Source organism: Lethenteron reissneri, chromosome 42 (assembly GCF_015708825.2).
Source record: "Lethenteron reissneri isolate LAM-NWPU_2019-01 chromosome 42, ASM1570882v1, whole genome shotgun sequence".
Taxonomy (NCBI): domain Eukaryota; kingdom Metazoa; phylum Chordata; class Hyperoartia; order Petromyzontiformes; family Petromyzontidae; genus Lethenteron; species Lethenteron reissneri.
In genome coordinates this window covers 9,298,840-9,443,018 of record NC_083820.1, presented here as the reverse complement: position 1 = coordinate 9,443,018, position 144,179 = coordinate 9,298,840, and the positions used below count along the sequence as shown (strand labels likewise).

General features: G+C 47.8%; 6 protein-coding genes across 12 annotated transcripts; 2 read left to right on the top strand and 4 right to left on the bottom strand.

The window, feature by feature from the left end:
* Window positions 1-15,089: 15,089 nt before the first annotated feature.
* On the bottom strand, window positions 15,090-51,115 carry PRIM2 (DNA primase subunit 2). Of its 6 annotated transcripts, XM_061569194.1 has the most exons (15): window positions 51,095-51,115; window positions 50,219-50,358; window positions 34,672-34,859; window positions 32,087-32,190; window positions 30,996-31,087; window positions 27,960-28,080; window positions 26,769-26,864; window positions 24,583-24,720; window positions 21,811-21,878; window positions 20,716-20,788; window positions 20,268-20,450; window positions 19,658-19,784; window positions 19,061-19,143; window positions 16,544-16,612; window positions 15,090-15,724 (listed from the first exon to the last, which is right to left on the bottom strand). In XM_061569194.1, exons 1-15 carry the CDS (start codon window positions 51,098-51,100, stop codon window positions 15,410-15,412), a joined length of 1,803 nt encoding a protein of 600 aa, XP_061425178.1. In that variant the 5' UTR covers window positions 51,101-51,115; the 3' UTR covers window positions 15,090-15,409. The 6 variants fall into 6 exon arrangements, with proteins under 6 accessions (XP_061425178.1, XP_061425176.1, XP_061425180.1 ...); XM_061569192.1 differs by lacking the exon at window positions 51,095-51,115 and having other exon boundaries at window positions 50,219-50,474; XM_061569196.1 differs by lacking the exon at window positions 51,095-51,115 and having other exon boundaries at window positions 34,672-34,863; window positions 50,178-50,473.
* Window positions 38,029-61,506, top strand: LOC133353081 (ras-related protein Rab-23-like). Of its 2 annotated transcripts, XM_061569200.1 has the most exons (8): window positions 38,029-38,172; window positions 47,886-48,718; window positions 48,823-49,194; window positions 55,859-55,950; window positions 56,426-56,582; window positions 57,343-57,425; window positions 58,150-58,242; window positions 59,215-61,506. In XM_061569200.1, exons 3-8 carry the CDS (start codon window positions 49,040-49,042, stop codon window positions 59,358-59,360), a joined length of 726 nt encoding a protein of 241 aa, XP_061425184.1. In that variant the 5' UTR covers window positions 38,029-38,172; window positions 47,886-48,718; window positions 48,823-49,039; the 3' UTR covers window positions 59,361-61,506. The 2 variants fall into 2 exon arrangements, with proteins under 2 accessions (XP_061425184.1, XP_061425183.1); XM_061569199.1 differs by having other exon boundaries at window positions 47,886-49,194.
* A 14,381-nt stretch (window positions 61,507-75,887) lies between these two features.
* Window positions 75,888-78,028, top strand: BAG2 (BAG cochaperone 2). The gene has a single exon (XM_061568962.1). The coding sequence runs from the start codon at window positions 76,104-76,106 to the stop codon at window positions 76,608-76,610; it is 507 nt and encodes a 168-aa protein (XP_061424946.1). The 5' UTR covers window positions 75,888-76,103; the 3' UTR covers window positions 76,611-78,028.
* Window positions 78,029-80,370: 2,342 nt separating this feature from the next.
* Window positions 80,371-84,476, bottom strand: LOC133352847 (epiplakin-like). Its single transcript, XM_061568803.1, is given in 4 exon segments — window positions 80,371-82,001; window positions 82,003-82,823; window positions 82,825-82,857; window positions 82,859-84,476. Coding segments are annotated over 4 exon segments (3,351 nt in total). The 5' UTR covers window positions 84,464-84,476; the 3' UTR covers window positions 80,371-81,109.
* Window positions 84,477-84,616: 140 nt separating this feature from the next.
* Window positions 84,617-89,309, bottom strand: LOC133352926 (plectin-like). The gene is made up of 2 exons (XM_061568929.1): window positions 84,917-89,309; window positions 84,617-84,630 (listed from the first exon to the last, which is right to left on the bottom strand). The coding sequence occupies exons 1-2, from the start codon at window positions 89,307-89,309 to the stop codon at window positions 84,617-84,619; spliced, it is 4,407 nt and encodes a 1,468-aa protein (XP_061424913.1).
* Window positions 89,310-95,698: 6,389 nt separating this feature from the next.
* On the bottom strand, window positions 95,699-134,891 carry LOC133352879 (plectin-like). The gene is made up of 9 exons (XM_061568864.1): window positions 134,679-134,891; window positions 116,847-116,908; window positions 112,121-112,210; window positions 110,574-110,651; window positions 108,992-109,084; window positions 104,070-104,236; window positions 100,605-100,720; window positions 97,941-98,014; window positions 95,699-96,395 (listed from the first exon to the last, which is right to left on the bottom strand). The coding sequence occupies exons 1-9, from the start codon at window positions 134,752-134,754 to the stop codon at window positions 95,835-95,837; spliced, it is 1,317 nt and encodes a 438-aa protein (XP_061424848.1). The 5' UTR covers window positions 134,755-134,891; the 3' UTR covers window positions 95,699-95,834.
* Between the last annotated feature and the right edge of the window lie 9,288 nt (window positions 134,892-144,179).

The following is a 144,179-nucleotide window of genomic DNA, read 5'->3' as shown; positions in this document are numbered from 1 at the left end:
AACATAAGGCAGCTGTAATACAAAAAATCCTAAATTAATTTCAAAAGAGAATTCGTGCATGCGTGCATTAATGTTAATGAAAGCCGGTTTGAAAAGGTGTTCAAATAAATTAAAATAACCCCTGTGTGATTTAAATTTGTTTTTTTACCACCCTGTGCATTGACTTGTGGGTCTCCCTGGTGGAAAACATTACAGGCGGTGTTAAAATGTGCAAACACTAAATAGACACCCATTACACACCTCCCATTACTCCCCGCGCCTCCGATTAGCACGGTTGGCTACGTACGGTGCGAATGAAGTTCAACAGACTGTACATGCAAGGCGTCAGGTGTGCGTTAACCCAAACGCACTCGTGGTAAAACACGCAAACAAATGTGCCTCGGTAATGTATGCACTGTCCTTGAAACTAATAGGCCTTAAGCCTTGTGGTAGGTGTCTATTTGGCGTTTGAACATCTTAACGCATCACCTCTATTATTGCCGTAAAAAAAGGGTCCCCAGAGACAATATATATTTGTATTTTATTTAAATGCGGAAGCTACCGTGCTGTAAATGATCAGCACACTGGGGGACTTGCAATCCAAGGTCGCCGATGTCGTTCTCCCAGCTCGGCAGTTGAAAACGATAACGCCTCTGGTCCACATAACAGTAGAAACGAGCATACTCTTCTTTGGTTCTTTCGGTAAAGTCACGGAGGTAGAAAAATAAAACAATATATCACGACGTTTCGATCGCAACGCGAGCGGTCGTCCTCAGGCGGAAAAAAAACAAATCCAGCAGTGGAACTGCTGAAGCAGGAAGAACACAACGAGAGAGAGAGCTGTTACAACAAGAGGTTATACTGGTAGGAACCTCCTGGTTCCACCAGCCCACAGGGGATTATTGTGTCCGTCCGTCCGTCGTGCATCCAAAAATGAGAGGGGTGGGGCTGGGTGGAGAGGGGCTGGGTGGAGAGGGGCTGGGTGGGGAGAGATGGGCTGGGTGGGGAGGGGAGGGTGTGGAGGGGCTGGATGGGGAGGGTGGGGCTGGGTGGGGAGGGAAGGCGGTGGGTGGGGAGGGTGGAGAGGGGCTGGGTGGGGAGGGTGGGGCTGAGTGGGGGGTGGGAGGGGTGGGGCTGGGTGGGGAGGAGCTGGTCACCCCGTGGTGCCCTTATAAAACTCAACGTTTAACCTACTCACGCCGGCTTGTGCCCGCCCTCGCAGTCGAGCATATTTGCGGAATACACCACGCCGCCGTTGACGCTGGCCATTGACCGAGCAACCCAACGTTCCTACTAGATCCCTCCGCGGGACAATGTGTTTTATGTTGGCGAAGGGCAAGCAGGCGGGGTCTGAGCTGGTAGAAATGAGCACACAAAGTACGCTACTGCATCGGCAGGTTGTCGCGTGTGTTAGTGTGGTAAAGTGTGTGTGCTGCCACCGCCTTGCGAGGCGTCAGTCCAGCGTGACAGGGTCGTGCTTGGCAGTGCCGCATGGACATCGTGGGGTTGGCTGCGGGTGCGCTTTTAGAATGTGGGGGGGGGGGGGGAGTTCTTTCCATTAGACGCAGTGGTTCTTCTTAACCTGGGGTACACGATGCACCCACTGGGGGTGCGAGATGCCCTTTCTGGGGGTGCGAGACGTGGCCAGATTTCTTCTTAGAAGGTAAGATTACCGACAAACACATTAAGCACGGGCACTTAAGTACAACTACTATTTATTAACTACTGTTGATTAATATTATTTTAAAACATTTACGATTGAGAACCAAAGGGGTGAAAGGCTGCAGTCAAGGTTAAGAACCACTGCGTTAGGGGCCGTCCATAAATGACGTCACGCGATTTTGGACGATTTTTGACCCCCCCCCTCTCGTCACACGGCGTCACAAAAAGTAAACCCCCCCCTCAAATATGACGTCACAAAGCTCTGCCCCCCCCCCCCCCAAATAAAAAATGCTTCAAATCGCTTTAAACTATTGTCATTGTAGTGCGTATTTAATGTGGCGCTGCACTCTGATGTTGTAGAAGAAAACATTTATTAAAAAGTCTACTTAATTAAGTAGAACGTGTTGTCTATATTTATTTAAAGTTGCGCATTTTGATGTGACGTCACATTTCTCAAACCCCTCCCCCTCTCGTCACACATCGTCACAAATGCCTGACCCCCCCCCCCCAGGTGCGTGACGTCATTTATGGACGGCCCCTTAGACGTAGTGGTCCGCTCCTGTGATCCAGCGATTTGGAGGTGAGGGTTTGTGGATCACGTAGAGATGTGTAAAACTCGAGATGCTGTACTAATAATAGTGATACAAAAAACACCGAGTACATTTGCAGTTGCGTCATTCTTATCGTGACGACGTGAACGCCTCGTGCGATGTTTCACAGAGGAGGCGATATGCAAATGTGGCAGAATTTAGAGCACGACTGTCGGCACATGACCTCCCCTGGCGTTTAAAAAAATATAAAGGTCACATGATCTTTAACGGACACCAGGGCGGCCGCTGCTTTCGAACCGCGAGCCTTTTCAAAGACAAGCGGCGAACGCGCAGTACAACCGCACGGCCCGGTCACCGCCCGTAAACAAAGCCGGTGGGATGCGTGGCGACCACAGAGGATAGCGGTGCAACAAGTGTGGTTTCTTGAATCCATCTGTGTGGAGCTTTCAGAGTGTTATCCCCTCGTACGCGTGGTGGATTTTTTTTTGGGTTTTCCTCCGTGCGACTCCCAAACGTGCAAGCCAAATAACTCGATCCCAAACGCAGAACTCTCGCGAAACTCAATGAATTTTTCCCGGATTAGGAATAAAAAAAATCACACTAAGTTATTGCTCCTCGGGGTAACCAAGAAAGTGCAGGGGTCATCTCAACACGGCTCCCACAAAGGGAGCCCCTAATTAGGGTGGGAGGGGGGCAGGGGAGGTAGGTGGAGGGGGGCGGGGGGCGGACCCAGTCCGCGTTTTTTCTGCTCATTCATCACCGCCCAGAGCACAGGGTCACGGGGTCTGCTATTGGGTGCGTTACGCAATCCTGCCTCTTGCACCACGAACCAGCGTCACGAGCACCCGGCACCACGCCCGAGCACCCAGCGTCACGAGCACCCAGTATCACGAGTCAGCACCCTGCACCACGAGTACCCAGCATCATGAGTCTGCACCCAGCGTCACGAGCACCCAGCACCATGAGTCTGCAGTCTGCACCACGAGCACCCTGGACCATGAGTCTGCACCCTGCACCACGACTTAGTACCCAGCGTGATGAGCACCCTCCATCACGACATCGCACCCAGCACCATGAGTCAGCACCTTGCATCACGACCTAGCACCCAGCACCGTGAGTTAGCACCCTACATCAGCGAGCACCCAAATAAACTACCCCTTACCTTTAAGCCAGATGAGGATCCATCACGGCACGTATGCGGGCATCGCTCGATATTCGGAACAGACACGTGACCAAAAACGTGTCCGTTAAACGAAATTCCATAAATCGATCCCTATTTTTCCCCATTGACTTTCATTACTTAAATTGGAGATGCGTTTGTACGGAAACAAAAATATCGATTCTCAATTAAATGTGTGCCTTAAAAATGCTTTGCTACATTCCTAAGTGTGATATTCTTGTGTCTTGGGGCCGATTTTTTTCTGTCGTTGTCGGAACCCATCTCCAATGATATAACGGAAGGCAATGGGGGAATAGGGTTCGATTTGTGGAAGTTCGCTTGTGCGGACACATTTTCTTCCAGGAAGGGATCTGTGTTCCGTATATCGAGGGATGCTCCGACATCCTGACCTCTGGAATGTTATCACCCGGTTCAACAAAGGAAACGGCACTTGAGACGGCATCTTTCGCAACGTCCAATTAGCACGGTTGGCTACATGCGGTGCGAAAGAAGTTCAGTATACAGTGGATACGTACGTACGTACAGGTCAGGGGTCGGCAGCCTGAGGTTCCGGAGCCGCATGCGGCTCTTCTAAGGACCGAGCCATCTCGTATTCACCACACACGCAGCGCTTTGCGGCTCTTGAAATAGTGAGCGTTGTTTCTTATTTTTTCCACCGAATTCGAAAAAAAAATGTCTCTCCTTGTGACTTTGCTTGCCGACCTCTGGTGCAGGAAGAACCCCGTTTGGGATACGAACCCGGGTTTCTCTTCGTCGTCATCATCAGTAGTGGTGGTGGTAGGGTGGGGGGTTATGGATGAGGGGGGCGGGTGGACCGGCTGTGAAGACAAAAAATCCATTAAAGTTATCGCGAGGTAAAGCACGAGGCGCACATTTCCTAACGACGACGGCTTAGTCGCCATTAAATAATTAAGCGGACGCTTTAACGCGCAGACATCTCGTGCGCCTCCATTACACAGCCCCCCCCCCCCGCGTTTCCGTTCCGCCTCAGCGACGCGGGCCCCCCCCCCTCCACTCCCGGACTCAGCCGCGAAGTCGCTTTTGTTGCTGTGGCCGCAACGTTGTTAATCGTCGTCAGCCGTGAGCAACCCACTGCTGAATGAACGCCAGCCCCCCAGAACCCCATTACCCCCCCCCATTCCCCTCATCCCCCATACGAATCGTCTGGATAGTTTAAATTATTTCGAGTATTTGGCTGCTATGAATTTCCACACAATAAGTCACTCCGTTGAGATGTCATTTGTGGCCAGATCGCTTCTGAAAAAGCAGCTAATTGCTCAGTGGGCTTTAGCTGGTAAAATAAAAAAAATAGTTCCGTTGTAATTGTATTTGTGATATGCTTACCTTTCCTACGCTTTACACTCCTATCGAGTTTTTGTATTGTTTGTTGTTGTGCGGTTCTGATCCGCCCCTCCTGGACATCTTTGAAATAAAATTGAGTTACACGATTTGAGGATACAACAACAACAACAGACAGAGTGAGTTAAATAAAAGCGTGTAAAAATGAGCTCTGTCGCTCATCGGATTCCTCCATCCAGTCGAAAGAAAAGATTCCGATTCCGATCGTGAATTCGGCACTCACCGGCCCTCCTCGGCACGCTCCGTCTCCGTGGGTGGACGTCCCCTACGGGTGGCGTTCAAGCTCTGCACGGGCAGCCACTCTCCGTTGTCATCCCTCTGGCTCCGTCGGGTCACGCACGCGGCTGCCTGTAACCCGGCGCTGTGGAGGCAGCAGAGGTCGCAACCGGGTACCCGATACCCGGTACCCGTCTGCGACCCTGGTGCGGCCGGGTACGGGTACGGATAGGCCGTGAGTCACTGGTGAGTAACTGTTTGTCACTCATTTCGGGTAGGGTACGGGTACGAGAAGGCAACGGGTACCCGTACCCGGCCGGGTACGGGTAACCAATCAAAACCCGTTTGCGACCTCTTGGAGGCAGCAAGCGAGAGTTGGTGGATGACCACACTCATGTTGTGAAGCTCCCTTCCCGTAGGCGTCGTGGAGTTGGCACATTCTCCGGGCTCGCCGCGGGAAGGCAATACAGCGGGTGGAATAGTCGCCACCAGTTTTTGTTACATTTGTACGGGGATATAGTGTTGCACCCTCGCGTGCGTGGATTTTAACCGGGTAGTTCGGTGCTCTTGCTAAAAAAGCGACGTGCCCTGCCCAAACCCCACACATAATTCCCTAAGTGATGTATAAAATGGCGTCTCTACATTTGTATGCGTTCTTTTAGGGGCCGTCCATAAATGACGTCACGCACCCCCCTCGTCACACATCGTCACAGACATTTGTGACCATGTGTGACGAGGGGGGGGGGTGATAAATGTGACGTCACATCAAAATGCGCAACTTTTAATATAGACAACACGTTCTACTTAATTAAATAGACGTTTTCATATTTTGTTTTCTCCTACAACATCAGACTGCAGCGCCACATTAAATACGCACTACAATGACAATAGTTTAAAGCCATTTGCAGCATGTTTTATTTTTGAGGGGGGGGGCAGAGCTTTGTGACGTCATATTTGAGGGGGGGGTCTGACTTTTTGTGACGCCGTGTGACGAGGGGGGGGGGGGTCAAAAATCTTCAAAATCGCGTGACGTCTTTTTTTGGACGGCCCCTTATCCGCGTGTTCTTCTCTCTGCCTCTGAGCGTGACCTCAAACATGCATCTGCAGTGGCAATCATAATAATACTGAGGACGACGATGACGATGGAGCGACATGCAGCCTGCTCGGGGAGGAGTGACTGCGACGTCAACCTTGTACGTGCTCTAAGATCGTCACTGCAGTGACGCCACTAGAACGCTCCTCGTTAAAATGTAAACTTTCATTTTGCTGAACCAGGTCCAAAACGCCAAAACTTTACCCCACCGCACGCGAAACTGCCGTTCCTACTAGCGAGCATCGACAGTGGTGCGCGGTGGTCATGGGGGGGAAGGGGCGGTGGGTTAAGACACCTCAGCATATTGCGCACGGCAGATGGAATCGATATTCTTAGGTTTTTTCGGTAAAGTCACGTAGGTAAAAAAGTAAAATTTTTATTAATAAAAGTAAAATAAAAAATAAAATAAAAATCACGACGTTTCGGAGGCAACGGAAGCTTCCGTTGCCTAAGAATATGAATCCTTATTTTTATTTTACTTTTATTAATTTTAATTTTTTACCTACGTGACTTTACCGAAAAAACCTAAAAATAAAAGTAAAATAAAATTACGACGTTTCGGAGGCAACGGAAGCTTCCGTTGCCTCCGAAACGTCGTGATTTTTATATTATTTTTATTTTACTTTTATTAATTTTCAAATTTTACTTACGTGACTTTACCGAAAAACCCTAAGAATATGAATCCTTGCAGTCAAGAAAGCTTCAAATCTAGATGGAATCTAGCCAGTGGCTTCGCTAGTCGAGGGCCTCCTCCCCCCATTTACACCGCGAACAGCTTCGTTGAGGTCAACCTCAATTATAAAATAATGAGATGGATGTCGCGATGTCGTGGCTCGACGTTCTTAATCGATGCTCTCCGACAATCAACATTCGAGGCGAGGCCGCGCGGCAACCCGAGTTGACGCGGAATATCAATTAGCGCCGAGTCAATTAGCGTCATCGCGATCAATTAGCCCTGATTGCTAGCCGGCCGCGTCTCCAATGAAGTGACGCAATTAGTTCGGGAGACACACCTCATTACGCGGGGGGGGGGGGTGTGTGTAGAGAATTATGGGTAATGACACGTGCAAGTGTTTCCACGTTCAAGTGAATAAATGAATCCGGTGACGAGTTCCACGCTTTCGCAGCAGCACGTGGCACGAAGGGGGAGAGGGGACCGAGTTCCAGAATGCAGTGACGCAATATTAAGTGGAGCAGCAGAATCGGTATCTCCGACCTTCTCGGTCGCATCAGCTGAAGCATTTTTTTTTTTACTTGATACAGCAAGCGTGCTGTGACCGTTCCACCTGAAGACGGAAGCTTGTGTTGCCTCCGAAACGTCGTGATTTTTATTTAATTTTATTTTACTTTTATTAATTTTAATTTTTTACCTACGTGACTTTACCGAAAAAAACCTAAGAATATTCTTAGACCGGTTTTGATCGTCTGGATCTCACCGGCTCAATAAGAAAATCTCAAATCCAGAACGGAGCGTGAAACTCTTAGCTCGGTATCCAATTTGATGGAGATGTTCACGCAATGTATTTAATTCTACTGCCCGATGGCCTCATCCGCGTGCTTCTCGTTTGCTCGTGAAATATTTTTTTTATTTTAAAATAATTATTGCCCAAATTGCCAGACGATCAGCAACAAACAGCACTATTGAAGGTGTAATAGCGAAGAGGTCTAGACGATTTCTTGAATTGAGCAGGGTTATTGTTATTATTAGAGCGTGGGGGGGGGGGAAGAGAAACGATGGGAGGGAATGTTTAGTCGAGCAAAGCGAGGGAATATGCATCGAGAGTGAAGCCTTGTACACGGGCAGTGTTGACGAGTGAGTGGGTGGGTGAGTGATGGAATTAGTGGGAGGTTTGTGTTGTTGTGACCGGCAGTGTGGTGGGTAAACAAAGTACGGATAGGACAGCATGGATGGAGGAATCAAGGTTATTAACGACGTTCATAGGAGCTGTAAACATGGTAGTAGCGACAGCAGAGTGATCGGGAGGCAACTGAATAGGATGAAGGATTGACCGCTCGCTCATTCATTCATTTGTTAACCCATCCTCACCTGCTGGTCACGTGCTCGTGCTTTTAAGACGTCGATGTGATTAATACATTATTCATTCCAAGGCCACTTAGCGTCCACAGAGAGCCGCCCATGTCAGACAACGATCACACGTATAGCCTTTAACAGACTGTTGGGGAAATGCTGTTAGCGAGCACCTATGAAGGCCGGCACGGCACACTAGGGGGTGGGTGGCCAACACCGCGCTCGACCGCCTTTGTCTCCCCAATTGTGACGTTTGCGCACTGCACGAGGTACTCATTTAATGGTGGGTCCCACTACGGGGAGGCCCAGGACCGGTTCTAATGTTCGCCACTGTCGTGAGCGGGAATCGAACTGGGTTCGATCTGCAACGCTCCACCATCGCACGCGCGCGTGCACGCACACGCCTACATGGTGTATTGGTCAGCACACTGGACGGTTCGTTCTGCCGACGCGACAGTTGAAATAATGGAGCAAGTTTCCTGCCCAGTCAGCAGTGTATGAATGGATACATCACCGTTCGTCGAACGGCAGGATCGCGTGTGATGGGGTAAAGTATGAGTGCTCTAACCTCTTGAAAAATATGTCTGGACAGCGTGGAAGAGTACCGGTCGGTCAAATAACCTCATAGAGCTCCCTTTAAGTGGAGACCCATTCGCCCCAGAAGTGGCGTGAGCAAGCACTTGCAGGGCCGCGCCTTTATCTTTACGCGTAACAAAGGGGAGCGAATATTTTTGTCTCGATTCGAGTATCATCGACCTGCGCTTCCGTGATCGATGTGACCTCATGAACTCTGTAACTCAATCACCATCCTCGCCGCGCGCGTTCTCTCTCGTCCTCCGTATTAATCTCTTTCTCCGCAAATCTCCGAGTTATCAAACGGGCCTCTCCCCCTGGGATGAGGTCGCCAGCATTAATTAGGCGTCTCTTCCGCAGCTGCGACGCTGGCGCAATTAGCGGCGGGCGCACGCGCGCGCGCAATGAGTCACACAGGCAACGCGCACACAGGCACAGAGTTAATTAGGCTCAGAGAGATGGGGACTGTGTAGTTGGATCCCAGGTCTCAGCAGGGGGTTCCTGTACGGTCCCTGCTCTCAGAAGTGGTCTCCCCTGCCTGCTTGGCATGGGCAGTGGCGCAAGAAATCGGATTGGGCAGGTTGTGATGGGGCTGGGACCACGAGGGCTCAAGTGCAGTTGCACCGCCTGCACACTCGATAGCGATACCGCCGGTTCCCTGATCCTCGTGACGTTGAGGCCCGATCCTTAGGCCAAGCACGGCGCCCCCACGAACTCTGTGTCGATCCACTGCTGGATGAAGATCGCCCCGGCGCCGTCTCGATCACATGGTTTTGTTTGACCAATGCTGCTCAGTGCGGGTCAACGAAGGGACGGGGCCATTTCAGACGTCACCTTCTTCCTCGATGTTAACCGTGGCAGGGAATCGAACGGAGGTCGCCGGGTTCACACCGCAGTGCGCTAACCACTGCGCCGCCGCTCCAATTTAAGGTCGATTTAAGTGAGCGGGTTTTTTGCCGCTGATTGGGCTCCCGATTGGAATTTGAAACCGATCACATTTGATTGTCTTACCACCGGCAATTAGCCCGCGGTGTAACTCTTACCATGGTTATTGCGCGCGCACACACACATCTAATGTTAACCCTTTGATAATTAATCCACTGCTGGATGAAGGCCTCTGCACAATTGAATCACGTGGAGATGTTTGACCATACTTCACCACGCTGATCAGTGCGGGTCGGTGAAGGGAGAAGCCCAGGCAGGACCCGTTCCGACATTAATTGGCACTGCTGTTCACCACGGCTAAAAATTACACTCAGCGGGCTAACCCCTGCACCACCGCTCCCCGAAAAGAATTGAGAGTGGATTATGTTTAAAAAAAAAAGAGAACCGGGGAGGACGGCGTTAAACACGACACGGATTACAGCTCCGCCACACGCACGGATCGCGACGGGAATAACCTTCAGAGCTTCATCGATGGCAGTGTGTTCGTCACTCAATTTCAGAGGAGGGCCCACTTTCGCCGACCAGACGTCAGTGTCATGAGGCCCGCCACACCGCCTGCTCGGGCTGTTTTCACATTCGTGTATTGTCGGGGGGCTACACGCCAGGGGCCGCACTAACGAAGGCCACCAGGGGCCACCAATGGCTCGCGGGCCTTGCAATGAAGAACACTGGGCTATACCATCTGGCAGCACCACGCCACAGCGACAATGAAGCAGTGCTTTATCCACACATCTCGGTGAGCCGAGGAAGCTCTGCGTTGCTCCGGGGTTTGAAAGTTCGAGCCGCAGCACCACCAGGCCCTACTGGTGGAGCCGGCCAGGGTCTGGTAGCACCGGTGGAGTGGCCGTCTGGACAAATGGAGTGAATATGGATCCCAATTTGCCCATCATCACCACCAACTTTATCGCCTCTCCCCTCCCCCGTTACCGTCATGAGATTAAATCTTCATTAAATCTTCATTAATAATTTCTAGATTTGAAGCTTTCGTGACTGCAAGGATTCATACGCTTAGGTTTTTCGGTAAAGTCACGTAAGTAAAAATAAGTAAATAATAAAATAATAGAAATAAAAATTAAATAATAAATCACGACGTTTCGGAGGCAACACAAGTCTCCGTCATCATGAGCATAATAATTAGGTTTTTCTTTTAGTAGCGGCCGGCACCATCCTTCGGAAGTGACGGTCTGTCCGTTTGGGGACATGACATCCAGCCAGCCAGCAAAACTTTTTTTCTAAAATAGTGTGAAGTATATGATATACAGTATATGCACGTATATATGCACGCCCTTTACTCTCAGCGGGCTGTGTACGCGCGATAAGCTACCAACTTCATCAAATTACCGGCTGCAGTCAGCACTGGCTTTCATTCATCCGCTATCTTCATTAAACCCGCGGTCTTAATTAATCCGTAGTATTCAAGAATCGGCTGTCTTAATTAAGCTGCCGTCTTAATTAAGCCCCGTGGTCAGCATTAAGCCAGGGTCTTCATAAAACACCGGTCTTCGTGATTTTCTCCAGTCTTCAATCAGCCGCTATAATATCAATTAACCTGTCGCCTTCATTAAGCTCCAGTCTACACAAATCCCGAATCTTCATTAAGCCGTATTTTTAATTAAGCCGGCACCTTCATTTAGATAGTCTTCATTACGCCCGTCTTAATTACACGCGCCTCCACATGTTTTTACCCCATCTTCTCCATGAAAATACAAATTAATATTCATTAACCTGCAGGCTTAATTACAGGCCATGGTCTTCATTACAAGCGAGCGTCTTCTTTTAATCCATCCACGGTCTACTCCGGTGGGGGGGGGGGGGGTCTTAGCGAGGCCGGCAGATTCAATTAAGCCACGATCTTAACTCGTCCAAAATGTAGAGATGACCAGAACAGCCCCGATCAAAACGAAAAAGCAGTGCAGGCCGTCAAACCTCGAGTGTGCAATGATCGAGTACTCTCTGTACAGAGGTTGATTGCTCTTGGCATTATGGGAGTTTTTTGTGTGTAGTTTCAAACTTCTCATCTTCACTCGGCTGCTATCTTCATTAACCCCACGGGTCTCTATCAAACCAATTTTCTTGAGAAAAGGCGCCGAATAATCTGGTTCGTCCACACCACCACGCGTTGCTTTACATCACAAAGCAACGTTGTAATTGGCTTCCCGTGGTATTTAACAATGGTTACTGAAATGTAGTTTTACGCAATGTGTTTTTTACCAGTATAATAATATATACCGCTTATTTGTAAATCCACTGCTGGATTTACTTGTAAATCCCCCATGCAGTGTCGGCCCTGTGGGTGGTATCACCTTATTTTAGGAATGTTTAGGCTTTTGAATACAAACGAATTTTCCTTTTTGAATATAATTTTCTTATTTAATGTTTATATTATGACACTTTGAGTGGCAGATACGTACCAGAAAGGCGCCACGTGTTAAGCGAAAATAAATTGATTTGACGACTTGAGACATTAACCATTGTGCCGTACGGGCGACCGACATTGCAGCTACGTTTCTGCTGGGGGAGCGCGGGACGGGGAGGCCTCTTGTCCGGTGCGGGTTTGTTTTTCCCGACTGATGTTGAATGGAGGGGGAACAGCCGTGCCACCGAAAGGAGCAGCCGCCGGCTTGGGGCTATAATTGCCGTGGAATTTCCATGGAATCAACCCGAATGGACGGAACGTGGAGATGGCGCGCGAGCAGTAATTGAATCATATCGAGGTCAGCAGTACACGCGGCAACGGACGGGGATGGAATTTCAGCGACGCGCGGTTTCGGGGTTAAGCGATCTTGCGGCAGCTTTAATGCCGTATTATTTGCAGAGGTAAACACCACCACCCCCTACACAGATCACGCACCTTGAGTTAAGTCAGCATAATTTATCAGGATTGGAGCGGTGGTGCAGTGGTTGGCGCACTGCGCTATGAACCCGGCTCCGCATCCGAGTTAAGATTCCCTGCAAACGTTATGTATCCTCGGTTGAACATCAGCGGCAAGCGAAAGCTTAACTGGCTCTGGGCACCACTCCTAACCCTCCACCAACCCGCACTGCCGATCATGGCAAAAGTATAATCAAACATATTCTTAGGTATTTTCGGTAAAGTCACGTAGGCATAAAATAAAAATTTATAAAAGTAAAATAAAAATACATTTTTTATTTTTTACCTACGTGACTTTACCGAAAAAACCTAATAATATGAATCCTTGCAGTCACGAAAGCTTCAAATCTATAATCAAACACCCTCCTTGATCCGTACGACACTAGGAGGCCTTGATCCAGCAGCGGACTGGCCTTGTACCTCCGATTCACACGGTTGGCTGCGTACGGTGCGAAAGAAGTTCAACATACAAAGAGCTCTTATTTACAGTATTTATCAGGGCCATCTTCAGTGGCACGTGTCAGGTCAATTATTGTTTAAAAACAATCTATATCCAAACCCGTGCTGTATAGAGACGAATCTTACCAATGTTTAATTTTATGCCTTTTATGAATTAACATCCCAATGATGTGGTATGCTCCCACTTCGTATCCACCGCAACAGAGCACCGCAGAATATATGTAAATTGGACCTGCACGTAACGCTTGACTGCAGATACTCTTGTAGGTTTGCGTTTTATAGGAATCCGTAATAGCTCTTTATTGACATATATATGGATACATAAAGATCACAGGCTACAGTGATATATTCATATACAGCCAAAACACCCATCTCTGCTGCTATGACCATTGTGATGAAACATTCGTCCAGAAGGCCCCATGCTTGATGGACTATGAACAGGCAATACAGACTTTTATCGCATCTTTTTGAACAACACGGTGCAACATCACAATGAATGTTATATGCTTCATGTAGCCTGTTTTGTGTGCATCGTAAACACACTAGCCTGGCCGTTTCACCCGATTCCACACAACATTGACAAGAAATGTGTCTCGGGAGTGTGACGCTCAGATTTCAAACAAATGTTGTACACTAACGGTGCACGGTGATGTATCAGGATTGCCAAAATTTCACATGGCTCTCATGGCGTACGTTTTTACATTTTCTAAATTGAGAAACAATGATGAAAATGCCTGTGAAAGTTAAACAAAAGCAGCTCACAACGGGCACGTCAGATGCATATGGCCTCATCACATCCACACAATCCTCCACAACCTTCTGACAGTTTTGCTTTGAAGATGTCAATTTGCAGACAATATTGAATTGGTGAGATGTGCCGAGTCCACGATCGATGCATCCCCGCTTTGAACCGGGCATACTTGATTAAATTCTTAAACCGTGGAGCCGAGAACTGGTTGCGTAAGGGACTGTAGCTTCAAGATGTTATATCCTATTGGAAGTGTATCTGGTTAGAGTTGATTGCAATGGTAAATAAAATAAACAGCAACTGCTCAACACGTGGCGTGTGAAGGGATGTAGAATACGCAAAGGGTTGATGGGTAATACCTCGATTTCACCTGCCAGAGGCAACGAGGGACACATAATTTTTCAAAAATCCTGTTCTATCAACACGCACTTTTTCATGTACAAAGTTTGGTTTAAATCGGAGTACCACTCTATGAATGTCCATTGTGAGATCTGGTGTCACAAGAGATAGTGCATTGCACAATCATCGCAGATTTATTACAATCAACGAAGTGGTCCTGAACTTCCTTTATTGTCAGACACAAGAAATTAGATTTCGATTTAAAGCTTTCGTGACTGCAGGGATTCATCTTCTTGGTTATTTCGGTAAAGTCACGTAGAAGGGAAATAATAAAATAATAAAAATAAAACATAATAAAATATTGTTATATATTTTGTTTTATTTTTATTATTTCCCTTCTACGTGACTTTACCGAAAGAACTAAGAAGACAAGAAATTAGGTTTATGGTCCATCACACCTGTGCACTTTCAGTGCCCTATTGCCACCCAGTGGTGGCACGAGAGCTAACAGGATTTTCTTTCCCCTCAAAGACACTCAATCTGCATCGTGGTGTCAATTGCCTGGCACCCCAAATCATGATGGCTCAAACGCAACTGTCGTGTGAAGAGAATTCGTCATGATGAGGATGCCACCACAGTGTTTGTGCCAGGCTAGATGCATGTTGAGGAGACGTGAGGTTTCGAAAAAATCCCTGGCAGGTCAAGGGACAGACCCAGGTGTTTTCAGTGAACAGAGATGACTGGAAAATGCACCACCTGTGCCAACTTAGCCGCTCGGCACTAAAACACGGCAAACGCACACATTACGAGCATAGGCCGCTGCACTTTTACTGCGGCTGTGCGATTCCTTTATCTCCACATTTATACCGGTCGCTCGATAACTGTGGTTTATTGCAGCACTCCCGCACAAAACACCTCTGCACGTCGCCAACGCTGATGACTTAGGGTCTTCCCTCCCAAACGCATTAGAGTAGCACGCGGCGTAAAGGTTATTCCTGCACTTTCTTTACCATACACTGAACAGAGACAGCATCATAAAATGTTGGCAACTAGACGACAAATGCAATAAATGCAACCGACTGAATAACAATACAAACAGGTAATCTTTATTTTTAAGTTATTTCATTTACAAAACAAACACGCGGACTCGTTTAGATTTGATAAAAAATTACACATTACGCATTCACCTAACAATCACACGTTCATGAATAAAACACATCAAAGCACAACATTAAAAAGCACCGAATACAGCCCAGGGTTTAAGTCAAAGCCAAAACGTCATGACCGCTGTAAAATTTCCACAACCTATCGAGCCCTTCGTGTTGTCATTTGCTCGCGTGTTCTCCTTTACCACAAGACACTGCCAGGGCCTCCACCCTCACCTCGCCAAGCCCTCCTTTGCCATCACATGAAGTCATCAAGGAAGTCCTCCGAGTCCAGGCCCTCCATGAGCTCGTTGGCCAACTCGGCCAGTTCCTTCTTGACCGGAGCGTCAGCCTTTGGCCGCTGCTTGCTGCTGGGTGGTGGTGCTTGCGGGAGGTGCTGGCTGTTGCTGCTGCTGCCACCCTGTGAGGCTTGAGTGGAACCCGAGGAGGCCAATGTGTCCCACCGGCCCAGGCTGTCGGCCTCCTTCTTGGCCTGGCGGCCTCCCGAAAGGAGGCGCACGCTCTCCTCAAAGTACTCGTTTGGGTGGTTGAGGGCAAAGCTCGTGTCCTCCACCTTGTCGAGGAGGCGCACACACACAGGGTTGCCACGTGTTAAATTGTTAAATTTAAAAGCACTGAATAATAGCCCAGGGATTAACATTGAAGCCAAAACGTCGGTGCAGAGATGTCATCTCCCTTGCCTCATATACAGGAGGTGGTGGGTTCGATCCCAGCCCTGACACTTGCTGTATATTTGGAGTTTGCATGTCTCTATCCCCGTGGTTTTAGTGGATTTTTCTCCGGGTCATTTGGTTTTTCCCTCCACTTTGAGAAACATGCATTTAAGAATATTTGGCTGCTATAAATGTCCACATAATCCACTTTGTTGAGCGATCATTTGTGGCCAGGTCACTTCTAAAAAGAACAATAGCTCAGTGGGCTTTACCTGATAAATAAAATAGTATATATAGTTTTTGTTTTAAACGAACAAGCCATGGGAAAATGCATAGATAAGCAGAACTCTGTTGACACATGTCAATAAAAAAACATTTTAGTTGACTGGCCCATTGGCCCTCCAGACCAATGTTATCCAACAACATTTGTTTAAGCAAGCACACTCGAAGCAATTTATTTAAACAAGCAAACGCTGCACGACAAATACTGCTGGATATTAATCTGAAAAGCCAATAGGCCAGAGGAATACCATGTTTTATTTATGTGGATACACAGAACAGTGCCGCCTGCTTATACGTACTTTGATCCATAGAGTTCCACCAGGAACACTCGAGTTTTCTTTACATCTTATACAATTGTGGCAGCTCGGAATATTTAATGTGTTTGAAGACTGACGTTGCTAATATTCTTGGAGAGTAATTTGGAAAACAAAGCTTACCTTGTGCGTAACTTCAAAGTACTTTTGGCAGGCCAGCTGATAATGCATTCCTTTAACCAGATCCAAAATCTAGGCATAAATATTGGCGATTAATAATTACTACATGTCTGTCCAAAACAAATATACACAATGAACTGGGCAAGACATAATATACACTAAAATACTATTGGGCAACAGCACCATAAAAATATATATGCTGACGAAAGCTGCAGTTATTTTAAGATAACATTTTGTAAATGCTTAAAATTACTATTGGGAACCCAGTATCCTGAGGGCACAATTAAAATTGACTCGCCTGCAAAGGAAAATGCCACGATCGGCAAATAGGACGACCTCTCCCTCCCCCCGCTTTCAAAAACAGCTGCTTACACGGGAGTCCTCAAGCCGCCAGACGTTCCAATCGGGGAAGCATTGATCGACCGCCACAGCCTTTGCACGCCCGTGCTCCCGCCCGCTCACCCGCCCCTATGCATAATTTAGGAGCAGCCGTGTGGTGTGGCAGTGGCTCCCAGAGGCCGCCCCCCCCTCCCGCACTGCCGTCTCTACCTCTTCGCAAATTCCCATCATCGACCACGCACCAAGTGTCGTCTTGCGGATGTTTGGCCCACAAGGCTGCGGCGAGTGTTTGGGAAGTGACAATAACCGTAGCTTGGGATGTCGACGTGGCGTGAAGGTTAACGCCACGGCAATCCAGGTCACCGGTTCGATCTCCCGGTACAGCGGTCAAAACAATAGGCGAGTTTATTAAATCTCGCCGCCCCTGTCCACCCAGCAGTTAAGTCAATCTGCAGGTTGCGTGTTGAACTTTAAACTGTGGGTACTTCACAAGACGTCCAGCTAGCATGGCAGAGTAGACCCAAGTACCCTCTAGAAGGGCTCTCTGGAGCTCCTTCTGGGGGAGGCCCTTCTGCCAGCATTGACATGACTAAGTAACTTCAGGATGCACCTTTCGCGTTTTTTTTATACTGTAGTTGCTTAATGACTGTGTAAAATTCTCCCAATCTATCACGGAATGGCACGGCACACAATGGCTTATTGTTGCAAAGTCATGGAATTAGTTAAGCCAGTATGGATTTGCAGGCTGTGCTTTAGATTTTTTTCTCAACACAGGTTATAAAGCATTTGTGGTTATATTTGAACTGAAAAACCACTCGTTCCACAGTACAATTCGTTCATCAGCAGACTGTGCAAAACATCTGCCATCGTGTAACAATCAAACCAATAACACAACAACCCATAACTGTACCATCATTGTCTATGTGAATGCGACTCGTTAACATACTATACGCATCGAAGATGGAGTGCTGTGCTTGACTATAATTATGACACAAATCCATCCGGGCTGTTCCTAAGTGTGGTCACACCTTAACGAATTTTGCACAAGCCTTGGGGTAAAAATAGCAAACTTGGTAATGAAATTTCTTAAAGCTCTCGACTTAGCAATTACAGATTTTTTTCTTTTCTCTGCTTCCTGTCGATCTTTCAGTGTCAGATCGATGGTGACGATACCACACGACCACAACAATTCGGGATTTTCTGCCCGACACCACATCCCTCTTCCCCGAGCAATCGTTACGCCGCTCAGTAACAAAGGGCCTAACTAAACTTTCATTCCCTTCACCGTTCATCTTTCGTGACAGAAAATCGAAGCGGGGACGTGCAGAGCCTTGTCGCAAGCCGCCCGCCACCCGCCGCCACTGTACTGCCGCAGCGCTCAACTCACCACCAGCCCCTCCCCCCATATGCCAGCACACCATCGATGCAATGCAATCATTTCCACACCTTTAAATGTTACCATAGGTGCACATGCATGCTTAGAAGCTGTGATTAAAACGCTGAGAATGGGAACCCGTTGATTATAATATGTATTGAGTAAAATTTGTTTCGTAACACACGAGATGTGGCCATGTCTGCATGCATGCTTTATGCAGTTAATTCCCGATCGGCCAATGGGCGAATTAACTGTGCTTGCAGAATGTATGTATATCTATACACGTTTAATGATTCACTTCTCATTATTTGCGGAAGGTCAGTGGCTCAAGTGTCCACAAGAGTACAAATATCGGCAAATAAGTAAACATTTTCATCAAAAGTCTACATAAATACACAATAGATAAGTTCTATATCCTGTTTTACATGTTGTGCTTTTTTTGTATTTTGTATGATCCAGGACACTCCTCCACCTCCTGCTCCCATTACCACAGGTATTCAAGGGTTTGCCGTACATGCTTTACACTACCATTCAAATGCAATCCCTTACGTTTCAATATGCAGGGGAAGGTAGTAATTGAGGGAATATTCCTTGGTAAAAGACCGAGAGGAAGAAAGAGAATTTTAAATGCTCGATGGTGTTCAACAAGGACTGACGTACAGACAAGATAGATGAAATTAAAACGAGAGAGAAATGCCATTCATCTAACATCCTCATTTCCAACATCAGCCTAAAACTCCTATGAATATTTTAGAGTTAAAAGAATGCAGTATAATGAACCCTCTAATAATGTACATGCAACTCACTTGGCTAATGTCTGCTGAAGGCACTTTATACGCCAGGAGTTTCATCTTGAGGAGTTCCGGCTCCGTATGACGGAAAGGACAACCTGCAAATTAGAACCCTCATGTCAATAACTTTTAATAAATAATTGCCATCACTGAGCACTGACACATTCACTCTTCACTCAAGCCAAATCTCAACATTCAAGCACAGACGTGGTGGTGACAGCAGTAGTAGCAGCAGCCAGCTGACGGCGCGTGGCGGCAAGGTCATGTGACGTGCCCTCTCTCGTGTCAAATGCCAGGATGATGTTCGTCGTCTCCGCTCAACCGCACACTGCAGTGAGGGTGCCTTTTGTGAAAACTAAGGTTACTATTTAAGTTGCGGTTCATGAAGTTGAGTAAGTGTCTTTAGAATTTATATTAATGTGTGTGACGATGCGATGTCTTGATAAAGAAACGTTGCGTGAGAGAACATCTCTGTTCCAACGAGAGGGTACATCATTTGCAATTTTGTGCAACGCAAGTTAATGTGTCAGCGAATGCATGTCCAATTCTTGAAGCGAGTGTTATTTCCAGGCTGACATGTTCATAAAAATTTAAACTACTCCTCCTCCTCACCGTGGTGGTCACCCTGTGCTGGCGTGTTGGTCATGATGATCTTCATGCAGCTGTAAGGAGTGTAGTCTGTGCGCTTTCCCTCCTTGCCGTAGTTGTGCCTGACGTTGTAAGCGTATGACTTGTCAAACTAGAAAAACCATGATTGGGAAGTCGGCAAAACAATGAGGCAAATAAAAAAAAAAAGGTTATTCGCATTCAAAAGTTCAGAATAACATTACCGTCATAACATAGCCTTTGTCAACGCACTGCTGGATGAGAGCTTCCACACGCTGTGTGCATTGTGGAAGGGATACTGGACCAAGATTCACCACGCTGGTCAACGCAGGCTGGTAAAAGTACAGATATGGGGTGCATGTATTTTGCTGTGTTGCCTTCTGCTCGTTACCACGTAGTCACACTTCATCATCTTAAATCTTTAACTAAATTTTTTTTGACAGCTTAAAGAGCAAATCTAACTGCCAATTTGTACTCTCGTTCGCCACATTTAACATTTCTCGTGCGATTTTTTTTAAGGAAAACATTAACTGCCACACAAACGAACAAGTGCGCATTCCTTGCCGAGATTTATTTTTTTACGGCAAGGAAGTCGCTCACTCTATGGTCATCATACCTTGTCAGCGCCCACACCCAGCGCGAACTCGGCCCTCCAGAAGTCGAGGGACTGCTGCAGGGTGAGGCCAATGCCCTTGAGGTAGAGGCCGTACTGCATGCGCCCACCGTGCCGCAGGTGGTGGTGCTCCCGCAGCGCGGAGTGCACCTGGCGCATGCACAGCGGGAAGGAGCGCGCCGCGTGCTGCAAACGTCGTGCCACCGGAGACAAAAGCGGAAACAGACATCGTCACCATCAGATTACTTCAGCGCCCTTGCAATGGCTTTCCATGTTACGGCGCTACATGATTGTCATCATAATTATAATTTCCCCTCACACAATGTGGTAAAATGGTTAGTACACTGGACTTGCATTGTGCAATGAACAACACGTGAAAATAAAATTAATAAAACAATTACATTATCAAAATGATGTGGGCATTTACATGTATGGAAGATGCTTTACTTACAGAGTCTAATTGATCCAGAGAGATTTGCCCAGCATGCTTTGGTGCACTGTAATCCTGACCTATGTAGGACTTGCTGCAGAACACAATTTGACATGAACACATTTGCCAAGTAAGTGCATTGGGTACTCTGCCATTCTTACAGCACAAGAGCTATCATAATGACAACAACCGCCATTCGTTTGTGCCAGGCTGTGTGCACGTTAAGGCCTTATCATAATAGTTCACACACACACTAGGGCACATGAACATATATCTGTGCAAGCACAATCATGTGCGCAGTCATGTGTGCCTGGCTCACACTGCATAGTAAGAGACCAGAGGGCTTTGCTGAGGTACGCTTCCATCGAACATCACAATCACTTAATGTAAATATCGTGTGAACTGGCTAAAGAAGAACAAAAAAACAATCGCACGAGTTGTGGTCAAATATTGACAGTAAGATTTGACATTTTGCCAATGCAGAACAACCACTTAATCAAGACATCTTTTCACTGGATTTACTCTTGTGTTAATATATAATATATGGTTTCTTCTCAAGCAAATCAGTAATTAAAGTAATCCTTAAAACATTTCTGGTAAGAACAATTTCTGGTAAGGAGACATTAGCAGAAACCTGAGGCGGATATACCGTGTCACACTCCCGAAGCTCAAAACTGAACGGCGTACAAAGGAATTCTGATTTATTGATGGCTGCATCTACAACCCTGCTCTGAAGCATCACACATTAAGCAGTCAGTTTCGTACTATACGGTTCAGTAACCACTGTAGAACTAGATTTTGCATTTCTAGATTTGCTTGTGATTTTCAGTGGTGTTTTTAAACCTTTCTTGTATTAGTGTTCAAAAAATATTTGTAAATGAGAAGTAAAACAAATAACATTGCAAGCTGTAAATGGGATAAATTTAGTTTTCATCAAAGCAACAGGGTTTGGTTTCATATATACTGGTGCAAGCTACTACCCCTGAATTAGCCAGGAATTTATAGGGCACAGTAGTTGACCTGTGTAAGACACCCAAATGTGTCGGTCACTTGTGCAGAGGACATCTTGATGTGTTCAGCGACCAGTGTGGAAGGCAACCGGATGTGCCAGCTTACCTCAGGTGGGTGAGAAGAGGCTGCAGTCGCTCATCTTCCTGGACGGAGGGCAGGAGTCGTGCTGTTATCTGAGGCACAGCAGAGAGGAGGGCATCACCTGCAGCCCTGAACTCGCCTGGATCGCCCATTTCGCCCCTCATGCCAGGGGCTACAAACTCGTAGTCTCATACTTATAAACGCATCACCCAATTTCCAATCACGATGCGTAGAATGTTACACCTTCATGTGCTCCGTGTTGTAATTTTGTTTTTAAACTTACAATTTTGTTGTTATTTTTCTCCAATTGTATTTCGAATGCTCGTTTGCCTTCATGTCAGAAGATAATCGCAATTCCATTCAGGAAACTCACAGTGAGCAGTGTCAGGCAATGACCACTAAATTCCTCTTGATATGCAAATTATTTTGTCAAGGCGCCCTTTCCCCCCCTTCCAACCCAGCTTAAATATATGCTCCAAGCATGGTGCTGTTTCATTCAGACGCTGTCGCCTCGACAGACCTGGTTTTCACCTGAGGACGGCTGCTTGCGTTGTGGCCCGAAACGTCGACAGAATTATTTTATTATGTTTTATTTTTATTATTTTATTACTTCCCTTCTACGTGACTTTACCGAAAGAACCAAGAAGATGAATTCCTGCAGTCACGAAAGCTTTAAATCGATAAATTTTTTTTATTTTACCAGGTAAGGCCCCACACACTGAACTTTTATAGCTTTTTTTTCAGAAGCGACCTGGCCACGAATGATGATAGCTCAACGAAGTGGTTTATCATCACGTGGACAATAATAGCAGCCAAATACGTGAAACGCACGTTTCTAAATGTGTAGGGAAACCCCGGAGAACCCAGAGAAAAATCCACGCGACCACGGGGAGAGATATTTAAACTCCAAATATACAGGAATCTTTAGGGTTGGGATCTTGGTTCTTTCGGTAAAGTCATGTATAAGGGAAATAATAAAATAAAAAAATATAAAATAAAAGTAAAGAAATATTATTTTCCTTGTACGTGACTTTACCGAAAGAACCAAGAATATGAATCCCTGCAGTCACGAAAGCTTTAAATCGAAAAAAACTACTAGCCAAGTTAATTCAGCAGGCCTCTTTAACCACAATAGGTGGCAAAGCATTAATATTGCCTGCGAACATACATGGCATGGCAATCAAACCAAAAGTCCCGGAGATGGCATCAGCTGAAATAAGCCACAAATCCACATTTTATATGATCACAATTTTGTACAGTGACTGGGGAACAGGCTACAACTATCACCTTGCTATACTCAGGAAGCAAAGCTTTATCACAAACGGATGAAAGATTAATTTGAACAGAGCATCTCAGCAGTGCCGGTTTATTACATTTACTGGAGTCTGATGTTCCACAGAGCTCTGTGTTTGATATAGATTTCACCATTTGACTATTAATATGAAAAAAATACTGGCCCTTTCAAATACCAGCATTAGGGAAATTCCCTTGAAAAAATAATCAGTCTCTGCCTATTGTCCCACATGAGGGAATTGTGTAGCCTCAAGTAATTTATCTTCCTAATTTCCTGTAATCCTGAAAAAAACACACACGCGCTTGACCTTTGCGAATAAATGCAGCTAACAACATCGAGTATTGCGTCTTTGCCTTCTGCCTTAAAGGGAAACTGCAACACGCTGCAACATCTATTTAACAGATGCAAGCATCCAGTCCCTGTCTTAACCTTGATAACCTGAGCACCGGACCCATAGATTGTGAGATCTGTAGTTTTACTAAGAATGAAACAGTGTGACCAGAATAATAAGCAAACTGGGACCAACACTGGGGATAAGCACTTACACTCGATCACCTTTGTCATGTGAAAATATATAAACAAGTCATTCAATTTTGATCTAAAAATGTAATTTTGATTCAAGATTGGAATTTTTCGATTAATATAACGTATTAAACTAGCATTACCACAGGCGCTGGAAGCACATCTGATAGGACCAATTTTTATCGTAAAAAAATGTAACATTCACCCTGGTGTACATTTGGCACAAAGAATCTTAAAACATAATTCCGTATTTGCATTAATAAACATTTTTACGTCTAGTATTGAATTACATGTTCAGTATTCTCCAAACACAGTAGAATATTAAACATAAATATTAAAATAAGTAAATAGATCAACTGGTAAATACTGATTTGTCTTCAGCCAATTTATTTTCCAAGCAATTTTTTCCGTCAGCACTCAGGATGGGCGAACGGCATCAGGGTCACTGAACACATTGTTCATGAAATAAGTCATTAAAATATTCATCAATTGAGTATTTTTTTATTTTAGTTAATGATAACTATGTGCAGATGACAATCATCAAGCAAGACAATGTGACAACTACGGACTAAATACCAAATTGTGACTTAGGATAAGATGTAATTAACAAGTCAGAATGAAATGATTCTAATAAAGACAGCAGTGCACGAAGGAAGACCAAACATTGTTATTGGCTGTAAATGTGCGTAAAAAATGTTGATCACGTTCACTTATTGGCTGATCTGTTTGATATTAGGGAAGGAGAAACTGCACACCTCTCACACCAACATTTAATAACGAATAGTGGATTAAATGCTTGACAGATTTCATCGACTAGACTAAGAGAATGACGATAAAATCCACAAACGAATACGTTTGGACAAACACGCCACGAGCTGCCATCAGTAAAACTGAGACGATGACTGAAAATAAAAGTGACTAAAATTACACTGGTGATTCAGTGGTCAAGGCGCATGTATCGGAAATTCTGCGCATCTCACGGTCAGTGCCCGCGACAGGTTCTGGCGGAAGTCATTGAGTACAATGGTGACCAGGTCCCTCTGAGGAATGAAAGCGATCCCGCGTCGCACGAACACCTTCCGGCTCCGCACCAGTTCCAGTGCATCTGTGAACGGCACCTGCACATGCAGCAGTACATCATTCACAAGCGTCCAAGTTCAACGTAGAGCAGTCGGATTGATTGATGATCCAACACTCGCCGATTCACTCCAGTTGCTCGCTCAACGGCAGTTCGTCACCGCCTTATCACTCTACTACTGATACTACCATGGTAATTGTTCCAATGTACTTTACTCATCGATTCCCATGTTGAGTACTCGGTCTAGCAGATTGAATGTTTCGTCTCATCTATATTGTGGTCAACCACCACAGGTCAGGTCACTACACTTCTCTTGACGCTTCTTCCCTCGCACTCCTCCAATTTAGAAACTCTGCCCATCGTCTCTTTTCCCAATCTCTGGTAACCTTTCCGAATTCCAGAATCGTTAACTCTAATCGATTACAACTTTGAGAGTAGTGTATTATTGGTCGCTTCGCGTTTTGGGCCTGTGCTCAGCAACTGTAAAAAAAAACATCCTCCCAAAGGCAGGAAACGCACTCTCAGCATGACACAACTGATTATTTTGGTGACATGAACAAGCCTACGTGGGAAAAAAGGTAAGACTTTGTTTACAACTATTTGTGTAATTCAATTAGTCGAGTAATCAACCCGCTAACTGGAAGATTAATTGATGACTTTAAGAATTGGATTTCCCAGCTTAGTATAAATCAAGGATGGGATGTCTGTGGCCCACAACTTAATTTCACACAGCCCACAGAATCATGAGGCCTACCAATTTGAAACGGCCCGCGTACGATTTGTATCCGTTACTTAGAGCACCTTAGCCACAGTGAATGCAGATTAGAGGGGAAATTTACTACCTGTAAAAAAACAGCTTTTAATTTGAAGGCACTGACTGAGGTCTGTGTTAAAATGTGGCCCACTTAAGGTATTTGGAAATCCGTTTCAGCCCTCTAAGGAAGAACCCTGCTCAAAAGACACATGATAATAGAGCCATGACACAGCCCAGCAGGAGCACTTTCATCGCTTGTTGCAGAGGTTCACGGTTTGAATGCGGCAGGCCACCCTGGTTAATACCGCGGGCGTATCAGCCATACAATGTGGCATCTGCTTTACAGAGGATGTTAAAGACCCTGTGACGTCATTCAAAAAGAGCTTGCCATTGTGTGCCATCGTCATGGTGCAAAAATCTATCAAAATAAAACTAAAAATTACCTGCTAAAGTGGCAATAATTGCCCCGACTGGCAGACTAGTGCCCACTTGCAGGCCGGTGTCGTCACCGTGCCGCACAGGGATAGCCGCCATTGGGGTGCCCTTCGAATGGTTGAGATGAGATGTGATGTAAAGCAGTTTGAGATGCCGAGGCATTTAAGCACCCTATACATGTGTAATAAAGGTCGTGGAAGCGACTTCTGGAATCTGGTATTTGTCTTTCTTTACAACACTCCTTCACGCTGCTGACAGACAGCGTGAGAGGGATAGAGAGAGAGAGACACGCGCGGCCACGTGGCAGCCTGGACCCCCGCTCCCGCGTGACCTTTCCCTCCGTTCGTTCCAGTCCTGACCACGTGTTGTTCGTCTCCACCCCTATTTAATACCCGGGTCACGTGGTACCTTTCCACCAATCCTAGTTAACCTCTATGGAATCTTCCAGACTCCACCTGTAGGCTCCCGGGACCACGCCCCTGACTCGTCTCCCCATTGGCTGTGGGTAAAGCCAGCAGAACCAATCCTCTACTTACAGATGTCACCTTCCCATAACGTCAGGGCCACGCCCCTAGGCTTCCCCCCCATTGGCTATGGGCCAGGACCGGCAGAGCCAATCATCGTAACGAGTTGTGATCCGTCAACGACTCGGATATATCCTCACATTACAGATACAAAATTATAACGACTGAAAAGGGCCCTTCTGAAACCATGGCTCATAACATGAGAACTTGAACCATTTTACAAACACAGTGCTCGAATATTCCCCTAGATATATTGCTTGTACCAAGATTTGGTTCATGCTACCTCTAGATAATATGGCAAAGATGCTCCAAAATACATTTTAATCTCTCCGCCAAGGAAAAGTAACTTATTAAATGGGCGAGGACATACTGCACCTTGTAGAACGTGGACTCGTTGACTTTGTGATGACTCATCCCATAGGTGGAAGCGGTCAGCTTAAGTTCGTACTCTTTTATCTCCTCTTTAGACAACTGTATGAGATGAAAAGACAAACAAAATAAAAATATATTTATTTCACTTTTAATAGTTTTCAAGTTGCATAGAAATTTCATATTTATATTACTGATAAATAACTGGCAATATCACAATTAAATAATCGACTATTATAAGACAGATTGTTTTTTTGTCGGGACCATCTGAGGTTTGTAAAACAATCTGAATACAAACTGTACTCTACCTTATGAAATGCATAGCCATAATTTAGGTGTGACAAGCTTAAAATATAAATGTATAGCATCTGATATTCTTGGTTCTTTCGGTAAAGTCACGTAGAAGGGAAATAATAAAATAATACAAATATAAAATAATAAAATTCTCACGACGTTTCGCCTGCAACACAAGCAATCATCATCAGGTGTGAAATCCACAGCAAGAAATTTTGAAAAAAGTGGCGTTTTTTTTTCTTAACGTCAGCACCACGGACAGCGATTTGGCAGTTGGTCAGATGGACGAGTCCATCTATGTTCGGAAAAGAGGAGGGGGAGAGGAATAGCATCTCTCACTCCTGTCTCGGTCTTGTACAAATCCAAGTCACATGAGCAATGTGGTGGGCCTGTTTCCCTAACATAATGTCTCTGGCGACCACTGGGCTTCAACAACCCTGGCCATTTCACAGTCAAGTCTTCTATCATTCATTCCTTTCTTCACCTAAAGAGTGGTTGTATTTAGAAACCTAGGGGTGGAGTGTTTCCCAGTCTGAAGCTTCTCATAGTGTCTGGGGAGATACTTAAGTGTCATTTAATCAGGAAATTATGAATGCCATTGATGCCCTCTTTATTTGAACGACTACAATTGTTGCAGAGTCAACACCTGATGTTCAAAGTCATTCCTAAGTCGCACACTTACACATTTAAATGAATGGTGTGGATATGAGTGTGTCCCTCCACCATAAGCAGTACTCCCAATTATTTACCAAGTCCTAGCACCCCATTGTCAACTCCTCTTCTCCACCACACCACCTCCCCAAGCCTCATTCCCTATTGTTTCCCCCCACTGATGCATCGCGTCCTGGGATGCTTGACAATTGCAAAGCATATTGTACGATCGTCTTATATTGTACTGCTCACAGATTCATATGTGAGGTTGTTTTGGTTGAGGAACGAGGTGACCGATTCGGACATCTGCTGCAGAAAGCGGAACCGAAACAGGTCCATCTCCTGCTGGATGAACCAACGCCGCAAATCCTCTCTGGAACAGAAACGGAACACACCCGCCCCCAGCATGAGTGCCGACTCGCACAAGAATATCAAACAGTTACGTTCACATGAACATGCCGCACATTCTGGGTGGCCATGTGATTCAGGTGTCACATACCATGTCAACAGCACTGAGCCCGAAACCAGCCCTATACCATGACCGTATTTAAAAAGAGGGTATACAAAAACTCTAGGGGCGTGGTGGGGGGGGGGGCACACAGTCAATGTTAAACAAACATTAAACGAATCCTGATCGGCTACACAGAATGAGTAACAATATAATCTGCTATCATTCATTCTGCTCTAGCTCTCACCATCTTTGTATAAGTTACAACACATATATCGCTTAATTGCCACCGGTGTTAAATATTTTACCAACATTTTTGGCTCGGCGCCCTCCAGCTACACCGATGCTATGAGGCTGCCAGAAATGCTTATATCCTACGTTTGAATCCAGGCATCCACCCATGATTTAACTGAATTCTTGAGTTGAGTTAGTGACTTGTGGTCATAGCCCAGTCACCATTGAGTACCCAAAAAACCCTGTAATAATGATTTTAGTTTTTCACTTAATTTAACTTATTTCAGCCGAGAACTAAAGTTTTCAGTTCAAGTGACACGTGACAAAACAATGTTTTTGAAGGTGTGCTGTCAACTGCCTGCTCCTGTTCAAGTAGTCCAGGCTCAAGAGCCTTTTTGCTCTGCCTATAACGGTCTCTTTCTCTCCTTATAATAAATAAATATGCCCCATTTCCTCAGCATTCCAATGTCGTACTGTTCTGTACAGCACCATTCCAATGTCGTATTGTTCTGTACGGGGTTTTTTGGGTAATCAATGGTGACTGGGCTATGACCATAAGTCACTAAATCAACTCAAGAATTCAGTTAAATCATGGGTGGATGCCTGGATTCAAACATAGGTGCTGTACTGTTCTATATGAATCTAAACTGTCATCTTATGAGACGGCTCTGCAATTGTCGTACACTGTTTACGATAAGAGTTACAAATCTATTTTCTGTTCATCTTGTGACCCCATGCCAACCACAAAACTGAAATGGGGAGAAAAAAAGCAACAAAGATATTGTGCGCTTTCAAGTGCAATTGGTGAGCTCATTTCTCATTTCCAGCTACTCAACATGAAACCAAGCGTGTTTCCCATTGCACACAACAAAAAGGGGCCTTAAATTAATATCTGCATAAAAGGAAAAACATCGTCAATATTTAGATGTAGGCAGCGTGGATGTAGAATATTACATTAAAATCAAATTAGGTTGAATTGGAGTGGCTGAGTGTGTGGGTGGGCTTCATACTGCCTGTGTGCAAAGTAGTTGCAGATGAAAGCAAAGCTATGATTACATTTATAATGAGCTGTAATTTAATTAACACAATATGGTAATCACATTAACATAAATTTCGATTTAAAGCTTTCGTGACTGCAGGGATTCATCTTCTTGGTTCTTTCGGTAAAGTCACGTAGAAGGGAAGTAATAAAATAATAAAAATAAAACATAATAAAATAATTCTCACGACGTTTCGGCCACAACGCAAGCAGCCGTCCTCGGGTGAAGAACAGGTCTGTCGAGAAGACAGAGTCTGAATGAAACAAACCCAGTATCATCCGTATACTAAATATACTCTCTAATAAGCTCAGCTTACATACTATGTAGTTTATACTTTAGTTGTTTACGTGGTGGTTTAGTTACTGCAGCTACATACTATTAACATTCCGTCCCTTTATTAATGCTACCCCTATCCCCTCCCTTTGATACTGCTAATCCTGCATAATGCACGGGCATAATGACTTTAAACACCCCGCCCACCTCCTACGCATTTCACAAGTAGTACTAATCCCATATCTGCATTTCCCATAAATATTCTAAATTCCTCTTGATATGCAAATTATTTTGTCAAGGCGCTCTTCCCCCTCCAACCCAGCTTAAATAGACGCTCCAAGCCTGGGGTTGTTTCATTCAGACTGTCTTCTCGACAGACTTGTACTTCACCTGAGGACAGCTGCTTGCGTTGTGGTCGAAATGTCGTGAGAATAATTTTATTATGTTTAATTTTAATTATTTTATTATTTCCATTCTACGTGACTTTACCGAAAGAATCAAGAAGACACATTAACATACTTTCATGCAAAGTCAATACTACTGTACATCTAAGTATACTATCCCCATCAATTCCCATGAATATAAAAACTTTGGTAGATTTTTAAAATGTAATATTATTCTACATATGTGAAAGTGCTTTTTTACTTTTATTTTACCGGCGGTCAGTGAACTTTGATGAACCATGTTAAAGGATTTTTGGGCACAAAAGCCTGGAATGCGTCGCTAAATGTAGTGCAAAGCATCACTTTAAAACATGTGTAAATATTGACTCCAAATATGTGAACGCAGGAAAGACAGAATATTTAAGTAATGCTGCGATGTGCTGGAAATACAGAGTGATAAGTTAATAGACATGCAACAAATATATCAAATACTTTAACTTATCAATCATTAAATAACGTAAACAAATCACACTGGCGATGGAGATGAGCATGTTAAAATATTTAACAAGTGTGTTTGATTGGAGGGTGACATGAAGATGCTATGAATACAAATATTGCTGCCTCTATAATAATGAATCATTATTTCAACTTATAACGCACCGTTATAGTCATTCCTAGGGCGTTAATTAAAAAATTGCAACAATGACAGTACAAACATTTTGAAGTTTATAACTCCAGAGTTGAAGTTTATAACTCCAAAATACAACGGATTGCTCTGAACCTCAGCGATAAATTAGGACCGCTAATGAACGACGATGGATTACGACTGTGCATGTGTAACGTCATAAACAGCGAGCTGCGTGTTTCTTCAAGGACCCAGGACATAACGCCTGGACCACTGCGCTCTTACGATTGACAGTAGGCAAGACGAAGGATGAAGTGGGAGATGTGGTCCCTTTTTCTTGGTTCTTGGTCATCAACTTCTGTTAAAGTAATACTATCCTGCACATCAAACATCATATATAAAAAAACAATATAAGTGCTGCATATTGTGACGGTAAAGCAAATTTACTGTTGAAACCATTAATATACTTGAATTAAAATTTCAAAGCTATGGCTTCCTTTTCTTCCCCCAAAAATGTTTTCAATAATGTTAATGGTACCGTGTTAGTAGACACATAACAATTCTGTACTCTCCCAGCTCACAATGAATCACCTTCAGTCAGAGAATGGTCCAAGATGATAATACAGAACTTTCTCAAGTCCCTTTCATATATTTATCGACAGTAGGAGACGTACACTTTGTTCCCTTCAAGGTGCTCATCACGTCAAACCATTTTTATGCTCAGCGGTAAAATAAAACAAACTAAGTGAAAACCCAAAATGTATGTGTGCTTTTTACGCTAGTGACCACAATGACTTGGTGACGAGGCCGAGATCATCAGGTCATTATATTTGAGAACCCAGTTTAATCCCAAATGGATGAAACCCAGACTCAAAACCAGGATTCTAGCTGTACTAGCTCAGTGGTAATTAACTTCCCGCACAACCTGGCTAATTAAACACTATATTTTCCACTGATACAAATTAAGCAGGGGATGCTGCCATGGTGCAATGGTTAGCACACTGGACTTTGTAATCCAGAGGTGGGCAATTCTATTCAATCTCAAGGTGCGGCCAGTTTAACCAAATGGTGAGTTTCTTAAATCCCCTAGTCCCTGCCCACCCAGAAGTAAAAAAAAATGGTCATCCCAGTGAGTCAAGCGGCGAGACGTGTATGGTGGGTTAAGTGCGAGTGCTTGCACCTCTTCCAAGACAACTAGCCAGTGTTGAATAGGCCGATATTTATTGAGTCACCCTCCAGTACAGGCGTGACCAAATGAGCTATTAATTAGAGGGCTGAAACTTTACTTTCTTTAGCCATTTAAATGACCAGGCCACCACTTAAAAAAAAAAATCTACGTATACTTGTGCCTGCAGGACCAAGTGCTAAGTACTCACTCTGTATGGAAACTTTGATTTCTTCAGCTCCTCCTCCAGCTTCTTGTCGTAATTCTCAGTGCCCCTCATGAACAGAACTCCGATCCGCTCCACCGACTTGAGAACTAAAAATTCCACACAGTCATGTTACCGTCATTGTATGTACCCAATGCAAAAACAGTGCATTAATTTACTATTCATTAAATACGATATGATGAATCATCCATCCTGACAACACTACAAATGCAAAGTCTTCACAAGAAAAAATGCCTTTGTCCATCTTCTTTTGGTAGTTGATAATGTAACATAAATTACCAAAAAATAAGTTACATTTCAGTGCATATATAAGTTGCAAAACGTACTAAATAAAGCACGTTATTATACTTGAGTGGATGAAGGTTTGGTGTGGGGATTGGCAAACTGCACTATGAAACTAATGACTTGAATTTAATTCCCAATCACAGTTAATATCAAGTACAAGTTTTTTTTAACACAGGTGAGAACTCAAGAGACCAGAATAGTCTCATTTGCAAGAGACTTGGGTCACCAAAGTGACAAAATTAGAACAGATAAAGTACGACAACAAATCTTGATTTGAAGCTTTCGTGACTGCAGGAATCCATACTCCTTGATTATTTCGGTAAAGTCACGTAGGTAGAAAAATAAAAAAATCACGACATTTCGATCGCAACACAAGCGGTTGTCCTCAGGCGGAAAAAAATAATCCAGCAGTGGAACTGCTGAACCAGCGAGAGAGCTGTTACAAGGTTATATATGCCACATATATAACCGACTTCTCTATATATATGCAACATATATAACCTTGTTGTAACAGCTCTCTCGCTGGTTCAGCAGTTCCACTGCTGGATTATTATTGTTTCCGCCTGAGGACGACCGCTTGTGTTGCGATCAAAACGTCGTAATATATTATTTTTTATTTTATTTTTCTACCTGCGTGACTTTACCGAAAGAACCAAGGAGTGACAACAAAGCCAATAGCAATCATAGATAAAAACTAATACATATTGAACGCACGTAAATTAATGTTAAATAAAGTCCCTGTCATACAAGACGGTTGGGGAAGATTAATTACAGACCGATCGTAGTACAATTACAATTGAGTTACCAAACATTAAACAGATAGTGTATAGAGTGACTATTATATGAATGAACGAGTGACATCCGAACCAAATCTGGCCTGGATCATCAAATCTCCCATGGCTGACATGGCATGGGGAGGAATTCATCCAGTAGTCCATTCGCAATGTGCTGTCAATTATTTAGATTATGTCTACTGAAGTGAACACAAAAAATCAACATATTTATCAATAACACTGCCTTAAAATAAAAAACGATATAATCAGTGATGTTTAGGGAAATGGTCCTTCCATATAGGGTTTAAGAAAGTTAAATTTTAATGTAGTCCCAATGAGTTCTCACCTGGATAAATATGTAATGAATGTAACAGTCGAATTACTTTTCCAATCGAAATTCACTCCAAGGCATATCCTTGTTCATGAATGCAGCTCCAGGCAAGAGAGGTGCAGCTGTACCATCTAGTGGGGGCTTCTGGTACTGCTAGAAAAGTCGATATCTTTTCACGTACACGAAAAAACCTCAACAGTTGTCAACAACATAACGTCAAAAAGAACGCGTATATAATAGGAGACGTGGGACCTTTGTACCAGTATCAAAGTATGACCAAATTAGAATGTTTTACCCTTTCTGGATATAAAACAAGCGTTGAGATGTTCAAACACCAAATAGAAATCTGTTGCAAGGCATCACGTCTGCATTAACCACATGTACATGCAAACAAACATGCTCTGACAGAACTGTTTGAACATATTAACACCTATATTCTTGGTTCTTTCGGTAAAGTCACGTAGAAGGGAAATAATAATAAAATAATAAAAATATAAAACAATGAAAATTCTCACGACGTTTCGACTGCAACACAAGCAATCGTCATCAGGTGTGAAATTCACAGCAAGAACATTTTCTTGCAAGAAAGTTTTCTTGCCGTGGATTTCTTGCAAGAAAATTTTCTGTTTTATATATTTATTATTTTATTATTTCCCTTCTACGTGACTTTACCGAAAGAACCCTGCAGTCACGAAAGCTTTACATCAAAATATTAACACCTGTTTTATTGCCAGAAATGGCAAACCCTATTTTTTTTCATAATAGGAGACGTCTCGGGCAATGCCTTCCCCCCACCACCACCACAACACACAGATAACCCAGTGGCAGTCGTCACGGTGATACTAATTGTGGTGACGATCATGGACTCGTGGTGGTGTCACCAAAAATGTCACGGTCGCTTTGAGCCCAATAATGACAGTGGTATTGATCTCACCCGTGATCAATCACTATACCACGATCGTGATAATGGTTATCATCCACACGACCATTATCGTGATCATCGTGGTAATTATGATCTTGAACGCAGTGGCAATCAGTGACGACGACGATGATGATGATGATGATGTTCAGAGTGGTAATCGTGGTGGTGTTCATGGTCAATCAACCGTTATCACCGCCACGATCACCACGATGATGATTATGATCGCATGGATCGTGGCGATGATCGCGAAGCTGCTCACGCCGCAGTCTCTGGACGGCGAGGGCCTCGAACTCGACGAGGGAGACGGATCCGAGAGGCGGCCGCGAGTAGAGCTGCAGCACGTGAGGGTACCGCTGTTCCTCATCGCCAGACCCCACGGCGTTCGCCTCCAACTTCTTCCCCGCGGTCGACAGCAGCATGGCTCTCCTTCCCCTCTCCCACCCCGAGCTACCTTGGAGACACAACAACAATAATACTTATCATAACCAAACACTAACTACAATACGGCAGGAGACTAATCTCCTCCCGCCTGTTCATCATCATCAGTCTCAACATCAGCAGTGACAACCGCGCCGCTGACCAACCTGGCAGTGTGTGACGAGTTCACGTGGAGCCCCGGGTGCGTTCTCGTCGCTCTGTGAGGTAATTATCGTGAATATCTGATTGTGTAAAGTTGTTATAGACGCGGTTAAAGGTAGGTGGTGGTGGTGCTGATGATGATGATGGCGACGGCGTAGACGGAAATTTCCCGCCAAATCTGTCAGGCAGTGGGGCGTGATGACGTCATTTCCTGGTTTGCGCGCCACCGTGTGGTGACGTCATTGTTTGCCTTCGTCATGACCGCTTCGCTCAGGTTTACTCTGACGTCATTTTTAAACTGTGTAATGACATCATCGTTTAGGTTGTAACGCGGCACTGTATTGAACCACGTTTTTACATTTTAGCTTGGCATTGACGTCATTATTTAGTTTGGTAAATACGTAATAGTTTAGCATTGAAATGTTATTTGATTGATCATGACGTCATGTGGTTAGATTCGTAATGACGTGATGTCATTCCATTGACATTTCGTAAATGTTTTGTTGCATTGCAAAGTTAAATGTTGATTAATAAGCGTGATTTTGACAACCATCGTTACCGTAATCGTTATCAATATTAATATCGTGATTAACATTACTTATTGAAAGGACAAAACACATTTTAACCTCAGTTGGAAGTTGTAGCAGTTGTACGTTAAACTCGCATAATCGTAACTCTGATCTGATCATAATTAACTTGATCGTTATCTATAATCTCCGTCATGGTTAACAAAGCTACAATAATCGATACCAAAAATAAATATTTGGCCCTAATTCTAGATTCGAAGCTTTCGGTAAAGTCACGTAGGTAAAAAATAAACATAATAATAGAAATAAAATAATAATAATAAATGAATTTTGTTATTTTCATTTATTATAATTTTATTATTATTATTTTTACCAACGTGACTTTACCGAAAGAACCTAAGATTATAAATATTTGGCCCTCCACTTAAAAAAAGAAAACTGTTTTACAGATGCCATCAGCCACACGGCCTTACAGGAGTGAATTATTTCATCAACGTAATGGATAATTTTGTATCATTAACATTATACCCGTAACTATACACCATCTATAGATTGCAATCTTCTTTTTCAATAGCGACCTCTAGTGGCAGTAGGGGGACGTGCAGCGTATGGAAATTGCAGCACCGTAATCGATAGGAAACACGATTCGTTGCATGGGTTATGAGAATAAGAATGATTATGGACGATTAATCGATGTATCCATAGTTGATGCTCTGCACCTATCGATGCGGTGGTCGTTTCCACAATAATCCATCATTAACACACCCAGTTAACAGGTTAAGGTTCGGGCAAAGTTGGCTCAACATGCACCCAATGTTACACGTTTACTGAGCAATCATCATTATTATTGATTTCACCATTGTTACCATCGTTATCATAATAAGCAGCATCAATAATTATCACGACCAACATGAACGCATCGCCATCAGTGCCATAATGGTCAATGTCACAACCATTATCAGCACATCATTGACAACACACCACCATCATCATCACCAGTCCCACCATGATCATCGTCATAATCATCAACGTTATAATGTGGATCCACTCTGCATAAAATTTTAGCAAACGAACGTAAGAGTCCATCAGAGCAGATAAACCACAAATCGTTGCCTCCTTCGTTTCCCCAACATGCATCAGATTGACGAAACATTTGTGGAAGCCTTTATCCAGCAGTGGAGAGAACATGACCCTTTTGAATCACTCCTGACAATGTAGACAGTATCGTGAACGTTGCATTCTGACGATGTTAATATTATAGTCGAGTTTGATGGGGGGGGGGGGGGGAGAGCAATAATTGTTGGATTGTAATTTGCATTATTTTTTTCTGTGAGCCCTTGATTGTGCCAAATGATCACTGCAATTAAGGGCCTTTTGTCTATCACAGCACTGCAATCCAGCAATTAAACGGCTATTAATATAATTGCCGCGATGAGGGGTGGGGTGGACAGGAAGGTATTGTGTTGCGATTTAAAATAAATACCACGCAACAATACAATTCAAATGAATCTCCAGAATTCAGTGTACACGTTGGGAGATGAGGGTGGGGGGGGGGGGTCTTGATGCATAGTCGGATAACTGAGAAGGTCGGATATGTGAACATCGAATCAACACCATGCGGCGTTCCACAGGTTGTTGTGGAAGACAGAGACGAGGCGCAGCTATGCGTGTGATGTACATAGAATACAAACTCCACACGCTCGACAAAAAACACTGCAATTAAAAAAAATGTGTATGGTAGGCGACGTTTCGGGAAATGACCCGGAATGATTTATTATTTTTCTGGCCGTTCTGCATCGTGAGCGCTGGTGATCTCGTGCAGGTCATTCGTAGGTGTTGTTCTCTCTGCCATGAAGAAGGACCGTTACCCGAAACGTCAGCTATTGTTTTAATTTTAGGGCAGTGTTGTTGACGAATGTCATTTTTCGTTGTTTTCGCTAAGACTACCGTACTACTCTTACAACTAATTCATGCCTCGAGTTTCCTGGCTGGCTTCTGGCTGGGCTCCTTTCCACCGCAACAATACACTTTACTGCGAGTGGCTGCCACCGAAAGCAGCGGAAGAAGTTCGGAAGACGTGATGATCGATAGCGACACACGAAGAGGTGACGGACGACAGAAGGCTGACAACGGTCCATTTAAAATTGATGGAACTCTTCAATGTGCTGCTCTTGTTCATGCAATTCTGTCGCCAACGATACTCTTTCAATCCTAGAGAACATCAAAACTAACTCAGAGTACTTGCTATCTTGCAATTGTACTATTACATTAAATATATATTGTCAGTGCTCCGAGTACAGAAGAGTATGCAAATGGCATCTGTGCATTCTCGACTTAGCGATTGTAAAAAAGACCTAACGCTGATGAAATTCACCGAAGCAGCAAGGCAGCGGGGGCAGACAGTGTAACCCCCATCGAATGGCCTGCTCCTCCTCCTCCTCACCCACACACCGGCTCCCTCCCCTCCCTCTCCTCCTCCTCCACGTTTCCACTTAGCAACCAGGCAACAAAGAACGCTTCGCAGTCCACACACACACCGCTTCAGCACACACACTCACACAAGACACACACGCACACAGAGACACGGCCCGAGGCGCTGCCACACAACACAAGTGGGGCTTTACTACAACCTGGAGAGAGCTGGTCGCGTCCAGGTCAGTCGTGGTGGGTTGGTGGTGGTGATGATGATGATCGGTGGAGGGAGCTTGTCAGATGCAGGTCAACTTGTCCTGTTGAGGATATGCGTGATGGAGGGTGTGGATGAAACGTACACACACGCGGGCCCTAGACGGTCTTGTTGAGAAGGCCGGATGGATTGTTAAAGGGGGCCCGGGTCGAATGGTTATTGGGTATAAAGTAACGCAGAACCGACGTGAGAAATGCTGACATTTGCAAGTTGCGGTGTATTACGGCAGGGATGCCGATGAGCCGAACAACATGCATTGCTACGTGGTTCAATGTGGGTTAATTCATTTCCCTGGCAATGTGGGTCAGCCAGACTTGCTGCATGCCGTGACGATGGTGGTTAATATAATGTGTAGATTTGAAGCTTTCGTGACTGCAAGGATTCATACTCTTAGTTCTTTCGGTAAAGTCACGTAGGTAAAAAATGAAATTAAAATTAATAAAATATGTTTTATTAATTTTAATTTCAGTATAATATAATGTGTCCATTGCATCAAGACTCTCTTACAAGAGGGTCCTGCCTCGGTATACTTGGCCGATTTTCTTGTAAATAAGTTTGTTTACGCTTCGTGTGTGGGCGGAAACCCAGAGAATACCAGCTCATCAACACGGAGGCGTTAACGCTCGGAGCCACGCTATATACAGATGGCTCCATGAACCCACTTTCTGTACTACCAGCTCCCGGCTACCTAGCGGAAACCCAAGCGGGAGGTGGGGGAGTTTCACGTCAATCTCTGCGTGATCCGCCAACCCTTACCTCCAAAGCGCTGGATCGCAGGCGTGTGCTGTGACCCCCACGCAGTGCGTTTGACACGTAAGCATGGTTACTGACAGCGCTGCCAACAGGTTCACGGACAACGAGTGTGGCGAGGTTAAGGTTCGGAATTAGACGTCCCAAGTTCAGTGAGGGGTGGGGTGGCGTCGCTGGGGCGTGATGTTATGGGATTTAGAGCAGCGGTTCTTAACCTGGGGTGCACGCTGCACTCCACGGGGGGTGCGAGATGCCCTTTCTGGGGGTGCGAGACATGGCCAGATTTTTTTTTGAAGTTTAATCATAGAAACACAAATTAAGCACTGGCTCATAAGTACAACTACTTTGTTTAATCAGACCTATGTATTTATTCATATAATATATTTTTTTATGATTGAGAACCAAAGGGGTGAAAGGCTGCAGTCAAGGTTAAGAACCACTAGTCTAGAGTAGCCGTGCGTCGATTCGTCGATTAATATCGTCGGTTCTGAAGTTTACATTACGCGACGCAGATTTGAAGATTAACATTGTTCCTTAAACTAGTGGAATTCTTGCGTGTGGCAGCGATATGTGCAGGAGCCAAATGCCAACTTAGAGGTCTGCTAGCCACGACGAGACGGCTTCGGGAGAGAGGTCGTGTAGTTTTGCTAAGCTCATGAATATATGTGTATGAAAGACTCAATGCATTTATCAATGAATCTGCCTTAAATAGATGCCCTAATAAATAAGTTTGATTCATGTGCTACGAAGAATGTCATTGCCAGAAACGTCGTCTATTATATAGTTTACCTATTAAGGCACTTAAACAGCACAACACAGATGCTCACTGTTCTGGAAATTAATCAACGTTTCAGTACAGCACGCATTCCTGACATAGCACACGAGCACCTTAGTTATGGGCTCACAGCACACACTCATGGCACATATTACATAACACAAACGCGCCCGGGATCAACATCTCATTCGAGATAAAAAAAAAATATCGCACACCTCCTGGCTCTGACAATCATCCTGCTCAAAGACACTGGTTGGTGTAAACATTGACCGCATCAGAACATCAATAGGCCGATCTGCAACATCTCCTTAATAAATGGAAGATTAAAGACACAGGCCACGGCAGTGGGATTGTGGCCATGCAAACTAAACTGTGGACAATATTGTAAAGCACTGCAGTCTGGGCTCTTTCAACGGAGGAGGAACAGCAAAACGACACAAATGTTCTGTCGTGAAGCCCTCTCGTCGTGGCTAGCAGACCTCTACAATGGCTTTTAGCTCTTGAACAAATTGCCGCACGGAAGGATAGAAGAAAACAAACACACATGCGGAATCACTAACATTAAAATAAATCCTTAATCAGCTTTAAAGCACTTAAGACGGAGGATGGAATAGAGATAATTTATTCCAACGGCAGCTTTAGTGATAATCCTAACGGACACCCAATAATCACCAGCGTCATTATTGAGTCCTTTTTATTAAGTGTATCGAAATAAAATAAACATACCATATGCCCCCTTTGCAGATTTGTCACGCCACTTAAAAAAATTATTATTTATTTTACACATCCAATCAGCCACACGACCTTATTTCTGGGAGCACATACTTTTTGTTTTACCAACGTTGACTCGGACGTTGTTATTATTAAACTGGCAAGGCCCTATTTAGCTAAACAGCCCCATACCGTCCTTGCACGTGCAAACTCTGGAGCGGTTTCCCCAATCGGTGTCTCATCAGCAGCGTCAGGCTCGCTTTAGCTACACAGCATGACTGCGAACACACCATTGGTTCTCAACCTAATTGTAAAGTCCCCCCAATCGCACCAAACCAAGACCACTGGTCTCTGCCCCGATACCCCCACCGACCTACTACCTTGCCCCATCCCCCCTAGGTTACTAAGGCCACAGTGCAAGAGAGATCAAATGTCTATGCCCCCGTTCTACGCGGTATTCATAAGGCATTAGTTTCATGTTTCACGCTGCGTGTTAGCGCCTTTTTGTCGCCGCAACGATGACGTTCCCTCCCGGGTCACACGTTCAAAATGTGTTCTGCACGGTGTCCATGCCGCAGGCTGCCTACTTGTCCTCGACAGGAGATTGACACCGTCTTGACTGCCATACCTAAACCGATAGCTAAGGGCGCCGCGGTGGCGAGATGTTAACTATTTTCCCTGGGAAATAGAATCTCGTGGGTTCGATCCCAACCCTAAAGATTCCTGTATATTTGGAAATATCTCTCTCCCCGTGGTCGCGTGGATTTTTCTCTGGGTTCTCCGGGGTTTCCCTACACATTTAGAAACGTGCGTTTAACGTATTTGGCTGCTATAATTGTCCACGTGATGATAAACCACTTCGTTGAGTTATCATCATTCGTGGCCAGGTGGCTTCTGAAAAAAAAGCTATAAAAGCTCAGTGGGTGGGGCCTTACCTGGTAAAATAAAAAAATATCGATTTAAAGCTTTCGTGACTGCAGGGATTCATCTTCTTGGTTCTTTCGGTAAAGTCACGTAGAAGGGAAGTAATAAAATTATAAAAATAAAACATAATAAAATAATTCTCACGACGTTTCGGCCACAACGCAAGCAGCCGTCTTCAGGTGAAGACCAGGTCTGTCGGGGAGACAGCGTCTGTCTCCCCGACAGACCTGGTCTTCACCTGAGGTTGTGAGAATTATTTTATTATGTTTTATTTTTATTATTTTATTACTTCACTTCTACGTGACTTTACCGAAAGAACCAAGAAGATAAAAAAATAGTTTCTAGTTTTATAGAAGTTAAAACTCATCAGCAGGTGGCGCTAGCCGGCAACGGAAATGCGTCGAGCAGCACCGCGAGTCCCGCTCATTGTCATGCAACTTGCGCAAATTGTAATCCAAGATAGCGCATCCCTGGACCGCAAATAAAAAAAAATGAACCCGTAAAAACACAGTTTTTCACTATAAATCCTGTATATGCGTGTTCAATGTGCCACAACCCAGCCCACATTGGTCTTTGAAACGGGCGGCTAGAGTCCTCTCGTCCTCTGGCTTGAGATGGCTGCCACCTATGGGTCAGATGATTGCCTGCCACCATTAAGCAATTGGTAATTAAATCTAATTTTTTTTTTACCTAAAAAGTGTAAAAATTTTGGAAAAAACATTTTCACGAAAAGAAATTGTCACGCACAACGAGTCTGTGTGCAAAATGTCAGCTCGATTGGATCACGGGAAGTGGGTTACAAAACGACTGAAAGATTTGCACGGTCGTAAGCGTGCAAGCAAGCAAGCAAGTGAACTTAATATAAAGGATTTTAAAAAATGATTCACGGCCCTCGTTAAAAACGCACCGCTCCGCCTGACAAAGAGACGAAGACATTGGTTAGTTGCGGCAATTCGGCGAACCCACACGCACCACGGGCTGCTGTGCGCAGTCGTCATGATCGCGCGGCGACTGCGAAACCCGACCGCCCGAGTTCGACTCCAAGGCCACGGCTGACATCAGTGGCGAGTGGTGGCTAGACTTTCCCAGTGTCGATTAATCCTTAAATAAGGACAGTACTGTGTGCCTGGTGTCGCGGCCCCTTCTTCAAAAGTAGTCACTGCAGAAGGACCGTTGTCCGAAACGTTAGCCTTTTGTGCTGCACGTGTCTTGTGATAAGGCAGCGTTAAGGAAGAGCCTCCACTAGAGGGAGCTCTTGACACCACCTACACAGGATATTACCCCACCTCTTCGATCCTGGCCAGACGTCTTGGAAGAAGAAGAAGTGGGATGTACCCACATGTTGCCCCACCACCATACGCGACATGCCGATTGAGCGTGCACAGTCATACTGCTGGGTTGGCAGAGCAATTCTGAATTTTTTAAAAGTCAGAATTTGATCATATTCAGCCTTTTGTCAATCCACTGCTGGATGGAGGCAGAGTGCCTCTGTGCACCAGGTTAGTCATTGGGTTGTTTCACCATACTTCACCACTCTGGTCAATGAGGGTGGGCATAAAGCGAGTGGGGCGGGGGATTGCAGGACTGGTTGAAATTTCACTCGCCACTGATGGTAGCAGTGGTCGGGATATCGAACTTGTGCCCGGGTCTTTCGTGCGCTAACCGGTGCGCCACCACTCCACCCAGCCCGTGCGTGTTTAATAACGCGTGCGCTCCGGTCGAAATAAAAAAAAAATGTTCATCATCGGAATGGGCTCACGCTACAGGACTGAGTGCGATGCACTAAAACCACAGCGCCACTCGATAAGGCTCACTGAGCTATAATAGCTCTTTTTCAGAAGCGACCTGGCCACAAATGATAGCTCAACGAAGTGGCTGATCGCGTGGAAATGTACAGCGGTAGAATACTCCAAACGCACTTTTGTAAATGTGCAGGGGGAAAAATTCCCGGAGTACCCGGAGAAAAATCCACGCGACCACTAGGGTAGAGAGAAAAAAAAGAGAAAGAGGGGAGAGTGTGGGCAGGAGGGAGAGAGAGGGGAGAGTTTGGGCAGGAGGGAGAGAGAGGGGAGAGTGACCGAGAGAGTGAGCGAGAGAGTGAGCGAGAGGTGGGGGTTTACATAAAGCAAAGTAAAAAAAAATACGAAATGATGAACGAAGCAAAGTGCCGAATACACCGAGCATCTTCTTGTTTCCACTGATCGTAAAAAAAGAGACGTGGACACTCCAAATATTCAGGCGTTCGGGTCGGGATCGAATCCACGACTTCCTTGCATACTTAAGCGAGCGAGTTAACATCTCGCCATCGCAGCGGCCCCCAAATCAATCAAATCTCCACGCTAATTATACGAGATGAGCGCATTTAGGTATTAAACGGGCGGGTGAGGGGGGAGAGAGATAGGAGTAGGGAGGGGGCTCAAAGAACACGCGAGCGCAATTAGCGATACCGTTCAATGTTGCACACAGACAGAGAGAGAGAGGCGTGCACGCGTTAACCCGCGTGGCCTGTCAGGGGCTCAGGGTGAACGCCGGCGTGATGATCAATGCGCGATACTGACGGGCGATGACGCCGCAAGGCATTGAAGGAAAGCAAAGCGACAGCCGAGGAGACGCCAAGTAGCTGAAGGCGTCGTTGAACGCAACCAAGGGAGGGCGATCGGCCCAAAGCGTCAGCTCGAATCCAGTGGCGAATGAACGTCAAAGAGCCAAATAACGCAACACAGCAAATGCAGAGCTCTCATCTCTGACTTGCCTGCAGCTCCCTTTCATCTCCATTGTCTGCTGATTGAAGTTTTGAAGGGCACGTGGGTGTTGGGCAGGAAGGATGTCCGATGGTGGTCGAGATTAGTGGCAGCAGCCAACGCGTCTGAGAGAGGGGGCGGCGGGGGGAGGGGACGTGCAGCGCGGAGATGGAGCGATGATGGTCAGATTAAAATTGTTTAGTAATAGATTTTTACCCTTTCAACTGGTACAAAAAACTGACACCTTTATACAAGGCAGTTTTTTGTACCAGTTGAAAGGGTAAACCCCTATTACTATATTTTGCCACTGGTAAAGGAGATGTCTCATAGTAGTAACATTGTTTAGTTTTATTCTTATCTTTTTAAAGTGATTTGTTCACCGTAACCCATACTTTGCGCTCCTATCGTGTTTGTGTAATGTTTGTCGTTATAACGTTCTGACCCGCCCCTACTGGACATCTGTGAAACAATTGCTTCATAGCTCATCGGATTCCTCAATTATAAATAAATGTTCTGATTCTGAGAAGCATTTAAGATGCATCACGTTACCGCGAGGGATGGTAACGGCGTGAAGGGGTGGGGGGGGGAGCCCTTCATCCAGCAGTGGATAGAGCATGGCTGCTGCTCATGATGTTGATGATGAAACTCCACCTCGTCATGCAGTTTAATGACGTCATACATACACACAGACATGCAGACAGAGCCGTCCCCAGGGGTACAGCGATTGGGGGGCACCCGCCCTGGGCCCCGCGCTTTGGGGGGGGGGGGGGGTGCCCGCGATTCTACGACACGGCGTCAGATGTCGTACTTCCAAATTAGTTTGAAGTTGTCGGGGGCCCACTATGGGGTTTGTCACGGAGCCCCCCTTCCAGACAAACACACACACACAGACCACACGCAAAGCCATCCCGGCATTTAGATAGGGCAAGTGCTGTTAGCCAGCACCCATTAAGGTACCAACACAGCACACGAAGGGGTGCTGTGGATATCACACCATGCCCTGCCACCTTTGTCTCTTAAGTGGTGGCATGCTAATTTAAGGCTGAGTCGACCTAGGGGAGACCCAGCACCGGTTCAAATATTCGCCACTGTTATGGGTCACTGAGCGGGAACCGAACTCGGGTCCGCAGCACAGTGCGCTAACCACTGCGCCACCGCTCCACACACACAGTCACACAAAAAGACAAAGATCCCACGTACAGCATAGCTTTGACAGATCGTCGGGGTAAGTGCTGTTACGCACCAAGGCATGCATCGAGACAGACGCGCAGAGACGTCGGCACACGCACGCACCGACACTCTCCAGGGCTGACTCAGCGAAATGAATAACCGGTGGGTATTCACGTGGGCGAGCCGAGAGTTTAAACAAAGGGGCGCATCCATCTCAGTCCACAACAGGTTGGGTGAATGCAGCTGCTTTCTTCCCTCAAAGATACACGACCCCCATCCAAGCCTCCCAAACGCTCGCTCCGGCACACGCACTGGGGGTGATTATGGTGATGATGCAGACTTACGATCAGTTTGGAAACCAGCTGCCTTCGTCCGCTGCATAATACAAATTATGAATCATAAGCAAGTCCTCGTGCGTATTGCGCGTGTCCGTGTGTGTGAGCGGTAGTGCAGCGGTTAGCGCTACGCTGCGCTACGAACCCGGGCCACCCTAGTTCGATTCCCGCTCACGGCCGACACCGATGACGATTATATCTGAACCGATCTTGTGCCCCCACCTAGGTCGACTCAGCCTCAAATGAGACACTGTTGCGTTGTGTAAACATTGCCACGAGGGAGACACAGGCGGCCGGGCGTGGTGCTGGCCACCCACCCCCTCGTGTGCTTGTGTTGGCCTTCGTAGATGCTCGCTAACAGCACTTGCTCCAAAAGGGCCTGTACAGATTATAGGGTGGGATCTTTGCCTTTGTACGGGGGGGGGGGGGCAGGACTGGTTAGCGCACGTCACTGAATGCCTGCTGACATCAGTGGCGAGTGACATTTAAATTTAAACCCGACCTGGATTTCAACCTCAAACATTTGTTGAGCTTATGATAATTGGTTTTTTACCCTTCCATCTGGCAACAAAACTGACACCTTTTTTTATAAGGAGTCATGTTTGCATAGACCACAATACCTGCAGTCATAATGCAAACAACAAAAAACATAACTCTGATAATGTGCACTGTCCTTGAAGTTGATTGGTCCACACCCGAGACAGCTTTCCTTAGAGCCTGGTCTCACATGAGTTGGACCAGATGACGCCAAAAGGCGCACAACTCAAAGACAATGCACCATCAGAGTATGAGAGCTCGGGGTAAGCATTTACACCATTGGAACCTTATTTGCCAGTAAAAAAATATTTTTTTGTTTGCATTATGACTGCAGATATTGTGGTCTATGCAAACATGACTCCTTGTAAATAAAGGTGTCAGTTTTGTTGCCAGATGGAAGGGTAAAAAACCAATTATCATAATTTTTTACTGGCAAATGAGGTTCCAATGGTGTATTTGTTGAGCTTCTTTCGCACCGTCCGTAGCCAACCGTGCTAATCGGAGGTGCGAGTACCTGGTGCGGTGTGCAAACATCGCCACTGGAGGAGGCTCCGTCGGCCGGAGCGTGGTTGATAAGCCACATCAGCCCCTTATGCGCCGGTGGCGGCCTCCGTACAGGTGCTCGCTAACAGCACCTGCCTCAACAGTCTGTTAAAGGCTGTGACGAGGCACCTTTGCGTGTTCGTAAACACACACACACGTGGCGTGTCCTAAGCCGTGTCCCGTTAGTCACACGGGGGGACGAGTGTTTAATGAGCGCCACGGTGAGTCACGATCGTGGGGACGAACTCCTCTCACCCCCCCCGCCCCCCCCGCCCCCCCGCCCCCCTTGCAGGGATCCCCCCCCTGCCCCCCCCCCCACTACTCACCCCACCCCCACCACAAACCACCTCCATTATTCAGCGACGGGATATGAAAAGCTCACATTCCTCCAATTTAAATTGCATTTTTAATAAAGGTCACTTGGGAATCCAGCAAGGAATGCGTCAAGTGTGAGAAGTTGCTTCCGCGAGGGCGGCTTGCCCAGAACGCCGGCTGATTGTGCGGGAGAGGCCAGCTTTTAACGACGTGACGCCTGTGCTCTGTGCGCGTGTGTTCTTGTGTTGAGCACGTATCAAAGTAGGCTTTCGTTAGCAATGTTATCGATGAAAGTTCTTTTGTTAGGTTGGGTTCGATCGCCTGAATTTAAATGCGTCGTTCAAAACCCCCGCCACCAAACCGACGCAGCCAATTAGTGGGTGCGTCACGTGCTACAAAACGTGCCAAAGTTTTATACTCTTTGTTTTTTTCGGTCAAGTCGCGTAGGTATAAAATCAAATAAATCACGACGTTTCGGGCGCAACACAAGCGTCCATCATCAGGTGGAAAAGCGTGGTCTGCTGCTGAGGCAGACTGTTTTCGGTAGACCATGCTTTCCCACCTGATGATGGACGCTTGTGTTGCGCCCGAAACGTCGTGATTTATTTGATTTTATACCTACGCGACTTTATTGAAAGAACCAGAGAGTATGAAATTTGGCACGTTTCGTGAGTATGATTTCCTGCAGTCACGAAAGCTTCAAATCAAGATTGTGCCAAATTTTGTTACCGCACAATTACTCTCCAGCACACGGGCGTGCTGAACTAGTGACTGATTGGCAACTTTTGTTCACGTTCACAAACCCCGTGACTAATTGGTATAGGGTTTTTACGACACATTTTTATTTACGCGATCTCGAGGTTCTCGTGTTGCCCCGCAGGACGCGACCACTTGCTGCCCATCCCGATCCCGTGCCGGCGAATGAAGAGGAGTACCCACCCTTCGCTCCCACATCCGTCTGCGAGCTCGGACAAGGGACGAACGTCTCTGCTTCTGGATCGCGCTCCGATCCAGATACCGGCTCCCCCCACCTCCTCCACCGCCTCCTCCTCCGCCTCCTCCTCGATCGCCTTCGTTGCTTCGAACGGACGGGCGCTCGTTAATTTGAATCGAGAGTTTTGTTCGGGGTAATCGATCAGGGAGAAGTACATAAGTTTGTTTATGCCCCTTCAAGCAAAGTAAACAACAACACAAACCTACCCTCTTTGCAAGCGGGATAGAACACGTGTGCGTTTGTGCAGTATGCGCATCCCTAAAATATGTTTGATCAAATGAATGCGTTTGTAAGGATGCGGTGAATATTTTATCTGACGGCAGTGGGGTGGGGGGGGGGGCGAAGTTAGAGCCACGCACGACAGTTTTCATCGAAGCGCGCACGGGCACAAATCAGGTCGCGGCTTTCAAAAACGATTCCAAAGTCACAGAGGCGCACGCGCGGTGCCAACACCGGCTACTTTTGAGAGAAGAAAAAAAAACGACTTTGACGTTCACGAACATCAACTTGGTTGCGTGTCTAAATGATACAAACAAAAAAAGCACGTGCAGTTTGATTAAAATCGATATCTTCACCTTGCGCATGGCCGCGTTTCAATATCGCATCTTATCGCCACGAGGTGGTATTTGGTGACGCCGAGTGCAGAACGCCGTCCACTTGATCCCCCATCGAAAGATCCAAGCTGCGCGAACTCTCCGATTCCCGTTCGTGGACACTCGGTGAGTACTCGAGAGTGGCACACCGGTCGGACGTGACCGCATCTCGTCCCGGAATCCCAGAGCCTGGTATCATGCAGATTCACGGTCTCATATCTCCATCCCAGGTTCACATCCAGAGGCCCGGCTAGCCCCAGAGAAAGCGCCGAATAAGCCGTCGCATCCCAGCAGCTACGCTCAGGACCGAATCCCACAAGTCTTCACACGCGGCGGGCCCTCAAGGGTGACAGGGGTGGCCACCGGCCAGGAGGTCCGACCTGGTGGGTCGGTTACAGGGTCGGTCAAGCCCAGGCGGAGGAGATAGGCAGAGCGAGACGAGTGGCCATGCAGGAGGAGGACATCGAAGTGGCTATCAAGGTGGTGGTGGTCGGGAACGGATCGGTGGGGAAGTCCAGCATGATCCAGCGCTACTGTAAGGGCGTCTTCACCCGGGACTACAAGAAGACCATCGGCGTGGACTTCTTGGAGAGAGAACTCCGGTGAGTGACCCCCCCCCCCCCCCCCACCGTGTCACGGTTTTCACAGGGAACCGTCCCCGTTTTTGAAGTTAGCTCCTGTCCTTGGGGAACATCTGTACGTCTTCCCGGGGCTTTAGAAGTCCCAGATTTTGTCAATTGTTTAACGACGTCTATGTGTTTTTTTCCGTACGATGGCAATTTGTTCAGGAGCTAAATGTGAATGTCAAGGTCTGCTAGCTACGACGAGAGGGCTTCGTGTAGTTTTGATCCTCCGTTAAAGACGCACCGAGTACAGCGGGTTTACTATATGAACATAGTTTGGATTGCTTGGCCACAATCACACTCCTGTGGCTTGTCTTTAATGTATCTCTATGGGTCTCTGTAACTCTACGCGCCTCTATGGAATTCTACGTGTCTGTATGTGTTGGCGTATCTCTACGTGTTTCTATGGGTTTACTATGTGGTCCGCAGTTTGGGTTGCACGGCTACAACCGCTCTTCTCTTGCTTGTTTATAAGTTTCCGTTCACGATGGAGGTGTGCGCAACGGCCTGTTGATGTTGACGCGCAGTAGTAATAAATAATAAACCATGAAACTAAACAATTTTTTATCTTACTAGGTAAGGCCCACTGAGCTATGTAGCTCTTTTTCAGAAGCGACCTGGCCACAAATGATTGCTCAACGAAGCGGCTTATCACATGGAAATTTATATCAGCCAAATACTCCAACGGCATGTTTATAACTGTTGGAGGGAAAACCGGAGGGCCGGGAGAAAAATCCACGTGACCATGGGGAGAGAGACACGCAAACTCCAAATACACAGCAGGCGTCAGGGTTGGGATCGAACCCACGACCTCCTGTATACCAGGCGAGGCAGTTAACATCTCACCACCACGGCGCCGATCCCGGGAAAAATAATAACACGTCACTCAAAGCACGTCGCTCTCGTGCTATTGTGAGATTTTATTTTTCTTCCCATGGCGTGTACCAGTTTTTTGTTTGTACCTCAAACGCTGACAACGCCTCGTGGCACCACTCCTCCTTACCCGATCCCGGGCCTTTCGCGCCAGGGATTCATCTCAGCCGAGCAGGCCCTCTCCGGATCAGCGACCATGGCTTCCCTGTCTCTCCGCCCCTGGCTGCTGCTTCTCGCGTCCCTCCCGACACCCCAGTCTATACCGGCCACCTGGACAAACATTCAGCGACAAATTCATCCCCGACCTCCATAAGTCTCAGGATCCTGCAACGTAACGAAAGAATTGCGACAAAGATCCTCCGTGTAGCCTTGGCGGTTGGCGGCAGTTGCTGTTAGCGAGTATCAGCGACGAAGGCTGGCGTGGCACCAGAGGTCGCAAACGGGTTTTGATTCCTTACCCGTACCCGTACCCGGCCGCACCAGGGTCGCAAATGGGTACCCGTACCTGTACCCTACCCGATACCCGGCTACCCGTACCCGGCCGCACCAGGGTCGCAAATGGATACCCGTACCCGTACCCTACCCGATACCCGGCTACCCGTACCCGGCCGGGTATCGGGCAAGATACGGGTACGAGTACCTGATTGCGACCTCTGGGATGAAGCCATGTTGCAGGCGCGGGTGGGTTTATTCTAGGAACATGAATTGTGAGAAGGACAAGACGTTGGGAAATGAGTGACAAACGGTGACTCACCAGTGACTCACGGCCTACCCGGACCCGTACCCGGCCGCACCAGGGTCGCAAACGGGTACCCGTACCCGGCCGGGTACGGGTAGCCGGGTATCGGGTAGGGTACGGGTATCGGGTACTAGATTGCGACCTCTGCGCGGCACACGACGGGGTGGGTGGCCTTTGTCTCCCTAGTGGCGACGTTTACACATCGCACCAGGTGCTCATTTGAGGCTGAGTCGACCTAGGGGAGGCCCAGGAGCAGCAATCTAGCACCTGCATTTAAGCTGACTTCATCGCTCCGCTCCACCCCCCTGCTGCTTGACTGTCCTCTCGGACACGCTTTGATTCTTCGGCTGTCACTCCGTCGCGAATGTTCGACCGCAGTAGATTGTCCCTTCTCACCCTGACATCTCCTGCCCACGCTCACTTATGAGCGTGGGAGACGTCATGAACCCGTGTACACTCTGTTCTCCTATAACGCGGTAAGTGCGTTCCTGAACAACACCGCGTTATGGGGAAAAAAATGCGTTCCAATAATAGATCAACTATTTTTAGGGTCTTTCGGTAAAGCCGCATAGACAGAAAAATTACTGCATTTCCGCAAGACGACCGCTTGTGTTGCGATCGAAACGTCGATATTTTTGGTTATTTTTTCTGTCTACGTGGCTTTACCGAAAGACCCAAATAATATGAATTCCTGCAGTCACGAAAGCTTTAAGTCAAGATTTAATATATATATACTATCGGGTAAAGCGCAGTACGCGATAACACGGTGAGACGGGTACGCAGGCTGAACAAAGACTGAGGCGCGTGGGTAGCATCTAGAAGGATCCAGCAGCATCCCGCTGCCTTGTGCGATGCTACGCCGAGGCAGCCGTACGACCGCTTTATTCCGACTTCGCGCGACGTAGCTCTGTTCACTCAATTGCGTGATATCCAATTCGCATCCGCGTCGTAACAAAAAAAAATGTGTTTCCTAATACATGAATCGCGTTATATCCAATTCGCGTTATGAAAACCACCCGCGTCGTAGGAAAACGGACTGCAATGTCTTCCTCTTGAAGTCTCTCAATGTAATTCCAACCCTGCTAATAATAACAATAACAATCGTCATTAAACGTAATTCAGAGCAGGACAGTTCCCAAATTGGACAACATCACAGTGAACATTTCATATCATCCTAATAATACATCTGTGTGTAATTTTGGAGGTAATTATCTGCAATTGTAGTAATGTGGCTTATTTATGGAACGAGTCGACGGTTTTGACGCGTAAATGAAACTGAACGCACAATTGTCAAGCCAGCTCATCCGAGTACGTCCGCCACCATGACATTTTTTTTTACCGAGCATTTTAGCACTTAGAAGATAAGTGGACCTGTGATATCCGTATGCATGACGGCCCAAGTCGGCCGTCATTTTACGATCAAGTAAAACGAACCACGTCACAATTACACGACTGTTTAACCACATCGTTACAATGTCTGACATGTACACCCAGAATCATGGAACTGCCCTCCCCAGTTAGTCAGTCCACTGCTGGATTAAGGCCTCTCCATCCCATGCCATTCACAGGGTGTTGTTCGACCCAGTGACACAGCTATTGAGTAGTGTGCAGTCGGTGCAACTGCATCGGGATCCAATGGGCTCAAAAGAGGCCCAGGCACTGGGCCACGAAGAGGGGGGAGGAAATCGGACAGGGGACCCGCTTGTCATTCCGTGCATCAGGGCCCATGACAACCACGCTCCTACGCCACTGGTCTCACCATACTTCTAATAAACTAAAACTAAATTATTTTCTATTTTACCAGGTAAGGCCCAGTAAACGATATCGTTCTTTTTTTTTACAGAGCGACCTGTCCATAAATGATAGCTCAACGAAGCGGCTTATCATCATGTGGACATTTTTAGCAAGCAAATACCCTGAGCGGATGTTTCTAAATGTGGAGGGGAAAACCGAAGGACCCGGAGAAGAATCCACGCGACCAGGCGTCAGGGTCAGGATCGAACCCACGACCTCCTGTATACCAGGCGAGGTAGTTAATATATTCTAGCCACCGTGATGATGATGATGATGATAAGAGAGAGAGACACGCAAACTCCAAATATACAGCAGGCATCAGGGTCGGGATCGAACCCACGACCTCTTGTATACCAGATGAGGTCATTAACATCTCACCACGGGGAGAGAGAGACACACAAACTCCAAATATACAGCAGGCGTCAGGGTCGAAATCGAACCCACGCCCTCCATACCAGGCGAGGTTGTTAATATCTTCTAGGCACCGTGATGATGATGAGAGAGAGAGAGAGAGACACGCAAACTCCAAATACACAGCAGGCGTCAGGGTCGGGATCAAACCCACGACCTCCTGTATACCAGGCGATGTAGTTAATATCTTCTAGCCACCGTGATGATGATGATGAGAGAGAGAGAGACACGCAAACTCCAAATATATAGCAGGCGTCAGGGTCGGGATCGAACCTACGCCCTCCTGCATACCAGGCGAGGTAGTTAACATCTCACAACCGTGGCGCCGAGTCTCAAGACTCCTAGTCAGGAGGATCCTGCCACGCTGAGATGTTTGGAGCCTCAGCGGTTCCACGGCGTGGGCTTTTCGCGGCTGCGCTGCACGGCTCTCCGATGCGTTTCCGAGTTGCACCAACGATTGCCTACAACCAGAACACACGACGGAGGGATAAAAGCGTTTGGACCCGTGTTGGGAGGAAACCGAGGGTGGGGAGCGGTGGTGTAGCGGTTAGCGTGCTGGCGCTACGAACCCGGCGACCCGAGTTCGTTTCCACCAACACCGGTGACGCTTATCTGAACCGGTGCTGGGGCCTCCCCTAGGTCGACTCAGCCTCAAATCAGTACCTGGTGCAGTGTGCAAACATCAGCACTGGGGAGACAAATGCGGCCGGGCGTGGTGCTGGCCACCCACCCCCTCGTGTGCCGTGCCGGCCTTCATAGGTGCTCGCTAACAGCACTTGCTCCAACAGTCTGTTGTAGGCTATACGGGGGATCTTTATTTTTTTGGGCGGGGGTGGTGGTGGTGGTGGGGGGAGGGGTGTTGGCGTGACGAAGAGAGGGTGCCAATTCTAGACGGCTGGCACGCACACGAAGCGAAGCGGAACCGCCGCTAATCCCGTCTGCGATGGTTTTGTCACCTGCAGTCATTCGCGTCGCTCCAACCTCCCCGCGTTACAATTTTAGGCTGCTGCTGCTCCTCCTGCTGCTTCGGCTTAAAATCCCCTTTCTGTTTTATTTTTAACAGGCGAGCGGATAAAATTAGCCGCGCAGGCTGATTCTTTTCTCTGGCTCCGTTTATTTTATTTTTTCAGTTTTTAGACAAATTCCCCAAAAATGGGCACGACCGCCGGCGACGACTTCCGTGCAGAATCATCAGCGGGGATTTTGCCGTCACGGTGCGCGGTCTTCATCGCCGTAGGGCGGGCGGTGGGGGGGGGTTCCACGCTCCAGTCTCGGGGCTCTGCTGTTATCTCCTTTAACCAGCTCTCTTCAACCCATTGTTGGGGGCTGTGTTGTTGGGGGCTGTGTTGTTGTTGTTGTGGTTTTTGTTTCGCTGCATTGTGCGCACGGTTGAAGAGGAGACATTCCCCCACCCCGCACCACCACGTTCCAAGAAGATCGAGGGAGCTCGTGCATAAACGCTTAAATCCTCCTTTGGAAAGCGTTCAAGTTGAACCAATTAATACGGCGTCGAGGACAGGAGGAAACGCTTGTCTAGAACAACAGAGGAGTGAAGGGGTTTTTGGACACGGGTTCGCGAATGATGAATACAGAAACGACACCACAGCCGACAGTCCCTGCCCAGATAGGAGGGGGAAAAACCAAGTAGGGAATAGTGAATTAATTGACATCGAACAGGAGTGATCGTGAGGCAAACAGCGATCGAGGGAGTTCAGTTCTTGCGACGGGTATTTCGTGTCGCGCGATGCCGAACAACGCGCCGGAGAGCCGAGTGAAGCTCCCTGCAGGCGCGTGGAGCGAAACGTCGAACATTGTGCTCCTCCCCACCTCAACATGAGCTCTGTTGTCAGTGGCTGCGGGCAGCCGTCAGCCAAATCTGCCGTCTCGTGCATTTTCGTTGCGCAGGGTTCATTTTTAAATCCTTTATATTAAGTTCACTTGCTTGCGCGCTTGCTTGCGCGCTTGCTTGCGCGCTTACGACCGTGCAAATCTTTCGGTCGTTTTTTAACCCACTCCCCGTGATCCAATCGAGCTGACATTTTGCACACAGACTCGTCGTGCGTGACAATTTATTTTCGTGAAATTTTTTTTCTCCAAAATTTTACACTTTTTAGGAAAAAATAAATGATATTTAATTACCAATTGCTTAATGGTGGCAGACAATCATCTGACCCATAGGTGGCAGCCATATCAAGCCAGGGGACGAGAGGACTCTAGCTGCCACGCATATAAAGGATTTATAGTGAAAAACTTTGTTTTTACGGGTTAATTTTTTGTCGTCCTTGCCCCGCACCTGCGATCAGCGTGGTTGTCCACGTACGTGCGGTTTTCTAAAGAAGTTCGGCAAACACACACAGACAGCGATGTGGGACACACACACACACCTAATCATCATCGTTAATGAGCAACATCAACTTGCAATGACTCATATTCTTGGGTTTTTTTCTCGGTAAAGTCACGTAGGTAAAAAATTAAAATTAATAAAAGTAAAATAAAAATAAAATAAAATAAATAAATTATTATTCAGGGCCTACCTTGGCTCCTCCCACCCTCAACCAGTATATATACAAGGACTGTTTCTTGGAATTTCTCTCACTTGATACAGCTATCGTGCTGTGACGGTTCCACCTGAAGACGGAAGCTTGTGTTTCCTCCTAAACGTCGTGATTTTTATTTTATTTTAATATTACTTTTATTAATTTAAATTTTTTACCTACGTGACTTTACCGAAAAAACCTAAGAATATGAATCCTTGCAGTCACAAAAGCTTCAAATCTAGAATTGCAATGACTCGTAGAACCCTTCCCACCGTCCCTCCCGCCGAAGGGTTAACGATGACGACGACGAGGTGAGGCTCATGCTGTGGGACACGGCCGGCCAGGAGGAGTTTGACGCCATCACCAAGGCCTACTACAGAGGTAACGCCGCCACCTGCGCACCCATCGCGAACCACTCGGACCGTGCTCGCCGTGAGCAACTGGTTGCCCGCAACTGGTTGCCCGCAACTGGTTGCCCGCAACCGGTTGCCCGCAACGGGTTGCCGAGACGCCCACTGTCACACGCGGAACTCGGTTGCGTGCAGACAAGTTGCATGCAGCCAAGCAAAAGCTGAATGGGCCCCCAAAGCGGCTCAAAGAGTCGCCGAAAATCAAACCACCTTCACCAACCCGCGCTGACGAGCACGGGGTAGTATGGATTAATTTCAGCCTCAGCAATATTCAAGCACCCGACACACCACATCCTACAGTGTATCTCTCGCTATGGCTGTAGCTTCTTGCCAGTTACCCTTCGCCCTGCTGAGCTCGTTCTTAAAAAATTAAAACCTCGCACAGCGTCGGGAGGAGGTCCCCCCCATCCAGCAGTGGATTGACCACGGCTGCTGCCCGCGTGCAGGCGCGCAGGCGTGCGTGCTGGTGTTCTCCACCGTCGACCGGGACTCCTTCCTCTCCGTGGCCGCGTGGAAGGAGAAGGTCGAGCAGGAGGTGGGAGGCATCCCCACGGTGCTCGTCCAGAACAAGATCGACCTCCTGGACGAGGCCGCGGTGCACAGGCAAGGGGCCCGTTGCCACTGCCACCCAGCGCCGACCGTCACCCACCAAACACCGACACACACCACCACCAATCACCACCGCTACCACCACCAACTACCACCAACTACAACCGCCACCAAACACCACCAACCCACCACTGCCACCACCCACCACCATAAAAAACCACCAAACACCACCGCCACCATTACCACCACCACCAAACACCACCAACCCACCACTGCCACCACCCACCACCATCAAAAACCACCAAACACCACCGCCACCACTACCACCACCAAACACCACCAACCCACCACTGCCACCACCCACCACCATCAAAAACCACCAAACACCACCGCCACCACTACCACCACCAAACACCACCAACCCACCACTGCCACCACCCACCACCATCAAAAACCACCAAGCACCACCGCCACCACTACCACCACCAAACACCACCAACCCACCACTGCCACCACCCACCACCATCAAAAACCACCAAACACCACCGCCACCACTACCACCACCAAACACCACCAACCCACCACTGCCACCACCCACCACCATCAAAAACCACCAAACACCACCGCCACCACTACCACCACCACAAAACACCACCAACCCACCACCGCCACGACGACGTTGACGACGACGATGATAACGACGATGACGACGACGACGTTGACGATGACGACGACGATGATAACGACGACGTTGACGATGACGACGATGACGACGACGACGTTGACGACGATGTTGCCGCGTCTCTTTGTGCAGCGACGAAGCCGAAGCGCTGGCGAGGAAGCTGCGGCTGAGGTTTTACAGGACGTCTGTGAAGGAGGACCTCAACGTCAACGAAGGCGAGCGGCGGCCCACGAGACACGCACGCACACACACGCACACACACACACACGCACCCACATACACCCACACACACGCACACACACGCACACACACACGCACCCACATACACCCACACACACGCACACACACATACACACACACACGCACCCACACACGCAGGACACACAGACGTCCCCCGTGTAGCCTCCACAGTGCTGTTAGCGAGCACCAATGAAGGCCGACACGGCACACAAAGGGGGTTGGGTGGCCAGCACCACGCCCGGCCGCCTTTGTCTCCCGAGTGGCCATGTTTGCATACCGCAACGAGTACTCATTTGAGGCTGAGTCGACCTCGCGGAGGCCCAGGACCGGTTCAGATAATCCGTCACTGGTGTTGGCCGTGAGCGAGAATCGGACTCGGTCGCTGGGTTTCTAGCGTAGCGCTAACCGCTGCCCCGCCGCTCCCCATCCTCATCTCTCCTGACCCTTTGCTCCAGTTTCTCCGGTCCCTTTCCATCCTTTTCCCTCTTATTTACCATTTATTTATCTTCTCTCTTCCCGTTCCTTTCCCCATTCATGACATCCTCGACTCTGCTCCCCGCACCAGTGCTCTGTCACGGACACAAAAACACTGCTAGTATATATAAACACACATATATATAATAATTTGCCTTGGTTAAGCATTGATCAATCCCGTGTACGTTAAACCCCCCTCTCGCTGTGTCCCCCTGTTGCGTGCAGTGTTCAAGTACATCGCCGAGAAGTATCTGATAAGGGTGAAGCAACAGAGGGTAGAGGAGCAGAGCCGGCCGGCATCCAAGGGCAGCCGCATTGGTAGGGCTGCACCCTCCGAATCCAACTGCTGCCATTCACCATCACAGCGCAGTGTACATCGGTGTGGCGTATGACCATCACCATAGGTCCCTGTGTGTGTCTGTGGGTCCCTGTGTGAGTATGTTGGTCACTGTGTGAGTCTGTGGGTCCCTGTGTGTCTGTGGGTCCCTGTGTGAGTCTGTGGATCCCTGTGTGAGTATGTTGGTCACTGTCTGAGTCTGTGGGTCCCTGTGTGAGTCTGTGGGTCCCTGTGTGAGTCTTTGGGTACCTGTGTGTGTCTGTGGGTTCCTGTGTGTGTCTGTGGGTTCCTGTGTGAGTCTTGGCCTCTACGTGACTCGGCAACGCGTGTCGTGTGCCCTACTCCACATTTGGCTGTGCCGGGTGGAGGAGGGCACACGACATAATACATTGGCATTTCACCCACGTGGCAATCCCACCCGAAAATCAATCACGAATCGCGCCATTGCCCGTGCACAAACATAGACACACGTCAACAGCTCTGTCGTACCAGTAAGATGATTGACGATGATCATGATCGTGCCAGGGTAGCGAGACTTTAACTACCTCGTCTGGTATACAGGAGCCATGGGCTCGATCCCGATCCTGACGCCTTTTGTATATTTGGAGTGTCCATGTTCTAGCCTTGGTCGTGTGGATTTTTCTCCGGGTCTTCCGATTTTTCGCTCCATATTTAGAATCAACATCACGCGTTTAGAGAATTTGGCGGCGACAAACTTCCACGCGACGATAAGCCACTTCGTTGAACTATCATCTGTGGCCAGGTCGCTTCTGAATAACAGCTACGTAGCTCAGCGGGGACTTAACCTGGTCAAACAAAAAAAATGTGAGTAAGATGATGATGATGAAAACATCTTTGAATCCGTCGCTAGTCGTCGTCGTCGTAAGTAGCGAATGCAGGACATCGGTGCGCGGTGTTCTGCGTGGTGCCATTCTCTTGCCGTCTCGCCCCAGGGAGTAACCCCTTCTCGGCCGTGGGTACCTCGGCTGAGCGCCCACACTGGGCGCAGGCGAACCGCTCCGATCTCGTGGCGCTGCGGCCCAGCAGACAGCGGGCCAAGCGCAGCCGGGCCACCCTGGGTGGCTGCCGGGTGCTCTGAGCGATGCTGCCGCCTCTCCCTCATCCTCCTCGTCATCATCGTCATCATCCTCCTCCCGATCCTCATCCTTGCCCCTGCTCTCTCTTCCTCCATCCGTCATCGTCGTCGTCACGGCTGCTGAGCGAGCGACCGTGGGCGTCTGCCGATGGCTCGCCGCGGGTGCTGGAAGACGCCGTGCGGTTCGGCTGATCGTGTTGTCGATAGTGGGTGTGTCGGCTCGGCTGATCGTGTTGTCGATAGTGGGTGTGTCGGCTCGGCTGACCGTGTTGTCGATAGTGCGTGTGTCGGCCAGGGCCGGATCTAGAGGGATGGGCAACCCCGGACGGTTTTCATTCTACTGGCTCAAAACTTCAGAGAGGTCTCGAAAATAAATGGAGAAAAAAACGTTAAAATGAAAATGTTTACGAATAATGGTGAGATATTTTGTTGTTAAATTCACATTGTCGTTTTATTACGACGAATATAAACCGTGTCTTTATTACGAGCGCTGCCACGGCGTAAATGCTTCTCACACCGGACTTTTGCAGCCCAGAGGTCGCCGGTTCGATCTCCCAGCCCGGCAGCTGAAACTATGGTGGCAATTTTATTAAATCCCACCATCCCCCCACCCACCACTGCCTCTGTCCACCCAGGAATATAAATGGCTTCGTGTGGTGGGGTAAAGCGTGGGTTACTCCCCACCTCTTCCAAGATATCCGACGAGCGGCCTCTGTAGAGCTACGTCTGTCGTGTAGGGAGGGAGCAGTGCTGTGAGAGAAAGGCAATAGCTGCGGTGCAACTTTACCGTTGATCGTTTTTGCAGCAAAGATTGTGTGGCACGCAGGTTGGTGGCGCAGTGTTAGCAGTCGTGCCTCGCAGAAATAGGTCTCCCTGGGTTTGATGTCCGACTCGGGCATCTTTTTTAACATGGAGTTTGTAAATGTTCTATATGGGGTTTATCCCATAGCTAAACAGAAAACAACCGCACAGTGGAACTGGTGTGGTCCAGTTAGCTGCTGAAATTTTACCTGCAAATTACTTATTTGTGATTACTCACAGCGGCAACAGGATCAGAATCATCTTTATTGATCCTGGGGAAATAAGATGAAGCTCTTTTTTACAGATGTCCAGTCGGGGCGAGTCAGAACGTTACGACACTTAACCCCGACTGTAACAACTTGGCAGGACCCTCCTGAATGATAATCTTGAGACTCAGTGAGGCTTTGCTGGGTAATAAATAAATACAAATATTACAATAATCAAAAATATAAATTACTTGCTGCTTTATGAGGTGGTTTTAATTCAATCCTTCAATTGTACCATATCTGACAACCGGCAGAAAGGGATACGTTGTGTGCGCGTGTGTGTGTCTGTGTGCCGTGTGTGTGTCTGTGTGTATGTGTAAGTGGGGAGCGGTCGTGTAGTAGTGAGCAGATCTGCGATGTAAACCCAACAACCCGCGTTCGATTCCTGCTCACGGCCAACATCGATCCGAAACGATTATCTGAACCGATCCTAGTCCTCCGCTGGGTCCACTCAGCCTTTATCGAGTACCTGGTGCGGTGCGTTAACATCAGCACTGGGGGAGACAAAGGCGGCCGGGCGTAGGTGCTGGCCACACCACCCCTTCACACGTGTGCCGTACCAGCCTTACTAATGGGTCTGTTGAAGCTACACGGGGGATCTTTGTGTGTATGTGTAAGAAGAGGTGGGGGGGGGGCATCTGTTCTGCCCTGGTGTTCATTCCGTGGAGTGGGGATGACTAAGCCTGGCCCTGGCAGTGACTCTGTGCACTATCTCTGGGGTGTTGTCGTTTCTTGCAGTACATGAACAGTATTTATTTGACAAATTTTTCTTGCCATTGCCTGTGGCATATTTTTTGAACAACTAAACTAAAACAAATACAAGGGGCATTTTTGAAGTTAACGAAGAGAGAGGAATAATAACAATACTGTAATGAGAAAAAAATGATCGTCTCGGGCGATTGGGGTTAATGAATCGTGATCGGCCGATAGATTGCTGTGGATCCCGACGCAATGTTGGCGGCTGGCCCAGGGCTTAATTACAGCCAAATATTCCTGCAACCGGCACACCACATCCAGTATACATCTGACTCATTATAAACGTTTTTGGGTTTAGATCGCGTTATTTATAAATGTGTCGTAACCCTCCACCACCCGACACGGCCAATCAGAAAAAAGTGTCACGTTGACAAAAGACAAATAGTTCACTACTTTAGCCCACCGGTGTGTTGAAGCGTGAAACCACAACATTTACAATTTTTGCCCGATGATGCTGGATGCAATTACCAGCGAAACGTCGTACTCAAAGCTTGTAAATGTTGTGGTTTCACGCTTCAACACACCGGTGGGCTAAAGCAGTGAACTATTTGTCTTATGTCAATGTGACACTTTTTTACTGATTGGCCGTGTCGGGTGGTGGAGGGTTACGGCACATTTATAAATAACGCGATCTAACCCAAAAACTTTATTATGAATAATATTGGTTGTGAAAGCCTCCCACGTGTTAAACATACATCTGACTGTGGGCTGTGGCTACTTCTAGTCACGTGCCACCTCGTCCAGTCGACCAGTGACCCAAAAAATGTGTCCGCGTCCGGCACGCCGTATTCAGAATACTTTTGTGTCTTCGATAAAGTCACGTAGATAGGTGCAAAGAAAATAACAAAAATAACAAACAACTACATCACTAGCCCGGCCAACTTCGTTTATGACCCTTGGGCTACACCCATTTCAAACCTTTTGCCATCGAAACGTCGTAGTTTTTTGTTATTTTATTTGAACCTATCTACGTGACTTTACCGAAAGACCCAAGAATATGAATTCCTGCAGTCACGAAAGCTTTAAGTCAAGATGTATTCAGTATACCGAACAATTTGTGTGAAACAAAGCCCTGGCCGGTGCAGTCTGTGGGTGCGGCTTGTCCTGGAAATAAATTGGACCTTGTGACTGCACCAGGAGTGGAGTTCTTTATCGCTGCGAGAACCACACAGAGCAAACAAACAAACAACACCGCTGATACTGATGCACATATCACCGCTGCTGCAGAAACTTCTACTGCTGCTTATGATACACAGTCACTGTTGCTGCTGCTACTGCTGATGATCTGGTTGCTGCTACCGATACAATGGTGATGCTGAAGATGCTGCTGCTGATGATCATCATGCTGCTACCGATACAATGGTGATGCTACTGCTGATGATCTAGTTGCTGCTACCGATACAATGGTGATGCTGAAGATGCTGCTGCTGATGATCATCATTCTGCTACCGATACAATGGTGATGCTGCTGCTGATGATCATCATGCTGCTACCGATACAATGGTGATGCTACTGCTGATGATCTAGTTGCTGCTACCGATACAATGGTGATGCTGAAGATGCTGCTGATGATGATCATCATGCTGCTACCGATACAATGGTGATGCTGCTGCTGATGATCATCATGCTGCTACCGATACAATGGTGATGCTGAAGATGCTGCTGCTGATGATCATCATGCTGCTACCGATACAATGGTGATGCTGCTGCTGATGATCATCATGCTGCTACCGATACAATGGTGATGCTACTGCTGATGATCTAGTTGCTGCTACCGATACAATGGTGATGCTGAAAATGCTGCTGATGATGATCATCATGCTGCTACCGATACAATGGTGATGCTGCTGCTGATGATCATCATGCTGCTACCGATACAATGGTGATGCTGCTGCTGATGATCGTCATGCTGCTACCGATACAATGGTGATGCTGAAGATGCTGCTGCTAATAGACGTGGCATTGCTCTCTCTACTGCTGTTGATAACCCTCATGCTGCTGACGGCAATTCTCACTCTGCTGCTTATTCTGCTGCTACTCTAGGAACCAATGCTGCCAGCGCACGGGTGGGTGACGTGGGGGAGGGGGGGTGAAACGGGGGGGGTGACACTGGGTGGGGGTGACGGGGGGGGGTGACACTGGGTGGGGGTGACGTGGAGGGGGTGAGACGGGGGGGGGGGTGACGTGGGGGGGGGGTGAGACGGGGGGGGTGACACTGGGTGGGGGTGAGACGAGGGGGGTGAGACGGGGGGGTGACACTGGGTGGGGGTGACGTGGGGGGGGGGGTGAGACGGGGGTGGGGGTGACGTGGGGAGGGGTGAGACGGGGGGGGTGACACTGGGTGGGGGTGACACGATACGTATGATTCACTGCCCAGGATGACTCACTCCGTTGTGCCGGAGCGCTTTCTTGTTGCTGCTGATGCTGCTGCTGCTGATGACCACGCTGCTACTCGCAGGGAGACCAATTAGCGGCAGCTTTGCCAGCAGCGGCAGATGAATGCGCGGCATGCGGATTGCACGACGGTGACTCCGCTTATCGCCATCGTTAGCAGCCATGATCAATCCAACTGTGCTAGGTGAAGGCCTGCTCCCCCCCTCTCCACCCTCTCGAGTCGTCACCATCTCTCACGGTGCTGCGATGATGTGACAATCCGCAGGCGGCATTCGCGGGCACACGAGATGATGTTTCGTCGCTCCGTCTCCACGGTTGGCGTACTCTGTTCACTGGCTGCCGCTCGGTTGTTAAACTGCGCGTGTCTTCCAACGGGGAATGTTTTTTTTTACACATTCGTCAATGACGCTGCGGTCTTTAAAGGGAAAACTAAATATGCGACGTTTCGGGTAATGACCCTTCTTCACAGGACATATTTACGCTACATTATGTGCCATGAAGAAGGGTAATTGCCCGAAACGTCGCCTATTATATATTTTAAGACCACTCTGACTAATGTGTTTGGGGTTTTGTTGTTTTGCTTGTGAACCAGTGCCAACGCAGCAGCAGCGTCACCAAATAACTCGCCTCCTAATGACACTTATTTCAAAGTGTTACTTATCTCAGTGGCTGTTAACGATGCCATTTAATCTTCGTACGTTTTCCAGTCCGGGTCTGTGACGCGGAGAAGACAAACTTAAACATTCCGCAACCCGGCACACCGCATCCATCACCACTGTTGTGTTGAGCTGTCACGAGCAATGGCATCGGGGTGTTTCTGGGACCATGTGCCTAATATCTACACTCATGGGCTCTGTATCACGCGTGGAGATGCTGTCACGTGCACGCGCTATTTAACTCCACAATTGCATTGCAGTGGTTCACACAGACCCAGAGACTCACATAGAGAACCAAACACTTACATAGGGACTCACAGACTTGTATAGAGACCGACATACTTACACAGGGCTCTACAGACTCGCATTGAGACGCAGATAATACTCACATAGACACCCATAGACTCACAGAAACCCATAGGCTAACATAGAGACCAACATACATAGAGACCTACATATTAACATCCTACGACTGCCACTCTATAAAAAACGCTCAGTGTGACTGTACGGAGTCTTTACACGTCGCCATATAAACGTAGAACTTCTTTCACACCGCACGCTATATATATGCAAATAATCTCGACACATCTGAACTTGCACACGTCTCGAAAGAAGGAGTGACATTTCTCATTAAAGCCGCTTTTGTTCGTGGATTTGCAAGCGCTTTGCTAAAGTGTTACATTCCTAACTCCAGCTTGTCTGAATATCGACTCAATATCGATGTTAATATCGATTCAATATCGATATCAATATCGATTGAATATCGATTTAAAAAAACAAACCTCGCGAGTATAAACCAAAAATACGCGCAAGCATCCCACATCGTTGACGATTTTCGTTCTGGCTCGATGACTCCGATGATGATGATGATAAACCAAAAACTCGAAACGATTTTTTTTATTTTCACAGGTTAAAGCCTATTGAGTTACGGAGCTCTTCTTCAGAAGCGACCTGGCCACAAATGATAGCTCAACAAAGCGGCTTTACATCACGTGGACATGTATAGCACGCACGTGTACATATGGGTGGATTGGTGGATGGATAAGGTGGATGGATGTGCGGATAAAGGGATGAAGGATGGGTGGGTTACTGTGCGGATGGATGTGTGGATGGATCGGATGAATGCGTGGAGAGCGGGACGGATGTGTCTATGGGTGGATGTTTTGGTGGATATTTTACTGGTAGGAACCTACTGGTTCCACCAGCCCACAGGGGATTATTGTGTCCGTTTGTCCGTCGTGCAGGGAGGGGCTGGGTGGGGAGGGGGGGGTGGGGAGGGGCTGGGTGGGGAGGGAGGGGAGGGGCTGGGTGGGGAGGTTGGGGAGGGGCTGGGTGGGGAGGGTGGGGCTGGGTGGGGGGTGGGAGGGGTGGGGCTGGGTGGGGAGGGGTCTGGTCACCCCGTGGTGCCCTTATAAAACTCAACGTTTAACCTACTCACGCCGGCTTGTGCCCGCCCTCACAGTCGGCCATATTTGCGGAATACACCACGCCGCCGTTGACCCTGGCCATTGACCGAGCAACCCAACGTTCCTACCAGCTCCCTCCGCAGGACAATGTGTCATTGTGTGCATATGCACAGGGTTACTTTGGTGCGTGGATTGATGGATGGGCGGTGGATGGTTACATCTTTGTCTTGCCTAGCTTTATACACAGCACCCCTGTCCTCCCGTTGTATATTGCTTAGTAATCGCAGGGTTGTTCCGTGCAAGAGACTGTGTCTCGCTCGGCTCTCACGAGATAAAATCCGGATTGGCTGACTCACACCCTCGGCCGCCGCTCCATCGCCTCCCTCTCTCCCCCTCCATGAGAAGAAGAGGCTGGGAACGGCGTGTGGGTGGAAATCAGAGACATAGCCCCCCACCCACCCACCCACCGGCCCCCTACAGAGGGGTGGACGAACTATGACCTCAGTGATTCCTGCTCCACCCATTAGCTCAACTTGAACGCACCCCCCAACCCAACAGAGAGAGAGAGCCAGGTTCAAACCTCGGACAAAACACAACCCCACGCATTCATTAAAACCTCCACGAACGGGAAATTAAAGCCGCAAGCCACAGGAGTGCGGCTGTGGTCAGCCAACCAAGACTACGGTTCATATAGTTAGCCAGATGTCTCGTGACCACCAAATTAACTGAGCCCTAACATGTTTTCTATTTCGCATGTTAATTTCTGTTTTAAATACACCTTTCTTAAAAATATATATTAAGGTTTAGATAATTCAATTAAGCCCTCATGTGGCAAGCAGACCTGGACATTGGCATTTAGCTCCTAGACGTATTTCCATACGCAATTTTTTTTCGATTAAACCTCGACTAAAAATAACCCCACTTTCCCGGGTTAAAACTCGACGAGGCCAAGCCCACATCCCATTTAAACTCTGACTTAACCCGAGACCTATCTCGGTTAAACCTTGACTTAAGCCAACCCACACTACTGTTAAACCTCGACCAAACCCAACCTCATCTTCGTTTGCATTCACCACTGTCCTGATCACTCTCAATCAGAGCACCACCATTCGGCCCTTAAACGATAAGATAATTGTGTTCATTGCTCACCATTGTGTCCTCACCACCACCCAATTGTCTGCTGACCGCTCACCACAGCAATATTATATACTCACCATTCACATCACCATTGTCTATTCATTACCAATATGATCAACTTTCGATTTAAAGCTTTCGTGACTGCAGGGATTCATCTTCTTGGTTCTTTCGGTAAAGTCACGTAAAAGGGAAGTAATAAAATAATAAAAATAAAACATAATAAAATAATTATTATTTTATTATTTCCCTTCTACGTGACTTTACCGAAAGAACCAAGAAGATGATCAACATTGTTCACCACTGCGCATGTCACCGCCCTCTGCTCGCCGATAATCATCACCATTGGTTGCTCACCACTTATCACCAACATCGTGCGGTATGTTTACTCTTGTCTGCTCACCACTAAACACAATATAAAATGTGCTCGTCGATTTCTGATCACATCACAACTTCACACATCCCGAGTGTCTGCTCACCGCTGTTCACCACGCATGACGTCACCATCCTCCGCTCACCACTTCTCACATCACCACTCGTGACGTCACCATCCACCGCTCACCACTTCTCACATCACCACTCGTGACGTCACCATCCTCCGCTCACCACGTCTCACATCACCATTCGTGACGTCACCATCCTCCGCTCACCACGTCTCACATCACCACTCGTGACGTCACCATCCTCCACTCACCACTTCTCACATCACCACTCATGACGTCACCATCCTCCACTCACCACTTCTCACATCACCACTCGTGACGTCACCATCCTCCGCTCACCACTTCTCACATCACCATTCGTGACGTCACCATCCTCCGCTCACCACTTCTCACATCACCACTCATGACGTCACCATCCTCCACTCACCACTTCTCACATCACCACTCATGACGTCACCATCCTCCGCTCACCACTTCTCACATCACCACTCATGACGTCACCATCCTCCGCTCACCAATTCTCACATCACCACTCGTGACGTCACCATCCTCCGCTCACCACTTCTCACATCACCACTCATGACGTCACCATCCTCCGCTCACCACTTCTTACATCACCACTCGTGACGTCACCATCCTCCGCTCACCACCTGTCACATCACCACTCGTGACGTCACCATCCTCCGCTCACCACTTCTCACATCACCACTCGTGACGTCACCATCCTCCGCTCACCACTTCTCACATCACCACTCGTGACGTCACCATCCTCCGTTCACCACTTCTCACATCATCACTCATGACGTCACCATCCACCGCTCACCACTTCTCACATCACCACTCGTGACGTCACCATCCTCCGCTCACCACCTCTCACATCACCACTCGTGACGTCACCATCCTCCGCTCACCACTTCTCACATCACCACTCATGACGTCACCATCCTCCGCTCACCACTTATCACATCACCACTCGTGACGTCACCATCCTCCGCTCACCACTTCTCACATCACCATTCGTGACGTCACCATCCTCCGCTCACCACTTCTCACATCACCACGCATGACGTCACCATCCTCCGCTCACCACTTATCACATCACCACTCGTGACGTCACCATCCTCCGCTCACCACCTCTCACATCACCACTCGTGACGTCACCATCCTCCGCTCACCACTTCTCACATCACCATTCGTGACGTCACCATCCTCCGCTCACCACTTCTCACATCACCACTCGTGACGTCACCATCCTCCGCTCACCACTTCTCACATCACCATTCGTGACGTCACCATCCTCCGCTCACCACTTCTCACATCACCACGCATGACGTCACCATCCTCCGCTCACCACTTATCACATCACCACTCGTGACGTCACCATCCTCCGCTCACCAATTCTCACATCACCACTCGTGGCGTCACCATCCTCCGCTCACCACTTGTCACATCACCACTCGTGACGTCACCATCCTCCGCTCACCACTTCTCACATCACCACTCGTGACGTCACCATCCTCCGCTCACCACTTCTCACATCACCACTCGTGACGTCACCATCCTCCGCTCACCACTTCGCACATCAACACTCGTGACGTCACCATCCTCCGCTCACCACTTCTCACATCACCACTCGTGACGTCACCATCCTCCGCTCACCACTTCTCACATCACCACTCGTGACGTCACCATCCACCGCTCACCACTTCTCACATCACCACTCGTGACGTCACCATCCTCCGCTCACCACTTCTCACATCACCACTCATGACGTCACCATCCTCCGCTCACCACTTCTCACATCACCACTCGTGACGTCACCATCCACCGCTCACCACTTCTCACATCACCACTCGTGACGTCACCATCCTCCGCTCACCACTTCTCACATCACCACTCGTGACGTCACCATCCTCCGCTCATCACTTCTCACATCACCACTCGTGACGTCACCATCCTCCGCTCACCACTTCTCACATCACCACTCGTGACGTCACCATCCTCCGCTCACCACTTGTCACATCACCACTCGTGACGTCACCATCCTCCGCTCACCAATTCTCACATCACTACTCATGACGTCACCATCCTCCGCTCACCACTTCTCACATCACCACTCGTGACGTCACCATCCACCGCTCACCACTTCTCACATCACCACTCGTGACGTCACCATCCTCCGCTCACCACTTCTCACATCACCACTCGTGACGTCACCATCCTCCGCTCACCACTTCTCACATCACCACTCGTGACGTCACCATCCACCGCTCACCACTTCTCACATCACCACTCGTGACGTCACCATCCACCGCTCACCACTTCTCACATCACCACTCGTGACGTCACCATCCACCGCTCACCACTTCTCACATCACCACTCGTGACGTCACCATCCTCCGCTCACCAATTCTCACATCACCATCGTATGCTCACCACTCATCACATAACCAGAGTTTTCTCACCAACGACCACCAACCGCTATTGTCTAATACTCTCATTCATTACCATCGCCTGCTCATCCACGCGACACAACAGAATGGTCTCTATTAATCGCAGATCACATATCCCCACTCATCACCAGTGTCTGCTCACCACAAGCTCACCACAGGCTCACCACCACCACCACCACTATCCCTTCCTCCTCCACGTGAATCGGCTGCCGGTGAAGTGAGTAATCTCGCGTGGGCGCTTCGACTCTCTCGGCGGGGAGGGAGAGGGGAGGAAGGGAGGGGGTGGTGAGTGGCGAAATCAAAGGGAGCGCGGCGGTGGTGAATGAATCAGAATCGTGGGAGGGGTGGGGGGGGTTAAGGGGGGCGAGGGGGGTGAGTCAGGCTGGCGATGCACAGGATGGTTCAGATGATGGGGCGCTGTTATACGATTAAATCGGCTACGGTAGCGAGATGTTATCTGCCTCGCCTGGTATGCAGGAGGTCGTGTGTTGGATCACGACCCTGACGATGTCTGCGTATGTAGGAGTTTGCACGTGTCTCTCCCCGTGGTGGCGTGGGATTTATTTTTTTGTCCGGGTCCTCCACCCGTTTTCTCCTTTCTACATTTAGAATCGAAGTGCGCTTCGAGGTCAATGTGGCTGCTAGACAATGTCCACGCGGTGATGCTAAGCCACTGTGTCGACCTGTCGTTTGTGGACAGGTTGCTTCTGAGCTATGCTAGCTCAGTAGGCTTGACCTAATTAAAAAATGTTGTTTAGTTTAATTCAACTTGTGACCCCAATTTCATTACTCTAAAACTGAATATTCGTTTTAAGGCAAGGTTTATTTACAAACAGAAATGAATATCTTGATTTGAAGCTTTCGTGACTGCATGAATCCATACTCTTTGTGGTTCTTTCGGTGAAGTCACGTAGGGTAGAAAATAAAATAAATCACGACGTTTCGGGCGCAACACAAGCGTCCGTCATCAAGTGGGAACGCGATGGTCTGCTGCGTTCTGCTTTCAGCAGACCACGCTTTCCCACCTGATGACGGGCGCTTGTGTTGCGCCCGAAATGTCGCGATTTATTTTATACCTACGTGACTTTACCGAAAGAACCAAAGAGTATAAAAATTCATGTTAACAAAACACGTGAGGAGGGGGGCAAGTCACAAGGCATGCAGCCCACCCTGTCGACACGACCCGTCGCACTAACCGTGCCCCCTATTCTCGCCGATATTCAGGTCACAAACCCGACCTCCCTCCCACCCCTCACATTACCGCGATCACTAACATGGGTCTTATTACGTATCGCCGCACATTAAACTACCCCTGCTACTGACCATACCCATAGCCCTATCAATAGTAACCCTCACCCGCTCATCCGACACACACACACACGGACACGGGCAAGGGTTGAACACCAAGGCTCGAGGAGTCTCAGTCTCACTCGTTCAGCTCTCGTTTGCTCATTCACGATAGTTCACTTGAATTCAGTCACTCTCATTCGCCACGCTCATTATCCCATTCACGTTTACACAAAGATAAAGATCCCCCCCCCCAGTATAGCCTTAACATGAAATTAGGACAAGGGCTGTAAGCGAGCACCTATGAAGGCCGACACGACACACGAGGGGGTGGGTGGCCAACACCACGCCCGGCCGCCTTTGTCTCCCTCGCGGCGATGTGTACACATCGCAGCAGGTACTCATTTGAGGCTGAGTCGACATAGGTGAGACCCAGGGACCTGTTCAGATTACCGTCCCTGGCGATCGCCGTAAGCGGGATTCGAACTCGGTTGGCCCGCGTTCGCAGCTGACCGCTGCACCACCGCTCATCCATTCAACTCGCTCGCTCGCCAATTCAACGATTGAATTCGCAAACCACAAAGCCCCCCCCCCCCCCTAACCGCGCTGTGGCTCCTTTGCTGCTGTGGGTGGTGGTCGCGTACCTGAGTGCGCTCCCCGCGTGTTGATCGAAGACTTCGGGCGGCTGATGCCCTCGCGACCAGAGGAGGGCTCCCAGTGCGTGACAAGAAACTGCCGATGTCGATAAATTATATAATCACACTCGCGTTCGTAGCGTGATGAGCAGCGATGATTGGGGGGTGGTGGGGTCTGGGAGGCGAGGGGGCTGGGGGGGGAAGGGGCTTGGGGGGGGGCATCGTATGACGCTGGTTTGACGCTTCTTTGATCGGGAAACCTTTGCTGAGACTCAAGATTAAGTTCTCAAGAGGGTCCTTCTAAAGTTCCGCAGTATTGGGGCGATGTTGCTATGATGTGTACAGAAATCTCAACTGAGTAATTTGAGGGGATTTGTTTTCTTAAAGTAGTGGCGGGATGTTTTTGATCAATGCCAGTTACATTGTATGGGAGGGGGGGGGGGTTCTTTTTTGTTTTAGCTACGGGAGGAAACCAACGAACAAACGCCACACAGAAAGACAGCATGAGTCGGGATTTGAACCCAGGAAATCTTGTTGCTGTGAGGCACGAGCTATAGCGTGATACTAACCGCACCCTCGAATCCGCACGGCTAATCTGTTATCAATAATACGACATTTGAAAGAAATAAAGTTTTGCTGGCTGGATTCAAGTCTGGCTGGATTCCTGACTGGCGCGCGGCCATGTACACGTGCGCGGAGGTGACGTCACTTGCAATCTCATTGTGACGTCCCGGCTGCTTCCCCACCCACCCTCAAACTCGGCCGTAGATTCCGCGAAAATGCGCGGGATATACGCTTTCGTACGATCATACTGCATTCGAAAAAAGTTTTGCTCACTGGAGGGAGGTAGGGAGAAACGGACGGTGAAAGGCACGCGGAGGAACTACAGACATGGGGGAAGCCAGCAGCCAGGCGGTGATGAGCAAACGCCAAAATCTGCCTCACCCCAAGCTCTGCGATCCACTATATATGACGGTATTATTGATTCATTAACGAGTGTTTACATGTATGGAAGAAACCGGAGCACACGAAAAAAAAGTCCAGAGTATGCGACGGGGCAACACTCGATCCCATACAGATGGAGCAGGTGGGGTACACATTTTCTGTTACCGCATTCGCCTCTCTCGCCAGGGTTTGACACTTCCACGACGCCCAACAGGAAGGGTGTTTATAGCAATATTTGTGTGATCCACAAACCCTCGTCTCCACAGTCCTGTTCCAAGGGAGCCGAACTCTTCCGATGAAACACGAAGTGTGCACACGGGTCCAGTATTTTTGTCGTCTTAAAAATAAATGCCGCTAAAATTACGCACTCCCAGAAGGCCGTGCTGCTGATGGCGTTGTTCAAGAAACATTTTTTTGTTTTACGTGGAGGGACGGGATACGTGAAGGAGACGTTGTCCGCTTATTTATGTTATTTATGTTATTTATATTCTCCCAAACGACCTAGATACTTGTGCTCGTTATGTACGGGGCTAGAGTGTTGCCCCCCACCCCAGCCTGGCACGCGCGTGGGGTTTTTTTTCCAGAGTGCTCCGGTTTCCTTTGCCCTATAAAACACAACTCCATGAAACACAACTCCCATCATTAATTGGCTGAAAACGTCTTTCAAAGAAAAGAAGTCAAACAAAAATTACCCTGCAAGGGAGCGGGACCCTGCTGATCAAAAAAAAAAAACCTGTCCTTTATTTTACCAACATTCTCGTATTTCATACCAACACCCTCGTATATGGCAGCTGCCAACTCAGAATTCCCCGTGGGGAAAGGGACTGATTCTCGATCTGTGCCAACGACTACCCACCCGTGTGGCTTCCTCCCTCCCTCTCTCGCTCTGTCTCCCCCTGCCATTCCTCTGGCTCTCGCTCAGAGCCCCCCCCCACGAGTCTCTGAGAACCCCCACCAGCTAGTCCATCTGCTCCCCCAGCTAAATTCTTCCACACATAACCCCCGCTCTCATCTCCCCCCACCGCCATCCTTGCATCACCACCACCACCACTCTCCCCTCCCGCTCCGCTGCGCCCACGCGCTTTTAGAACAATGAATGAATTAATGAATGAGCGAGTGAATTAATTATCAAATGTAATTAATGCACGGTTGAATGAATTAATGAATAATTTATCAAATTGGTGAAAACACGGATGAGAGAATGAATGCCTTGGCTTCGTGAGTGTGAATCAGTAAGATGGTGTGAATAAGCGAATCAGCAAGCTAATTCCTTCCTAATAAAGTTATGAGCGAGCGAATCCATGATTGAATTATTGAACTACCGAACGAGTGAATACACGATTCAATTGACTAAATAGTGAATGAGTGAATCTGGTACTGTTGAATGCGCGAGCCAATGAATGGATGGCTGAATGAGCGAATAGATTATTTATTGAGCGTACGAACGATGCACCGAATCAATGCCCGAATGACTCAATGAATGAAACCGGATGTCATACCGCGAGGCGGTGCACGTGTGGAGGCGCCAATACCCAGGGGTCTCCGATGACTCCACCGCGAGCTTTTTCTCAATTTGCGCCTCCACTCTGATTTGTGACCCGGCAGAGGTGGGGGCGGGGGAGGGAGGGGGGGAACAATGCCGCCCCGCCCCCCCACCTTGCGAGTTCACGGCGTAACTGGACACGTCAATTAGTCTGAACAGAACGCAAAGGTCGTCGTTCGTGGTGTAGCATCGCGGTCGGCATGGGCCCCGAACCTGGGAATGAAACTTCCTCGCCATCCACCACTCGTTGCAGGCCGTTGCCTCGGCTCCTCCAGGTCCCCCCCCCCTCCCCCAGCGCAATTGCACCGCCTGCGCACTCGAAGACCACCGCCACTGGGCCTCTAACGCGCGATGGAATCGTGGGAGAGTAACAAGATGGGAGAGCAGTGACCGGTCGCTCTCTCGCTCTCTCCGCGCTCTTCGCTTCCAAGCCTCCCCGCCTCGCTCCACTCTCTTTCTCGCGGGCGCTCTCCCCTCTCGCCGTAAGCGCCATGGTGGTTCGCGTCGTGTTGGTCGCGACCGCGCGTCGCTATCGAGGATTCGCGACGGTTCGCGACCGCGTGTCCATCGCAGCCATGTCGAGTGCAGGGACACGGGGAGACAACGAGAGGGTGGGGGAAGGATAGGCGGGAATGAAGAGAGAGGCAGTGGTGTCAGCTGTCGAGGGTGCAGTCCGTGTAACTGCACCGGGTCCCTCGGCCCGGTGGGGAGCCCAGGTTCCATCCGGCCTACGAAGAGGGGACGGGGGAAGGGGGTGGGAATTGCGAGAGCGGGCCCCAAATTATTCATTGCACCCAGGACTCGTGCCAATCACGCTACGCCACCCACTGACACTCACAGATGGGAGAGGGTCAGATAGAGAGACGCACGCCACACAGAGGCATGCGGAGAGCGGAGGTGGCAAAATAGAGAGACGGACGCGGGTCGGAAGAGACAGAGACGGGAAGAGACAAGGAGGACAACCCGGGGAAAAAATAGACAAATGGAAATGGAGATCGGGAGAGAAAGAGACACGGGGGAAGACAACGGACAGAGCGAGGAAAGCAGAGAGTGGGACAGACAAAGACGCAGGGAGACAAAGCCGGGTAGGAACCCCGTCTCGGTGTACGAGCTACGGTGCCCCACGCGCATGCTTATATTTTTTTTTGCGCAAAACAAAAACCCTCTGCGGTGGTGCCGAGAAATTGCGTAACGCGCACAAAGAGAAAAGCTCTCCATGAATACCAAGCAAGGGCTTTCCCCGTGCCACAGAGCCCGCTTTCCCCGCCCCCGCTTCTCACTAGAATATATATTCGTATATATTTTTTTACGGACGAAAAAAATAAATAAACCCTACACACACGCGCAAAAAATATCCGAAATACCAATTATGGTAGTGTTCGCGCATCGCGGCGGCCCTACGCTTTGCGGATGACGCATTCCTCGTGTCCCCGCTAATTCACACGTTGTCTCAACGCGCACGGGGAAATCTCTCTCTCATGTTCGCTTTGTCGCTCATCGTCGCAGCTCGTCCCACACGCGCGTGGGACGAGAGCCGAGGAGTCGCTCCCCCCTCCTCCTCGCACGCGGACCGAGGGAGCCGACCGAGCGTCTGCCGTGCGTCACTTGCAGCGCGGTCTGACGTAGCCACGCGTGCGCGCTCAGCCACTATCAGATAATCCAACCAGAGAACAACAGACAATAACACCACACACGAGGAGGAGGAGGGAGGGAGGGAAGCGAGAGGCGGGGGAGAGAGTGGGGGTGGGTAGGGGGGGGAGTGAACCAGTTGCCAGGCATGGATGGGGCTTTCCCTCCCCACGCTCGAGAGTAGAGTGCGAGTGGGCGGCGGTGACGGGCGCATCATAGCGAGGAGTATAAATGTGAGTCGAGATCCTAGTGCGGGCAGAGGAGCGAGAGACACCGGTGTCTTCCTGCGTCACTCGAGCTATCGGAGGAGGTCCCCCTTCCTCGAGGTATAGCAGCAGCAGAAGAATCTTCGCCATCAGCAGCCGCAACAGCAGCAAGCCACCTTTCCAGCCGCAGACATGAATTGCTTTCTGCTCGTCCAGCCGCGGGTGCCGCTGTCGCCGCGCGGTGTCACCGTGCGCCTGCCGTCCCGCGCGGCGCTGTCGACGGGCGAGCGCGAGGAGCTGAGCGTCACGGCCGAGCGGCTGCTGAGCCGCACCCTCACCGTGGAGGTGGCTCTCGAGACGCTGCGCAACGCACAGCAACAGGAGGCCCTGCGCAAGGCCAGCTCGCTCATCGACGACGTCGCCGCACGTCTGCGGGACGACCTGGACGGTGCCAAGAGGCGCCTCGCCTCGCTGCACGGCGCCTGCCACGCGGACGGCGAACCCTCATCGACGGGTCCCCTCGACAGAAAGTTCCAGTCGCTGGTCATCGGCTGCGCACTCGAGGATAGGAGGAAGCTCAAGAAGAGGTTGGCGACGCTCATCCGCAACGTGGAGAACGCGGACCGCGCCATCAAACTGCTCGACCATCAGTACCAGAAGTCGTCCGTGAGTGGCACCGGGACGATGACCCGGCGATAAAGAACATCTCAAACATCACTGACACCTTCGCCGACTCGATCACCGTCCTCCCACACATGTCCCCGCCTCCTCCTCCTCCTCGCCCCGACACCACTCGAGGGGCATCCGTTGATCGGTCTCTCTCTCTCTCTGTGGCCGTGAATTTAACCGAGAGGAGGAACGAGGGAATGAATTAAGGGAGACAGGCTGCGAGCGAGGTCCTGAATCGAAGCATGGGGGAACCGAGATGGGGGGAGGTCCCATCTCGCGGTGAACCCGATGGGAGGTCCGGTCCGGTCTTCGTGCCCCTCCGCGAAGCGCAAATATCGGCACCCGGTAGAACGAACGAATGACCGAACAGAGTGGAGGTGAACGAACGAAGAGGAAAAAGACTGCGTGCCCTTTGTTCGCGCCGTTCAATTTGCGCTAATTTGGCAATCCGAGCCGAGTGTGAGTGCTCATTCATTAATTCGCAGAAGCAATGAACATCCGTCTAGTCACGTGCCAGGCGCTCGGTGTGATTAGCCTAATTAATGATGATGATTAATGAGCTTTAGGGCTAAAGAAACAACAGCGAATCGCTACGCACGTGGCGATGTAAGCCGTGTAAATTCGTTCCGAGTGAATATGCAAAACCAACCAGCGCTCGCATGTGATCGAGATCGAGACGCAATACCATGAATTGTTCGTGTCGCGTTACAACGAGAATGTTCATTTAGCAACAACAACAACAACAAACCTGATCGACGCATGATTCCGTGTTTGAAGCGCCGACGTGTCTGGCTGGTGACGATGTCCAGTGTTGCACAATTGCATCGCCACGTAGGTTTGTGCAGTTGTGCTGTGTGGCTTCTCAGATGCGTGTGTTTTTGGGGGGGGGGGGGGATTGTACCGCTAAAAGCGTGGCTATTGTTGATGGGACATGATGACTGCCCGACGTTTCGCTACACGTGCTGGGAGCTTTTTTCCTCCGAATTAAAAGAACAAAATTCGGCTCAACTATTCCCTTTACGGAAACCCGAATTGTAATTTTCTATAAGACGCTACCAGCACGTGCAGCGAAACGTCGGACATCGCTCCGAACAACACCGAGGGATCACAAAAAATATATTCCCCCCCCCCACACACGCACATCGGAATGAGCTGTGGCTACTTGTGTTGTACTTTGAGTAAGTTGGCCGGCAGGTGGCGCGCGATGGCCATGATGAACTGGGTTCGTTTCTTGGATGTTTGTCGTTATTGGCACGTGTCCGATTAAAGTTGCCACTCACCACACATCGTTGTTGAGAAAGTGGACTGCCCGCTTCTGCGTATTCATTTGGTTGTGAAGGGAAAACTCAGTGTGCGATTATCTGAGCCGGAGCTATCCGGTACTGAGCTCTGAAATATATCTTCTTCTTCTATCTTCTCTTCTATATATATAAAAGTCAAAAATTGTGTGTGGGTTTGTGTGTGGGTTTGTGTGTGGTCGTGAGCTTGGCTCTCCAACGGTGGGGTATATGACATAAAAAAATATCCAGGTACCACGCCGTAAGCCCCGCGGTCAGCAAGCGCTATTCCTTTTTCACATCCGTCAACTTTAAATAAGTTTAACTAGCGATTTAGTGAGATTTTTGTGTGCTTCATTTATATTTATTTATTTATGACGCATGCACGACCATACAAACGCACGCGCCTTTGGTGGGGAGAACGGCCCATGATGCCAAGTCGGACGCCTTCGGTGGGAGTGAGGGGGGCATTTTCTTTAGCGTTAAAAATGCTATAAAAATTAACCCGTAAAAACAAAGTTTTCACTATAAATCCTTTATATGCGTGGCGGCTAGAGTCCTCTCGTCCTCTGGCTTGAGATGGCTGCCACCTATGGGTCAGATGATTGTCTGCCAGTATTAAGCAATTGGTAATTAAATATTTAATTTGTTTTCCCTAAACAGTGTAAAATTTTGGAAAAAAAATTCACGAACATTAATTGTCTCGCACAACGAGTCTGTGTGCAAAATGTCAGCTCGATTGGATCACGGGAAGTGGGTTAAAAAACGACCGAAAGATTTGCACGGTCCTAAGCAAGCAAGCAAGCACGCAAGCAAGCAAGCGAACTTAATATAAAGGATTTAAAAATACACAACGCTCAGTTAAATTCTTCACTGTGTGATGTCCCCCCCACCCCGATGCATGCAGTTATTACTAATATACAGTCGCCAGATACTGTCAAGCACCGTATGATTGCTGAACGTCGTGCAATATTTAGAACGCTTCGTTTGATTTCTCATCGTCAGTTGATTATGTTTAGTGCTAATCTTCAGCACCTGCAATGGATGAACGATAAGCAATGAAAGAAAGCTATCGATGTTGGACGTTCGCTACAATTTGCAAACCAAAGGCCTCTCGTGTCTGTACTGTACCCGTGCATACATTGTAGCCTGTAACGCAGGGATAAATTATGCAAATGATTAAACAAAAACATATTCAAACCGGTTTCTGAAAACACTTTTGAACCGTGAACCGGTTCAAGCAGTTTTCGGATGTGCTCAAAAAACAAATCTGTTTGACTCCGAGCATCCAGCCAGTTAAAAAAACAAGATAATATTTTGGTCTATTTGTTTGTGTTTCTCCCTTGTGATGGGACTTTATCGGATGAACGTTGAGATTGATAAGGGCACGGGGTGGCCAATGAGGTCCGAATTGGTCTGTCATAAGGCAGGGCACTGATAAGGGGTTACATGCATGAGTACACATACAAAAACTATGAGGTAGTTAAAAAAACGATAATATTTTGGTCTATTTGTTTGTGTTTCTCTCTTGTGATGGGACTTTGTAGGATGAACGTTGAGATTTCTAAGGGCACGGGGTGGCCAATGAGGTCCGAATTGGTCTGTCATAAGGCAGGGCACTTATAAGGGGTTACATGCATGAGTACACACACAAAACACTGAGGTTGTTAAAAAAACAAGATAATATTTTGGTCTATTTGTTTGTGTTTCTCCCTTGTGATTGGACTTTGTAGGATGAACGTTGAGATTTCTAAGGGCACGGCGTGGCCAATGAGGTCCGAATTGGTCTGTCATAAGGCAGGGCACTGATAAGGGGTTACATGCATGAGTACACACACACAAAACTATGAGGTAGTTAAAAAAACAAGATAATATTTTGTCTATTTGTTTGTGTTTCTCCCTTGTGATGGGACTCTGTCGGATGAACGTTGAAATTTCTAAGGGCACGGGGTGGCCAACGAGGTCCGAATTGGTCTGTCATAAGTCAGGGCACTTATAAGGGGTTACATGCATGAGTACACACACAAAACACTGAGGTAGTTTAAAAAAACAAGATTATGTTTTATCTATTTGTTTGTGTTTCTCCCTTGTGATGGGACTCTGTCGGATGAACGTTGAAATTTCTAAGGGCACGGGGTGGCTATTGAGGTCCGAATTGGTCTGTTATAAGGCTGATAAGGGGGTTGACAGGTATGTGGTTAACACAGTCGTGGTCATAATGGTCCATGTTTATCGTTTGTTCCGATCGATTTTTCCTCGCCGCTGTGCTCCTCCTGGTCGTCTTGTTCGTTGACCCGGGTCGCTCCCTCCGCAAACGAGACTCCACTCAACAAGTAGCAGAAACATCTTTAAACGGGGACGTGTGAACAATTTTGACGCTGGGGTTGAGTGGAAAGTAGCCAAGGAGACCCCGCGTGGAGTAGCCAAGTACACACGCTATACAAATACACCACAGGTAAACGTTCATTCCACACTGCATCGATGCCCCAACACATGTGACACTATCACATTGATTAATTTTTTTGTTATTCTTTATTAAAATCCACGTTTTGAAAAATATACGAAACATAGCCCCACATGGAAAGATAAAATAGAGCATTACATCTAAACCCTGAATCCTGACACCAGGTGCTAGTATCAATACACCTTCCGTGGCTTTCTGATCTACTGTTTATAAACGGAACATTTAAAAAACATCTGAAGCCACACGATAAAACACGAATGTGACGTAAAAACATTGCAGCCTCAATTGTAAATTGACAGCTGATTGAAAACATTCTAAAATCTAAGTAAGCATACTTATCATCTAATGCGGATAAACCATTTGAACGAGCAAGTGATACGGTATATTCTAATGTTCTAGAATGGCTAATAAAAAACCAACCATTATATGCTTATAACCAGATACAGTAAATCCAAAAACCCCAAATTTCAAATATGGACCCCTGGTCTCTCCACCAAAAAAAATAGCCCTTAGGTTGAATAGTTTTACCCACAGGGCAATACCAGCCTCAAGTTCTAAATCCTTTTATTCTTCTACTTAATGTTTATACATACAGAATGTGTACCATGAGTGGACCAAATAATTTGTCTTCGTAGAGTGCAAATGCTAAATTTGACAGAAAGTGGGGAAAGTGTCCTCCTATGCACTGACTGTGTGTCATACCCGCTGAATGCGATCGCTCCTTTGTTGTTTGCATCTTTGTATTGGTTTTGTTTTCTCAGTCCCCCATGGGCCACTTTGACCAAATCCTACTGAGCATTTAACGCAGCGGAGAGTTTGTCCGCGAACTCGAAGATGGAAATCGCGCCAGAGTTGTACTTCTGCACCAACTCGCCCTTGATTTTATCCTCGGCCAGTGCTTTCGAAACGTCATAGCATTTCCCCGATTTCTTGTCGACCAACGTAGAGTAGGTGGTGCCGTCTGGAAGCGTCACCTTCCTCTCCTCCCATGCACATTCGTCTGCTGAAAGCTTGAGGTACTGCTCTTTGCCCAAGAGGCCTTTCTCATACGCCTCGTAGACACTCATCTCCTTGCCGACGTCAGGATCAATAATGATTTTGCGTTTCTGTACGACCGTGGACGTTTGCTTGCTCTGTCTCAGCACAAAGAGGTAAAACCCCGTGTCGGGGTCGGTGATGCAGCGTTTCATTAAGTCCAGGTAAGTGACCTTCTCTCCAGTGTTTGGATCAAAGAAGCCCTTGGTGAATTCTTTTCCTTCAACCAAAGTTTTGTTCATCTCCTCGTCAAACAGCCCTCGGCTGTAGGCAACATTCGTTGGCAGGCGATGGCTTGCCTGCGGATCGATGATGCCACCTGTGGCGATCTGAGCCTCAAGCAGATGAATTCCGTGGTCTTTTGGCACAACGCCTTTCTTCATGGCTTGGAACAGTGACAGGACGCCCCCCGAGTGGGGGTCCTTGTAACCGGTAACGGCACACTCCGCTGCGAGAAGCTGATCACGCGATTCCTTTTGGACAACACCTTTTTCGACAGCCTCATGGACCGTGAGCTTTTCATTGCTTACAGGGTTGATAATGAACCCAGTCGCCGCCTGTGCTTCCAGTAAGGCCATGCCGCTCTCCGGCTTGAGCATTCTTCTCTGGATGGCGTTACTGACCTGACACCTTCTCTTTGGTTTCCTCCAGGTAAAGTCCTGCAATGCTGCTAGTGCCTTCAAGGTACCTCTTTACCAGCCGGGTAACTTCTTGGATAGACGTTCGTCCATCGGCCAACTGATTTGCAACTTCATCGTCTAATACCTGTGACTCGACAAGTTGTGCGACGCTAACTTGACGGCGGAAACCTCGGCACCAAAGGTTCTTCTTTGCCTCGGTCCGTTCCTTGGCTTCAATAATCTTAGTCACAATAGCAACCACATCCGCAAGTGATATTTTACCAGATTTGTAATCATCAATGAGTTTCTCTCTCGTTTCTGCGTCTATAAAATCACTGTCAAATATGTCTTTCAGAGAAACATTTTTACCGGCAAATCTTCCAAAAGTCATGTTTATTTTTTCATTGTAAAGTATATCTAGGACCTGAGATTCTATGATGATGAATCTTTCCTCATTAGAACTTACGGAAGACTCCACCAAAAATGGATCGTTCTCCGAGGAAGAGCCACCAGCATATTTTTCCACAGTTTCTGTCTTCTGGATGATCATTTCTTTCGATGTTTTCGAATCTTTGGGGTTAACTCCATTAAACTCTTTAATAGGAAGCAAGCATAGACCTGTGTCAGGGTCGGTGATGCAGCGATTCTTGAGGTCTAAATACGTGAGGTTCTCTTGAGTGTTTGGATCAAAGAAACCTTTAGTGTCATCACTGGGGTCGGACAATATTTGGTTCATCTCCTCATCAAACAGTCCTCGGCTGTAGGCCACTTCCACTGGAAGACGATGGCTGGCCTCTGGGTCGATGATGCCGCCTGTGGCGATTTGAGCTTCCAGTAGGCGAATGCCAGTGGTCTTTCAAGATGAGGCCCTTCTTCATAGCCTTGGAAGAGTGAGATTGTTTCTTTAGAGTATGGATCTGTGTACCCAGTGACAGCTCGCTCTGCTGAAAGGAGTTTGTCTTTGTAATCCCATCCTACTACATTCTGTTCCACGGCCTCATCCACTGACAGCTTCAGGTTGTTGATGGGATCAACAATGAATCCTGTAGCTGCCTGCGCTTCCAGCAAAACCAAACTGGTTCCTGGCCTCAAAAATCCTTTCTTCAAGGCATTGTATATGGACATTTTTTCCTTTGCTGCTTCAATGTAAACTCCGGCAATAGCAGTCGATCCCCCAAGGTAGTTTTGTATCGAACGCCTAACTTCTTCCTGTGATTTTAGACCTTGCATCAACTGCTGTACCGTTTGACTGTCCAAGAGTTTTGATTTGACCAGTTCTTCTACAGACACTGGCTTTCGCAGCCCCTTAAATGAAATGCTTCTACTCTTTTCACTTTGCTTCTGTCGTTCAATTATTTCAGTAATTATGATCATTAGTTTCTCAAATGAAATTTTTCCAGATCTAAAGTCGTCTAGTAGTTGCTTTTTCGTGGCTTCATCAATGAGATCTGTTTCAAATAACTCTTTTAGTGACATCTTCTTTCCAGAGAACTTCCCGAAGGATATTTCAACATATGAATTTTGAAGTTTGTTCCAAATTTCTACTTCTGTAAGTGTGGTCGTAGTGGTCGTTGTAATTGTTGTAGAAATGCTTCTACTCTTTTCACTTTGCTTCTGTCGCTCAATTATTTCAGTAATTATGATCATTAGTTTCTCAAATGAAATTTTGCCAGATCTAAAGTCGTCTAGTAGTTGCTTTTTCGTGGTTTCATCAATGAGATCTGTTTCAAATAACTCTTTTAGTGACAGCTTCTTTCCAGAGAACTTCCCAAAGGATATTTCAATATATGAATTTTGAAGTTTGTTCCAAATTTCTACTTCTGTAAGTGTGGTCGTAGTGATCGTTGTAATTGTTGTAGTTTGGGACGATGTTCCAATATGAGCACTCTGAACAGTCTTTGATTCAACTATTTTTGGAACATCACCTGAACTGATGTTCCCAAACTTGGTTCGTTTTTCCTTCAGAGATAGCAAGCATAGACCTGTGTCAGGGTCAATGATGCAGCGCTGCTTGAGATCTAAATATGTGAGGTTCTCTTCAGTGTTTGGATCAAAAAAGCCCTTGGTGTCATCACTGGGGTCGGCCAATATTTGGTTCATTTCCTCATCAAACAGTCCTCTGCTGTAGGCCACTTCCACTGGAAGACGATGGCTGGCTTGCGGATCGATGATGCCCCCTGTGGCGATTTGAGCTTCCAGGAGGCGGATGCCGTGGTCTTTCAAGATGAGGCCCTTCTTCATAGCCTGGAAGAGTGAGAGTGTTTCTTTAGAGTACGGATCAGTGTACCCAGTGACAGCTCGCTCCGCTGAAAGGAGTTTGTCTTTGTAATCCCATCCCACTACTTTCTGTTCTACCGCTTCATCCACTGACAGTTTCAAGTTGTTGATGGGATCAACAATGAACCCTGTAGCTGCCTGTGCTTCTAGCAAAACCAAGCTGGTTCCTGGCCTCAAATAACCCTTCTTCAAGGCATTGTATATGGACATTTTTATCTTTGGTTGCTTCAATGTATAGGCCAGCAATAGCAGTTGATCCTTCTAGATAGTTTAGTATAGAACTTCCCACTTCATCCTGAGTTTTCTCACCATCATCCAGTTGTTGGACGGTTTTCATGTCCGACAATTTTTGACTTGAATAGCTCATCCAATGTCACCTGCTTTCGTAGTCCTTTAAATTTCATGTTTTTCATCTTTTCACTCATTCTATCTGTCTCAATTATTTCAATTATCATGATGAGCAAAATCTCCTGAGAAATCTTTCCAGTTTTATAATCATTTATTAATTTCTCTTTCCTTTCTTTATCAACCAGATCAGTCTCAAATATTTCCAGTAAAGACATTTTTCTGTTGGCAAATTTTCCACTCTTGATCGTAACCGTTGACTTTGTGAACGTGTCCAACATTTCACTTTCCTGGACAATACGTGGGACCCCACTTGACCTCTGATGGTTCTCCCAATCTTAAGATCTACACCATTATTGGATTCATTTTTTCCTTGACTGTCAGTCTGCACGTTTTCACTGGTGACAATGAGTGTCTTTGTTTTTGAGTTCTTGTCTTTAATTGGCAGCAAACACAGTCCAGTCTCTGGTTCGGTGATGCAACGATTCTTGAGGTCTAAATACGTGAGGTTCTCCTGAGTGTTTGGATCAAAGAAACCTTTAGTGTCATCATTGGGGTCGGACAATATTTGGTTCATCTCCTCATCAAACAGTCCTCGGCTGTAGGCCACTTCCACTGGAAGACGATGGCTGGCCTGCGGGTCAATGATGCCACCAGTAGCGATTTGAGCTTCCAGGAGCCGGATCCCATGGTCTTTTAAGATGAGTTCCTTTTTCATGGCCTGGAAGAGTGAGAGTGTTTCTTTAGAGTACGGATCTGTGTACCCAGTGACAGCTCGCTCTGCTGAAAGGAGTTTGTCTTTGTAATCCCATCCTACTACTTTCTGTTCCACTGCCTCATCCACTGACAGTTTCAAGTTGTTGATGGGATCAACAATGAACCCTGTAGCTGCCTGCGCTTCGAGCAAAACCAAACTGGTTCCTGGCCTCAAATAACCTTTCTTCAAGGCATTGTATATGGACATTTTTTCCTTTGCTGCTTCAATGTACACTCCAGCAATAGCCGTCGATCCGCCAAGGTAGGTTTGTATTGACCGCCTAACTTCTTCCTCTGATTTTAGGCCTTGCATCAACTGGTCTACCGTTTTACTGTCCAAGAGTTTTGATTTGACCAGTTCTTCTAGAGACACTGGCTTCCGCAGCCCCTTAAATGAAATGTTTCTACCCTTTTCACTTTGCTTCTGTCGTTCAATTATTTCAGTAATTATGATCATTAGTTTCTCAAATGAAATTTTTCCAGATCTGAAGTCGTCTAGTAGTTGCTTTTTCGTGGCTTCATCAATGAGATCTGTTTCAAATAACTCTTTTAGTGACATCTTCTTTCCAGAGAACTTCCCAAAGGATATTTCAATATATGAATTTTGAAGTTTGTTCCAAATTTCTACTTCTGTACGTGTGGTTGTAGTGGTCGTTGTAATTGTTGTAGTTTGGGACGATGTTCCAATCTGAGAACTCTGAACAGTCTTTGATTCAACTATTTTTGGAACATCACCTGAACTGATGTTCCCAAACTTGGTTCGTTTTTCCTTCAGAGATAGCAAGCATAGACCTGTGTCAGGGTCAATGATGCAGCGCTGCTTGAGATCTAAATATGTGAGGTTCTCTTCAGTGTTTGGATCAAAAAAGCCCTTGGTGTCATCACTGGGGTCGGCCAATATTTGATTCATTTCCTCATCAAACAGTCCTCTGCTGTAGGCCACTTCCACTGGAAGACGATGGCTGGCTTGCGGATCGATGATGCCCCCTGTGGCGATTTGAGCTTCCAGGAGGCGGATGCCGTGGTCTTTCAAGATGAGGCCCTTCTTCATAGCCTGGAAGAGTGAGAGTGTTTCTTTAGAGTACGGATCAGTGTACCCAGTGACAGCTCGCTCCGCTGAAAGGAGTTTGTCTTTGTAATCCCATCCCACTACTTTCTGTTCTACCGCTTCATCCACTGACAGTTTCAAGTTGTTGATGGGATCAACAATGAACCCTGTAGCTGCCTGTGCTTCTAGCAAAACCAAGCTGGTTCCTGGCCTCAAATAACCCTTCTTCAAGGCATTGTATATGGACATTTTATCTTTGGTTGCTTCATTGTATAGGCCAGCAATAGCAGTTGATCCTTCTAGATAGTTTAGTATAGAACTTCCCACTTCATCCTGAGTTTTCTCACCATCATCCAGTTGTTGGACGGTTTTCATGTCGACAATTTTTGACTTGAATAGCTCATCCAATGTCACCTGCTTTCGTAGTCCTTTAAATTTCATGTTTTTCATCTTTTCACTCATTCTATCTGTCTCAATTATTTCAATTATCATGATGAGCAAAATCTCCTGAGAAATCTTTCCAGTTTTATAATCATTTATTAATTTCTCTTTCCTTTCTTTATCAACCAGATCAGTCTCAAATATTTCCAGTAAAGACATTTTTCTGTTGGCAAATTTTCCACTCTTGATCGTAACCGTTGACTTTGTGAACGTGTCCAACATTTCACTTTCCTGGACAATACGTGGGACCCCACTTGAAACCACCTCTGATTTCTCCATCTTAAGATCTACACCATTATTGGATTCATTTTTTCCTTGACTGTCAGTCTGCACGTTTTCACTGGTGACAATGAGTGTCTTTGTTTTTGAGTTCTTGTCTTTAATTGGCAGCAAACACAGTCCAGTCTCTGGTTCGGTGATGCAACGATTCTTGAGGTCTAAATACGTGAGGTTCTCCTGAGTGTTTGGATCAAAGAAACCTTTAGTGTCATCATTGGGGTCGGACAATATTTGGTTCATCTCCTCATCAAACAGTCCTCGGCTGTAGGCCACTTCCACTGGAAGACGATGGCTGGCCTGCGGGTCAATGATGCCACCAGTAGCGATTTGAGCTTCCAGGAGCCGGATCCCATGGTCTTTTAAGATGAGTTCCTTTTTCATGGCCTGGAAGAGTGAGATTGTTTCTTTAGAGTACGGATCAGTGTACCCAGTGACAGCTCGCTCTGCTGAAAGGAGTTTGTCTTTGTAATCCCATCCCACTACATTCTGTTCCACTGCCTCATCCACTGACAGTTTAAAGTTGTTGATGGGATCAACAATGAACCCTGTAGCTGCCTGCGCTTCGAGCAAAACCAAGCTGGTTCCTGGCCTCAAATAACCTTTCTTCAAGGCATTGTATATGGACATTTTTTCCTTTGCTGCTTCAATGTACACTCCAGCAATAGCCGTCGATCCGCCAAGGTAGGTTTGTATTGACCGCCTAACTTCTTCCTCTGATTTTAGGCCTTGCATCAACTGGTCTACCGTTTTACTGTCCAAGAGTTTTGATTTGACCAGTTCTTCTAGAGACACTGGCTTCCGCAGCCCCTTAAATGAAATGTTTCTACCCTTTTCACTTTGCTTCTGTCGTTCAATTATTTCAGTAATTATGATCATTAGTTTCTCAAATGAAATTTTGCCAGATCTGAAGTCGTCTAGTAGTTGCTTTTTCGTGGCTTCATCAATGAGATCTGTTTCAAATAACTCTTTTAGTGACATCTTCTTTCCAGAGAACTTCCCAAAGGATATTTCAATATATGAATTTTGAAGTTTGTTCCAAATTTCTACTTCTGTAAGTGTGGTTGTAGTGGTCGTTGTAATTGTTGTAGTTTGGGACGATGTTCCAATCTGAGAACTCTGAACAGTCTTTGATTCAACTATTTTTGGAACATCACCTGAACTGATGTTCCCAAACTTGGTTCGTTTTTCCTTCAGAGATAGCAAGCATAGACCTGTGTCAGGGTCAATGATGCAGCGCTGCTTGAGATCTAAATATGTGAGGTTCTCTTCAGTGTTTGGATCAAAAAAGCCCTTGGTGTCATCACTGGGGTCGGCCAATATTTGATTCATTTCCTCATCAAACAGTCCTCTGCTGTAGGCCACTTCCACTGGAAGACGATGGCTGGCTTGCGGATCGATGATGCCCCCTGTGGCGATTTGAGCTTCCAGGAGGCGGATGCCGTGGTCTTTCAAGATGAGGCCCTTCTTCATAGCCTGGAAGAGTGAGAGTGTTTCTTTAGAGTACGGATCAGTGTACCCAGTGACAGCTCGCTCTGCTGAAAGGAGTTTGTCTTTGTAATCCCATCCCACTACTTTCTGTTCTACCGCTTCATCCACTGACAGTTTCAAGTTGTTGATGGGATCAACAATGAACCCTGTAGCTGCCTGTGCTTCTAGCAAAACCAAGCTGGTTCCTGGCCTCAAATAACCCTTCTTCAAGGCATTGTATATGGACATTTTTTCTTTGGTTGCTTCATTGTATAGGCCAGCAATAGCAGTTGATCCTTCTAGATAGTTTAGTATAGAACTTCCCACTTCATCCTGAGTTTTCTCACCATCATCCAGTTGTTGGACGGTTTTCATGTCCACAATTTTTGACTTGAATAGCTCATCCAATGTCACCTGCTTTCGTAGTCCTTTAAATTTCATGTTTTTCATCTTTTCACTCATTCTATCTGTCTCAATTATTTCAATTATCATGATGAGCAAAATCTCCTGAGAAATCTTTCCAGTTTTATAATCATTTATTAATTTCTCTTTCCTTTCTTTATCAACCAGATCAGTCTCAAATATTTCCAGTAAAGACATTTTTCTGTTGGCAAATTTTCCACTCTTGATCGTAACCGTTGACTTTGTGAACGTGTCCAACATTTCACTTTCCTGGACAATACGTGGGACCCCACTTGAAACCACCTCAGATTTCTCCATCTTAAGATCTACACCATTATTGGATTATTTTTTCCTTGACTATCAGTCTGCACGTTTTCACTGCTGACAATGAGTGTCTTTGTTTTTGAGTTCTTGTCTTTAATTGGCAGCAAACACAGTCCAGTCTCTGGTTCGGTGATGCAGCGATTCTTGAGGTCTAAATACGTGAGGTTCTCCTGAGTGTTTGGATCAAAGAAACCTTTAGTGTCATCATTGGGGTCGGACAATATTTGGTTCATCTCCTCATCAAACAGTCCTCGGCTGTAGGCCACTTCCACTGGAAGACGATGGCTGGCCTGCGGGTCAATGATGCCACCAGTAGCGATTTGAGCTTCCAGGAGCCGGATCCCATGGTCTTTTAAGATGAGTTCCTTTTTCATGGCCTGGAAGAGTGAGATTGTTTCTTTAGAGTACGGATCTGTGTACCCAGTGACAGCTCGCTCTGCTGAAAGGAGTTTGTCTTTGTAATCCCATCCTACTACTTTCTGTTCCACTGCCTCACCCACTGACAGTTTCAAGTTGTTGATGGGATCAACAATGAACCCTGTAGCTGCCTGCGCTTCGAGCAAAACCAAACTGGTTCCTGGCCTCAAATAACCTTTCTTCAAGGCATTGTATATGGACATTTTTTCCTTTGCTGCTTCAATGTACACTCCAGCAATAGCCGTCGATCCGCCAAGGTAGGTTTGTATTGACCGCCTAACTTCTTCCTCTGATTTTAGGCCTTGCATCAACTGGTCTACCGTTTTACTGTCCAAGAGTTTTGATTTGACCAGTTCTTCTAGAGACACTGGCTTCCGCAGCCCCTTAAATGAAATGTTTCTACCCTTTTCACTTTGCTTCTGTCGTTCAATTATTTCAGTAATTATGATCATTAGTTTCTCAAATGAAATTTTTCCAGATCTGAAGTCGTCTAGAAGTTGCTTTTTCGTGGCTTCATCAATGAGATCTGTTTCAAATAACTCTTTTAGTGACAGCTTCTTTCCAGAGAACTTCCCAAAGGATATTTCAATATATGAATTTTGAAGTTTGTTCCAAATTTCTACTTCTGTACGTGTGGTTGTAGTGGTCGTTGTAATTGTTGTAGTTTGGGACGATGTTCCAATCTGAGAACTCTGAACAGTCTTTGATTCAACTATTTTTGGAACATCACCTGAACTGATGTTCCCAAACTTGGTTCGTTTTTCCTTCAGAGATAGCAAGCATAGACCTGTGTCAGGGTCAATGATGCAGCGCTGCTTGAGATCTAAATATGTGAGGTTCTCTTCAGTGTTTGGATCAAAAAAGCCCTTGGTGTCATCACTGGGGTCGGCCAATATTTGATTCATTTCCTCATCAAACAGTCCTCTGCTGTAGGCCACTTCCACTGGAAGACGATGGCTGGCTTGCGGATCGATGATGCCCCCTGTGGCGATTTGAGCTTCCAGGAGGCGGATGCCGTGGTCTTTCAAGATGAGGCCCTTCTTCATAGCCTGGAAGAGTGAGAGTGTTTCTTTAGAGTACGGATCAGTGTACCCAGTGACAGCTCGCTCTGCTGAAAGGAGTTTGTCTTTGTAATCCCATCCCACTACTTTCTGTTCTACCGCTTCATCCACTGACAGTTTCAAGTTGTTGATGGGATCAACAATGAACCCTGTAGCTGCCTGTGCTTCTAGCAAAACCAAGCTGGTTCCTGGCCTCAAATAACCCTTCTTCAAGGCATTGTATATGGACATTTTTTCTTTGGTTGCTTCATTGTATAGGCCAGCAATAGCAGTTGATCCTTCTAGATAGTTTAGTATAGAACTTCCCACTTCATCCTGAGTTTTCTCACCATCATCCAGTTGTTGGACGGTTTTCATGTCCACAATTTTTGACTTGAATAGCTCATCCAATGTCACCTGCTTTCGTAGTCCTTTAAATTTCATGTTTTTCATCTTTTCACTCATTCTATCTGTCTCAATTATTTCAATTATCATGATGAGCAAAATCTCCTGAGAAATCTTTCCAGTTTTATAATCATTTATTAATTTCTCTTTCCTTTCTTTATCAACCAGATCAGTCTCAAATATTTCCAGTAAAGACATTTTTCTGTTGGCAAATTTTCCACTCTTGATCGTAACCGTTGACTTTGTGAACGTGTCCAACATTTCACTTTCCTGGACAATACGTGGGACCCCACTTGAAACCACCTCAGATTTCTCCATCTTAAGATCTACACCATTATTGGATTTATTTTTTCCTTGACTATCAGTCTGCACGTTTTCACTGGTGACAATGAGTGTCTTTGTTTTTGAGTTCTTGTCTTTAATTGGCAGCAAACACAGTCCAGTCTCTGGTTCGGTGATGCAGCGATTCTTGAGGTCTAAATACGTGAGGTTCTCCTGAGTGTTTGGATCAAAGAAACCTTTCGTGTCATCATTGGGGTCGGACAATATTTGGTTCATCTCCTCATCAAACAGTCCTCGGCTGTAGGCCACTTCCACTGGAAGACGATGGCTGGCCTGCGGGTCAATGATGCCACCTGTGGCGATTTGAGCTTCCAGGAGCCGGATCCCATGGTCTTTTAAGATGAGTTCCTTTTTCATGGCCTGGAAGAGTGAGATTGTTTCTTTAGAGTACGGATCAGTGTACCCAGTGACAGCTCGCTCTGCTGAAAGGAGTTTGTCTTTGTAATCCCATCCCACTACATTCTGTTCCACTGCCTCATCCACTGACAGTTTCAAGTTGTTGATGGGATCAACAATGAACCCTGTAGCTGCCTGCGCTTCGAGCAAAACCAAACTGGTTCCTGGCCTCAAATAACCTTTCTTCAAGGCATTGTATATGGACATTTTTTCCTTTGCTGCTTCAATGTACACTCCAGCAATAGCCGTCGATCCGCCAAGGTAGGTTTGTATTGACCGCCTAACTTCTTCCTCTGATTTTAGGCCTTGCATCAACTGGTCTACCGTTTTACTGTCCAAGAGTTTTGATTTGACCAGTTCTTCTAGAGACACTGGCTTCCGCAGCCCCTTAAATGAAATGTTTCTACCCTTTTCACTTTGCTTCTGTCGTTCAATTATTTCAGTAATTATGATCATTAGTTTCTCAAATGAAATTTTTCCAGATCTGAAGTCGTCTAGAAGTTGCTTTTTCATGGCTTCATCAATGAGATCTGTTTCAAATAACTCTTTTAGTGACAGCTTCTTTCCAGAGAACTTCCCAAAGGATATTTCAATATATGAATTTTGAAGTTTGTTCCAAATTTCTACTTCTGTAAGTGTGGTCGTAGTGGTCGTTGTAATTGTTGTAGAAATGCTTCTACTCTTTTCACTTTGCTTCTGTCGCTCAATTATTTCAGTAATTATGATCATTAGTTTCTCAAATGAAATTTTGCCAGATCTAAAGTCGTCTAGTAGTTGCTTTTTCGTGGCTTCATCAATGAGATCTGTTTCAAATAACTCTTTTAGTGACATCTTCTTTCCAGAGAACTTGCCTAAGGATATTTCAATATATGAATTTTGAAGTTTGTTCCAAAGTTCTACTTCTGTAAGTGTGGTCGTAGTGGTCGTTGTAATTGTTGTAGTTTGAGACGATGTTCCAATCTGAGCACTCTGAACAGTCTTTGATTCAACTATTTTTGGAACATCACCTGAACTGATGTTCCCAAACTTGGATCGTTTTTCCTTCAGAGATAGCAAGCATAGACCTGTGTCAGGGTCAATGATGCAGCGCTGCTTGAGATCTAAATATGTGAGGTTCTCTTCAGTGTTTGGATCAAAAAAGCCCTTGGTGTCATCACTGGGGTCGGCCAATATTTGGTTCATTTCCTCATCAAACAGTCCTCTGCTGTAGGCCACTTCCACTGGAAGACGATGGCTGGCTTGCGGATCGATGATGCCCCCTGTGGCGATTTGAGCTTCCAGGAGGCGGATGCCGTGGTCTTTCAAGATGAGGCCCTTCTTCATAGCCTGGAAGAGTGAGAGTGTTTCTTTAGAGTACGGATCAGTGTACCCAGTGACAGCTCGCTCTGCTGAAAGGAGTTTGTCTTTGTAATCCCATCCCACTACTTTCTGTTCTACCGCTTCATCCACTGACAGTTTCAAGTTGTTGATGGGATCAACAATGAACCCTGTAGCTGCCTGTGCTTCTAGCAAAACCAAGCTGGTTCCTGGCCTCAAATAACCCTTCTTCAAGGCATTGTATATGGACATTTTTTCTTTGGTTGCTTCATTGTATAGGCCAGCAATAGCAGTTGATCCTTCTAGATAGTTTAGTATAGAACTTCCCACTTCATCCTGAGTTTTCTCACCATCATCCAGTTGTTGGACGGTTTTCATGTCCACAATTTTTGACTTGAATAGCTCATCCAATGTCACCTGCTTTCGTAGTCCTTTAAATTTCATGTTTTTCATTTTTTCACTCATTCTATCTGTCTCAATTATTTCAATTATCATGATGAGCAAAATCTCCTGAGAAATCTTTCCAGTTTTATAATCATTTATTAATTTCTCTTTCCTTTCTTTATCAACCAGATCAGTCTCAAATATTTCCAGTAAAGACATTTTTCTGTTGGCAAATTTTCCACTCTTGATCGTAACCGTTGACTTTGTGAACGTGTCCAACATTTCACTTTCCTGGACAATACGTGGGACCCCACTTGAAACCACCTCAGATTTCTCCATCTTAAGATCTACACCATTATTGGATTTATTTTTTCCTTGACTATCAGTCTGCACGTTTTCACTGGTGACAATGAGTGTCTTTGTTTTTGAGTTCTTGTCTTTAATTGGCAGCAAACACAGTCCAGTCTCTGGTTCGGTGATGCAGCGATTCTTGAGGTCTAAATACGTGAGGTTCTCCTGAGTGTTTGGATCAAAGAAACCTTTAGTGTCATCATTGGGGTCGGACAATATTTGGTTCATCTCCTCATCAAACAGTCCTCGGCTGTAGGCCACTTCCACTGGAAGACGATGGCTGGCCTGCGGGTCAATGATGCCACCTGTGGCGATTTGAGCTTCCAGGAGCCGGATCCCATGGTCTTTTAAGATGAGTTCCTTTTTCATAGCTTGGAAGAGTGAGATTGTTTCTTTAGAGTACGGATCAGTGTACCCAGTGACAGCTCGCTCTGCTGAAAGGAGTTTGTCTTTGTAATCCCATCCCACTACATTCTGTTCCACTGCCTCATCCACTGACAGTTTCAAGTTGTTGATGGGATCAACAATGAACCCTGTAGCTGCCTGCGCTTCGAGCAAAACCAAACTGGTTCCTGGCCTCAAATAACCTTTCTTCAAGGCATTGTATATGGACATTTTTTCCTTTGCTGCTTCAATGTACACTCCAGCAATAGCCGTCGATCCGCCAAGGTAGGTTTGTATTGACCGCCTAACTTCTTCCTCTGATTTTAAGCCTTGCATCAACTGGTCTACCGTTTTACTGTCCAAGAGTTTTGATTTGACTAGTTCTTCTAGAGACACTGGCTTCCGCAGCCCCTTAAATGAAATGTTTCTACCCTTTTCACTTTGCTTCTGTCGTTCAATTATTTCAGTAATTGTGATCATTAGTTTCTCAAATGAAATTTTGCCAGATCTGAAGTCGTCTAGTAGTTGCTTTTTCGTGGCTTCATCAATGAGATCTGTTTCAAATATCTCTTTTAGTGACAGCTTCTTTCCAGAGAACTTCCCAAAGGATATTTCAATATATGAATTTTGAAGTTTGTTCCAAATTTCTACTTCTGTAAGTGTGGTCGTAGTGGTCGTTGTAATTGTTGTAGAAATGCTTCTACTCTTTTCACTTTGCTTCTGTCGCTCAATTATTTCAGTAATTGTGATCATTAGTTTCTCAAATGAAATTTTGCCAGATCTGAAGTCGTCTAGTAGTTGCCTTTTGGTGACTTCATCAATGAGATCTGTTTCAAATAACTCTTTAATTGACAACCTCTTTCCAGAAAACTTCCCAAAGGTTATGTCAATATATGCATTTTGAAGTTTTTTCCAAACTTCCTCTTCTGTTAACGTGATTGTAGTTATTTTTATCGTTGTGGTATGGGAAGAAGTTTCGATCTGGGCACTTTGAACAATGTTTGATTGGATTAGTTTCAGACCATCACCTGAACTGACAATCCCAAACTTGTTACCTTTTTCCTTCAAAGGTAGCAAGCATAAACCTGTGTCAGGGTCAGTGATGCAACGTTGCATCAATTCTAAATAAGTGAGGTTCTCTTCAGTGTTTGGATCAAAAAAGCCCTTGGTGTCGTCACTGGGGTCAGCCAATATTTGGTTCATCTCCTCATCAAACAGTCCTCGGCTGTAGGCCACTTCCACTGGAAGACGATGGCTGGCCTGTGGGTCGATGATTCCACCTGTGGCGATTTGAGCTTCCAGGAGGCGGATTCCATGGCTCTTAAGTATTAGATCTTTATCCATCGCTTGGAACAGGGAAATAGTTTTCTTAGTAACCGGGTCCGTGTATCCTGTCACCGCACGCTCTGCAGACAAAAGCTTATCCTTAAAATCGTACCCTACGAGCCCCTTGTCCACGGCATCCTCCACAGACATCTTGAGGTCATTCCACTGGGTCTATCAAGAAGCCAGTGGCAGCTTGTGCCTCCAAGAGTTCCAGAGTGGTCCCTGGGCGTAACATTCTTTTCACCATGGCTTTGTAAAGTGGAATCTTTTCTTGGGTTTTTTCGATGTACAGCCCAGCAATGCTCTTAGAACTTCCTAAGTAGCGGTCGATGGTTTTGGTGATTTCAGAAACTGATTTAGAGCCTTCAACAACCTCGTTCGCTGTTTTGTCGTCCACAATGTGCGAGTCGACAAGAAGCTTGAGAGACACCTCTCGCCTAAGGCCTCTGAACTTGACATTTTCTCTCTGCTTCATCTGCACGTTCGTCAAGACGGCTTGAGACATCTTTTCGAGTGTCAGCTTTCCCAGCCGGAAATCCTCAATGAGTTTGCGTCTGTCGTCTTCACTGAAATATTCCGAGTGGAGCAGATCCCACAGGGACTTGGGTTCCGCTTTGGAACCCACGTTCTGTTTTGTGTTCTTTAAAATAACTTCAATTTCTGACAAGCTGAGTCCTTTGGTACTTGCACTTTTTTCAGCCTCTTCCTCTTTGATTTTCTGCAAATACATTACAAAACACATTATTAACCTGTTTGATTGCCACACTAAGTACCTCGTTCAGCTGACTCCACTGTCTCGCTCTCGGTGTGAAAACAAGTTTTGGAGATGACCCAATACTAATTAACCCTGGTGAACTATTATTTACTACTATTTTATTTACCAGATGAAGCCCACTGAGTTGGCGACAAATATTAGCTTAATGTAGTGGCTTATCACGTGGAAATTTATAGCAACCAAATGATCTAAACACACGTTTCTAAATGTGGAGGGAAAAACCGGGGACCGAACCCACGACCTTCTGTATACCAGGTGAGGGAGATAACATCTCGCCACCACGGCGCATTCTGACTTACAAGGAGTGGAAGTTACAAAAGGTACATGTTATTTACAATCCATGTGCTGTATACAGGGTTATCCGTTTATACAATCCCCACTTATTGTTTCATGATCCTCTTACTCTCTTCCCAACAGGTGTTTGAATATTGTGAAAGCAACAACTCTATATGTTGCAGGGGAACAGAGCAGATATATGATGGCATGGATGAAGATTCACAGATCGGTGGTTTACACAAGTCTCACAAATGCAAAATAGCAATAACTTTGACGTACGTGTAATGAAATGATGTAAGCAAACCGGGCTGATGAGGTTAGACAAAGTGGATCGGGAAAGTATCAAAGGATCGAATAAGTGGACGTCATGCAGAGGATTTGAATACAATTTTAAGTTTTTGTAAACTATTAACTATTTTTATTTTAACAAGTCAAGCCCACTGAGCTATACAGCTCTTTTTCAGAAGCGACTTGGCCACAAATCATAGCTCAACAAAGTGGGTTTATCATCGTGTGGATATTTATAGCAGCCAAATACTCTAAACCAGTGGTTCTTAACTTGTACTGTATCCTAGACCCATTTGGTTCTCAATTGTAAAAATAATAAACGTATAATGTTAATAAATACATAGGTTTTATGAAACAAAGTTGTGGCAATTATGTGCCCATGATTTATTTGTGTTTTCGATTATTTGCCTTCTCAAAAATTCTGGTATGTCTCGCACTCCCAGAAAGGGCATGTCGCACCCCCAAGGGATTTGTGCATCCAATTTAAGAACCACTGTTCTAAACGCATATTGATTCTAAATGTGGAGGGGAAAAACCGGAGGACCCGGATAAAAATCCACTTGACCACAGAGAGAGACACGCAAACTCCGAATATGCAGGCGTCAAGAGTTGGGATTGAACCCACGACCTCCTGTATACCAGGCGAGGTAGTGAACATCTCCTAGCCACCGTGATGATGATGATGAAGAGAGAGAGAGACGCAGACTCCAAATATACAGCAGCAGGCGTCAGGGTCGGGATCGAACCCACGACCTCCTGTATACCAGGCGAGGTAGTTAACATCTCACCACCACGTTGCCCTGCATCACCAGTATTTTAGTGGGTTATCTATATTAATGGATTACCCCATATTTCCCACTGCAGCTATCTGTTATGAGATACACTCTATAAATCACAGCCAGAGGGTGTTTTCAGTTTGCATACCTTCTGGAAGGCTGTGTAGAGCAAGGAGACGTAAGTCATAATTGACTTCGAATCCGGCGTTGGGACATCGACATCTAAAACATACAAGAAAGCTCTGAATTAGAACTGAAAATCAATAAAAAAAAACACCGGTCACTTATACAATGCAGAATAATTTACGTCATACGAAAAGAGACAACATCTTGTCAGCTGTATAAGTGTCGCGTTTTTTCTTTGTTATTCATTACCATCTATCCTACTCATCATCATATCACCATCAGTTGTAATGTTTCACCCATGGTCCACTCTGGAACACCTGGAGGCCTTCCTAAGTTGTCAGATACAATCGATACATCTCCTGCACATGAACCGATGTGATTGCTCCATTTCCACGGTGATCATCCTTTCGGGCACATTTCCTCCTTTGGCTTCTGCTCCGTCAGCAGTCCTGTCATTGGCCATCATTCCTTCGAGCGATGGGTCCTGCCCAAGCGCACTTACTACTTTTCTTCGCTGTCAATATGTCTTTAAATTGCATTTATGTGTTCCTCTTTTTTTCTCGAAGTCTATTCCCACCGTGAATCTTTTGTTTCTTTGCACGCTGTTTAGATTTTGATCTACGGTGTTTGTCAGAGTCCATGTTTCTGATCCCATGTCACAGCAGGTAACATTCACGAATTCATAGTTTTCTACTTGAGGCATATGAGTATATATGTTGCTGGCGAATTTTTCCAAAATTCTTTCACCAGCCTCGTGACTTCATACATTTTGAAGCGGTCAGCAAATTTCAGTATGTAGACATATTCTGTTGTGTTCTAGTTGTGTTCCTTCAAAGAGTTCCTCTTTTCAACAAACCTGTTGCTCGTGAATTATTACTAATTTCTCTCGTTTCCCTGCAGATGATTTTCATCGGTTGTTAAACCTAACTGTTACTGTAAAGAGTGAGTTGATTAATCCTCCACACGTTCAATGACAACACAATGAGATGGATTAAAGCGCATTCGATGGCTGAGGAGTCAAATGTGAGATGATTCATCTTCTCTCCATTTACCTTCATATTTTTCTTTCTCCAATCTAATTTTCATAACAGAGATATTGTTTCGTTGCTATGCATAGCAATTTGCTTCTTTTGTATCGTGATACTGTGAACACGTACTGTGTTTTATACTTGAGTTAAATTAAGGGCAATGCCTTTATTCCATTGTGCGTTTAACCTTAAGCACTGATACTGTCCACGCCACATGCTAAGTTGATGCACACTACCTGCCTGGGAGTGAGATGGTAGCCTTCACGCTGTCCATCTGTTAAGAGTGACCTATTGTCTACCGAACTAATACCATCACCTTGGCCACTGGATCTAGGTATCATCATCATCATCATCATCATCGATCTTCAGCTACGTGTGTAAAAGACCTGCCTGGCATGGACATGTATTTTATTTTTATTAATTTTAATTTCATTTTTTACCTACGTGACTTTACCTGAAAAAACTAAGAGTATGAATCCTTGCAGTCACGAAAGCTTCAAATCTATAATTAATGTGTGAGCATGTGTGTGAACATGCATTGCTAGTCGCGTAGCATGGTTCACGTGGGCGCAGATCTACGTCCCTGCCAGATGTCTTTAGACCCAGAACTACTTTGTAGTTTGTAGTTCTACATCATTAGACCTCCTTGGCCAGTACCAAAATATAATAATAGGGGTTTTCCCCTTTTTTTTCTGGCAACAAAACTGCATATATTATCAGAGTGTGTTTTTTGTTTGCATTTTGACCACAAGTATTGTGGTTAATGCACACATGATTCCTTGTAAAAAGGTTTCAGTTTTGTTGCCAGAAACAAGGGGAAAAAGCCCTATTATTATACTTTGTAGTTCCTCGCTTCCGATACATGACTTTTGATTGGCGTTCCTTCAGCTGTCTGGCTGCATCGTAATGGAACGATCTCCACGTAAACATCAGAGGAGCAGATACTTTTCATAAATATATATGAAACACCTCTTTCGGGCATCTGTAATTGAGTACAAATACACGAGGAAAGTTGGGTATCTGCTTCTACTGTGTGTTTCCTAAATTGTATTACCCCGGTTTTCATGATGAAACATCGATAGCATTTGGTGATGCTCCATTGGCAGCGGTGCACAAAGCACAATGAACAAAACAATAATTCAACACGTTTGTCAATAACACAGCGGCCGAACAAGGAACCCTGTATAATTGGCGATGTTTCGGGCAATGTCCCTTCCTCATAGCAAGCAGGGCCATTGCCTGAAAACTCAATGTGTTGAGTATTCTAGTTTGTTAATGATATACATAAAGACATATATGTATAGGTGTTTTTATTGAATATTGCCTGCGATACATTGCACTGCTACTTTGAAACGAAATGTCTTACGTTTTGTATATTCTACATATTGGGCATTCATGTCAATTGAATTTCATCTAAAGCATGCCGATGCACCTTTATTGATGTGCAGTGCGCTGTATGAATAAAGATCCATTGTTTGACCGGTGGCTAAGTAATTAAATAGGGACCCCTCCTGTCTGATTCGCCACCCTCCCCATGACCCGGCTCGTGGGGCCCCTCCAGCTCAGTGCTCCCCGGCGCAGTCGCACCGCCTGCGCGACTCGAGAGAGAGCCACGCTGGTACCGCCGCCGCCGCCGTGTTTAGATGCCATGCGCTTACCTTCGACGTCGAGGATTCTGGGTACGCCCAAGTGCTGCTCTGCCTGGGAGAAGGCGAACTCCAGCCTCTCGTGAACGTTCCTCCGAGACAGCTGGTCGAGGTCCACGGCCTTTGGCCTGAGAACGAAACACAAAGGTCGAATGCCGCGTTTCCACGGCCACTGGGAGCTGAGCCGAGCCACGCCAGGCCATTGTTAGGTATGGCCCCCCACGGAACTGGACATGGCCCCCCACGGAACCCGTTTCCTGGACCCCCAACGCTTCAAGAGCCACGTGGGCCCCCAAGTCCTTGGTTCCATCAGCCCCTCCAAGAACAAAAAAAGATGATCCCAATCTCTTTGTCAACCTACCGCTGGTGTCCTTCCGATGCTGTTTTGGCCATGGCGGGGATGTTTGACCATAACTTCCCACATTAAACAGTCAGTTTCACTCACTAGTTTCCGCTCCTCACTCAAAACTCACTTATTTTCCCTAGCTCCTCCCACGACCCCTTTAATCTCCCCCTCATAACCACCCCCGTTACTGCTCCCTCTTCATATTCTCATTATACAGCTCTCACTCATTCTCAATTCATTCAATCCGTTTATCACTGAGTTCACACATCGTCACAGATGCACAGATTCGTCCCCATTGCTTCCACTCATCTATTGCATTCACCTCATCTCCACTGTGGCATTTATATGCGCCGTTGTTAATTATTTCTAAAGCGCCTTAGTTAAGACGCTAAATAAATTCCTTTAAGGTAATATAAGACTGGTTAGTGTGCGTTGACAAAGGGTGAGCCCAGGACCGGATGCAGATATCACACGCCACCGAAATTAGCCATGGCTGAGAATCAAACTCAGGTTACTGGGTTCACAGTAGGTTAGTTAAAGGGGTGTGCTAGGCCACAAACTCCAATCTAAAACATATTTATGTTTTTACACTTTTTTGGTAAAACAAAACATAACACGGAAGTTGACCTAAGTAGGAGACGCCATTGATCATGAATCTCTCTCTTCCATGTTGACCCCGTGACATCACCACTGGTTTTTCGGGGCGGCCCAGGTGTGCAGTTCCTTTAAGGAAGTGAACCATCATGTGGCCGAGTTTGGACTGGCCTGGCCAGGTTAGGCTACTGTGGGATGCCAGACTGAGCACATTGGCCCGGTTTATGAACTGAGCCGGTCTGCTTTACATTGATTGTGAGAACGTAGCAAATGTGGCTTCCACACCAAACTGATCATGGGTTTTAACTCATTGTCGGTTTACAGTCACTGGCGTAAAAATGCCACAATTCATTGCCTGAGTCAACTTAACAATTGTGTATTTGAATTATAAACAAGGCAATGTATCACTATCGGACAACCACTGTTGCTTTATACAATGGAAAACTTGTTTTATTTGACCCCCCAACACATTGGTATGATGGGCTGAGTTGACTCAAGCCCAGACTTTGAACACGCATTGTTCATATTGAAGGCCATGTGCTCCAACCTTTGCGCATATTTTCGATAGAAAGGCCAAGCAATCAGGGTTGCGATTTCCGCATGGAAAATGCGGAAGGAGGGTTCAAATTTTCCCGCATTTTTGCTAAAGTCAACCGCAAACGGTGGAAAGACTACTCCTATGACCGCGCGCTTTTAACAACACGTTAATGCGTTCTATTGGAAAGGATACATCATGTACATGTGCTCGTAATCACGGCTCCGCATTTGAATAAAGTATGTGGTTCTTGTGCGGAAATGCGGAAATCATATATTCATTCCAATCAGTAACTCAAAGCCCTACGTGATGCTGGGCCTTGCATGTATCCTTTCCAATAGAACGCATTAACGTGTTGTTAAAAGCGCGCGGTCATAGGAGTAGTCTTTCCACCGTTTGCGGTTGACTTTAGCAAAAATGCGGGAAAATTTGAACCCTCCTTCCGCATTTTCCATGCGGAAATCGCAACCCTGCAAGCAATGTGTAATTTTCCATTCGATGGAGCAATTTCAAGAATTACTTTACACTATAAAAAAAAGCCAACCCATTACCTCCACACGAATTATGTTCGCGACGTTTAAGAAACTAATGATTTAACTTGTCATAATTCCGTCATCTTTTGAAGCATCATCTGCATGACCTCATCAGCATGACCTCATCAGCATGATCGTCGCGAACATCGGAGTAAAGTCCATTGCTGAATCCCCTGGAATCCGTTATCACATCGGTCGCTGTGCCAAGCAAAAATCACAGCAGACATCATCACGAGGCTGGGCGCTGCAATTCCCCCCAACAACCACAGCCTCGCGGCAATCTTCAGAAAAAATTACAAGTTCGCTTCCCAGTCATGGCCGAGTTCAGTGCCGAGTGATATCCGGACCAGTTCCTTCCCCACTCCCCCCTCCACGCAGTCCTTCTATAACCGGCACTCCACCACGGCAACAGAGGCCAGTGCAGCATAATCTATATATATATATTTTTTTAAATAACAATATTTTATTTATTTGACAAAGTAAGGCCCACTGGGATATACAGCTCTTTTTCAGAAGTGACCTGGCCACAAATGATAGCTCAACAAAGTGGCTTGTTACGTGGACATTTATAGCAGCCAAATACTCAAAACGCGTGACGTCGATTCCAAATATGGAGGGAAAAACCGGAGGATCTGGAGAAAAATGCAGGCGGCCACGGAGAAAACATACAAACTGCAAATATACAGCAGCAGGCGTCAGGGTCGGGATCGAATCCATGACCTCCTGTATACCAGGCGAGGTAGTTAACATCTCGCCACCATGGCCCCAAGAAAAATTATTGGGGCAGCTGATGTGAGCAGACATCTATTAAGACTGGCACATCAGTGCTGACGATCACACACCACACTGAGGTGTACATTTAAGGTTGAGTCAACCTAGGGGATGCCAAGAATCGGTTCGGATATTCGCCACTTATGTTAGCCGTGGTCAGGTATTTAACTCAGTTTTCCTCGTTTGTAGCGCAGTGCACGAACCACTGCTAGCACGAGACAACCCCGACCACAAACATGTCACTTCACGATCGCTACAACAAACAAACGACATTACCAATGCACCACCAGAACGACAATACCACTGCCACAAACACGCGAAATTCACTGTCACTAGAATCTGCGTGTGTTGCATGCATGCCCTGCGTGTGCAACGTGCATGCTCTAGGGACGCAACGTTCATGCCCTGGGGGCATAGCGTGCATGCCTTGGGGGCACAGTGTGTATGTCCTGGGGGTATAGCGTGCATGCCCCGAGGGCATAGCGTGCATGTGCTGTGGGCATAGCGTGCATGTGCTGTGGGCATAGCGTGCATGTGCTGGGGGCATAGCGTGCATGTGCTGGGGGCATAGCGTGCATGCCAGGGGGGCGCAGTGTGTATGTCCTAGGGGTATAGCGTGCATGCCCCAAGGGCATAGCGTGCATGCCCCGGGGACGCAGCGCTTGTGTGCCCTGTGTGTTGCCCGCGCGGTCACTCACAGGTGCGAGCGCAGGAGGGCGCAGAATACGCGTCCGTCGCGCCACGAGCTCGTGAAGTCGTTGCACACGAGCCCTGGGGTGCCCGCGATGGCGCCGCGCACCCACAGCAGAAGTTTGTCTTCGGCACGGAGCGCCGTGTGCTCCTCGCCCACACTCACGTCCGGCACCTGCGTGGCGCCGCACACAAAGACAAAGATGCCCCGACCAGTGCCGGATTAGCCTAGCAGCAAAAGTAGCTACATATGCAGTAGTAGCTACGGGCCCCGCATTTTCAAGGGCACCGCGCTAAATGCTTTCAAGCTATCAATTCCGGTTCAGTAATTCTGCACTTGCTCTATTACTATAGTACTATAGTGCCTTCAATTTTTATGAACGACTGGGTGTTTAAGGTTAGCGATTTGTCGTATTATCTGGCTTCATGGTAAATGAAAAAATACAATTACTTTACAATTAATATTTACGTGTTTTTATTTTATTTAGAGCCCCTTTATAGCATATGCTACAGGCCCCACACTAGCTTAATCTGGCACTGCCCCCGACCCCCGTATAGCCTTAACGGACTGTTGGGGCAGATGGTTTGTCAGCGAGTAGCAAACTTGTGAAGGCCCACGCGACACACACGAAGGGGTGGGTGGTCAGCAATAAGATCAGGCGCCTACACCTCCCCAGTGGTGACGTTGACGCACCGCACCGGTCGTCATTTGAGGCTGCGTCGACCTCGTGTAGGCGCAGGACCGGTTCAGATGTTCATCACCGGCACTGGCCGTGAGCGGTAATCGAACTCGGATCGGCGGGTTCATAGGGCAGCACGCTCACCGCTACACTACCGCTCCCCAATGCGCACGCACAAACAAACGCTTACCAACCCAGCCTCATCTCAAACCAGCCATCCACCAGCCCTCAACCGCTCGCACAGTCTCACCGCTCATCTAAAACTCACCGACAAAGCCTCACAGGCTCAGTCCGGGGCAGGCCTCGCCACCACCCATCTCAAAACCTCACCGCCGGCTCTCCCCAGCCCCACGCCGCTCAACTCAGCCTCACCGCTCTCACAGCCTCAACGTCGACGAGTGACAGCGACACCAAGACCAACCTTTGATCGACACGAGCTCTTTCACCAACACCCGCCCCCCCACACCCCAAATAACCCGTGTTGGCTCGGTGCCGTTCACTCATTAACGTCGTTTGTTAGCTTTTACACAGATTCCCTTTATTGCCGCCACAATCTACAGCCAAAGAAAACCGCTTCGTCGATTGCGTCGCGCTGATGGGATGCCGACTGAGTGCGCTGCCGGCCGCCGCCGCCGCTTCCGTGGCCCGGTGGGTCCGGCGGGCGAAGCCCCCTCGGACGAACCGGGCGTCAACGTGCGTTTGTCTCAAGGGCACCGAGGCGTCAGCGATTACGTCTCAATAGACGCCGACAACGGGCAAGCGCAGCCACGCGAGCGATCTCGCAGGCTCGCCACCACCGCCACTACCACCACCACCGCCACCACTACCACCACCACCGCCACTACCACCACCACTGCCACTACCACCACCACCACCATGCGGGCCCTTGCTGTGTGAGCGCGTGTGCCACATGTGGGAAGCTAAGCAGGAATTTATTTTGGGAGCCTGGATAGTGCCAGGATAGGGCTTGGGTGGGTGGGTGGCCGCCATATACACAAACGGGTTGTCCCCGGCCGCTGTGGGGCTGGCTACGTGGTGGGCAGCAGAGGACGATTGCAGCGACATCAACCGTGGCACCGTACCGTACGTACACGCTCCGCTGTCTTCAGCAACTGTGGCTCAGCAGGCTGGTGAAGGGCAGTCGAATAATATACCCTGTCCGGGATGAGGGGAGGCGCTCATCCAGCAGTGGATTGGTAAAGGTACGTGAGCTCGCTCAGGCATCTCAAATTGACGTTAATTCCCGGACAAGATCGGGCGACGTTCGGCTGTCACTGAGAGCCCTTTTAATACTTTCCCAAATGAGAAAAGGGAGAGGTTGGGGCATGAGTGCCGGGGAGATTAAAGATGAGCTAAGTGAGAGTGAAATGCTTACCTCCACACGGCGGTAGTCATGGAGCACTGCAGACGCGTTGTGTCTGTGTGTGTGTGGATGTAAATGCGATGTGTGGATGTAAATGCCATCCAGCCTTCATGGCCGTGGTGGTGAAATGTTATCTCCCTTGCCTAGTACGCAGGAGGCCGTGGGTTTGTTTCCGACCCTGACGCCTGTATATATGGAGTTTGCATATTCTCCCCGTGGTCGTTAGGATTTTTCTCCGGGACCCCCTGGATTTTCCTCCATGCGTTTAGATTGTTTGGCTGCTTTAAACTTCCACGTGATAAGCCACTTCGTTGAGCTATCATTTGCAGCGAGATCGCTTCTAAAAAGAGCTGTTTAGCTCAGTGGACCTTGTCTGGTAAAAAAATAGTTTCGTTTTTATTTTACTCGCTAACAGCACTTCTCTCCAAAACGTCTGTCAATGCTACACGGGGACATCTCCGTCCGTTGAAAATGATATGTTTGGCCAGAAGCCAATAAACCCAGACATGTATAACTGTTTTTTTTTTACCCCAAAAAATTGAAAGGGGGAAGAATAAAGATGCCATTCTCTTTAGGTTTGTTTGCCGACATCTGGCTTGCCACACCCAGGCCCAGCTTCAACACCGCATCAATGCTATGACAGCCGCGGCACAAATGGACAAAATTACCTGGCTGGGGATGGGTGGAAAGAAATAAAAACCCCGAAGAGATTTTTTTTTACAAAACCGCAAAAAACTGGCCACCCTGGGATGGGCTTCCACGCCTCCTTTGCTGCGACATGTCACTGGGTTGACAGAATGAGCCTTTCCACGCTGACGCACTCTCTCCCCGCCTTCACCATCACAGCTTCCTTCAAGAGTGTGTTTGTGTGTATGTAACATCTACCCGAGTTCGATTGCCGCTCACGGCCAACACAGCTGAGATGTTTCTTCTGGGCCTCTCCTAGGTCGACTCAGACTAAATTGAAAGTACACGGTGCGGTCTGTAAACGTCACCACTAGGAAGACGAAGGCGGTCAGGCGTGATGCTGGACACCCAGCCGCCCGCCGTGTCTCGTGCCGGGCTGCATCGGTGCTCGTGAACAGCACTTGCCCCAAGAGTCTGTAAAGGCTATAGGGGTGGGGGGGGGGGGGGTCTTTGCCTCTGTCCTATAATAACATACATGGCGACGGGTGGAGTCGTGGCGCGGTGGTTAGCTCGCGGCGCTGTGAAGCCGGCGATCCGAGTTCGCTTCCCAGTTATGGCTGAGTTCAGTGCCAGTTCCTGCCCCACTCCCCCTCCACGCAATCCTTCCGTAACCGGTACTCCACCACGGCAACAGAGGCCAGTGCAGCAGAATCTATATATATATTTTTTAATAACAAAAAAAAATATTTTACAAAGTAAGGCCCACTGGGCTTTCCAGCTCTTTTTAAATCCTTTATATTAAGTTCGCTCGCTTGCTTGCGTGCTTGCTTGCTTGCTTACGACCGTGCAAATCTTTTGGTCGTTTTTTAACCCACTTCCCGTGATCCAATCGAGCTGACATTTTGCACACAGACTCGTTGTGCGAGACAATGTTCGTGAAAAAAAATTCCAAAATTTTACACTGTTTAGGGAAAACTAATTAAATATTTAATTACCAATTGCTTAATACTGGCAGACAATCATCTGACCCATAGGTGGCAGCCATCTCAAGCCAGAGGACGAGAGGACTCTAGCCCCCACGCATATAAAGGATTTAGAGTGAAAAACTTTGTTTTTACGGGTTATACTTGTTCAGAAGTGACCTGGCCACAAATGATAGCTCAACAAAGTGGCTTGTCCTGTGGAAATTTATAAAAGCCAAATACTCGATGCGCACATTTATTTTAAATGTGGAGGGAAAAACTAGAGGACCCAGAGAAATACCCACGTGACCACGGGGAGAGAGACGCGCAAACTCCAAATATACAAGCATCAAGGTCGGGTTCGAACTCATGCTCTCCTGTATACCAGGCGAGGGAGATAACATCTTCCCACCGTGGCACCCCTATTGTTGTACTGCACAGTACAGTACTCCTATGCTCCCACACCTTCACCAACCCGTGGGTAAACAACTGCCAAGACTACCACGGTGTGGGGAGGCCTTCATCCAGCAGTGGATTGAACCGATGGTCTGTATGTGATGCTCTATTTATTTGCATGTAATCGATCACGACGGAGTGGCTGACTTTCTAGACTGGGTTGGAGAGATTAAATTTGGCACAAATATAGCTGAAGGATCTAGTCAAAGCTGGTTAAACATGAAAACCACATTTTAATTAAAAAAAAAGTTTTGCCCCACCAACAATATAGACGTGAACGAGTGTTTGCTGCCTTCAGGCAAGCGCCGATGGCCCCCATAGTGTCACAGCCGTCTCCGGCTACCGGTTACAAAGCAAAAGGGTTGCACCTGGTTCGTGCGTGAAGTCACACAGCTTGAGTTGCTGTGTGCAGCAGTGCAAGGTGCAGTAGCAGCGAGCTTCAGGCCCCTTGCACTCCGTTACTGAATTACTGGCGCCCATGCAATGGGTAAATACGCTCGCGTATACTGCCGAGGTCGGGTGTACGTGTTCGCGTATTGCCTGGAAAGGGCGCTATATACATTCTAAATAGGATAGGATCGACTGCCTGGAGGTGTGTGTGGATTCCCTTGAGCCGTGTGTTGCCTACTTAGAGTCGTGTGTGGACTGCCTTGGGCCAGGACCGGTGGACTGTCTGCGTCGTGTGCCGTTTCAGTCATTGGAACTCGGGTGGTGCAATGCTCATTTGGCCATTGGCCGAATAAATGTGCCAACGTTGGGCCCGTGGTTGGAACTGTTGGACCAAAGTTAGCCCCAACGTTTTACTACGGATTACACGTGAGGGCAATGCAGCCGGAGCTCACCTGGAAGTGACCAATGATGGTCCAGATGAGGCCCAGGATGAGCTTGGGGTTTCCGTCCACGATGTCATCACTGCGGATGTTCACCAGCTTCACCTGCGGAGCAGCCACGAACATCATTTACCAGGTGCCACACTCTGCTGATGAAGACTCCGAGAAGTGGAAGCCAGTCCAGGGGTTTGCCTGTTGCTACAAACGCCACTAGGGGAGCTCATTGTTCCAGGCCGATGGACTTGAACGGCACTTGATTTTTTAAATTCTTTATATTAAGTTCGCTTGCTTGCTTGCGCGCTTACGACCGTGCAAATCTTTCGATCGTTTTTTAACCCACTTCCCGTGATCCAATCGAGCTGACATTTTCCACACAGACTCGTTGTGCGTGACAATTCATTTTCGTGAAAAAATTTTTGCTAAATTTTACACTTTTTAGGATTTTTTTAAATATTTAATTACCAATTGCTTAATGCTGCAAGGCAATGATCTGACCCATAGGTGGCAACCACCTCAAGCCAGAGGACGAGAGGACTCTAGCCGCCACGCATATAAAGGATTTATAGTGAAAAACTTTGTTTTTACGGGTTACATTTTTTTGTTGTTAACGAGAAAGCTCTGTATCATGGGACCTCTTTTGCCAGTACAAAAATATACTAATAGGGGTTTTCCCCTTTTTTTCTGGCAACAAAACTGACATCTTTTGCAAGGAATCATGTTTACATTACCACAATACTTTGCAGTCAAATGCAAACAAGAAACAATACTTTGATAATTTATGCATTGTCCTTGAAACTGATTGGTGCACACCAGAGACAGCTTTTGTGTGCCTTTTGGCGTCATCTGGTCGAACACTATATGAGACTAGGCTCTAAAGAAAACCGTCAGTTTTGTTGCCAAAAAAGGGGAAAACCCCTATTAGAGAAGGATCTGTGTTTATTGTAGTTGTTTACGATTATGGAGGTTTGTATGTTGAACTTATGTACCACTGGGCATAGCCAACCGTGCTAATCTGAGGTGCGGGATTAATACTTTATTCAGCACTTCATTTCAGCCGGGTCGGATCTGTCCAAATCGGCAACGCGGAAATTATTTCTGCTCCCAACACACCAAAACCAGTTTATAGTTTGCTTGTGATCGATTGATTGACACATTCAGCCTTAAGCTGTTTTACAAGATGGACCACGCAGAGGGCCTTAGTGAAAAAAGGGAAGTTACACCGGCGAATAATCCACAATGTTGCAGACACCGAGTAGCGAACTCGATCGAGGGAAAACAACAACATCCCTCAAGTCACGCACCACTCAAGTAACACTTGACAGCAGGGCCAACACGGAAATATAGAACAGCAAGTCGCGCAGGCGGCTCGCTAACCACGCACGCAAGAAAAAGGACATCTTAAAATCAAGGAAGGAATTTGAAAAGGCCAGCCAAGTTATGGTTGTGGCTACGAGGCACGTGCCTGCTTCAGTCTTCCAGCGACACAGAATATATTAACCCTGGATTTGTTATTATTATGATGATTCTATGTTTCAAGCGTCAAGGTACCTGTTGCGTGCGTTTGTGTGGAGTTCGGAGCGGGCGGCGCACTCACGTTTTGATTGCGCAGGAATTCCAGAGCGAACTGCACATTCTGGCGCTTGTGGAAAGCCATGCTGCCCTTCTCTCGCGGCTGCACACGCACGCGGACAGGGGGTTACGCGTTAGCAGTGGGGTCACACTAACAGTGGGGGTCACGCACGCGGAGAGGGGGTCACGCGTTAGCGGTGGGGTCGCACTAACAGTGGGGGTCACGCACGTGGACAGGGGGTCACTCGTTATCGGTGGGGTCACACTAACAGTGGGGGTCACGCACGCGGAGAGGGGTCACGCGTTAGTGGTGGGGTCAGACTAACATTGGGGGTCACGCACGCGGACAGGGGGTCACGCGTTAGCAGTGGGGTCACACTAACATTGGGGGTCATGCACGCGGACAGGGGGTCACGCGTTAGCGGTGGGGTCGCACTAACAGTGGGGGTCACACACGTGGAGAGAGGGTCACGCGTTATCGGTGGGGTCACACTAACAGTGAGGGTCACGCACGTGGAGAGGGGGTCACGCGTTAGCGGCGGGGTCACACTAACATTGGGGGCCACGCACGTGGAGAGGGGGTCACGCATTAGCGGTTGGGTCGCACTAACATTGGGGGTCACGCACGCAGACAGGAGGTCACTCGTTAGTGGTGGAGTCACACTAACGGTGGGGGTCACGCACGCGGACAGGGGGTCACGCGTTAGCAGTGGGGTCACACTAACAGTGGGGGTCACGCACGTGGAGAGGGGGTCACGCGTTATCGGTGGGGTCACACTAACATTGGGGGTCACGCACGTGGACAGGGGGTCACGCGTTAGCAGTGGGGTCACACTAACAGTGGGGGTCACGCACGTGGAGAGGGGGTCACGCGTTAGCGGTGGGGTCGCACTAACAGTGGGGGTCACGCACGCGGACAGGGGGTCACTCGTTATCGGTGGGGTCACACTAACAGTGAGGGTCACGCACGCGGAGAGGGGGTCACTCGTTAGCGGTGGGGTCACACTAACATTGGGGGTCACGCACGCGGACAGGGGGTCACGCGTTAGCGGTGGGGTCACACTAACAGTGGGGGTCACGCACGTGGAGAGGGGGTCACGCGTTAGCGGTGGGGTCACACTAACATTGGGGGTCACGCACGTGGAGAGGGGGTCACGCGTTAGCGGTTGGGTCGCACTAATATTGGGGGTCACGCACGCAGACAGGAGGTCACTCGTTAGCGGTGGAGTCACACTAACAGTGAGGGTCACGCACGCGGACATGGGGTCACGCGTTATCGGTGGGGTCACACTAACATTGGGGGTCACGCACGCGGACAGGGGGTCACGCGTTAGGGCGGAGTCGCGCTAACAGTGGGGCTCACTGATCGGTGGGTTCGCAAATTAGCTCACGGCTCGGCGGCCACCCGAATGGACACGCGGCCACGACCCAGTGCGCACGACGCCACGTGAGTTAGCTGCCGTGCCATGCATGCACGTTCGTTGAACTTCTATCGCACCGTACGCAGCCAGCCGTGCTAATGGGAGGTGCGGGTGTGCTGGCTTTGTGTGCATCGTGCGTTCGTGCGGTCACCAGCTTCTCTCCAGAGAGGACCTCCAGCAGGGAGATGAGGTTGTGTCCATCTCGCAGGTCCTCAAAGAGGTCGGAGATTTTAGCGTTCACCTGCAGGGGGAGAGAAAGAAGGAACTTTCGTACGGAATAACAGCAACAATAACAATAATTTTAACTCGTAACGCGCCGCCTCTGCGCAGCATCAGCTCGCTCTCGGAGAGAGAGGGAGAGAACGACTCGTGTTATGTACGTATGCTGAACTTCTTTCGCACCGTACGTAGCCAACTAATCGGAAGTACGGAGGAAGGACAACAAACTAAACACACACACAAAACTAGTTTTGAAGAATTGACTCAGTGGTGCGAGGAGGAACCACGAACAAACGGGAAAGGCGATCCTCATTATGTAAAGGTGTTTGCAAATGAACGAGTGTTTATGTGTGTGAAGAAACTGGGCTGCTTAGAGAAAACCCACGCATGTGAGGGGGTGGGGGGGGGCAGGCACCACTCTATCCCACAAAGCTTGGAACAGGTGGAGCTTAATCCACCACACTTGCTGGACCGCCTTCGGGCAAGCCAGAGTATAGAGTGCCCGACGTTTACGATCCGCGAGGGAGGGAAGCATGTGCCCAAATGACCCGGGATGTACACGGACTCGTCAGAGATCGTGGAAGCTAGGAAGGGTTTAGCCTAGACAGTGCAGGCATGGGTTAAGGCCCGTGCCAGGCATACCGGCACGTTGCAGGCGGTTCGCGCGGTTGAGCCACGACACGACGTGGTTAAGCATTCAGCAGAAGGCAGTGCAGCAAATTGTATTGTTGTGTTGTATTTCTAAGCTCCTGACCATCATGGATGAAGTATGGTCAAAGCAGCCACCCCCCCCCGCCCCACGACACGGTGCGAGGAAAGCATGATAATGCGAGCGACACATCTGCTATTCACATCGAGTTCAGCAGGAGGGGGCTCCAAACACCCCACCCATACATCTTGGCAGTGGGGCAAAGCAATATACACCCACACCAACCCCATATAGCCTTCATGGCTACTCCACATTTGATCCATTGACTACGCCACATAGGTCCACTGGTCTCTCTAATAATGTGCAGTGAAGAAGGGCCGTTGCCCGAAACGTCACCTATTAATTTTTGTTTTCGTGTTAAGCTCACAGTATTATTAATGATGTGTTACTTTTATTAATGTCATGCATGCCTGCGTACCACTGCCAACGCAGCAGCAGCAACAAATATCACCAACCATCTGTCATTGCTCGGCGTTTGGATTGGGCGCCGTGGTTCGCAAGGGATGGATGTGTTGGGATGTTCGCAAGGGATGGATGTGTTGGGATGTTCACAAGGGATGGATGTGTTGGGGTGTTTGCAAGGGATGGATGTGTTGGGGTGTTTGCAAGGGGTGGATGTGTTGGGATGTTCGCAAGGGGTGGATGTGTTGGGGTGTTTGCAAGGGATGGATGTGTTGGGATGTTTGCAAGGGGTGGATGTGTTGGGATGTTCGCAAGGGGTGGATGTGTTGGGGTGTTTGCAAGGGATGGATGTGTTGGGGTGTTTGCTAGGGATGGATGTGTTGGGGTGTTTGCAAGGGATGGATGTGTTGGGGTGTTTGCAAGGGATGGATGTGTTGGGGTGTTTGCAAGGGATGGATGTGTTGGGATGTTCGCAAGGGATGGATGTGTTGGGGTGTTTGCTAGGGATGGATGTGTTGGGGTGTTTGCAAGGGATGGATGTGTTGGGGTGTTCGCAAGGGATGGATGTGTTGGGATGTTCGCAAGGGATGGATGTGTTGGGATGTTCGCAAGGGATGGATGTGTTGGGATGTTCGCAAGGGATGGATGTGTTGGCATGTTTGCAAGGGATGGATGTGTTGGGATGTTCACAAGGGATGGATGTGTTGGGATGTTCGCAAGGGATGGATGTGTTGGGATGTTCGCAAGGGGTGGATGTGTTGGGATGTTCGCAAGGGATGGATGTGTTGGGGTGTTTGCAAGGGGTGGATGTGTTGGGATGTTCGCAAGGGATGGATGTGTTGGGATGTTTGCAAGGGGTGGATGTGTTGGGATGTTCGCAAGGGATGGATGTGTTGGGATGTTCGCAAGGGATGGATGTGTTGGGATGTTCGCAAGGGATGGATGTGTTGGGGTGTTTGCAAGGGATGGATGTGTTGGGGTGTTTGCAAGGGATGGATGTGTTGGGATGTTCACAAGGGATGGATGTGTTGGGGTGTTTGCAAGGGATGGATGTGTTGGGATGTTCGCAAGGGATGGATGTGTTGGGATGTTTGCAAGGGGTGGATGTGTTGGGATGTTCGCAAGGGATGGATGTGTTGGGATGTTCGCAAGGGATGGATGTGTTGGGATGTTCACAAGGGATGGATGTGTTGGGGTGTTTGCAAGGGATGGATGTGTTGGGATGTTCGCAAGGGATGGATGTGTTGGGATGTTCGCAAGGGATGGATGTGTTGGGATGTTCGCAAGGGATGGATGTGTTGGGATGTTCACAAGGGATGGATGTGTTGGGGTGTTTGCAAGGGATGGATGTGTTGGGATGTTCGCAAGGGATGGATGTGTTGGGATGTTCGCAAGGGATGGATGTGTTGGGGTGTTTGCAAGGGATGGATGTGTTGGGGTGTTCGCAAGGGATGGATGTGTTGGGGTGTTTGCAAGGGATGGATGTGTTGGGATGTTCACAAGGGATGGATGTGTTGGGGTGTTTGCAAGGGATGGATGTGTTGGGGTGTTTGCAAGGGGTGGATGTGTTGGGATGTTCGCAAGGGGTGGATGTGTTGGGGTGTTTGCAAGGGATGGATGTTGTGGGATGTTTGAAAGGGATGGGTGTGTTGGAATGTTCGCAAGGGGTGGATGTGTTGGGGTGTTTGCAAGGGATGGATGTGTTGGGGTGTTTGCAAGGGGTGGATGTGTTGGGATGTTCGCAAGGGGTGGATGTGTTGGGGTGTTTGCAAGGGATGGATGTGTTGGGGTGTTTGCAAGGGGTGGATGTGTTGGGGTGTTCGCAAGGGATGGATGTGTTGGGATGTTTGCAGGGGATGGATGTGTTGGGGTGTTTGCAAGGGATGGATGTGTTGGGGTGTTTGCAAGGGATGGATGTGTTGGGGTGTTCGCAAGGGATGGATGTGTTGGGGTGTTCGCAAGGGATGGATGTGTTGGGGTGTTTGCAAGGGATGGCTATGTTGGGATGTTCGCAAGGGATGGATGTGTTGGGGTGTTTGCAAGGGATGGATGTGTTGGGGTGTTTGCAAGGGATGGATGTGTTGGGGTGTTTGCAAGGGATGGATGTGTTGGGATGTTCGCAAGGGGTGGATGTGTTGGGGTGTTTGCAAGGGATGGATGTGTTCGTGGGGGAGACGGGCATCGTTGCGCGTTCTGCTTCGTACGTTTTTTGGGGGATTGGGGGGGGCGTGTGAGCCGTCTCGACCGTGCGTCGCGTCCTCTGCCGCCGTCACGTCTGTCTGGGGGTTGGGTTAAGGGTGTGGGGGGAGTGAAGTCTCTGGCTCGTCGTCATCACGGCAGACGCGACCCTGCCCATGTCAGCCGAACGCGCGCCACGCCCAATGTCAATCCGCCCTTGGCATCTTTGCCCACGCTGCACCGCCACCACCGCCAAGACAAAGATCCCCCGTGTAGCCTTAACAGACGGTGGGGTCAAGTGCTGTTAGCGAGTAGTACCTATGAAGGCAGGCACGGCACACGAGGGGATGGGTGGCCAGCACCACGCCCGACCGCCTTTGTCTCCCTAGCAGCGATTTTTACACACTGCACCGGGTACTCATTTGAGGCTGAGTCGACCTAGGGAGAGGCTCAGGACCGAGTTCTGGTCAGTCGGCGTGGTTGGGTTGCGTCTGGTTGTCATTTTTTTCACGGATGCGGTTCCATTATTCGGGTCACAGTGTTTTTTTTAGTATTTGCAACAGCGGAACTATTAAACCACGCCAGGTGGATCGGCAGGCAGCTCAGAGAGGCTCGCTCCTGGATCTGTCGGTTGCGAGTTCACATCCTGCTTGGGTGGGTTATCACACCAACCCACAACTTTCACATTACAATAGAATCAGGTAAAATATTCCATTAAAAAATATAGCAAGATGAGCAACGAAAATCGTGGTACGACAACGATATGCAATTTGTACTTCGAGTATTTATGTTGAGTGATTTGCTTACTTTTCCTAGACTTTGCACTCCAATCGTGTTGTTCGTATTGTTGTTGTAACATTCTGACTCACCCCCTACTGGACATGTGTTAAAAAGAGCTTCATAGCTCATCGGATTTCTCCGGGATAAAAAAATATTCTGATATATAGATGTTGATGGAGCTAAACGGATGATTCTATCATCGTATATCATATCGCGGCCACTGGATAGAGTGCGTGGTGGTGGTGGTGGTGATGATGGTGGTGGTGATGAGTGGGTGGGGAGTGGGGAGCGGTCGTGTAGTGGTTTCGCTACAAAACCCGGAGACCCGAGTTCGACTCTCGCTCACGGCCAACATTGGTGACGATTATCTGAACTGGCCATAGGCCTCCCCTAGGTCGACTCAACCTCAAATGAGTATCTGGTGCGGCGGTGTGTAAACAACGCCACTAGGGACGCAAAGGCGGTCGGGCGTGGTATTGACCATACTCATCGTGTGCCTTTCCGGCCTTCATAGGTGCTCGCTAACAGCACTTGTCCCCAACAGTGTGCTAAGGTGATGGGGTGGGGGAGCCGTTGCTGCGGGGAGTACCTTCTGCAGGTGATTGTTCACCCACTTGGTGAAGGTCTTCTTCTGGACGCGCTCGCGCTCATCTGCAAACAGACAACAAGAACAACAACAACAACAACACAATAAATACAAAGGCGCGGGTGTGTAAACGCCCCGGGTTGACGCAGGGGAAATGCTTGCGCGTGTGTTTGCTCGGTTGTCTGAACTTGTCAAGGGGATACGGGGCGCGGGGTGCGAGCGGTCTCTGTCTGTGCGCGTGTCGGGGGTGCGGCAGCATTGCGGTGAGCGCGCTGCGCTGCAAACCCGGCCGGCCGAGTCCGACTCACGGTGACGATAAACACATTGTCCTGCGGAGGGAGCTGGTAGGAACGTTGGGTTGCTCGGTCAATGGCCAGGGTCAACGGCGGCGTGGTGTATTCCGCAAATATGCCCGTTTTATAAGGGCACCACGGGGTGACCAGCCCCTCCCCACCCAGCCCCACCCCTCCCACCCCCCACCCAGCCCCACCCTCCCCACCCAGCCCAAACCCACCCTCCCCTCCCCACCCAGCCCCTCCCTCCCCACCCAGCCCCTCCTTGCACGACGGACGGACACAATAATCCCCTGTGGGCTGGTGGAACCAGTGGGTATTATCTGAACCTACGTCGACTCAGCCTTACATGAGTACAGCCTGACGTGCGGTGTATGTGTGTATAAAGCATCAGCTCCGGGGAGAAAAAGGCGGCCGGGCGTGATGCTGTGTCACCGGCTTTCATAAGTGCTCGCTAACATCACAGTCTGCTAAAAGGCTCCTTGTCTTTGTACAAACCCCTCCATGTGTTTTCTTAACCAACGATGAAGGGGAAGGTTGATGACACAACGCAGATGTTTCTGTGAGCGCTCACACACACCACCCACCCCAACGCTCACCCACCCCCAAGCTCACCCACCTCACGCTCACCCACCCCAACGCTCACCCACCCCCACGCTCACCCACCACAACGCTCATCCACCACAACGCTCACCCACCCCCACGCTCACCCACCCCCACGCTCACCCACCCCCACGCTCACCCACCACAACGCTCACCCACCACAACGCTCACCCACCACAACGCTCACCCACCCCCACGCCCACCCACCCCCACGCTCACCCACCCCCACGCTCACCCACCACAACGCTCACCCACCCCCACGCTCACCCACCCCCACGCTCACATTCCCATTCTCGCTGCTCGGGGCATTTGTTGAGGCGCGAAAGTCGGAAGTGTCAAAGGAGGTAATAGTTGGCAGCATTACGCCCGACCGCCTTTGTATCTCCAGTGCAGAGAGTGGTTTGTTTTTGTTTAACACCGCACCAGGTACTCATTTAAGGTTGAGTCGACCTCGGGTCACCGGTTTCGTAGCGCGGTGCGCCAATAACTGAGCCACCGCTCCCAAACGAACACACCCACACACACTCACGTACTGTATTGACATTCACACTGACATGCACAGACAAAGATCCCCCGTATAGCCTTAACAGACTGGAGGGCCAAGTGCTGTTAGCGAGCACCTATGAAGGCCGACACGACATACGAGGGGGTGGGTGGCCAACACCACGCCCGGTCGCCTTTGCCTCTCCAGCGGCGATGTTTACACACCGCACCAGATACTAATTTGAGGCTGAGTCGACCTAGGGGAAGCCCAGGACCGGTTCAGATATAATCGTCACCGGTGTTGGCCGTGAGCGGGAATCGAACTCGGGTCGCCGGGTTCGTAGCGCAGCGTAGCGCTAACCACTACACTATCGCTTACCACTGTATAAGCATCTTGCCACGGTGGCGAGATGTTAACTACCTCGCCTGGTGTACAGGAGGTTCGGGGGTTCGCTGCCGATCTTGACGCCTGCTCTATATTTGGAGTTTGCGCGTCTGTCTCTCCGTGGTCGCGTGTATTTTTCACCGGGTCCTCCGGTTTTCCCCTCCACATTTAGAAGCAAGCGTTTAGAGTGTTTGGCTGCTGTACATCTCCATATGATGCGCCACTTCCTGGAGGTATTATCTGTGGCCAGGTCGTTTCTGACAAAAGAGCTATGATAGTTCAGTGGGCTTTACCCGATTAAAAAATAGAATAGTTTAGTTTAACCTCTCTAAAACTTAATATTCTTAAATTTTGATTTAAAGCTTTCGTGACTGCAGGGATTCATATTCCTGGTTATTTCGGTAAAGTCACGTAGAAGGGAGATAATAAAATAATATAAATATAAAACAATAAAACATAATTTTATTATCTCCCTTCTATGTGACTTTACCGAAAGAACCAAGAATATTAATATTCTTAGTTTGAAACGTACTTTGAGAGTATTTGGCTGTTACTCGAAGTTTCCACACGATGATAAGCCACTTTGTTGAGCTATCATTTGTGACCAGGTCGCTTCTGAAAAAGAGCTTCAATCGCTCAGTGGGCTTCACCTGGTAAAATAAAATAACAATTGTTTATAGTTTCGTTCATAGCATCGGCGTCTTGCGGTGCGATTGTCACCATGTGGAGTTTTCTTCTCGGTATCGTGTTTGTGCACGAGTACCAGCAGCAGCAAGCAGCAACCGCGCATCAGTAGATTATAATTCGTTCCGAATGGCTAACGTGATCCCATGCAATGATGCCGACAGGACAATCTAGATTGGAGAGGGAACAAATGTAACGCAATTGAATAAAGTACTGCAAGACAACCAATTTGCACGTAGTTACAGCCGGTAAACGTGGGCGAATCGATGATTTGCCCGTTGATTGATTGATTGGTGTCGTTAGTTGAACTTATCAATGTGCAGGGTGCTTCAAAAAAATGTTAACGCTTCTGAGAATTTGCAACAATGCCGATAGTCCTATTTACGTGTTAAACACATGTTGAAGCACCCTGTCTGCATGTACACCGCACCTGCTGTATATCCACTGCTGGATAAGAGCCTCCCCCCACCAACTCCCCCGCCCCTGCCACGCCATGCGGGTCGTGGCTCCTGACCACCGCGTTGGTGAAGGCGAGCAGCATAGAAGTGTAATAAACGACTTCCACGACACGTTGACACTTGCGTCCTTTCTTTATTAGTTATGACTGCACGGCTCCACACTCTCTTTATATGTCACCCTCTCTCTCTCTCTTGCCGCATGCACGAGCTCTCTGCTGCGTTGTTTCCGCGCGGCTTCCCTCGTCTCTCGCTTCCCCGCGCACCGCTGGTCGACGGCTTCGCTCGCAGCTGCTGACGAGATGGCGGAGATGCAGTCCGGACCCAGGCGTCCACACCGAACCCCAAGTCCTCCTCCTGCCTCTCCCTATATCCTCCTTGGCGGAGCGAAGCCCCGCCTCTAACCACGCCCCCTTCAGAACCTTCTCGATGGTTCCCGCATGAACTTTGGCCCAGGTCGAACCCGTAACCCTGATTGGCTATGACCGATGCGGCAATGCCTATGCAGCCCTCCGTATGCAGGTGTGCTCTCTCATTACAGAGGTACTCTGTGTGATGGCCGCAACGCAGTACCGAAGCAGCCTACAGCCCCGTTATATGCAATGATCGTGGTGGGAGTCACCCAACCCAAAGGACTACTGATACTCAAAGGTTTTTTCGGTAAAGTCACGTAGGTAAAAATAATAATAATATGATAATTGGTTCTTTACCCTTCTATCTGGCAACAAAACTGACACCTTTTTACAAGGAGTCATGTTTGCATAGACCGCAATACCTGCAGTCATAGCGGTTAGTTTTATGACTGCAGGTATTGCGGTCTATGCAAACATGACTCCTTGTAAAAAGGTGTCAGTTTTGTTGCCAGATAGAAGGGTAAAGAACCAATTATCATATTTTTACTGGCAAATGAGGTCCCCATAGTATAATAATAATAATAATAAATGAAAATAAATAAATTAAATCACGACGTTTCGGAGGCAACACAAGTCTCCGTCTTCAGGTGGGACCGTCACAGTCAAATTTACTGTATCAAGTGAAGGGAAATCCAAGAGACAAGATCTTATATACTGGTTAAGGGGAGGGGGGAGGAGCTTATCTAAATGTGGCAGTCACGTGGGGGGAGGTGGGCGGGGCTAGAAGGGGGAGGTGGGCGGGGCTAGAAGGGGGAGGTACAGCTGTTCAGCACCTCGGCAAGAATTACGGTAGGTGTTGGCTTCCAAAACCAAAAAACAGCAGCGCTGTTAAACGCTGGGGATGTCAACAACTCAGTAAAATAGACTAGTACCTGTCAAATATGATGGTACAAATATGCGCAGTTAAATCTTTTTTTATATGGTTAATAACATCTTTCCAATGATTGCTCAATTTGTACCCATCATCAGTCACGAAAGCTTCAAATCTAGAATTACTGATACTCAAACCCGCTGAGTTTGCTCAGTCTCACGAGATCCGGCGAATTCCCGTCGATTTGGTGACAGGCAGGCGCCGCATAACTTTGTGCGATTATCATCGATGTCGATCAAGAGCTGCTCACTCAAAGGTCTCCCAGTACGCTGATAACAACAAAAACACACACGTTCTTCAATAACAGTGGCCTTAAAAGGAAATGTCTACATGGTTGCCCAAAATCTATGCCACGTCGGATTATATTTATTTTAACAAATCACATAGGGCTATTTTCTTTAGTTTAACAAATGTTAAAAGTGACTGCCATTAACATTAAAACGCATGATGGCTTTTCTGAGGGATGAAAATACAATATATCTGTCAGGGTAAACCACATTATTAACGTCTTCAGCAACTGATCGATGCACACTGCCAAATTTAACACACATGCCAAACTAATAGAACTCGTTCGTCTTAAGTAACATTTTCTTAACATAGTTTTAATTTCATCTGAAAAGGAAGAGGAAAAATAGATGTTAATGATAATAGATAGATGATTAACTTAAGCAAAAATAAAATAAAATCCAGTGTTAAATGAAATAACCCTGTGTCCTGACTTTTCGACCACTCTTTACAATAGGTGACGTTTCAAGCAATGGCCCTTCTTCACAGCAGACAGATTGTGTCTCGTTTTTGGCTAACGGCGCTTCTTCATCGCATCCAGAGTGATGAAGAAGGACCATTGCCCGAAACGTCGCCTATTTTATATATATATTTCCCCTTTTAAGGCCACGCAGTGTTCTTGACGAATGTGTTTGAGTAGTAACTACTCTTTGGTTCTTTCGGAAAAGTCACGGAGAAAGAGATTGAATTAAATAAAAATAGAATACGACGTTTTGATTGCAACACAACCAACCATCATCAGGTACAAATGAATGAGAAAACAAACATAGTGAACTTGGAAATATAATGCAATACAACACAGAGAGTCGGCCAACACAACAGTCAATACCCCACCTGGTTGATTACGTTCTTCCAAAGATTGCTAAATTTGAGAGAGAGAGACAAAACATAGACACAGATACACACATAGACACACAAGCAGAGAGAGAGACTCACACAGCCACACAGAGAGAGACACACACATAGGCACACAAGCTTCGAATATAGTTTGTTTGAGTAGTTTTTTTGTTAATTGTGCACCACTGCCAATGCAGCAGAAGCAGCAGCAGCATAGCCGAATCGCGGACGCCACAGTGGCTAGGAGATGTTATTTCCCTTGCCAGGTATACAGGAGGTCGTGAGTTCGATCCCGACACTGACGCCTTTATATTTGGAGTTTGCATGCTCTCCTCGAGGTCGCTTGGATTTTCTCCGGGTCCTCTGGTTTCCCCCTTTCACATTTATAAGAAGCACGCGTTTCGATTGTTTGGCTGCTACAAATGTCCACGTGATAAGCCACTTCGTTGAGCTATCAATACCTCAGTGGGATTTACCTGGTAAATAAAATCTTTAAATTATGATGTAAAGCTTTCGTGACTGTAGAGATTCCTCTTCTTGGTTCTTTCGGTAAAGTCACGTAGAAGGGAAATAATAAAATAATAAAAATAAAACATAATAAAATGCAATTCTCACGACGTTTCGGCCACAACGCAAGCAGCCGTCCTCAGGTGAAGAACAGGGCTGTCGGAAAGACAGCGTCCGACGCTGTCTTCACCTGAGGACGACTGCTTGCGTTGTGGCCGACACGTCGTGAGAATTGTATTTTATTATGTTTTCTTTTTATTATTTCCCTTCTACGTGACTTTACCGAAAGAACCAAGAAGATAAAATCGTTTAGTTTTTAGTTTACTCGCTAACAGCACTTGCCACCAAACGTCTGTTAAGGCAAAAGGGGGGGGATATTTCTTGCCAATGGTATGTGTGGCCAGTAGCCAAACACGTGCGCTTAGAGGATTTGGCTGCGATAAATGTCTACGTGATGAGAAGCCACTTGGCTGAGCTATCGTTTGTGGCCAGGTTGCTTCTTAAAAAGAGCGAAATAGCTCAGTGGGCCTTACCTCGTAAAATAAAACTTAGTCAGTTTAACACGTAGGCTTTCGCGAACAATATCATCCGTAACAGAGGTTTTTTGGGTTTGATCGCGTAAATATTTAAATGTGTCATTAAATCCGCCACCACCAGACACAGCGAACTAGTAAGGGTTGTCACGTAAACAGAGCGTGGCCAATTCGTCACGAGTACAGCACGCCGGTGTGTTGGAGAGCCAAGCCACAACATTTACAATCCGAGTATCAGACGACAGCCAGATTTTAACGACACATTAATTTAAAAAAAAACCACTATTATGATTTTTTTTAATAGTTTCAATTCGTAGCTTCCATTTGACTTAAGGGAAGTTCGCTGGGCTGCACGGTGCGTGCTGGTTTTTTTTCTCTTCCAGTTCACGAATCCGCATTCTCAGAGTCCGCATCTGATTTCGTGTTCGGACACAAAAGGATTCTGAATCTGACTGACGTGTTTTTCTATCCCCCCCCCCATCGCGGAGGAGTTTTCAGAACCAAGGTCGCATTCCTGGCATTCTTGTCACTAGCCTCCCCCTCGTGGCACATGAGCAAACCAGAATGCCCCCTTGATTGTCTCTGTTTGCAGCCAGATTGTACCGATACGACTGCCCAGTGGCCTCGCTATCGAGCACGCAGGCGGTACAACTGCACCCCACGCGCTGAAGGGGGCCATGATGAGATGGAGGGGGGGGTGGGGGGGGGTGGGACAGCCCCCCCCCACCACCACCACCCCCCAAATCATTCCTCGGTCCAGGAGCTATACCAGCCATGCAACTCAGCTCACTTAGTTAAGTGTCTGCATGCAGTGTGTGCACTATTTATGTAGTGGGTATATAATATGTACGTCTGTATGCTACGTATGCGATGTAAGTACATCTTGTGTGTGTGTATATATGGTGTGTCTATGTATAGACTATAGGGTATCGATGTGGAGTGTGTATGTAGTATTCTTAGGTTTTTTCGGTAAAGTCACGTAGGTAAAAAATTTAAATTAATAAAAGTAAAATAAAAAATAAAATAAAATTCACGACGTTTCGGAGGCAACACAAGCTTCCGTCTTCACCTGAAGACTATGAATCCTTGCAGTCACGAAAGCTTCAAATCTAGAATGTGTATGTAGTGTTAATATTACGTGTCCATTGCAGTTGCGTAGCTGTGGAATGTGCAGGCGATGCAACTGCAAAACTTGCTCTGGTGGCTAGACCCTAAAGAAGGCAGTCTGTGGTGGAGACAAAGCAGGTTCAAAGACAATGTATACATTACCAGGGCATCTTCTTGGTTCTTTCGGTAAAGTCACGTAGAAGGGAAATAATAAAATAATAAAGATAAAACATAATAAAATACAATTCTCACGACGTTTCGACGCTGTCTTTCCGACAGCCCTGTTCTTCACCTGAGGACGGCTGCTTGCGTTGTGGCCGAAACGTCGTGAGAATTGTATTTTATTATGTTTAATTTTTATTATTTTATTATTTCCCTTCTACGTGACTTTACCGAAAGAACCAAGAAGATGAATCCCTGCAGTCACGAAAGCTTTAAATCGAAATTTACCAGGGCATGTTTTTTGTTGTTTGGATGTTCAGCACAAGTAACTGTGGTTGATGCAGACGTGATTCCTTGCGAAACGGTTCCTGTTTGGTGTTTGAACATCTCAACACTTTGATTTAAAGCTTTAGTGACTGCAGCAATCCATACTTGTTGGTTCTTTCGGTAAAGTCTACTTCAACAGTTATTTTCTTGCTGTGGTTGTCGCACCTGATTACGATTGCTTGTGTTGCCATCGAAACGTCGTGATCTATTATTTTTCTACCTACGTCACTTTACCGAAAGTACCAAATATTATCTCAACACCTGTTTTATTGCCAGAAAGAGTAAACAACATTCTTATACTTTGATACTGGCAAACAAAGGTCCCATATACAACTGATACTTTTTTTATTTTACCAGGTAAGGCCCATTGAACTATACAGCTAATTTTCAAAAGCGACCTAGCCACAAATGATAGCTCAACGAAGTGGTTTATCATCACGTGGAAATGTACAGCAGCCAAATTATTATAAACGCACGTTTCTAAATGTGGAGGTAAACACCATAGGACCCTGAGAAATATCCACGCGACCACGAATAGAGACACGCAAACTCCAAATATGCAGCAGGCGTCAGGGTCGGGATCGAACCCACGACCTCCCGTATACCAGGCGAGGTAGTTAACATATCCTAGCCACCGTGATGATGATGTGAGAGAGAGAGAAAGACACGAAAACTCCAAATAATCAGCAGGCGTCAAGGTCAGGATCGAACCCACGACCTCTCGTATAACAGGCGAGATAAATTTCGATTTAAAGCTTTCGTGACTGCAGGGATTTATCTTCTTGGTTCTTTCGTTTTATATTTTATTTTATTATTTCCCTTCTATGTGACTTTACCGAAAGAACCAAGAAGATGAATCCATGCGAGATAGTTAACATCTCACCACCGTCCGTTACTGTCCAATAAAAAAAATAAACCCATCACATAAAATGTGGCATTTAATTTTACTTGCAGCTCGGTAACGTTTCAAGTCTCGTTTGGTTGACCTGGATTGAACGGGGCATTATTTGGAGCGAGTATGCAATCCGTGGCCCCTAGTGTGGACAAAGAGGATTTAATTCTAGATTTGATGCTTTCGTGACTGCAAGGATTCATATTCTTATGTTTGTTCGGTAAAGTCACGTAGGTAAAAAAGGTAAATTAATAATATAAAATAAAAAATCACGACGTTTCGGAGGCAACACAAGCTTCCGTCTTCATGTGGAACCGTCACAGCACGATAGCTGTATCAAGTAAGATAAATTCCAAGAAAACCGTCCTTGTATATATACTGGTTGAGGGTGGGAGGAGCCAAGGCAGGCACCTGGATTATATTATTATTGTGAAGTTGGTGGGTCGTGATTTTTATTTTACTTTTATAATTTAAATTTTTTTACCTACGTGACTTTACCGAAAATACCTAAGAAAATGACAAAGGGGACGTCAGAAGCGACTTCACAAGTCGTCCCGTGACGTCATCTTCTTCCACGGACCTTCTTCTGACACTGGGCGATGCGCCGCGAGCGACGGGGCTGCGCCGAGCGCTCCGCATGTCGTCAACTTGTGACGTGACACCGACGGAACACTTCGAATGTAATTGGAAGGAAAGAAAGAAAAACCTCCGAAGAGTTGTCAGCAGCGACAATGCAGTGCATGCGACGAGATTTCTAGACAGCAAAAGGGCAAAATCGTGACCCAGGGTGCGGTCCTCCCATCATGCCGTGCGTGTAATGACATGACATTGCCACGTGTATGAGGCACATACTCATTGTTATCGACCAGCCACTCAGAGACGAAATCAGCACCACGTCCCAAGAAGCTGGACTGTCGAACTAATCGAGGAGCTCAACGCATTCGTAAATAACACCGCAGCCTTAATAGGAAACAAATTCAAATCTATAGCAGGCAACGTGTTGGCCAACAGCTGTTCTTCACAACGTGCCACTGCTTGTATGCCCACTGCCAAGGCAGAAGCAGCATCACCAATCCCATGCGTTTGATTAATCAAGCAACGATTATTCCACCGAGTGTCGGTTCGAACACCCGACGAATCGGATATCGCGAAAATACTTGGGAAAAAATGTCTGATCTCCGTTCCTACGGGTGCCGCTGGACGGGAGGTGATGGAGGAGGCCTGTAGGGGCCCCAATGCATTTTGAAGGGGGTTATCGACCACAATAGGGGAGTCAATTATAATTTGTAGGAAATTATCGTCCGAGCTCTCGGTCACATGATGTTCGGCAGCAGCTCGCCCGCTCTCAGTATTGCTGCTCTCAGAGATATTGATAACTGTAAAAAAAAATAATTTGAATCTTTTGGTAATGTCACGTATATAGGTTTTTTTGGTTATTTTCTTTCAACCTATCTACGTGACTTTACCGAAAGACCCAACGAATATAAATTCCTGCAGTCACGACAGCTTTAAGTCAAGATTTATATATGTACATCAATTGTTCTCATTGTTGCAGCAAAGGAACTCGCGCTGCCAGACGTAAATGCAGCCCAATGCTCCGAGGCTAAACGCATCAGTGCGCTGGCGTTTCTTGTTAACTTTTATTGAAAATACGTTTTAAAAGCCATGTAAAATACCTTTGAATGTTGTATAACCGCAGCATGGTTAGGTGGAGATAAAGTCAAATCTAAAAGGGTATATTTGGCCCAAGGCAGACACACCCCACCCCTGCCCCGGGGAGGAATGCACGTGTGTGTGGGAGTTGTGTGTGAGGGGGGAGCGGTGGTGAGCGCATTGCGTTACGAACCTGGCCACCCGAGTTCCATTCCCGATCACGACCAACACCGGTGACGATTATTTTAACCGGTCCTGGGCCACCCCTAGGTCGACTCAGCCTCAAACGAGTACCTCGTGCGATTTGCAAATATTGCCACTGGGGAGACAAAGGCGGCTGGGCGTGGTGCTGGCCACCCACCCCCTCGTGCGGCGTTCCGGCCTTCATAGGTGCTCGCTAACAGCACTTGCCCCAACAGTCTGTACAAGGCTATCTCGAGGATCTTTGTCTTTGAGAGTCGGTACGCGCTGCGCTAGGAACCTGGCGACCAGAATTCGATTCCCGATCACGACCTACAACAGTGGTGAATATTTGAATCGGTCCTGCCCGCCACCCCCTCCCCCTGAGGTCGGTGTGTAAACATCAGCGCTGGGGATACAAATGCGGCTGGCCACACATCACCCCGTCGTGTGCCGTGCCGACCTAAATATGCGCTCACTTAATTGCACGTCCCAGCAGTCTGTTTACGACCTCACGGGGAATCCGTGGGAACACCGTGAGCGTGAGGGGCAGGGTGGGGACGCGCCCAGAGATTAGGATCAGATAATTTCAGACATTCTCGTAGAATTACGTAACACACACCCCAACCTCCCACACCTAATCCACGAACGTACATCTAACCCACGTCATCCACTCCTCACCCGCACCTAGCCCACCACCCATCACCCACCACCCAAACTCAGCGCCCACGTCTCACCCACCACTCACCCACCACTCACCCACACAAAAACGAATTCCTCGAAAAACACAGTAGTGGCCTTGAAAGAAATAAACTCAAGGGGTTTCGTTTCAGACAATTGCTCTTCTACATTTGATAGGAATAGAGAGGCCAGAAAAGAGAAAGAGTTGGAGAATACGCATTAACACCATGGGACCTTTTAAAAAATATCTTATCTGACGACCAGTTTTTAAATAAGCGTATTAAAGCTAGTTACCCAATAAGACTCGCTTGGTCAAATCACTACGCGGACGACCCCAAACCCGCCCGCCCCTCCCCACCCCCCCAATAATCGTGAATTATAACAGTGGCTGCGAATAACCTACGTGTTAAGTTATTTCTGTGTGAATGAAAGTCGTCATTGGTCAACGACAAACTCTGCTCAAGTAACAACAAAGAAAGCAGAAGGCACTTGGTGATTGCACCCATGATGATTACGCAGCATCTAAAGAGCATTTAAAACATACGTGCGCAATCTTGGGAAACGGCCGTCATAATTATCGTGATCATCCGTCATCATCCATCATCATCCGTAGTCGTCGTTGCGCCTTGAGCGTGGGCGCTTGTCACTGTTGCCTTTAAGCTAATGGCCACGAACACGAGATCAGAGGTGGCGCAAGATAGCGATGGGGACGGCGATTTAAACTGACAGATTGCCTTTTGCACACAACCCAGGGTAACAGCCCCTCCGGCGGTGGGAACGGTGGTTATAGCGTGGTGGTTGACATCGGCGCCGAGTTATATCTGTGCTCTTAACCGGATCGGCAGGACGCACGGACGACGCGGACACCCGACGCGATAAGTTGATGCCCAAGTGGTGAATCGGAAAGTCTTTGCACCCTCCCGTGCGCGCCCTGTGGCCACGATCGCCAAACCATTGAGCGTAGAACGTCGCACTGCCAAAACAAGTAAACCCGTAAAAACGAAGTTTTTCACTATAAATCCTTTATATGCGTGGCGGCGAACGTCATATAAAGGATTTAAAAATATATTCGCCTGTGGAGGACGCGGGGATCGATCCCGTGACCTTTGGCATGGGAAGCGAGGGCGCTACCAGCTGTACTACTCCGCCACGGCCTGTGGAGGGGTTACGCTCTGGGCTCTTACACTCTGACGTTCAGCCAAAGCCATGAATGCGTTCTATTTGAATATATGTAAAATATTTTTTTTTGCCTAAAAAGTGTAAAATTTGGGGAATTTTTTTTCACGAACAATAATTGTCTGGCACAACGAATCTGTGTGGAAAATGTCAGCTCGATTGGATCACGGGAAGTGGGTTAAAAAACGACCGAAAGATTTGCACGGTCCTAAGCAAGCAAGCAAGCACGCGAACTTAATATAAAGGATTTTAAAAAGTTGCACGCGAAGACGGCGAGCGAGTCGGTGTTCCTGTGTCTGCAATTCAGCAACAAATCAAGCAGGCAATACTTATGCGTGCCTCCTTCCCGTAGGTGTCCCTTCAATTAAAGAGTAAAACAAATTATTTTCTACAGATCCTGGAGGCCACACGGCTGTCTGGGGCATCGCGGTGGCGATATGCAATTCCGCTTCGCCTGGTACAGAGGTGATTCGTGGGTTCGACCCCAACCTGACGACGTCTGTATAGTTGGAGTTTGCATGTTCTTGCCCGTGCTCGCGTGGAATCTTTTTCTCCAGGTCCTCTGATTTAAAATCAATGTGCGTGTCGAATATTTGGCTGCTATAAATGTCCACGTGATAAGCCACTCCGTCGAGCTATCATGTGTGACCAGGTCGCTTCTCAAACGAGTTGCGTAGCTCAGTGGGCCTTACCTGGTAAAATAGATAAATAAAACTAGTTTCGTGTTTTATTAGTTTACTCTGGGAGTGTACATTATAGGCGACGTTGCTTGTGAAATCACTGACACGTGGCTAATGGAATACGTGCAAAATACTTTTACTTGGAGGGACAGATACGGGAAAGAGGTGAATTATTGTCTACTTTTGTATTTCGTTATTTATCGTCTCGACAACGACGTTAGTGGTTAGTCTGTGCAAAGTTAATGGGAGGTCGAGAATGGGGACAGTGGCAGAGACGTGAACTTTCTCAGAATCAGAACCTTTATTTACACTGGAGGAATCCGATGTGCTATTGAGCTATGTTTCGCATACGCCCAGTACCGTAGTCGAATTTCCATATAATTTAAATATGTGATAGCGTTACTGCTGTCAACTTGTAACCGGTATACAAACAGCCCACATCAAAGCAACGCATCACTTGTACCTGAAAAACATTACTCCAGTCGTTCCGTGACTTGAATGTCATTACACACATTTATGTCACCGGCCCCGGTGGGAGGAGCAGGAGGGGAGGGGGGGTAAAGAGGGTGGTGAGGAGGGTTTTAGGAGGCGAGGGTGAGGGGGAGCGAAGGCGGGGGGGGTGACAGTGCTGTCATCATCATCTTCATATCTGAAATATGTCATCACGTAACCTTCCCGTCAAGAATGTACTGATGGTGATGACAATGATATCAGACTGGCACGAGGCTGCTGCCTGGGGTTCCTAATAAGGCGCTGTGGTAGTGAGGGGGCACTGGGAGTTGGTGGGGGGCACTGGGAGGTGGTGGGGGGGCACTGGGAGTTGGTGGGGGGCACTGGGAGTTGGTGGGGGGCACTGAGAGGTTGGGGGGGGGGCTGCAGATCGCAACACAGACACTGGCACAAAAGGCCAGTAGCAGCAGTTCGACAGGCAACTGCAGATCTGTCTCGCCTTGATTGGGGCGTATCAGTCCGGGTTAGTTGACTGCTCACTGCTGCAAAGTCTGCCTGGTACAATGGATGCTACAGACGTGAGCAACAGAGCTCAGACACAACGCGCTGAAAGGGGGTGGGAGTTTCTGAAATGCGGACGAACCGGACTATGACCAACTCCGCCTCGGCAGCAGAGCTCCACGGTGGGGCTCGATAGCAGAGCCCCACGGTGGGGCTCCACAGTACGACTCGATAGCAGAGCCCCACGGTGGAGCTCCACAGTACGACTCGATAGCAGAGCTCCACGGTGGAGCTCCACAGTACGACTCGATAGCAGAGCCCCACGTTGGAGCTCCACAGTACGACTCGATAGCAGAGCTCCAAGGTGGAGCTCCACAGTACGACTCGATAGCAGTGCTCCACGGTGGAGCTCCACAGTACCACTCGATAGCAGAGCTCTAAGGTGGAGCTCCACAGTATGACTCGACAGCAGAGCTCAACGTTGGAGCTCCACAGTACAACTCGATAGCAGAACCCCACGGTGGAGCTCCACAGTACCACTCGATAGCACAGCCCCACGGGTGAGCTCCACGGTGGAGCTCCACAGCACGCCTCGATAGCGGAGCTCCACAGCAGAGCTCCACAGCAGAGCTCCACAGCAGAGCTCCACAGCAGAGCTCCACAGCAGAGCTCCACAATACAGCTCCACAGCAGAGCTCTATAGCTCGTCCGGCCTCTGCCTGTGAAGTCCCTTTCGCTCACCGCGAACGCAGAACAACCTCGCCCGCGATGATAGAGCGGGTCTCCAGAGTTGACCCCTTCGCCCCTGACCTCAACGCTCAACCACAAAAGCCCCAAGTTCGACCCCAGGCCGCCACGTCTGGCGTCTCCCCATTGAGGCCGTACAGCATCCCAGCTTCTCACGCGGTCTCTACAACGAGTGGAGAGGCTATGGGCGGAGCGGTGGAGGGCTGTCATAAGGGGGGGGGCATGACGCATGCCCCTGTCGAAGTCAATTGTAATGATGATGAAGATGCAGCACGTTGTGAGCGCATCATTGGTAAATGAGAGGGACAATAAATGAAAAAATCACCCTCCCCTCGTTAAATAAATCACTTACGTGACACGCCCCCCCCACTCCCTGTTCTCTGTGAGCAGTGGGAATAGTCAAGTAGTGAGAATTCTAGATTGAAGCTTTCGTGACTGCAAGGATTAATACCCTTTGGTTTTTTCGGTAAAGTCACGTAGGTAAAAAATAAATAAATGAAAACTAAATTAAATCACGACGTTTCGGGCGCAACACAAGCGTCCTTCTTCAGGTGGGGACAACGTAGCGAAAGCACAAACGCTTAAGTGTGTCACAGCCATCTCCGAGACTCATTTAAGCGTTTGTGCTTTCGCTACGTTGTCTCCACCTGAAGAAGGACGCTTGTGTTGCGCCCGAAACGTCGTGATTTAATTTAGTTTTCATTTATTTGATTTATTTTTTACCTACATGACTTTACCGAAAAACCCAAAGAGTAAGTAGTGAGAATAGTCAAGCAGTGAGAATATTCTTAGGTTTTTTCGGTAAAGTCACGTAGGTACCGAAACAACCTAAGAATATGAATCCTTGCAGTCACGAAAGCTTCAAATCTAGAATCAGTGAGAATAGTCAAGTAGTGAGAAGAGTCAAGTAGTGAGAAGAGTCAAGTAGTGAGAAGAGTCAAGTAGTGAGAAGAGTCAATTAGTGAGAAGAGTCAAGCAGTGAGAATAGTCAAGTAGTGAGAATAGTCAATCACACCTCACATCCCTCACCTACACCTCACATCCCTTCCCCAGCACAGTCGGTGTAGGCGAGAGAGCTGCAGGCGAGTCTAGGCTGCAAGCAGTGGCGGTATGAATTTGTCATTCTTCACGTTCCTATCCTGTGCTGACCTCATTCTACCCTACACCCCACCCCCCCCGTACGAGCCGCGACCTCTCGACCTCGCCCCAGGGCAGTGCATTGATGTGTTGGTGACAGACGGAGATGTCACAGCGGTAGTAACAAGAGGCATGGAGATATCCTAGGCATGTCACGTGGAGCATGCGATAACAGATGGCAGGTGGCCGTAGGTGTGTCCACGTCTTCTCGGCGGTTGGTTTAACTGGTCACGAACACCGCACAGACACACAAAGGTGTCCCGCGTAGTCTTGGCAGACTGTCGGAGCAAGTGTTGTGAGCGAGCAGCTTTCGAAAGCCGTCACGGGACACGAGGTGGTGGTGTGGTGAACACCACGCCCGGCCTCCCCAGTGCCGATAATTACACACCACACGAGTCAACCTACGGGATTCCCAGGACCGGTTCAAAATTCCACATTGTTTTAATGATCGTGAACGGGAATCGAACTCGGATCGGCTGGTTCGTAGGGCAGTGCGCTGGCCACTACAACTGCCCCACGCACGCACCACCACACTCACACTACCACTCACACCACCACAACAACAACCGCCATTCGTCACTAAGTGGCGGTGACGTCACCACGACGCTTGTGCCAGGCCATGTGCACCTTGAGGCCACGGGAAGTGTCGAACGCCCGCTGACAGGAGGTCACGGGGCAGCCCCACGTGCCACGGGTCGACTGACTGAGATGACCGAGATGACTGGCTGATGAACCACCTGTGCCCCCTACTGTGACAACTTGTTGTGCTTTAGCCACCCGGCGTTTCGCTCGTTGTTGTGAGTGTCGCTCCTCCGCCCTCCGTTGTTGTTGGAGGGCGACTGCATCCAACTGCCCAGTAGCGTCCTTCACGAGCTTCCTCCACAGAGGCCGATCTTGACGCCGCTGGTACCAGTCATCGGCGAGTTCACTCAGCTCCACATCCTCCTGTACTACGTCACTCCATCTCTTCACTAGCTCGTGCCGCGCCCGTCTAGCCCCCTCGATCCGGCGGAACAAAAGCTGTTTAGGCATGCGGTGGCTGGACATGCGGGCTACATGGCCCAGCCAACGCAGCCTTGCCTGCCGGAGGTGCTCACCGATGGGACTTTGTCCAGATCTTTCCAGGATGTGAGCTCCTCACACAATCCAGCCTGGTTAAACCCAGGATTGATCGTAGGCAGGCCAGCCTAAATGTTTCTAACCGGCGAAGATGTCCCATTACACCACCACACTCACACCACCACTACACTCAGACCACAACACTCACACCACCACCACCACACTCAGACCACAACACTCACAACACCACAACACTCACACCACCACCACCACACTCACACCACCACCTGGCCAACAGCAACGGTAGATGTGGGCGCTAGCTCGGTGTCAGGTGTCAGGTGTGGGTTCCTGCAGGTGAATGGCCGCCAGGTGAGAACCGAGAGAGCCTTGCTTTGAGTTGCGACAGAGTTCGGGTTACAGGTGTACGGGCAGCCAGGTGTGCGCACTTGCAGGTGTGTGTGTGTGGTGGACAGGTGAGAGCGGGCAGATCGTTGCTAAGCCAGGTGTATAGCCATACAGGTGTAGAGCCAGACAGGTGTGTTCCTTGTGTCGGTGCTCTCTAACAGCACTTGCCACAAAAGTCTGTTAAAGTCTTGTGATGTGTAGAGAGGGGTGCAGACACACTGCGTAATCACAGACAGGTGATCAGCCAGGTGTGCAGGCACACGCATGCACACCCAGCCAGGGGTAGCAACTAGACAGGTGTGACCCCAGGTGTGCCGGGGCGGCCGTACCTTGCTTGGAGAGGATCTTCCCGTCTATGATGCTGGGCTTCGCCTCCTCAGCCTGGGCCTCGGGCACGGCGCTCATGACGCCGGGAGTAAGGAGCGGTGATCCCGCACGCACGCACGCTGAACACGCGTGTTTGTGTGCGTTCGACTGTGCTCCCGTGTGCGCCCTTTATACGAGCGAGGGAGGGTGGCGAGTGGTGGGTGAGAGAGGGAGCGAGAGTAGACCGGGGGGGGGGGGGGGGGGGAGCAAACCGACCTCAGCGTCAGAGCCAAACTATGCGCGGGGCGCGGAGGTGATGCGGGGTGTGGGTGCGGGCAGTGCTGGGAGGAGACGCCCGGATTAGTAGACCAGCCCCCACCGCCCCCAACTTTCTATGACTCCCCCCCCCCCACTTCAGGGGGACACTATCACGGAAGGGGCGCGGTGTGGTCATAGAAGGAGCCTCAGTTTGGAAGGGGTTGAGGGGCGTAGTTCATGGAACCTGGGTCCATAAAACTACAATCACTGCACGGGTGACAGTGGCAGTGTTTGTTTAACGTCCAGAGAGCCGCTGAGAGGCGCGCGCACTTCCACTCCTGACCGCTGGGTCTCCACCGAGTGGGAGAGCTGGGGTCGTGGGGTGGCGAAGATGGAAGGAAGACGTGAAAGGAGGAGCGAGGGGAGTGATGTGTGGCTGAGCGTTGTGGCGCAGAAGGGGAGGGCGTGAGGTTAAGCGGTTGGACGATTTGGTGGTGGTTGGAAGAGATGGCGCGCGAGTGACGTGACTGGGCGGGCTGGTGGCGATGGACGGAGTGGGTGTCACCGCTGGCAGGTGGAGAGGGTGAAGGGAGAGTGACGGGGGTTGAGACGAGGCGGGTAGGGAATGTTGCGGGCGGCGAGGGGAGGGTGTGAGGAGTGGGGGTAGACGATAAGGAGGCGAGGAGAGTGTGGTGGTGGTGGGAGGTGCAATGGGTGCTGCTGAGAGAGATGGCGTGAATGATGGAGATGGTATGAATGGTATTTCTATGGCTGCAAGTGCTGACATCAATATTATGGCTGGTGAATAAAATGTGTGGGTGGAACGTGATGGTGTGGAAGGTATTGTGAGGTCTGGCTGGAAGATGTGGGTGGCGGCTGGAATTGGCGAGGCTGTCGGAGATGGTGTGGTTGGCATCGGGGTGGTTGAGACATGGTGTAAAGTAGTATTGGTGTGGTGGAGAGATGGTTTGAGTGGTATTGGTGTTGCCTGGAGAGGGGTGGCCGAAATAAATGGTGCGACTAGGATGGATGTGCCTGAGAGAAATGGTGCGGTTGGGTTTGGTGAGATGTGGTGAGATGTGGTGTGAGTGGTGAAGTGGTTGAGAGGTGGTGTTAATGGTATTGGTGTGGCCAGGAGAGACCCCATACTTTCATATTATAATTAACGTGTTACTCACTCCACTTATCACGACGCGTCAATCCCCCACACAATTGCATTGGCTCGTCGCCTAAACGTATTAGGATAGTTTCCACATTTCATTGCGACGTAAATCGGCGAATTCTCGTTTCGAAATTAAATCCGGCACAATCCTACGAATTACTCACGGCCACGAAACTTCGAAAACCCCTAGCAATCTTTGCTCGTGGCCGTCACTTATCCGACTGCTGCACCCAAGGTCTCGAACTCCCTTGCCTTACACATGCGCTGTAGACTTTCACTCCCCCCCCCCCCCCCCCCTCTTTAGGATGAAGCTCAAGACCGTTTTCATCTTCAGATCAACCTTTGCCAAAACACTGCGAGAGTAATTAATTGCATCTTTACAGCCTATAAATATGAAATATGGCCCGAAATGCACCCCATCTCAATCGGCATCTCCGGAAGCTAAAGCAGGCTTCGAGCCTGGATAATTGCTCCGATGGGCGAGCACCACGCACGACCACGTGCGTTGGAGGCTGTAGAGGCGCGACGTTGTGTGTGGGGGGGGGGCAGCAATATGGCGGTTGCGGCGAAATCAATGTGCGCCGTACTTCCACGCTCCCACGTCCGTGCCGGGCTGCCATCACGGACGCGCACTGGCTGGGAGGCTCCACATCCAGCGTCACCGATTGACAGACTGGAGGACCTTGCCCCCCTCCCTCTGTCCTCTTTAGTCAAGGTACGCCCCGAACAAGCGATTCGATGTCTTCTTCTATCCCCTTCTAGCCTTTCTACAAATCTTTCGGATGCAGCTGTTACACTTCCATTGGTGCCGATGCTGCTGCTGCATTGGTAGCGTAGGCGCAAATAACACGAAACATGTCAGGCGACGTTGAGTTTCATGGTAAACGGGCCATTTCCGCCTTTTAAGAGGGTGTCATTGACGAAATGTGTCAGTTGATGTATTACGATTAATGGCGGCACCTTAAATGAACCGACATTATGGAAATTAAAAACAGTGAAAACAATTTCCGTCGATAAACGTCGGACGGGTCGCGAGCTCCTGCCGCGTCATGCTGCAACTATTAGTAGGCTGCAGGCGATGGGCGCGGAGTCACCACCCACCTCGAAAACCACAGTTCAATAATTACTAAATACTCTAAATCGGCCAAAGCTGTCCCCGTGTCTCCCCACGAGTCCCCGTGTCTCCACCCCCGTGTCTCTCCCAAGTCCCCGTGTCTCCACCCCCGTGTCTCTCCCAAGTCCCCGTGTCTCTTCACGAGTCCCCGTGTCTCCACGAGTCCCTGTGTCTCTTTACGAGTCCCCGTGTCTCAGCCATTGGGCTCGTGCTCGTCGCACTCCTTTGTCCCTAAGCCGGTAAAAGCAGATCGGGGGGTGGGGGGGCATCACCCCTCCGTGCTTGCTTCATCACCATCACGACCAAACCGGTCTCCACTAAACTCTACGAAACCCACCAATGGCACGGGGTGTCGCCCTCCAGTCGTGCGAGACTTGAAACTCTTTCACGAGCACCAGGCTAGACGGATTTGAAGATGCTTCATGACCGACATCCCTGAAATTTCAGATGCCTCTCCCATTCCAGGTAGTGCACAAGGGACAGGGGGACACAACCTCAGTGATGAAAACTTTATTTTGTGTTCCCTTAACCAGAAAAAGTTAAACAACAAAGAAACGCATTAAGGTAACAACAAACAAACGTTTGGGGCAAATTGCCAACCGCCAAGTGGAAAAATTATAAACAAAAGGGGCAGAACAAACCTCCCCCCCAAGAAACACAAAAATCCAAACGCACACCCCGAGCCGAGTCTCGGCTCGTCTGTGCCCGCCCCACAGATCGTTGTTCTGGGTGCAACGGGGGTCACGATCTCATCCTCGCAGTCGCAAAAGGGCAACTATCGTTGGTCATCAAGCATCCCTCTGCGGTGTCCGACCTTGCTAAAGGCAACCCAACCATGACAAGGGGCATACCGTTCCATTATTTTTCAAACATTTTGGAAACCTACAGTAGGACATTATTTTGAATCGATTTGAGAGGCGGGAGAAGAGGAACGTGTGGGCTAAAGAATATTATGCAGGTTAACAACATCATCTAAGCTCGAAAGGAGAAGTGGGCTTGTTAAGTAATGTGGGCCTGGATAGGAAGCGCCACCTTAAGCACAGTGGTCGAGAATAATAATGGAGTAGCATCCCAAGAAAGGAAAGCATCCATAAGGACATCCCGCTTGAGAGATGGAGTGATAAAATAATTTAATGTGCAGTCGCCCAGGCAATTGTCACATTGCGGGATGAGAGGCGGTGGTGGCAGTTCAGGGAGGCCTTCATCCGGCAATAGTGACCACTACCGATGATGACCACAAGACAAGTGCTCTGGCCTGTGGGGGCTAGGTGAAGAGTGGTGCGGCTGGGATCACCAGCGTTAGCGGCGCAGGGTTGGTGACGAGGGCATCATGAGGACAGGTCAGCCAAGTGGCCACTACACAGGATCGCGAGAGATGAGCGAGCGGGGAAACGCGCGGGGCCATGGGCTACGATGAAGCATCCTCTCTTGGCCAGTATTCTGCCGCTTTCAAGAAACACAAAAAACCTTCCATTGGCTCGGTGCTGAAGTGTCCAGGCATTTGCTGGACGCTCACAGGTAGGTGAGTCGCGGGCGGTTGGGTCTGTGCAGACGGACCACCACAAACACACACCCTGCTCAATGGCGCCATCCCCATGTGCACCACTGCGTGTCCCTTAGTGCGCTAAGTAGCCATTTAGGCAACGTGCCCTATGAGACCCTCATCACCAACCCCGATCCTGGCCACACCACGCCTCGACCACATTCCAGACGACTGGCTGTGTCTTGTTGGTTTACCAAAATGTTTGAAGATTCACCAGGGAGATTGAGTATCTACGCACTGTTGTGCGTTGGGTGTCCCAGAAACAAAACCATTTTTGTTTTTTAAGTTATTATTTACGGTCGCGAAGGCTCCTCCTCGTCATCACTGTCCGAGTGGACCACGATGGTCGGCGTGCCCATCATCGTCACGACGTCTCCGTGGCAACGAGGTGGCGACACCTCTTCCGTTCCGCCACCAACAGCTCCGCAAGCCAGGGGAGCAGCGAGCACAGACTGCAAGCACAGAGATCCTGCAACAAGCGAGCAGGGGGGGGGGAGCAAACGCTGAAGGAGACACCAGCAAAGAGTTGCACGATTGTTTTGACAGCTGCGGCAGACTTCATGGGGCAAAGTTGATATCAGAGGAATTTAGATTTTAGCCCTCGCGATGGAAGCGACGAATTGTTACTGTAGAGGAATCGGTTCTTTTGCTAGCAGTGGGTGAATGTGCGCCTCTAGTGGCTGCAGGGTTCATGCATGCCGATGATGCACAAGATATACGCGAGTAAAAGAAAATCTGTTCTTGCACGCACGAGTCGATACGGGTACCGGGAGCGCAGGGATGAATAAATTTCATTAAATAGTGAATCGACGCTACTCCTGTTTATATCGGTTACTGTTCTTCTCTTTCGCTCCCGTTCCTTCCTCTTGTCGTTTAATTTTCTAGATTTTAACTAAGCCTCTTCCCTATTGCTGTGACGCTTAAGTTTGTGCCGGTCACCGGGACGTTGCAGTTCCCAGTGGTTCAGTGCTCTCTTGTAACCCACTGTTGACAATACAAATAGAATCGTAACAAGTGATGCTTTAATTACACTGCTAGTTTTCATGCACCAGGCCCTGCTCAAAGGGGAGGTGGCTGCAAAACACCAACCGGAGGAACCCTTTTGCCAGTGTTAGGGTATTACATAAAATTGGTAAAGCTATTTTATTTAGTTTTTAATATCTGCAAAACACCATTAGCAATCCATTCCGCTGCCATTCAATTTTAGAACTGCGATTCATAACTGCTGCGTCTGGTAATATTTGCCATTTTCCCATTATGTTTCTACGACCGGCTTAATGCACGTACAATGTTATCACTCTCATTCTCTACGAGCCGTGTCCTTTTTCAAAGCCGTCCGCGATCGTGGCCTCCCTCCCATTTAGCGCCGTCCACGGCATTACCCAAGAATTTTGCATCAGATAATCCCACAGTTACATACAACTGTTCAAATTGCTTACGTAACATAATTCATAATACAGGTTTCTTGGGTTATGGATATTGGTCGTGAAAGCCTACGTGTAACACAATTCGCTGTCTTCTCTGGCTTCTGTACGTATACATGAGCGTGTACGAAAACAAAATCAGCGCACGGTACTTGAATCAACGACTGTCAGGACTGCAGCCTTGGCTCTGCATTCAGTCTTGCCTCTGCACGTCCACCCTTCCCTACTAGAATAGACGAGAGCTCGATGGAACCGGATGGCGCCACCCTTTCCTTGTCACCTTTATGTTATTCTAACGGCGTGCACGCTTGCACAGGCCCACAAGTCTCCATCTGCAGTACTATAACCGCCTTAAAAGTCCATGAGCCCAGACCAGATATTTCCTGCTTAGTCCATACCACCTGAAGTGGCATAACTTCAGTGGTTCCATTTTCCTAATGTGGCCAAATAACAGTGACATTTATGATCACCGTTTTGACCACCAGTAGGGTTATCAAATAATGATTTTGCCGTAGAAATAAATGGGCCGCAGCTGCCTTCGGGTACTGATCTGCCCCATGGACTGCTTCCTTCTCTATTCCTCTGCAAGGTATGGGGAAGTAGGGTGCCACTCACATACCTGTCAACCCCTTATCAGTGCCCTACCTTATTACAGACCAATTCAGACCTTATTGGTCACCCGGTGCCCTTATAAATCTCAACCTTTATCCGACATAGTCCCATCACAAGGGAGAAACACCAACAATTAGACACAAATTGTTACTATAAAAAAACTTTAACGTATTTAATTTTAATAATTGGTGTCAGTGATGCTACTTATAATGTTACTGTCCGTGATCTTGCATGCTGATGCTGCTGCTTGCTATGTGGATGCACACACTCATGTTGTAAATGTACAACAATAATTATGAAGGGTTAAACAATACACTGTCATTTTACTTTGCCATGATGTTCTTGTATTGAAACGGCTGTATGCCGTATGGACCTGAAAACTCAATTTCCCTATACAAGAAAATGGGTAAACTGCATTGGGTTGGCAGGTATGCACTCAACATGCAGCACATGGAACAGCGCAGTTTCAATTTTGCTACTTTTGGTGCATTAGTCAACTGCTGGAAGTGTCATTGTAATCTGTTAATAACACTATGTAACACAATTTTTGTTCCTGGGTAATGTTATTTTTTTTATTGCTTATGCCTAGAAAGTATAGAAAATGGCTATTATTCCCCACAAAATTTGCTTTTGTGACCAGGACTTCATGTGAACGAAAGACCCAAATGCACACGTTGTCTCATTGAAAATAGGTAAATTTCAAAATATCACTGTCCTGGTCACAAAAGCAAAGTTTGTGGGGAAACACATTGTCCTGCGGAGGGAGCTGGTAAGAACGATGGGTTGCTCGGTCAATGGCCAAGGTCAACGGCGGCGTGGTGTATTCCGCAAATATTCACGACTGTGAGGGCGGGCACAAGCCGGCGTGAGTAGGTTAAACGTTGAGTTTTATAAGGGCACCACGGGGTGACCAGCCCCTCCCTACCCAGCCCCACCCCTCCCACCCCCAGCCCCTCCCCACCCAGCCCCTCCCACCCAGCCCCACCCTCCCCATCCAGCCCCTCCCCACCCAGCCCCACCCTCCCCCATCCAGCCCCTCCCCACCCTCCCCTACCCACCCAGCCCCTCCCTCCCCACCCAGCATCTCCCTCCCCATCCAGCCCCTCCCCACCCTCCCCTACCCACCCAGCCCCTCCCTCCCCACCCAGCCCCTCCCTCCCCACCCAGCACCTCCCTGCACGACAGACACAATAATCCCGTGGGCTGGTGTGACCAGGAGGTTCATACCAGTATAATAGCCATTTTCTGTACTTTTAAGGCATAAGCAATGAGGAAATAACACTTACTATCCAGGAACAATTTTTTTTGTTACACAGTGTAATTACGCGCTGCTCAGAATCCCATCGTCTTCTCTGTGTCTATGCCTTCACGTTGCAACCAGTAACTATTGAGGCGTTGTCTTTAAAACACGCAGTGCTTCAGTTTAACAGGCAACCACGAGGCGTGAACTTCAAAATAACAAACATAAAATATTGAGTGGCACCCCCGAGTATGAAGCCATCGCCTTCCATATGCACACCTGCCGGGATGGTGCCCACCTCCTCCCCCCCTTCTTCAGTGAACGCGACGCTCTCAGGGACAAGAGCGGCAACGATCTCAGCCTCATCTTTAGAAAAAAAAACAACAAAGCGATCAATCGCAAAAACACACACACGCAAGGACAGAGTCCACAAGCCCAATGATTTACAAGACCGGCACGCGGTGTTTACAAGCTAACAAATGACAGCCCACGTACTTAAAACACCTAACTACCGTTTACCCTCTGACCTCCAACCGCTGGCCCTCAGGGCTCGGGTAGAGAAACGCACGGCCATGAAGAAGCATCAGCAGCACCAGCGGTCAATAGATTTTTTTTGGGTCAGAGCACGCAAGTAAAATGTGTAGTGACTACCAATTCGGGCAACTACCTTGCTGGTGCTGGTTGTGACCACCAGCGATGTTGTTGGGTCTGTGTGTTTGTCTTTACCAATGTGGGGAGTGGTAATGTAACAGTGAACGCACTGCCCTACGTACGAGCTCAATTCCTGATAGTCTGGAAAAAGCGACTGGGGTGACACGAACGCCACCAAGCAGTGAAAGGCGGCTGTTTGTTGCTGTCACTGTGACTTTTAAAAAGCACGAGGCGGTGACTGGGCGAGCCCGGACATTCCACGCCCTTTCAATCAATTAAAGATAATAATTTTTAGAAGAAAAAAAAATAACTCTTATCGATTAACAAAGCTACTTGCCTCCACGCAAACTCGATCGAGCGCCACCTTCCTCCGAGATGCCGGCGGCGCCTTGCCCATCGGATACCTGCCAACAGAGAGAGCACACAGCAACTCAACGCACAACGCAACAACCCGTGGTGCCCACTCTCCACCGCTGCTCCCCCTCCCCTACGCCAACTCCCGACACACAGGCTATGAACGATGCCGCGTTTGCTTTTGACAGAATGGAAAAGATAACGAAAAACAGTGGCTCCGACAAGGCAGCAGCAATGTCAAAAGGTGAGTGCACACGCAGTCACACAATCGAGACTCCTCATGCCGCAGGTGGAGACAGCTCTGGAGCATTATCCAAGCGGGGACGAAGGGGCGTGGCGGGGGAGGGTCGTGTGGCAGCAGTTGCCACCCATTGAGAACTAGGAAATTGGTATTTAGCGTTTTGTTGCAGATCGATTTAGTTTTTTTTAGGATAGAAAAAACTCACGAATGACAACTATATAAATGCACCAATTACCTAATCAGGAAAAGAGGTCATGAATGCAACGGAGTGATTAATGCTGTGTTATCAATGTGGGAGGCTGGGCACCATGTTATAAAGGGAAGACACGCCACAAACACAACAGTGACGAGCACACTAACACCACGAACACCATGCTAACAGCATCATCTCCATCACGAACCATGTGTAGATAGCGCGTAGGTGTAAACTGCACCTTTCGTCTACTTTCATACTCTTTGGGGTTCTTTCGGTAAAGTCATGTAGATGTAACAAAAACTAAATTAAATCAGGACGTTTCGGAGGCAACACAAGCTTCCGTCATCAGGTGGAACAGCCACACAAAATTACAGTAATTTTGTTGTGGCTGTTCCACCTGTCGGAAGTTTGTGTTGCCTCCGAAACGTCGTGATTTAATTTAGTTATTTTCCTTTTATTATTATTTTTTTCATCTTCGTGACCTTTACCGAAATAACCAAAGAGTATGGATCCTTGCAGTCACGAAAACTTCAAATCTAGAATGAATCGTCCACTTTCCTCAAGTGGTGCACATCTTTCTAGCACCAATCTCTTAATGCCGAGAAGCCATTCTTTGTGACAAATTGGCCACGTTCTGTTTACATGACAACCCTTACTAGTTGGCTGTGTCGGGTGGTGGCGGATTTAATGACACATTTATATATTTACGCGAACTAACCCAAAAAAACC

Excerpts from the sequence above, each read along its gene's own strand:
- LOC133353081 (XM_061569200.1), top strand. The coding sequence starts at position 49,040 with ATGCAGGAGGAGGACATCGAAGTGGCTATCAAGGTGGTGGTGGTCGGG. Across the intron at positions 55,951-56,425 it reads CACCAAGGCCTACTACAGAG|GCGCGCAGGCGTGCGTGCTG; the intron begins GTAACGCCGCCA and ends GCCCGCGTGCAG. Across the intron at positions 56,583-57,342 it reads GACGAGGCCGCGGTGCACAG|CGACGAAGCCGAAGCGCTGG; the intron begins GCAAGGGGCCCG and ends CTCTTTGTGCAG.
- PRIM2 (XM_061569192.1), bottom strand. The coding sequence starts at position 50,370 with ATGTTTGTCCAGGTGGCCGGTATAGACTGGGGTGTCGGGAGGGACGCG. Across the intron at positions 32,191-34,671 it reads CGCCGTCCAGAGACTGCGGC|TTCTCAAGTCGGTGGAGCGG; the intron begins GTGAGCAGCTTC and ends TGGAATTTTTAG. Across the intron at positions 16,613-19,060 it reads CTTCAGCAGACATTAGCCAA|ATTTTGGATCTGGTTAAAGG; the intron begins GTGAGTTGCATG and ends ATTTATGCCTAG.
- BAG2 (XM_061568962.1), top strand. The coding sequence starts at position 76,104 with ATGAATTGCTTTCTGCTCGTCCAGCCGCGGGTGCCGCTGTCGCCGCGC.
- LOC133352926 (XM_061568929.1), bottom strand. The coding sequence starts at position 89,309 with ATGGAGAAATCTGAGGTGGTTTCAAGTGGGGTCCCACGTATTGTCCAG.
- LOC133352879 (XM_061568864.1), bottom strand. The coding sequence starts at position 134,754 with ATGAGCGCCGTGCCCGAGGCCCAGGCTGAGGAGGCGAAGCCCAGCATC. Across the intron at positions 112,211-116,846 it reads TGAACAATCACCTGCAGAAG|GTGAACGCTAAAATCTCCGA; the intron begins GTACTCCCCGCA and ends CTCCCCCTGCAG. Across the intron at positions 104,237-108,991 it reads CCATCATTGGTCACTTCCAG|GTGCCGGACGTGAGTGTGGG; the intron begins GTGAGCTCCGGC and ends GGCGCCACGCAG.